General features: G+C 60.0%; 3 protein-coding genes across 11 annotated transcripts; 1 reads left to right on the top strand and 2 right to left on the bottom strand.

Moving 5' to 3' along the window:
* Window positions 1-79,008: 79,008 nt before the first annotated feature.
* CYLD (CYLD lysine 63 deubiquitinase) lies at window positions 79,009-102,636 on the bottom strand. 4 transcript variants are annotated; one of them, XM_084905476.1, is made up of 18 exons: window positions 102,472-102,636; window positions 101,881-101,958; window positions 95,844-96,533; window positions 93,899-94,195; window positions 91,755-91,860; window positions 89,810-89,908; window positions 87,988-88,104; window positions 87,092-87,465; window positions 86,199-86,364; window positions 84,713-84,854; window positions 84,021-84,143; window positions 82,905-82,996; window positions 82,547-82,613; window positions 81,759-81,891; window positions 81,497-81,605; window positions 80,650-80,768; window positions 80,247-80,463; window positions 79,009-79,453 (listed from the first exon to the last, which is right to left on the bottom strand). In XM_084905476.1, exons 3-18 carry the CDS (start codon window positions 96,345-96,347, stop codon window positions 79,269-79,271), a joined length of 2,850 nt encoding a protein of 949 aa, XP_084761602.1. In that variant the 5' UTR covers window positions 96,348-96,533; window positions 101,881-101,958; window positions 102,472-102,636; the 3' UTR covers window positions 79,009-79,268. The 4 variants fall into 4 exon arrangements, with proteins under 4 accessions (XP_084761602.1, XP_084761603.1, XP_084761600.1 ...); XM_084905477.1 differs by having other exon boundaries at window positions 101,900-101,958; XM_084905474.1 differs by having other exon boundaries at window positions 102,476-102,636.
* A 5,679-nt stretch (window positions 102,637-108,315) lies between these two features.
* NOD2 (nucleotide binding oligomerization domain containing 2) lies at window positions 108,316-130,159 on the bottom strand. Of its 3 annotated transcripts, XM_084905466.1 has the most exons (13): window positions 129,905-130,159; window positions 124,873-125,735; window positions 123,916-124,021; window positions 120,991-122,845; window positions 116,681-116,764; window positions 116,398-116,481; window positions 115,079-115,162; window positions 114,159-114,242; window positions 113,553-113,636; window positions 112,636-112,719; window positions 112,108-112,191; window positions 109,762-109,860; window positions 108,316-109,038 (listed from the first exon to the last, which is right to left on the bottom strand). In XM_084905466.1, the coding sequence occupies exons 1-12, from the start codon at window positions 129,909-129,911 to the stop codon at window positions 109,788-109,790; spliced, it is 3,492 nt and encodes a 1,163-aa protein (XP_084761592.1). In that variant the 5' UTR covers window positions 129,912-130,159; the 3' UTR covers window positions 108,316-109,038; window positions 109,762-109,787. The 3 variants fall into 3 exon arrangements, with proteins under 3 accessions (XP_084761592.1, XP_084761591.1, XP_084761593.1); XM_084905465.1 differs by having other exon boundaries at window positions 108,316-109,860; XM_084905467.1 differs by having other exon boundaries at window positions 108,316-109,860; window positions 112,644-112,719.
* A 117-nt stretch (window positions 130,160-130,276) lies between these two features.
* SNX20 (sorting nexin 20) lies at window positions 130,277-137,294 on the top strand. Of its 4 annotated transcripts, none has more exons than XM_084861199.1 (6): window positions 130,277-131,954; window positions 132,224-132,385; window positions 132,520-132,830; window positions 134,800-134,934; window positions 135,374-135,528; window positions 136,176-137,294. In XM_084861199.1, the coding sequence occupies exons 3-6, from the start codon at window positions 132,782-132,784 to the stop codon at window positions 136,836-136,838; spliced, it is 1,002 nt and encodes a 333-aa protein (XP_084717325.1). In that variant the 5' UTR covers window positions 130,277-131,954; window positions 132,224-132,385; window positions 132,520-132,781; the 3' UTR covers window positions 136,839-137,294. The 4 variants fall into 4 exon arrangements, with proteins under 4 accessions (XP_084717325.1, XP_084717327.1, XP_084717324.1 ...); XM_084861201.1 differs by having other exon boundaries at window positions 132,520-132,837; XM_084861198.1 differs by lacking the exon at window positions 132,520-132,830.
* Window positions 137,295-139,168: the final 1,874 nt, after the last annotated feature.

The raw sequence follows: 139,168 nt of genomic DNA, 5'->3' as shown, positions 1-139,168 counted from the left end.
GTGGTCCAGCTCTCCATCTCCCCGGGTCTGTGTCTGCGGTCGCTCGCCATGGTCTCAGCGGGCACCTGGGACGGTGCCCCGGGTCCCATTAAACCGCCGGACGTGGCAGCGGGCCCCTCGGTGCCACGCTCCCGGCCGCCTGTGTGGGGCATGGAGCCTATTTTTAGCATCTCCCGTCTATAATTACATGTGTTTCGCTGCCTCTCCCATGCACGCTGGCTCTGGGGAGCGGTTCTGGTTATGTGATCCCGGTGAGTGTGAACAGCGGGGCCAGTGCGTCTACCAAGCCGCTCCGTCCGCCAGCGCCCGCCGCCCGGCTCCCTCCTCGCTCTGGCTCGGGGAGGCAGGGACGCTCCCTCGCTCACTCAGTAAGCACTGGCCACGCGTCTGCTGGAGCCAGAAGCTATTGGAGTTGCTAGGCAAACACACACTGAGTATGTTTATTATTATGCGTTTAGTTTGATCTCTGAATGCACCATCATCTGGCCACTCCGTGTCTATCCTATAGAATAGGGGTGTCGAACTCAATCAGAGAAGGGGCCAAAATCTAAAATCCAGCCTAAATTGCGGGCCAAATGGTTTACTGAACAGTCATAAACTGACAATGTCATAAACTGACAGCGGAGTGCAGTGATGACAGCGCAGTGCGGGCCACATTGCAAGGCCTGGCCGGCCGGATTTGGCCCGCGGGCCTTGTGTTTGACACATGTGCTATAGAATAAAAGGCTAATGTGCAAATTGTCTCCTCCACCAGGAGTTCCACCAGCAGGCAGGCCGGCCGGCCAACCGCCCCTGGCCCGTCCCCCTGGCCAGGCTAGCCGGACCCCACCCATGCACGGATTCATGTACCAGACCTGAGTGGCCAGATTAGTATGCATTCAGAGATCATCATTATCTGGCCGCTCCGTGTAGAATTCCCCTCAGCATCCAGCTTACAGGCAACTTCCCTCCCCTAGGCGTCAGGACACCCAAGCAGAAAATAGAGAAAAGCATGAGGAGGAACGTTCATCTCCCGGGGCTCCCTGCGAGAGACCATCGTTGCTAATATCCTCATTACTGACACGCACACACACACACACACACACATACACACACGCCTTTTCCATCTCAGAATGGCGGGCGCCTCCCACAAACCACGTTTTCGCTTGGTATCATTTGGCATTATAGTCTGAGAAGTTTATACGTCTGATATCCTTTACGAATATGAGTGTAATTAAATATATATATATATATATATATATATATATATATATATATATATATATCTTTCTGGTTGAAAGTATTACAGACATCCCCTTATTTTTCTCCCTCACTGACCCCCTTCCATCCCCCACTCACTGCCTGCCCCTCCACCCTCCGCAGTCTTCACCACAATATTATCTATGTCCAAGGGTTATGCATATCTATAATAATAAGAGGGCAATATGCTAATTAGACTAGACATCCTTCTGGATAAAGTAGGAGCCGGAGGACAGAAGCCCGGGTCCCGGTGCCAGAGGGAAGCCCGGGCCGGCAGCCGGGGGAAGGAAGGACTGCTCTGGCACAAATTTCATGCACCAGGCCTCTAGGGTGCATCTAAGCTCTTTGGTTCCTCTCTCCCCATCCCCACACCCCCCACACCTCCTTCATCCCCACCTGTTCTCTGAGATGCGTCCGTCTGTTCCATGCTTCCACGTCTTTGGGTCTATTTTTTTAAAAAATATTTTTAATATATTTTGTTGATTTCAGAGAGGAAGGGAGAGGGAGAGAAAGACAGAAACATCCATGATGAGAGAGAATCATCGATCGGCTGCCTCCTGCACGCCCCCCAGGGGGGATCAGCCTACAACCCAGGTGTGTGCCCCTGGCTGGAATCGAACCTGAGACCCTTCAGTCCGAAGGCTGACGCTCCATCCACTGAGCCACACCAGCCAGGGCTCTTTGGGTCTATTTTGTTCATCAGCTGAGGTTGTCCGTCAGGTTCCACTATGAGGGCAATCCCGGGAGGCTGGCCTGGCTCTGGCGGGCTCCTCCGCTCAGCACGAAGCCCTGCGGCCCCTCCACTGAGCCACCCTCCGTCCCACTGATGACCACAGGGGTTGTTTCCAGATAAAGCATGGTGCCGCCCCTCAGCTGCCACGTATTCGCCATGCAAGCATGCCAGCAGGTATCTTTATGAAAAATGAAAACAACACCTACATAGTCAGCCGCCTCCTCTCTCTCTGAACACCTGTGAGTGGACGTCACAGCATTCCAGCAAACACACCCTGCCGTTTGCTCTCATTTGTACAGAAATCCTGAGCCGTCGGCACCGCCCATGCGGTCCGTTCGCTCGCCCCGCCGTCGGGGGTGATGGTCACCCGCGTCGGCGAGGACGCGGGGACACGGGCGCTGCCATGTTTCAGGGGACAGCCCCGGTGCCCGTCACATGGAAAGATGCCTCCTCGCCCCCACCGAGCCATCCACCTTCGGAGAACGTGGGGGAAGGAATTAGTATTGGGGATGTGTACACGGATGTATGAAAAACAATATTTATATCCGCGTCATTATTAATTTTTTTTTGGGTGCTCACTCCACAGGAACTTCTAAAAGTGGAAGCTGTAATTATCGGCATTATCATCATCCATTCCCTCTCCCAGCCCCATCTGGCTGTTAGAATAGGAATATTATAATTAATACATTTTTTGCGCCGCGGTACGTCAGCTCTCCCCGGGATTATTTCCTGACACTCGCATTGTCTCATAATCATGTTAACGGCAATTAGGGAGAGACTAAGCGAGTTTGGGGGCTTTTTGTTCGGCAGCCTCTCTTTTGTCCTGGTTCTCCTCGCCGCTGCATAATGCGGTTGGCTTCGTTTTTCAGCCACCTGTGGTGTGTCTCTGATCATTTTGTTCCCTCCCCCTCCCCCACCCCGTCCCCCCCAAAAAAGGAACAGCCGGGGCACATGTCCTGAGCCCTTCCACGACGGCCACTCACCTACAAGAAGGACACTTGTCCGTGCCTACGGCGCTTAGCTCTCATCTCTCTCCTTCGGAAGTCTTTAGCTTCGGAAACCTTTGACTTTAGAATTTTTAAAAATATATATATATTACTGATTTTTTACAGAGAGGGAGAGAGAGAGTTAGAAATATTGATGAGAGAGAAACATCGCTCAGCTGCCTCCTGCACACCTCCTACTGGGGATGTGCCCGCAACCATGGTACGTGCCCCTGACCAGAATTGAACCTGGAACCCTTTAGTCTGCAGGCCGACGCTCTATCCACTGAGCCACACTGGTTTTGGCTGATTTTAGAATTTACTGAGAGGTGTGGCCAAATGGAACTTGTTCCCTTTTTGAGGGCATTTGAGGTCCCCCTATCCCCCCCTAGAGAACTACATTTTTGTAGGATTTAAAATGTTTGTGTTTAAAATTCGAACCCTGTACCCATGTATGCCTCAAGGAGCTCTCACAGGGAGGGCAACCTTTTCTTAAAGAGCCAGCAGGCGTCCTGGCCCTCGAGGTTCTCTGCTCCATTGCAGGAAGGCAGGCACAAAGAATGTGTCCCCCAAGAGGCGGAGCTGCATTTAAATAAAACTTTATTGACAAAAACAGGTCACTGGCCCGCAGGATGGTGTCTGCCTTTAGATGCTAAAGGCACAAGCCTTCCTTCGGCTCCAAAGGACTTGCTATGGCATCTTTAGTTATTTTTTCCTCCTTCATCGGCTCTGCTGTCACCATTTCAAATCTCTCTTGTGGGAGTGTTTTATCTCTGGTGGCAGCACTAACTTCCTCTCTCTGTTCCTCTCTCCCTCCCTCTCTCCCTCCCATCCTCCATCCTTTCGTCATCCTCTTTGCCTTTATCTCCATCTTCTCTCCTTTTCTCCATTTGTTTCCCCCTCTGCATTGATTTCGGAGAGCATGCCTTGAGCTCATTTCTTAACTCACAGATTCAACGTTCTACCCTATCACACCAGCTCTCACTGCCTTGGGCATCAGCAAATTTCCACTCCCCTGCTTCTCACTGGGGAAGTATCTTTCTGCATCTCAGCTTTTCCCATTACACACACACACACAGACACACACACACACACACACATGCACACGCACATCTCATGGGAAATACTCTCAAATTAGAGGTGTCTTTCTTGCTTCTTGGAATCATCTCACATCTTGAGGGAATATCTGATTTGCTTCCTCGGAATGAGCCGGTTTGGGAAGCACAGAAGCTGCCTCTGTCTGTTAACTCTTCCTCCATGTGTTCCTGGCAGACAGGAAACTGAGAAAGGTCCCCTTAGGGGACCTTTACACTGACTTAAATAGTGTAAGCAAGGAGGGACGTCTTGGTCCATTTCATTATTATTATTATTATTATTATTATTATTATTATTAAATCCTCACCCGAGGATATTTTTCCATTGATTTTTAGAGAGTGGAAAGAGGGGGAGAGACATGGAGAGAGAAACATGGGTGTGAACACCTGGTGTCGTTTTTCTTCGGCGTGGATTTGGAAGTGGGATTGCGGGCGACACAGCTCTGTATGAGAGATCCAGCTGCCCACCTCCGCGCCTATCTTAGCATGATCTGCCTTTTCGGTTCCAGCCAGCCTGGCGGTGTGCAGGGATGCGCCCCTCGGACTCCCACCAACCTTCAGAGAGAAGGCACTCTGGTTGGACCACCCAGAGGGGTGTGACCATGCGTGAACCAATCACAGTGGCCGAGTCCACCGGGGCTGGATGGACCAGACCTGGGTCATGCACTCCACCCGGGAAATGCACGCTGGACCTTGTGGACTCAGCATGAGAAGGACCGATTCCAAGTCTAAAGTCAGAGTCATGGCTAGGATAAGAGGAGCTAGACGCTGGGACCATTGCCACAGTCTTTTTTTAAATATATTGTTATTGATTTCAGAGAGGAAGGAGAGGATGAGAGAGAACCATGGACCGGCTGCCTCCTGCACGCCCCACACTGGGGATGGAGCCCACAACCCAGGCCTGTGCCCTGACCGGGCATCAAACCGCAGCCTCCTGGTTCATAGGTCGATGCTCCACCACGGAGCCACACCAGCAGGGCCATTACGACAGTCTTACCACCGAAAATGGGAAGAAAACACTTTTCCAAATAAGCCCAACCCTTTCCCATTCCGAATGCCAGTGTCTCTCAGCGTCCGCACCACGCCAAGCTCCGCCTCCTCTTTTCCCATCGCGATGTCTCCGTCTCGGCCTCTCCCCGGCGCCCTGCCTGTCATCGGTCACCTCCCAGCGTCGGGCTCTCTGGGCCGTCAGGGTGGGCACAGGCCGGGACACACCGTCTCGGGCTGCGACCTTGCAGGAGGGCTCTGAGCAGCTCTTTCAGAGCCCCCCACCCCCCAATCCCGTGGCAGGACGAGGCAGCTAATCTGTTTTGACACGCCATCCAAGCGGCCCCCAGACCCGCATACGGGAGAAGTCACCCATAAGTCATGCCTTTATGCCCGTGTACTGGGGTGGACGCGGGAGAGAGCCACGGCGGCCGGGAGGCTGAATGAGAGGGGCCGTCACCACGGCAGGGCCAGAGCCCCCCCGCAGTCACACCGCATATCAAATCCTCCCTCAATGGGGCCGTCCCGTCAGCTGTCAGGTTCTGTCAGACGTATCCCTCCGGCCCACCGGCCAGCTGACAGGGGAGAAACCCAACACCACCCACCGCCATTAGCATCACACAATGTGACATCAGCTGGGAGCGCCGACCCCGGAGCTGAAGACGGAGGAGATGGAATTCTGGATGCCCCGGCGGGCCGGCCCACAGAACCCCCGGGCGTTACGAACACACCCGTGAAGTCCCGCGGCGGAAACACACACACACAACGCACGGCACCCACGGGAGCCGGACGAGGGTGGTCCCGGGCCGGGCTTCCGAACGCCTCCACGGTCCGTGTCCCTCTGTGGAGGGGAGGTCGGCATCACTGTTTCATGAGGGCGCCACAAGGTACAGCCCGAACCCTTCCCCAGGCCCTTGAGTCCGCAGGCCAATGCTCTATCCACTGAGGCAAACGGGTTAGGGCCCAATAATTTTTTAATGAAACTTGGCTCAGCTCACAAGCAGGTCTGACGGAGGACACAGTGGGCCAAGCCGTGGGCATGGCTCCTCCCCTTCCGGGTGGGGATGAAGGAACGCTGGTTTTCATGAGAGAATCCGGGGTGGAGTGTGTTTTGTTTGATCAGTTTGACGCAGTTGGGGTCCAGGCCATGCCTCTCTCCCCACGTCTCGGGGCACGGCTTCTCTTTCCCTAATGCCTGTGTCAGGCCAGTTGGAAAGCGGGGACCTCCCTGTTCTTCCTGATCCTGCCTTTGGCATTGGATTTTTTTTTTTTTTCCTGAAAGTTCTTTAATGTATATTTTATGGATTTCAGAGAGAGGAAGGGAGAGGGATATAGAAACTTCAACGGTGAGAGAGAATCACTGAGCAGCTGCCTCCTGCACGCCCCCTCCTGGGGATGGAGCCCGTAATCTCTGCCTGTGCCCTGACCGGGAATCAAACTGTGACCTCCCCTGGTTCATGGGTGGATGCTCAACCACTGGGCCACACTGGCCGAGGTTGAGTTGAATTTTGGATGGAAATTTCTAGTAGAATGGGTGCATTCCTCAGCTCGGGCTAACATAATAGAATATCACAGGCTTGGTGGCTTCAATGACAGAAAAGTATTTCTCATGGTTCTGGAGGCCCGAAAGTCCTAGATCAAGGGTGTCCATCAGTTCGAGGCCTGGCCGGCATAGGGCACCATCTCACTGTCTCTTTCCAGGACGGGGAGGAAGAGGGAGAGAGGGGGAGAGAGCGGGAAAAGAAGGATTTAGAGAGACAGAGCTGTCTGGCGTCTAATCCTATAAGGACGCTAATCCCACAGTGAGGGCCCCACTCTCATGACCTCATCCAACCCTAAGACCCTCCAAAGGCCCCATCTCCAAATACCATCCCTTTAGGAGTTAGGGCTTCCGAGTATGAAACTGGGACACAATTCAGTCCCTAACAACGCAAGCTCTAATCTCCCTAACATGTTGAAAAATCTGGGGTACAGAGAGTTTCATACGCTGAAGCCCCAACTCCTAAAGGGATGGCATTTGGAGATGGAGCCTCTGGAGGTGATTAGGGTCAGAGGAGAAAGAGGCGTTGCCAGGCTGTTCCTAATGAAATCCGAAGGAAACAAAGGGTTTGAGCAGAGGAACTCGGGAGATGAGCAGGAGACTCTCGGAGCATCTGAGCTGCCCCGGACGAGGCGCGGAGCTGATCAAACATCTGTGTTGATCACGAGGGTAGGGGGGAGTGGGGGGGGGGGGTCCCGACCCCTGGGGATGCCCCTGAGGAAGCGGGACCACTCAGGGGCCCCAGAAAGCCCGGCCCGACTTTTAAGACATAAATTACCCGCTCCTCTCCGCCTCCACCGCGTCAATAGTATCAGCGTTTGGACCAACGCCCCCTCCGGGGAACAGGCTCTGAGACTCGCTCCTAATCTGCGCTCTTTGAAGTGTCCGGGGGCTTAAAGGCCTGGGCCAATATCTGTGGCCTCTGGCCCACGCGGGAGGGGGAAAGGGTCATGCTGGGGTAGGGGGCGACCACCAGCATCCACAGACCCACAGCCCCGCTCAGGCCAGAGGCTGCCAGCCAGCCAGCTTCCAGGCCGCCCCACGTGACACCTGCCCCTCCGGGGGTCAGGGGTCGGATTCCCTGCGGGGCCTGCCTTCCACGCCCGTGACCGCCACGCCCCCGGCGCTGGCACAGGCCACGCCCACAGCTCTCGGCTTCCTTCGAAGCTCTCAGGAGCGTGTACCTTCCCGTGAAATGTCCGAAAGGCCAGGGATGGCATCCGTCTCAGCAGGAACCGACTCCTTTAGAAACGGACAGGAGGACACACACACACACACACACACACACACACACCACACACACGGGTGCGGACCCCTCTCCGTTCTGTTCGCCAGCATCCCCCAGGGGTGTGGAGAGAGCTGGCAGCCGGCACCCTGGGTGGGTGTGTTAGGTCGGAGGCCCTGGGGGCCCCCCCAAAAGCAGCCTGGTACACAGCCCCCTGATCCTCCCTGGTGGGTGGGGGCAGGTGAGCTGGTTTCCTGTGGCCCCAGCTTCCGGGTCCCTGAGTGTCCTATCCCATCCTGCCCCCGCCTGGCCTGGCTCCAAGGCTCTTAAAATGCTTGTTCTGCCTGGCCGGTGTGGGTCAGTGGTTTGTGTGATCGCGATGAGAGAAGTCATAGGAGGGGGGGATCTGGTCAAGGGCACGTACCAAGGCCACACCTTTGGGCTTCCCCCAAAAACTGTTCTTCCAAAGCAAACACGCATGAGAGTCTGTACAGGCAGGTTCCTCCGAAGGAACCAGCGGGAACGGGGTGAGTCCAGCAGCACCCAAGTCCCTCCTTTCTCCCCCGATGCCCAGGCAGGCCTGGCTGCCCACCCAGACGATGCCTGGGCTCCAAGCTGAGGGGCCTGGCTGGGCGGGCACCCCCTCACCCAACCCCCCAATTCCATGCCACAGCCCCCGCCCTCCTGCAGGGTCGATTTCCCAGCAGCCCCCGAAGGCCTTCTCCCTGGATGTTAACTGAAACGGCCGTGTCTCCTGGCGCCTCTCGTTTCCCATCTGTTTCCCCCTGAAAAACGACCCCCCAGCTCCAAGCATCCACCCCGTCCCCTTCCCCACCTTTCCCGCCCCCTCGCTCCTGAGCCCCCGGAGCGGAGGAGACGCGGGCCTGAAACCCTCCTGCGGGGGCCGAGGGCGCCACGCCGCTGCTGTCTGCAGCCTCCCATGCCCGCCGCGCCCACATCTGTCACCCGCTCCCACACCCGCCTGCTGACTCGGGCGCACGAATTGGCCCCCGGCGCCCTCTTTGTTCGGCTCCCCTGTGGTCGGCACCCTCTGTGCCGGCCTGACAGGAGGAATCTGCTGCCGCCGACACGCGGCCCGAGCCCAGCGCCCCTGTCCCTCCCGGGGCGGGGCGGGGGCAGGGGGCATCCCGGGGTCCCCGGCGGTGTCCGGCCCCTGGACCCCACCACTGCAGAAGGCTCCCCGGGGCAGCTGGGGTGCACAAAGCCCCGGAGATGCCGCTCGGGCTGTGCTCCCTGCCAGGGGCCCCCTGGAGGCGAGCAGGGCCTCGCCTGGGCACACACACATGGCCCTGGGCAGCCCCATGCTGCATCTAGGGTTTGTTTGTTTGTTTGTTTGTGTGTGTGTGTGTATATATATATATATATGTATATATATATATATATATATTATTGATTTTGTACAGAGAGGAAGGGAGAGAGATAGCAAGTTAGAAACATCGATGAGAGTCATCGATCAGCTGCCTCTTGCACACCCCCTACTGAGGATGTGCCCGCAACCAAGGTACATGCCCTTGACCAGAGTCGAACCTGGGACCTTTAGTCCACAGGCCGACGCTCTATCCACTGAGCAACACCGCTTTCATCTAGGTGTTGCTAGGGGTTTTGATGGGTGAGATGCATCTAGGGGTTTTGATGGGTGAGATGCAGGGCACCCAGCAACCCGTCTGGTAAGAGCTGTAGCGAGCGACCGGCATGAGGTCCAGGAGACGGGCACCCACATGTACAAGCCCGTTCCGGGGTGTGCTGTCTAGACGCTACGCCCTCTGCCCCCCGGCCCAAGCCCTGGGACGGAGCATCTGTAGTTTCAGCTGGCCAAGCCCGCTGTCAGGCGATACCCGGGGGAGAGGGGCAGCGTGGCTACCACGGGTCGCCTGGAATGCGGCCTGGGAAAGAGGAGACCCTGTGGAAGACGGGGTGCCCGGCCGGAGGGGCAGGGACGGAACCAGCCCCGGGAGGTCTCGTCGCCGCCGTGTGCATGCTGCCTCTCCGAGAGACGGCGCGCTCTTATCAGCCGAGCATTCCGCCGGCCGTGCGGGTCGCATACCACACGGTGGCTGGGCCCGGCGCGGCTGTCTAGCCACGAACAGGCCGGCCTTTGTTCCCGTGTGTCTGGGTGCCGCGTGGGGGCGGAGGGTCCAGCATGGGTGCAATTATGGGATTTCTTGTAAAGGCATGGAAATCGAATCTCCCGCCGTGAATCTGGGGGGAAATGAAGCTGAGGAAGGGAGTGCCGTGTGAAAGGGCTGAGAGGAGCCGTTTTCTCCCTCTTCCCGAAGTGGCCCTACGCGCTCACGTGCTTTCCGACGGTCGCAGGAGCCACCAGTGGTGTCCAAACACTGCATTGAATGTTCCAAACTCTGCTTTACCCTAATGTCTTATCCCCTAAGGACATGGAACCCTAAAGCCTTTGAATTTATAGAATCTTTATAGGTCATCCATCCATCCATCCATCTGTTCATCATTCCACCCAACTCTTCACCCATTCATCCACTTATTCACTCATCCATCCATCCATTTATTCATCAATCCATCTACCTACTCACTCATCCATCTATCAATCCAACTGCTCTTTCATGCATCTATTTATCCATCCATTCACCCATTCATCCATCCATCCATCCATTTATTCATCAATCCATCTACCCACTCACTCATCCATCAACCCAACTACTCTTTCATCCATCCATCCATCCACCACTTCATCCATGCATCCATCCATCCATCCACTCATTCACTCATCTATATATCCATTTATTCATCAATCAATCTACCCCCCACCCATCCATCCATCCATCCATCTATCCATCCATCCACTCATTCACTCATCTATATACCCATTTATTCATCCATCAATTTACCCCCCACTCATCCATCCATCCATCCATCCACCCACCCAGGAAACATTTATTGAGCACTTACATGTGCCACCCAGTGGTGACCAAGGGAGACAAAGTGCCCGCTTCCGTGGAGCTGACACGCTATTGGGGAAGATGGATAGCCGGCCTGCGAGCACATAAATAAGCCCCCAGATCATTACAAATTGCACTAAGTGCCCGCAAAGAGGAAAACCGGGGCGACGGGAAGAACACGTGCGGAGGCCGGGGGAGATCCTCCCCAAGAAGGCCAGGCTTCTCAGCTGCCAGCGGATTGACAAGGGCGAACCGTACCAGAGAGCAGCGAGCCCTAAGTGGAGGCCCCGAGGTGGCACCAGCGTGGCCATTCTGAGGGCAACAAGGAGGGTGTGTGTGTGTGTCTGGACCAGAGTGAACTCCGAGAAAACCACTTGTTCACAGGAAACATCACCCCAAGTCCCAGATCAATAAGCCGCAGCAGAGCGGTGCAGATCAGGCCGATGGAAAACCACGCCCGGGACCGGCTGCTGGCAGAGGCTCGGGCCGTTCCTGGAATCCTCGGCTTTTGAGGAGACGCTCGGGGCTGCTGGGACTCGGCCGAGCCCACGGGCGCCCCTGAGTGCACGCGGCCGCAGAGGGGGGGGGGCAGAGCCGGGCAGAACCTCCCAGGGGGAACCTTCGGGAACAAAAAGCCCGCGTGTGAGCAGAGGGATTGCCAGGCCGTCGGCCACCTCTCCCCGTGGTTCCCCGTCCGGGAAGGCGGGCTGCTCCCGGCCGGGTCCCCGGAGCAGTGCCAGGGACCCGTTTCCGAGCAGGAGGCGCGGAAGGCCGGCCCCTCCGAAGGCTTTGCCATGTCAAGCGCCATAACCCGGGCGCGGGCTCGCCGGCTTCCTACTTCAAATTGCTCCTAATTGGAAACATGCAAACATTTCCACTTTATCAAGCACGGCCACTAAACATGTTACTGCCGGGACCTGCATGTTTTATGGCCTCCATGCAGCCGGCGAGCTGAGTTTTATTAAAATGGACTGTTAAGAGGCTCAACTCATTATGGAATCTTCCAGGCCCCGGAATGAAAGAGTTTTGTTTATTCTGAGGGCAGCGGGGGAAAGAAGGGGGGACTGGGAAGAGGGTGGGGATGAATGTGTGTGTGTGTGTATGTGTGTGTGAATGTGTGTGTGCATGTATATGAGTGTGTCTGAATGCATGTGTGTGTGAATGTATTAGTGTGAGTGAGTATGTATGAATGTATGTGTGAGTGTGTATATGTGTGAGTGTGTGTGAATGTGTGTGTGTGTGTGTGTATATGAGTGTGTGTGTATGTGAGTATGTGTGTATGTGAGTGTGTGTGTGAGTGTGTGCGTGTGTATGAGTGTGTGTGTATGTGAGTGTGTGTATGTGAGTGTGTGTGAGTGTGTGTGTACGTGTGTGATGGGGAAAAGCAGAGACCACCAACAGTCTCGGCCCTGCCCCTCCCACCCACCCTGTGTCCGAGGCCTGGTTGGTGGTGGGGCTGAGTCCATTCCTTATGGCCCAGTGGGGTCTGGCTTCAAGGCGCCTGGAATTAGCAAAAAGGGGTGACTCTTCCCTTAGAAATACAAGGTTGAGGGCTGGCCCCGAGATCGTGGAAATGAAACCTGACACAGGAGCATGAAGGCTCCTAAATGGAAGCGTGGTGAGGACACAGGCCCCACCCCTCTGCCCGGTGCTTGGCTGCGGGCAGAGCCTCATGGTGTGAGGGAAGAGACCCGCTGTGCCATCCTTCCTGGAACCCCAGAGCCTCGCTGCTTGCCCGAGCACAGACGGGGGCTGCAGCCCCCATGCCGGCCTGGCGAGAGGAGGGGCACTGACGGACCTGGGGTGCGGAGGACCCCGCTGTCCTCACGTCCCGCTGAGTTTGCAAATAGACTGTGGCGCCCGGTGCCCAGGCAGCCATGGCCTGAGGGAGCCCAGTGAGCCCAGCAGCAGAACCGCCCGGCAGAACCAGTGCAGCCACAGACACAGGGAAAGCGGTTCAAGTGGCCACGGTGAGTGCCGGGCGGTCAGGGAGCGGTCAGAGCCGGACCGCACGCCTCCCCCCGCCCCCGCCTCGGGGGTTTGGGGAAAGCGGCTCCCAGCAGACGGAGGTGTCGTCCAGCTTCCTGGCCGTCTCCGTGCCGACATGGACAGCGGCAGCTGCACTGCCTGAACGTCCAGAACACACCGGGTGCCACTTTGGAACGTTTGAGATGTCGCCCGGGGTGCCTTCGATGACTGGTCCCCCCTCTGCAGATGAGGAAACTGAGGCTCAGACTCTGATTCCAGACTTCCTACGCTAGATCGCTACACCACGCTCACCGCAGCCCGGTGTCCACGGCCAGCCGGCCGGACCTGGCACCGCACCCCTCGCCCCTCGCTAACAGCAGCTGGTGCTAATCACCTCCCGGCTCCCGGGAGCCACCCTTCGTCCCACTTTTACGGAGTGTCCCCTGTCAGTCAGGGACAGTGCTGGGCTCTAGACGTGTCCCCAGAGCCTGGCCTCCGCCCTCAGCCCGCCCTCCTGCTGGCGCTGTCACCGTCCTGGGCCACACACCCGCCGTGACACCTTCCACCCCTGCGCCATGCCGCCTGGTGCTGCCGCCGAGCCGGCATGAGCAGCCGGTGTCCACACCTGCCATGCTCGTGAACCAGCAGGGGGCGGGTCAGCGAGGGGATGGACAGCGGCTCGATGGCCAGACAGACGGGTGGACGGACGAATAGACGAGCACACAATCAAATCACATTCGGACGCATACACCTTTGAAGAATCCCTCCTGGTGGTTTTAATTTTACAAGAAGTGTCCTTCTCACCGATTTATGATTTTTTTTTTTTCTATTTGGCCCGGGGTACAAGGCAAAGAGGGTTGGGGGCCGGGGGGGGGGGGGAGATCTGGCCACTGAGGAGGCGGGAAAGGTGTTAACAGCCACGAGCGACCCTCCCGGCCTGTCCCGGCTTAAGTAATGCCCCCAAATTGCCCACAGTCAGAACTGCCAATTCCGCGCTGATTGCTATGAATCAGGCTCCCCGTCCACGCGGTAATGTGATCAATTTCTCATTTCGCTGAATAAATAAGCGGGGAGATGGGGAGCGGCCCGCGACCCGCTGTTAACCTCCCGCCTCATTATTCATATCGGACCCGGGACATGCAAGCAGGACCCCCCGGCTCCGCGCGAGCTAATTATGTGTCAGGACGGGGGGCTCGGTGCCGTGGGGCTGAGGGGACCCGTGGCCGGGGCCCGGCGGGCAGAGAAAATGAGGCCGAGAAAGCCTTTGTCTGGGGGGAGGGAGTCCGGGGGCAGGAGCCTTCGCCCTCCCGGCCGTCAGCCCAGTCCTGGGGTGTCTGCCTCCCAGAGGGGCGCCCCCGGAATTTCTGATACCTTCGCCTGTCGCTAATGTGCGCCTTCCGATCAGACTCAGTGAAGATCACCCTCACGGATCAATTCTCTCATTGGGAGTGAATCCTGGGAGAGTCTGCTCCTCCCCCAGCCCATACAGGGTCCCCTGGTGCAGACATCGGGGGACCGGGCTTCGGGGAACATTTAAAATGTTTGTTCTGCCTGACCGGCGTGGCTCCGTGGTGGAGCGTCAATCCCGGAACCAGGAGGTCACGGTTCGATTCCCTGTCAGGGCACAGGCCCGGGGGGCGGGCTCCATCCCCAGTGTGGGGCGTGCAGAAGGCAGCGGATCCATGGTTCCCTCTCATCATGAGTGTTTCTCTCTCTCTCCCTCTCCCTTCTGCTCTCTGAAATCAATAAAGACATCACAAGAATTGTTTTTAAACCGTTCATCCCGTCAGCAGGCCACCTCTGGGGAGATTTCGGGAGAAGCCCCAGAAGGAGGTTTGTGTGATCGGGAGCGGGGAAGCCACATGGGGGGTGGCAGGGGCGGCTGGAGAGGGCGCCGGCCGGTCCCGGGGCCACGTGGACTCACTGAGTTTTCCTGAATCCGGGGGCTGGGTGCGGGGGGGAAGGGGAGAATGCTGTGAGATACAAGACAGACCTCCCCGTGATGGTGGAACATTCCCAGCGCCCCGGCCTCCCGTCCGGTCCCAGCCGCAGTCTCACTTTTTCCACGGCTTATCACGTCCCGACAGGCGGGGGCGAGCAGAGCATTCGAGGGAAAAGGAAGCTCGGGGGCCACCCCAGCCCCCAGGCCCCCCATCTCCCCCCCCCCACACACACACACCCATGTGCAGCCCCACCAGGCTGGCCCTCAGAGCAGCAGGCCACGGCTCGGCCATGCCTCTCTCCCAGGCACACACCACAGTGCGCAGAGGCCGTATTAGCCCACGTCACCCCGATACATTCCATAGGAACTGAGTGTCCTCCACAGCGCCCCAGTTCCGATGGGCGCGGTAAGGGGAGAACCGGAGAAGATGGAGAGAAAAGGGGGGGACCCCACTGGGCAGGCCCCGCGGCCGGATGTGGCCAGTGACTCCGCGCCTCTTAGAGCACCTCGTCTTAGAACAGCGGAGAAAGGGACACCCAGGAGCGCCCCCAGGGCTCCGCTGCGGGCAGCAGGGCCCCTCCACCTCGGCGCACGCCCGCGGAGCGGACGGGGATGCATCATCAGAAGACACGCAGCTAAATGATGTTGAATCGACAGAGCGGATTGTTTACTTGCGAATAATTGCGCCAAATTGCAGTGCTTAAGAAATGCTCAGACCCTGCAGCTCGGCTCTGCGGGCCGCGCCGCGGGGTGCAGGAGGGCGGAGACCCCTGGCACGGGCAGAGGGAGGAACCGGCTGCAGGGGTGATCGGGGTCCGGGGCACAGGCCCACGCCCCTCCAGGCGCCTGCCTCGGGCTGCAGCTCATCCAGACCAGGCTTCTCTCTGAGCTTTGGGGGCCACATCCCGCTCCCGCCCCCCGCCCCCAGAGCACTCTGAGCTCTGTGAACGGACCCCTCCCCCAGCCCTCAGGGCATTGGGTGCCCATGCCTGCTGCCCACACCATGGGGCCAGCAGTTCCGGGAGTCCGCTACGCAGGCCGGAAACACGATTCTCATGGTGATGGGGAGCCGGGGAGCCAGGGCCCTAACCCGGGGCCTCCCCGAGATGGGACCATGCATACAACCAGGCTGATGTCCAGCAGGCCGCTAAAATCACCAAGAGGCAGCCCGGCCGTCATGACTCTGTGCCTGAGTGTGGATCTATGAGGCAGGAGGTCACGGTGAGATTCCCGGTCAGGGCACAGGCCCGGGTGGTGGGCTCCATCCCCAGGGTGGGGCGTGCAGAGGTTCATGCCCCATGATTCTCTCTCATCATTAATGTTTCTCTCTCTCTCTCCCTCTCCCTGCCTCTCTGGCATCCATAAAAATATATTTTTTAAATAAATAAAAAATAAAAACACTGCAAGATGCCCACACCGGTTGGGACACAGCTGTTCCCTGAGCTTCTGAGTGCCCCCTGGCGCCCTGACTGCCCCGTCCCTTCATGGGGACCCCCAAAATAACCCCACAGTCCTGGACGAAACAGTGCACCCCTGGCGCCTGCGGGACCCATCCTGACAGGCGGCCAGTGACCCTCCGGGCTGGCTGACGCCTGGACCACAGAGGTGTGTGGGTCAAGGCCGAGACACCCCTCTGACCCCCCCTTTCCCCCCCACTTCCCCCATCCCTGCCCCTCAGCCCCACGCTGGGCGGCTCGCAGCCCTTGGCACCACTAGTGAAATATCTCAGCTCCAGACTGTGCTCCTCAAGGGCCTGTGAAAATATCTGAGGACGGAAAATATAGTTTTGGCTCGGACCCACAGAGAGAAAAACCACAAAATTGAAATTAATATAGGTTTAAGCCCCTACAAACCATAACATGATGTCAATGGCTCCGCTGTAAGCCAGCTCAATTTGTACCGAGTTACATAAAAATTACGTGCGACGTGGACCGCGGGTGAGCTTGATTCGGTTTGATCTGATAGGGGGAGACCTTCTACAGGCAGAAGGGCGGCGGGGTCATGGCGGCCAGGAGCCCAGGACCCAGAGGGCGGTTCCAGCCCTCGCCCTCCGCACCTCTGCCTTGCTGACCGGCTGACCTGCTGACCGGCTGACCGGCTCCTACTTCTCCAGTGGCCTCCCTCCTCCTCCTGCCTCCTGCCCATCTGTTTCCGGTTGTCCTGCTGTGACATCTTTTTTTTAAAAATATATTTTTTTATAGATTTTTTTTTTTTTACAGAGAGGAAGGGAGAGGGAGGGAGAGTTAGAAACATCGATGAGATAGAAACATGGATCAGCTGCCCCCTGCACAACCCCCACTGGGGATGTATCCCCAACCAAGGTACATGCCCTTGACTGGAATCGAACCCGGGACCCTTCAGTCAACAGGCCGATGCTCTGTCCACTGAGCCAAACCAGTTTCAGCCTGCTGTGACATCTTTAAAAATATATTTATTTGTATTGATTTCAGAGAGGAAGAGAGAGGGAAAGAGATAGAAACGTCAACAATGAGAGTGAATCCTGAACCAGCTGCCTCCCACACGCCCCACACTGCAACTCGGGCCCGTGCCCTGACCGGGAATCGAACCCTGACCTCCTGGTTCCTAGGTCAACGCTCAGCTGCTGAGCCGCACCAGTCAGCTGGCCGTGACATTGTTGAGGTTTGATATTTAACTCAGTTTCCGCTGGGACGGGGCCCCGGCCCTCGGCTCGGCTCACTCGGAAAGATCATCCCTCCCGGCAGTGTCAGCTGTCACCTCCACGTGGCCGGCGTCCAGATCCGTGTCCCCAGCCTCACACCGGCCGGCCCACACCTTCCGGCTCGGATCAAACGTGTCCCCTCCGGTGTCCCGCACCGGCCTGGGCTCTGCCCATCCCCAGGCCTCCTCTTCTGTCCCCAGTGGCTGTGCTCTGCACCCCAACACCCCATCTCTGCGGTATTAAAAACATTTTTTTTTTATTGATTTCAGAGAGAAAGAGAAATGGAGAGAGAGAGAGAAACATCAGTGATGAGAGAGAATCATGGATCGGCTGCCTCCTGCACACCCGACACTGGGGACCGAGCCTGCCACCCGGGCAGGTGCCCTGACTGGGAATCGCACCCTGACCTCCTGGTTCCTAGGTGGACAGTCAACCACTGAGCCACGCCGGCCAGGCAAGGCCTTTTGTCTTTGGCACCTGGACCGAGGAGATGGCTACCTGTCTGGCCTCCATGGCTTCCCTCCTTCACACTGTCCTGGTCCCTCTCACAGGCACGCTGGGGCTCACAGCCCCCCACCAGCCTGGAGTCCCCTCCTCTCTCCACTCCTCTGCCCACACCTTTCGCCCACGTGCCCGGCTGACTCACCGCTCCATAACTGCTGACTCACCGCTCTGGTTCAGCTGACTCACTGCTCCATAACAGCTGACTCACTGTTCCATAATTGCTGACTCACCACTCCATAACTGCTGACTCACCGCTCCATAACAGCTGACTCACCGCTCCATAACAGCTGACTCACCGCTCCATAACAGCTGACTCACTGCGTGTTCTCTGTGGGACAAGTGCGGTGCTGAGGGAGTCCCTCAGGTCCGCTCAGCGCATCTTCGTAACAACACGCTGAGGGAGTTAGCTCATGCTCATCCCCGTTGTGCAGATGAGAAAACTGAGGCACAGAACAATTAAGAAGCTATCCTGAAGCCACAGAACTTAGAAGGAGCAGAGGTGGGATAAGGACCCAGGAAGTCTGGCTCGGGAGCCGCATTGTGTTCCCTCGCCCCTTCATTCCCCCCTCCTCCAGGCAGACCTCCCACCACCGCCCCTCCTCGGCGGGGCTTGCTGGGCCTGCCATTCGCTGTCACCCATGCTGGCTCTCCTCAACCCTTTTAGCCTCCTCTGTGCTTTGTCAGATGTCAGAGAGGACGAGAACACGTCCAGCCCCCAGCCCAGTCTTAATGGGATCAACATTATAACAACGATCGCCCGCCCAGTGCCTCCCCAGCCCTGAGAATCCCCGGACTCCCTCTCAGGGGGCTTCAGACACGGGCCTTTAGGCCATGTTTCCTCTGAGAAGCAGGCGGCGTTATAACAACACTAGAGGCCGGTGCACGATATTCGTGCAAGACTAGGCCTTCCTACCCCCGGCTGCACTCCCAGCCGCCCAGGAGCCAGCAAGACCTCGCTTCCGCCTGGAGCTCGGCTCCTGCAGCTCCCTCCGCTGTCCCCTCCCACTCATAGCAGGTGTCCTGGCCCTCCCAGCTGCTCTGCACCTGCATATGCAAATTAACCTGCCATCTTTGTTGGGTTCATTTGCATACTCACTCTGATTGGCTGTGGGCATAGCGGAGGTACGGTCAATTTACATGCTTATGTATTATCAGGTAAGATACTCAGGGAAGCTGAGACCAGAGAAGTTAAGACGTCCACTCAAGCTCACAGCAATCAACCTCCCTTTATCCTCAGCCTGACAGCTTCCTTTTTCAGGGTGTACGGCTCCCCTTTGCTGCCCCTCTGCACCTGTGTGTGTGGGGAGGTGGGCACCCTGCCTGTGCAGGGGGGTAATGATGCCCAGGGGCAGGGACTCTTGGGCAGCCTCAAGGCAAACCGGCAGCCATCGAGGTAATGGGTGCAGCCTGGGTGGCATCTTGGCCCAAAATCCCTTTCCTCTTCTTTTCCCTCACCTTTCCCTCTGTTCCTCCTGCACCTTCCTCTCCATTCCCAGTCCCGCTGCCTCCTACGAAATAGGATTGCAGGCGCCTCCGTGGGCCTCGCCTGCCACGCCCCGTCCGTTAGCCCCGGAGGCCCAGCCTGCCGCTCTAGGCCACGAGGTGCATGGCGGCCGTGCACGGGGCAGACTCCTGTGGGGGCCCCCCGCCGAGGGGCCCCAGGTCACCCCGAGCCTGGGGTGCCTCCAAACACAGCCTGTGGCCTTCCTTTCCGGGATGGAAATCACGTTGGTGCTTTGGAGGAAAAGGGGAGGCAGAAAAAGAGACCCCCTCCCCCCCGCCCTCTGCCCCCACCGCCATCACCAAGGAAACCCGTCCTTCTGGTGGAGACCGTGTGTGTCACCTGAGTTCCCCCTGACACCCTCACGGAGGGCCACCGCCGGCGGCTAAATTTGGGCGTCTGTGGGCGCTGCTGGCAGCGAGAGAAAGCCCGCTCCGGCCGCCGGCCGCCTTGAAACGCGGTCAGGCCCCGTGTTCCCAACACAAAGCAGCTGTTTGCCCAGAACCCGAGCCGGGACGCTTCCTATCGGCGGCTCCTCCCGCCCCGTCCCCCCCTCCCACCCCCCAGAACCCCACCCCTGCTCTCTCTTCTTTTCTCCCCTTTTCATTTCCAGTGTGCCAGGAGAGCGCCCGGGGATGGAAGCCGGGGTGGGGGCACATTCAAGCCGCCGCTATCTGCCTCAGACGATCGCGGATCCTGGGTCCCGGGGCTCGGGGCGGGCGGGCGGGCGGGCCGTCCGGGCAGCCCTGCCCCCGCGCCGCTGTTTACAGAAGAAAGGAAAAAATAGAAACCGATCCGCGGCCTTGGTACAGGGGCTGGGTCAGGGGGGGCGGCGGATTCGGTTGCCGCCCTTTCTGCCGCCCGAAATGCCAGCCGATCGGTATCGGGCCGGCCGGGGTATCGCGGCGGGGGATCTCCTGTTCCGCACTCAGCGCCAGCTCTCCGCTTTCCGATGGCCCGGCCGCGGTCCGCACCGAATCCGCCCGATCGGGTGACGGCTCGGGTACCGCGGGAGGCGGGCATTCTGACACCCGCCCCCGCCCCCTCGGCCGTCTTCGGGCCTCGACGGAGGGAGGCAGGCTCTGCCCCCAGGCCCGGGGCCAGCGGCCTCCTGAAGCCGTGTCACATTCCGATGGCCTCCGCCGGGGAAACGCCCAGATCTCGAAAGTATTAGAAATCAGCCGCCGGGGACGGTGCCCAGATGGCAATCGGACATGGGAGAGAGAGAGAGAGAGAGAGAGAGAGAGAGAGAGAGAGAGAGAGAGAGAGAGAGAGAGAGAGACGCATCCGGAGAGGGAAGGTGTGTTTGCTCAGCGCCTCTTACTGGCCAGTCACCGTGGACGGTGGTTTCCATGTATCATCCTCCTACCGCGATGGGCACCTGCTCTCCCATTTCACAGACGGGAAGGCTGAGGTGCGGGGAGAGGTCCCGTCACTCTGCCAAGGCCGTGCGGCTGAGTCGAGGGAAGAAGAGAGGATTCCAAAGCCCGTTTCTCCTCCCCACCGCCGACCACCTCCCACCAACATGAGTGTTTCTTTGTAACAACCCACAGCGCGTCTCCCTGCGGGCACCCCCTGGGGCCTCCGTGCCTCCACCTGTCACTAACCTGCGGCTGCTCCATGGCAGGCCCGGCCTTCCCTCGCCCGGCCCTGCCGTTCCGAAATCCATGGATACAGTCAGGGCCTTCCGAGCCATAAATCAGGGCGTTTGAAAGTTACACGTACGCGCTGAGCCGTGGTCTATAAAAATAAAGGCTGCCGGGGAGCTCTGCTGTTGGCAGGCAGGTGCCCGGCATCCTTGGGTCCGAGCCCTTAGCCCGGCTGGACGGGACGGACCCCGCTCTGCCCGCTGGGACCCTGGTCGGCGTGGCCCTCGCCACCGGTGGGCCAGGGACACAGGACCTCCTGGGGGGAGGCGCGGGGGGGGGGAGGGGAGCTCGGGGAGCCGCGCGGGGTGGTGCCAGGCCGGGCGGCGGGCGGACTTGGCAGGCCCCAGGTGTTTTCCTTGCCCGGAGAGCTCTCCGGAGGGAGTTTCCAGCCCCCGTGCTCCCCACCGTGACCCCTACCTTGCCTCTCTGCCCTCCTCTTCCCGCTCTCCGCCAGTGCGGCGGGAAGCGGGCCAGGGCCGGAGCGAAAATGAAGACATTTCTCAAATGGCATGTCCCGGTGGCCGCGTGCTGGCAGGCGGCGCCGGGGGGAGCGGGGCCGGATCCCTGTCTGTCCCCTAAATATCCCAGCTATGTTCCCTTCTTGGCCGCAAACCACAGCAATGCCTGCCTCCCCCCTGTCTGCCCTCGGACCCGGGCTCTGCGAGGCGATCGGCCGGCCGCAAGGGCCCTGCGGCGCCACCGCTGCCAGGGTGGGGGAGCTCGGCCGGCGTGGCGGGCCCCGGTGGCGCTGGCCATGGGCGGCTGGCGTGTCCGACTGCACTGGCCCAGCCAGGCCGTGGCGCCCAGAGCGACTCTGCCGGGGAGGGGGGCGGGGCGGGGTGTCCGCTTGGAGGGGAAAGCCAGCTGGCCCCGCCGGTCCCCCTGGGCACAGGCCTCCTGCTCCCACCGCTGCCCGGTGGGAACGTGCCAGGCGCTCTTGGCCTGGAGCTGGCTGGCCGACTGGGCGTCCGCTCCCAGGCCGTGTCGGACACGGACCCTGTGTGTGACCTCGTGGACAGACAGCTGAGCGGAGGTGCCAGCTCACAGCGCTCGGGGCGGCTCTGTGTTCGCCTGCCAAGGCCGCCACACGTGCTGCGGGGACCTGGGCGGGGCCTGTCCCCGTGGGGCTCCTTCTGGGACCGGGGAGAGCGTTTCCACCCACAGAAATGTCCGGCGATCAGGTCCTGCAGGCGACTTGGCGGAGTGGGTTGGTGGGCTGAGTGACTGTCCACCCCTGCCTCCCACCCCAGGTTCTCCCACCGTCCTGGGGCCCCGGAGGTTCCCAAGCCTTCCCTTTTGGGGGGAGGTACCCCTGTGCCCCTTCCCGGCACCGCCCTCCAAACCCAGAGCCCAGGGTCCTGGGTTCTCCTCCCAAAGTTCCATGTTCTTGGCCTTGACGGGTCCCCCATGTGTGTGGCTTCCCATCCCGCCTTGAGTTCCCGAAGCCGACATGTTCAGCCCGGGTCCACCGGCCAAGACCCAGGCCTCCAATCCCCCGCCTCCCTCAGCCTCACACTCTACATGGCTCCGAGGAGGCTGCCCCAAACCAGCGCTCCCCGCACCGTCTCCACTTCGGTTCCCGGTCCCCCCACATCCCTGGGGCACCCGGGCCCAAATCTTGGACTTGCCTTGGGATTCACCTTGTCCCTCCCCCACTCCCTCCCTGGCCGCCCGGCCGGCCCTCTTTCCCGCATCGCTCCCCCCCCCCCCCCCCGTCCTGCTCTTCATGGCCGCCTCCGCCACCTGCCCGTGGCTCGTGGCCATGGCCCACACCGCCACGGCGGCCACGGCGGCCACGGCGGCCACGCCGAGCTTCAGCTCCCTTCCCCGAGGGAACTGTCGCTGCTCAGCAGGGCGCTGGCTCCACCGGCCAGACCCACACCGTTTCCCTCCCTGCTCCGGGGCCTGGGCTCAGGGCGGGCGGGCAGGGCGGGCAGAGGGGCCCAGCCGGGGGACGTGGGCAGAACAATGCCTCCTGCCCCACATTCTCCGCTTCAGCCTGGCCGCGCCCCACCCACCGGGAGGCGAAGGCTCGGGTGACCCCCAGGGACCCGGAGAGGGAGGGCTGCAGGGCTCCCTCCCCGGACCCGCACAGAAGCGACGCCGCTGACGCACTCGGCCGGGTCAGGGGAGGCGAGGCCACGGCCGCCCACAGCCTCTCTGCGGTGGTCGGCAAACTCGTCCGTCCGCAGAGCCACACACCAGCAGCACCACGATGGACATGTCTTTGGAGAACCACACTTTTTAAACTTAAACTTCTTCTAAGGCCACGTCTTCAAAAGAGATTCTCGTCCAGGCCGTGGTATTTTGTGGAAGAGCCAGATTCCAGGGGCCAAAGAGCCGCATGTGGCTTGCAAGCCGACCACGGCTCTCTTGGGACACACAGCTTTGGAGTCCTGAGCCACCCATGCTGGAGCCACTGTGCTGGAGGGAGCCTCCCTCCCTCCCTCTCTTCCTTCTTTCCTCCCTCCCTCCCTCCCTCCCTTCCATCCTCCTCCCTCCCTCCCTCTCTCTCTTCCATCCTCCCTCCCTCCCATCCTCCTTCCTCAAACATGGACTGCAGGCCACTATCCACCAGGTAAAGGCTTAGGAACAAAATGGCGCTCAAGGCACAGCCTGCCCTCCCGTGCACGCCTGCACTCCTGTTCGCTGTCACCATGACAAGCGCCCACCCCGGCAGCGGAGGCGGCGTCGGGAACGGCCCTGTCGGTGAGGCGTGGCGAGGAGAAGGCCCCTCCAGCGTGGCGGTCTCTGCTGAGCCCGGTCCCGTGTCTGCGGCCGCCGGGGCTCTGCGGGGTGGCCTGCAGGGGCATCGCGCCCTCGCCTGGTGGCGGCCGTTGGCTGGACAGCGGGGGGTGACCGTCAGGTCTCCCACGGAGCCAGGTTAGGGCCGGCCCGCCGGGCGGCTCAGCTTCAAGGGCAGCAAGAGCAAGTTTTCCACACTTTCACCTCTTCCTGCCGCCCCACAGCAAGTCACGTGGGTAAGCCCCGAGTCACGGTGCGGGGAGGGGTCACCTGGGACACGGGTGCAGGGCGGGACCCATCGCTCCTATTTTTGCCAGAAATTTACCCAGAGTGCACGTGTGTGCACCTGTAGGGGTAGATCCATGTGTACCCATGTCTGCACACATACACCTGTCTCTGTACATACGTGTGGTTGCCCCACAAAGCAGCCACAGGAGGCTGTGAGTCCACCGGGGAGGCCTCTGTGTGTGCCGGCACATGTGTGCCTGGGGACGCTCCTGGGTGTGCACGCATACACACAGGTGTGCACAAAGCACGCATGCACGATTGCTCAGAAGAGCAGCAGCAGACACATGCATGTGAGCACACCAGAGTGCCTCCCCGTGTACACGCACACGTTTCATGTAAGCGTATGGACGTATGCACACGGACATGTGTGGTTGACCCGCTGGGCAGGTCCGGGAGGCTGTGTGCACGCCAACCCCGGTCTGCCTCTGTATGTGAATAGATATGTGTGGCTGGGAAGGGAGCCAGAGCCAAGCCCGGCCATGGCCTGGGTCTGGACCCAGTTCTAGAGCTTTCCACAGGCGGTCACGCTTATAAAGACCTTCTCGTCCTGAATTCATCCCTGCGGCTCCTCTGCAGCCTCTGCCACCTCCACCCCCTGTTCCAGCACGCCCTCAGCTCTGCCTGTGGACAGCTCAGCTCACGTTCCGCCTCCTCCGGGGGCCTTCCCAGGGGGCCTCGGTGGCGGCCCGAGGGCTCCCGCTCCCGTGCCCGAGCTGCTAACCGCCGTGCACCGGGCACCATGGCTGTGGCATCTCCCCTTTCGCCCAAACCAGCGCCCCCGGAGGACAGCAGTCACATCGCGTCCGTCCGTGGCTCCCTTGCCCCTTCCCCCCGGGCCCTTTAGGAACCCAGTGAGGTTGTGCCGTCGCCTGAAAACGCTGATTTCAGCTGCTGTGGGCGATCCTGTCTGTGGGGCCCTGCCCGTACTGGGGGCGTTACCATGTCTTCTCGCCCGACCCACGCCCATGGGCCCCGGGGCGGCTTTGCTCCAGAGCTGTCCTGGCACCCGAGGCGGAGACAGGCTGGTGGGCTCGAGCCCGTCAGGCCTGTGGCCGCTGGTGTCCGCATTGAGGCGATTGGGGGACACGGGCTGGTGTTGGGGGGCTGGGGCTGGATGGCGTGGTGCGATCAGCAAGCCCTTCAGACCCTGCGCAGCCCTCTGGTGAGCGCTCTGGCCCTGTCCCCCGACCTTCGGCGGCCCGGCCCCGCTCACCAGCCTCTTGTCCCACCACTCTCTGCCCCCCCCCCCCACACTCTGCGCCAGCATCTGGGCTCCCTCAGCTCCAGGAGGACCAGCCCTGCTCTTCCCGCCGGACCCCACAATCACAGATCCCTCCCCGCGCTCCCCCGTGCCCTCCCGTCCCCTGCCCCTCCCAGCCCACCCCTGCTCCTCCTCCCCTCCCCACTTCCTCCGAGAGGCCTCCCTGCTCTGCCCTCTCCCACCCCGCCATTCCTCATCGACTCTCGTCCCCAGTGAGGTGGGCGCCTGCCCGATCACCAGCAGCACGCCAGCAGGCTGTGCCCTGTCCCCTGCAGGCACGTGCTGGGTACCTGCGGGGTAACGGGTGGGGGGGGTGTCCCCAGGCCCACGTAGTGCTTTGGGGAGGGGGCCCGAGGGGCTCCGTGCGGGGAGAGGGGCCGGGGGAGCGAACAGGAGCCTCTGGCGCTGGAACCAGTGAAGTCACTGGGGGCAGCGCGCGCGCGGAGCTATAAATAGGCCTGGGAATCATGCATATTGCATTAGGGGTGTTGGTGACAGCTTAAGTATATTTCCATAAGGCTCCATTATATTTACGTATTCGTTAATGGAGACCTAAAATATTATGTTACCGCAACGCTCATGTTTTATTAGCAGGCGATCGCCTCAAACGGGGCCGCTAAGTGCGATGGAAAATTGGCGCCGCGCAGACATCGCTGCGTGTTCACGCCGAAAGCCCGAGGTCCCGCCCCCCGCCCGCCCCCCCCCCCCGCCCGCCCCCCCCCCCCGCAGAGGGGCCCACGTTCCTGTCCACACGCGTGACCTCTGCCCTCCCGCGCCCCGAGAGGCCCGGGGCGCGGAGCAGGCACCTGGGGCCCCGGGACAGGGCGAGGGCCTTCGCCCGGGGCTGTGGGCGAACCTCAGCTCCATGGCACACGTGCTGGGCAGCACCGGACGGCTGCCTGCCCTCTCCGTGGCCTGGCTGCCTCTGAGCTAAGGGAGTGGGACCAGGGGGTTAGGTTGGTCAGGGTTCCCAGAGAAGCAAAGCCAGTCGGGTGGCGTTAGGGGCAGAGGATGTCGCTGGGGAGTCAGTTTAAGGAGTTGGCTCCTAAGACGGAGGGGTCAGGCACGTGTGAGAGCCGCCGGCAGGCGAGGCGGTCAGACGGGGGCCCAGGGAGGAGGTGGACCTACCGCGGCCGAGCCACGCTGACACGTAGATGGAGCGGCCAGGTGATGATGATGATGATCGCTGAACGCGTAATAATCTGGCCACTCGGTGTCTGGCCTATAGAATAAAAGGTTCATATGCAAATTGTCCCCTCGACCAGGAGTTTGACCAGCAGGCAGGCCGCCCATGTCCCCTCCCCCTGACCAGGCTGGCCGGACCCCACCCATGCACGGATTCATGCACCGGGCCTCTAATATACATATACACTGAGCGGCCAGATTACTATGATCTCTGTATCTACACTGAGCGGCCTGATTACTATGTGTCCAGAGGTCATCATCATCATCTGGCCGCTCCGTGTTGAATGGGTCATCCCAGTCCCCATGCGCCTTGGGTTCGCTGGGTTGGATTCTGGCTCAGGCAGAGAAGGTGGCTGGGGGTCCCTGGGCAGCCCAGGGCTTGCCGAGGGGTGGCGGGCAGGGCAGGACGGAGGGGCGCCCAGGGGTGGCCACCCCCACCCCTTTCCCTCACGTACCGAGGTCTCACCTGCCGTGGAGCGGAGTGGGCGCCACCGAGACCCTGTGGCCTGTGCTAAAGCATCCGCCTCCTGGCCTTTTCTAGAGGACGTTTGCCAGCCACCAGCAGAAAGCACTGCCTGGTGACCCGGACGCACCGTCCCGGCTGCTTTATTATTATTACGATTATTATTATTATTATTATTATTGTTACTGTCATTATTTTTTAAAATATATTTTATTGATTTTTCACAGAGAGGAAAGGAAAGAGATAGAGAGCTAGAAACGTCGATGAGAGAGAAACATCCACCAGCTGCCTCTTGCACACCCCCTCCTGGGGATGTGCCCGCAACCAATGTACATGCCCCTGACCGGAATCGAACCTGGGACCTTTCAGTCCGCAGACCGACGCTCTACCACTGAGCCAAACCGGTTTCGGCTATTACTGTTATTATTATTATTATTATTAGGTGATAGCTATGTGACGGCGCCGCTGCTGGGGGCAGGGGAGAGGGGCCCGGCCCCCTCTGCACCAGGCCACAGACAGAGGTCTCACCACTGAGCCACACCAGCCAGCTCCGGCCCTTCAGCATCATCCATCCATCCATCCAGCAGCTACTCACTGTGCACCTACTATGTGCCCGGCGTGAGAGCGGGGTCTTGGGATCCACCAGGGACCGGAAGAGGAGGGAGGCCTGTCTGGGGAAGCCTGCCTTGTTGGGGAGCATGAGAGCTGGGGCGGGGAGACAGCTGGTGAACCCTAACACCCAGGACACGGCCCCCGCTCGGCCTCAGAGAATGGCGCGCCCGCACGTGGCCCGGCGGCCTCAGGGCCGCCCGCCCGGCCGCAGGTCCCCGCGGGAGCCGCCGGGGCCACGTTTGTCCGCCGCCTGATTGAGTTATGACAGCTCCTCGCGCCCGACGGGCGGCCGGGGAGGCGGTCCTGGCGGGGCCCGCAGACAAATGATGATAAAGTGCTCACTTGAAGCAACCATCTCCCTAATATTTCATGCTGGCGGCGGCGGGCGGGGGGAGGGGGCCGGGGGCGGGTGGGGGAGAGGGCGGGGGGGGGGCGGGCCGCCCCGTGGCACAGCTAACTACTCCGTCCATGGATGTGATTCACGGCGACAGCTACTCCCCGTCATAATATTTCAAACAAATGGGGCCTTGGGTGGAAATAATATCTGCATCAATATTAACCCTGAAAGGACTAATGGACATCAGCGGTGATTTCCTGGACACCCTGGTGACGCATGGCCGCCGCGGCCTTACCCCCCACCCCCCGGGCGGTTTCTCTTCCTCTCTGTTCCCGCCGCCGTCTCTCCCCTCCTCCGGGCTGCGGGTCGGCTTTGCTCGCCCCCAGCCCGTGGTTCGGAGGCCTCGGGGGCCGCCCCCCGCCCCCCTGTAGCCACAGGCCTCGGCCGAAGAGGAAGGAGAGGGAGCCTAGGGCTGCTCGGCCTCCGTTTATCCTGAGCTGCTCGGCAGTGCCCTGGGCGGGGGTGGGTGGGCTTGGTTGGCAGAGGAGAGCTGGGGGGTGGAGGGGGCAGAATGGAGGCAAACTAACTCCTTGCTTTCTTTTTTCTTTATTGATGTCAGAGAGGAAGGGAGGGAGAGAGAGAGAAAGGAACATCCACGATGAGAGAGAATCGCGGATCGGCTGCCTCCGGCACGACCCACTGTGAGTGGCACAGCCTGGGCACGTGCCCCGACCAGGAAGTGAACAGGTTCCACCTGCTCCGCAGTTTCCAAACTCCGCCAGGAGGGCAGGACTCGCAGCGAACGTGACCTGGCGCGCCATCCTTTCCAGAACCTCCCGGAACCTCCCGGTGTGCCCCGGAACCCCCTCGCGTCTCAGCGGGAGCGCCGTGGTGCCCACTTCCCCGCCCCGGGCTTTCTGGGGCGAAGCGGTTCCCGGGTCTGAGCGCAGACCCGCTCCGTCCGCAGGCCGTCCTCCCGGGCAGGGTGCTCCGGCTGCCCTGAGCCCCCTCCCTCCCTCTCTCCCGCCGCCCCCTTTTCTTCCTTCCTCCTGCCCCCCCTCGCGGGCCGGGTTTGGCAAAGTGCGGGTGGGAGAGCCGGCCCTGGGGACGTCAGGATTGCGGGGACGCGCCTCTGAGAGGCCACACACACCCCCATCTCCATCACCGCCACCCTCCCGCCGAGACGAGATCACAGGAGGCTGCTCAGAGGACGGGCAAGGGCTCCAGGCACAGGGAGGCGACAACAGGGATTCTCCCGCCTCCGCAGAGCCCGCTGGCCTAAGTGTCTGGAAAGAGGAACCACACAGACCTTTCGGACTGAGCGCACGTGCTCTGTCCTGGCTGCTCAGAGATGGGGGGGAGTGGAATGGGGGGGACACAGCACTCCTGCTTGGACTTGCTGCCTGGGGCAGGGGCGGGGGCCGGGTGCGCTCCCCCAAGTGGCTCCCCTCAGCCCGGGGCAGCTGGGGCTTTGCCAGGCTCCTCCGGCACCCGCCCCGGGGCCACCCGCCTGCGGTCCCCTGGTCCCGGGGCCGGGCCGGGGGGAGGGCGCTGCTTCAGGGGCTGACCTTGTGCTCTCCCTCCTTCCGGCTCCGCGGGTGCCCGCGCCCTTGGGGAATGTGATGTGGGGTTTGGCTCTGGGTTCCGCTGGCAGCCAGGCCGGCCTCTCCGCGCTGACACCGGGCCAAGCGCTCCGGGTGGCACCGCGGATCCTCCTTCCCGTCCAGCCCGTGGACCCCCCAGGCAGCGGGTCAGGGAGGCCAAACCCAAGTCCAGGGCCAAACCCAAGCCCGGCCAGAGCCCACCTGCTGCGGGCCCCCCCACCCCGAGGGAGGCGGACACGGGCCAGGAGGGCACAGCCTGGGCAGCTGGGACACCTGTGTTCCGGTCCCCTCTCTGCTACGACCTTGCTGTGTGACCTTGGGCAAGCCGCTGTGTCTCTCTGGGCCTGGACGTTTTTGTCTGCAAAACAGTGAGCGAGCCGGGACACCTCTGGGGTCCGAGGCGGCCGCGGGCGCTGGACGGGGAGCCTGGAGGTGGGGAGAGCCCTCGGCGGCAGCCGCCCGAGCGTCCCCGCGAACACAGTAATGGATGCGGGCCGCTGCGATCAGGAAGGTTCTTTATTGCTAACGGGGGCAAGGTCCGAATATTGCTTAGCAAATTACCGTCTGCTAGGGGCGCCATTAGGCCTTGACACAACCATTGGTCAGCAAATGGGTCACATTATTGGTTAGTAAATTTGAGGCTGCAGAATTATTTATTGGCAAATTAGAGATGGCAGAATTATTGGTTGGCGAGGCCCAGATTGCAGCGATTGGTTAGCAAATTAGAGATGCCTGTTTCGGTCTGTGCATAAATCACGGCGGGTCAGGGTATCGGAGGCCAAATTAGAGGCGGCCGGGTTATTTATGGGCCAGCCAGGAGCGCGGGGAGCACGCGCCAGGCGGCGGGGGGGGGGAAGGGGAGGGGGGCTCGGCGTGTGGGCTGCTGCTTGAGGGCCCCCCCCCAGGTTGGCACGGTGTGAAGGAGCCCTGGCAGCTGCGTGAGCTCGGAGGATGAAGTGGGCAAAGCCAGATTCCTGCTCTGCACCTTCCGGCCCCCACCCCCTACTCCTTGTTTCCCAAGAGAGCGTACGGCGTGGCTCAGCGTCAACCTATGAAGCAGGAGGTCAGGGTTCGATTCCCGGTCAGGGCCCATGCCGGGGTTGCGGGCTCCATCCCCAGCATGGGCATCCAGGAGGCAGCCAATGGATGACTCTTTCTCATCATGGATGTTTCTGTCTCTCCCTTCCTCTCCGAAATCAATAAAAAATGTTGTCGTTGTTTTTAAAAAGATGTTTGCAGGGCTGAGGCTGGGGCTGGGGGCTAGGGGCTGAGGCTGGGGCTGGGGGCTAGGGGCTGAGGCTGGGGCTGGGGCTGGGGCTGGGGCTGGGGTTGGGGCTGAGGCTGGGGCTGGGGCTGGGGCTGGGGCTGGGGCTGGGGCTGGGGCCGAGGCTGGGGCTGGGGCTGGTCGGTGGAGCCCAAGCACCAATCTGAACAGAGTTCCCAGCTGGGGAGGGTACTGAATCTGCTCTGAGAAGGTGCTCCCCGCACACCAGCCTTCCCCAGGGGTCCTGCGGCCCAGCCCAGGATGCAGAACCACAGGCAGGAGATGTCCTTGAGCTCGGCAGCTCAGGACCGAGTAAGAGACCTCTCTCCTCCAGGGGTCTGGCCAGATGCGAGGCCCTGGGAAACCACTCGGCCCTGGCAGCGCCCAGGCCCTCCCTCCTGTCTGAACCCTTCCCGTCTGGACCCCCTCCTCGGAGTTCCATGTGACCCACTTGTGAATCACCTTTGGGTCTCGCCGAGATGTTCACAGCTTCTCCGCTGGACAGGAAAGTGTGTGAGGACAGGACTCACAGAGCCTGGCCCAGGACTCAGCACATGTGGGCACATATTGATGTCTATGTGGATATGTATGTGGATGGATGGATGGATGGATGGAGGGATGGATGGAGGGATGGATGGATGGATGGATGAGTGGGTGGGTGGATGGATGGATGGATGGATGGATGAGTGGATGGATGGATGGATGGATGGATGGATGGATGGATGAGTGGGTGGGTGGATAGATGGATGGATGGAAGGATGGATGGAGGGATGGATGGATGGATGGATAGAAGAATGGATGAAAGGATGAGTGGCTGTGCCGGTTGAAAGGAGAGAAATAAAGGAGGGGAAACGTCCACTCTGTGAGCTCAGCCTGCACCCTCGATCCGTGCTCCCAGCCTCACAGAGGCATCTGGTCCCCGCACTGAAGTCCCCAGGACGGCCGCCCTGGTTGTGCCCAGGGCCGGGTGTTTGCTCTCCTGCCAGACCCCAGACTGGCTCTCTGCTCAGCCCCCCGCCCTCCGCTAACCCTGCGGACTGGTTCGTCCCACTGCCCTCTGGCTTCTCCGCTGGGTTGAGCGGAGGCACCAGCAGGAAACCGGAAGGTGGGGAGAGAGAGAATTCAGGACATTTCTCTCCTCACCCCCACCCCCGGGTCCCTCCCATCTTTACTGCTGCACCAGGAGCCACCGCCCTTCACAACGGCACACCCCACAGGCGCCCCAGAGACACTGCTGCCTCCCCCTTCTCACAGCCCTGGGGGGGGGGGGGGTAATCAGGGCGCAGCACCCATGGCTGATGCCTGGAACCTGGTGACACCTGTCTCTGTCTCCCGTTGGTTGAAGGCAGGCACACCAGCCAGATGCCCACGTTGGGCGTCCCCCTGCCAAGCTCAGCTCTGACCTCCAATGTTCTGGGCGTGTCCTGTGTGCTGGGACCATCGGAGTCCTCACAACCACTGACAGGAACCTCCCGGGGGAGAACGAGATCAAGGGAGGTTAACTAGTGCCCAGCCTACAGCCGCCACCAGCTTCTCACCGTCTGTGCCTGGGTCACGATAAACCCCACCTGGTGACCTCTAGCTGCGCCCCCTCCCCCAGAGATAGCCCTGTTATCCCCCACTTCCTCCCTCTGTCCTCAGCATTCTCATCTTTTAAATGGGGATAGTTACACTGTTGCAGGATAGCTACACTTGCAGAAATAGCTACATTGTTGCAGGATATTTACACTGTTAGGGGATAGTTACATTGTTGTAGAATTGCTTAACTATTGGGGATAGTTAGACTGTTGCAGGATAGCTACATTGTTGCAGGATACTACACTGTCAGGGGATAGCTACACTGTTACAAGGATGCTAACATTGTTGTGGGGGTGGCCACACCGCTATGAGAATTGAATAGCATCTTGTGTGTTTAGCGTCCGAGGCATCGAAGACATTCACTCCACACACGAGAGAGACGTACCGTCTCTGTTACTGACACCATCTCACTTATTTCCGCTCCCGCTGCGGTAAAGCATGCGGCGATGAACATCTTTATAGATGAAGCATTTTTTTTTTTTTCACGGTCAATATCATTTTCTTACGATGGACTCTTGGCTCCTCCCGGGAAGGTATGAGCGGGGTCAAAGCCAAGTTGCTAACTTGGTAAGCATCTAAGTCCGCCAAGCCCGTCTTCCCAAGCTGCCTGGCCGAGGGGTTTAACAGGATTAGCACCCAGATCTAAGTCCTCCAGGGCCCGGCACTCAGAGAGCAGGGCGGGTGCTGACTCTGCCCCAGCCCCTGTGCCGGGGGCCTGAGCGCCAGCATCCCTCCGAGGCCTCTGCCGGGCCGGGACCTGCAGGAAAGGCGCTGGCCGCCCGCCTCGCTGGCTCTAAGAAGCCGCAGGAGCCACACGGGGGGACTGAGAGGGAGTGTTGGGCCCCACGTCAGGCCAGGGCGGGAGGCACCACCCTCAGCTCTGCTCCCGTTCCGGGCTTGGCCGGGGAGGAAGCCCTGGCTTCCCTGGCTCGGACCGGGCCTGGCCACTCGCTGCCCGGCACAGCCCTCCGCCTTCCCGGCGCCACAGGCCTTCTGAGCACCGAGAAGCAGCCCGGGCGCCACCGCGGGGCACGGCCGGACCCCGATCCAGGGCCACCCGCGACCGGGGCCCAGGCAGAGCCGAGAGCGCTGGGACTTCACGTTGGGATCATCACCACAGATGGAGTCATTTACTTTTCAGCATAACCATTACTTTTTTTAAAATATATATATTATTGATTTGTTACAGAGAGGAAGGGCGAGGGATAGAGAGTTAGAAACATCCATGAGAGAGAATCACCAATCAGCTGCCTCCTGCACACTCCCTACCAAAGACGTGCCCGCAACCAAGGTACATGCCCTTGACCAGAATCGAACCTGGGACCTTCCGGTCCGCAGGCCGAGGCGCTATCCACTGAGCCACACCGGCTTCAGCAGCATAACCATTATGGCTGGTCTCATTTTCGGCTCTTGTAAGAGTATTTCCAGTAGCACATGACCTCACTCATCTGGGGGAAATGGTGAACAACATAGACTGATGAACAAGAACAGGTCCAGAGACAAGGAGGCGTGGACCAGACTGTCGGACCTCAGAGAGAAGGTTGGGGAGGGTGGGGAGAAAGGGGAGAAATCAACCAAAGGACTTGTGTGCATCCGTATGAGCCTAACCAGTGGTCACGGACCACAGGGGGGTGGGGGGCATGCATGGGGAGGGGGGTGGGATGGGAATGGGGGGGGTGAGGACAAACATGTGATACCTTAATGAATAACAAAATTTAAAAAATAAAAGAAAGGTGAGCTGAAACCGGTTTGGCTCAGTGGATAGAGCGTCGGCCTGCGGACTAAAAGGTCCCAGGTTCGATTCCGGTCAAGGGCATGTACCCTGGTTGCAGGCACATCCCCAGTAGGGAGTGTGCAGGAGGCAGCTGGTCGATGTTTCTCTCTCATCGACGTTTCTAGCTGTCTATCCCTCTCCCTTCCTCTCTGTAAAAAAATCAATAAAATATATTTTTTTTTAAAGAAAGGTGATCCTCTGCATATTCTATTTCCCCCCTTTCGAGTACGTTTGCTCTCGGGCTGGGTTTCTCTGCTTGCTTCCTCACAGCCCGGTTCTCATCACACGGAACGGACAGCTCCGCACCTAAGTGGGGGCGCCCCGGCCTCAGGAAGGAGGGTCCCCGATTTACACCGCCGCCCGCAGCCCGCTCTCCGGCAGCACGAGGCCCTGCGATCAGCCAGGCCGTGATCAGATGCCCGGAATAGGCTGTAAACCGGCTCCAGGCGCTGGGGAGGGCTTGTTACCGGGAGTTATGGCTCCGCTCCGGAGCAGGTTCCCAGAAGGGAAAAAAAAATATGTAACAGCGCACATCTGTTCTCTCTGCCGGCAGGCGCGGCGAGGACAGGAGAGAAATGAGGAGGGCGGGCGGGCGGGCGGGGAGCCGCACGTCTGTCAAGCTCTGGTGCTTAACTGGAGGCGAAGCTGCCGGCCGGAGGCCGTCTCCGGGGTCTTTTATGCAAAAGGAGAGCGATTTGTCGGGCCGGGCGTGGGTTTCATTGCCCCGGAAACCGCTCCGGAGTCAGACGTGCGCTCCCTCAGAGGCCGAGACAGGCCAGGGACCCGCGGACGCATTCCTTGTCTGCACTGGCCGGGTCCGCAGGCCCCTCGCCGATGAGGTCACAGCTGCTGTTTAAATGTCTCACTGTGACCGGCCGGGGTGGTGCAGGGGTTAGTGACGACCCATGATCCAGGAGGTCACGGTTCGATTCCTGGTGAGGGCATGTGCCTGGTTTCGGGCTCCATCCCCGGTGGGGGGCATGCAGGAGGCAGCCAATGGATGTTTCTCTCTCATCATGGACGTTTCTTTTTTTAAAATATATCTTACTGATTTCTTATAGAGAGGAAGGAAGAGGGATAGAGAGCTAGAAACACCAACGAGAGAGAAACATCGATCAGCTGCCTCCTGCACACCCCCTCCTGGGGATGTGCCCGCAACCAAGGTACGTGCCCTTGACCGGAATCGAACCCGGAACCCTTCCATCTGCAGGCCGATGCTCTATCCGCTGAGCCACACCGGTTAGGGCTCATCATGGATGTTTCTATCTCTCTCTCCTCCCTTCCTCTCAGAAATCAATAAAATACATTTAAAAAAATAAAATACATTTTGTCTCAGTGGCGCACGGGACACCCCCTCCCCAGGGCACAGAGCCGTTCGGCCCACGTGGCAGGGACGCTGAGCCCGACAAGCCCCGCCCTGCAGTCCAGGCCTGTGATTGGAGGGAGCCGGTTCTCAAGGGGTCGCCCCCCGTCGCCCCGGTCTCCGCCGGCACGGGGACCCTGAGGACCCCGAGAACCGGGTGGCTATACCCAGAAGACACTCAGCCCCGGTCCCCGAACAGAATGTCCTCCACAGACCCCAGCGGGCTGCACACCCGTGGGCGGCCTCGGAGAGTTCCTTCATCCGCGGATCCCGTTACCCACACCTGCCCCTCTCTCCTCTCCTCTCCTCCCTCCCTCCCACCCCAGCCCCCACCGATAAGGACCGCGGCTTCCCCTCCGGGTCCTGATTAGACCTTATCGGCCGTGCGGGGACCCATCGGTGGCAGATCGCCGGAGATCCGGCCCCCGATACCGCAGGCCGCCGGCCCGGCCGCCCCGCCGCTGGCCGCGAACGGGCGGATCTGGTTTGGGGTGATATCATTCCGCGTCCTGGACCCGAGGCCCCGAGATAATAACTTTCCAATATTGTCTTACGCGATGCCTATCGCTGTAAAGCAATATTTTGTCACCAGGCAGCGCGCAGGGGTGGTGTCGCCTTGCAGAAACACGCTGGCTGGGGAGGGGAGGGGAGGGGAGGGGTCAGTGCCCGGGGCAGGGTCACGGCAGGAGCCTATGGGGTGGGAGGGTGGGCTATGGGGTGGGCTTCCATGGGGCTCAGAGGTCTCCGGGACAAGGTGGCGGAGGAGGGGAAGGGGGGTGGCCAGAGGAGCGGGGCCCCAGGCTGTCAATGCCACGTCGGAGGGGAAACAGCTTGCTCAGACAGGGGTGCAGTGGGGGGGACAGGGGGGTGCAGCTATGAAAGCCCCGCCCCTGCTTCTTGCTCACAAAGGAGTTTCTAGTCTAGAGCTGTGGTTCTCCACCTTCCTGATGCCTCGGCCCCTTCATACAGCTCCTCCTGCGGTGGTGACCCCCAACCATAACATTAATTTCGTTTCTGCTCCATCACTGTGATGTTGCTGCTGTGAATGAATACATGTGTGTTCCGATGGCCTTAGGCGGCCCCTGTGAGAGGGTCGTGGGACCCCCAAAGCGATCTGGACCCACAGGCTGAGAACGGCCGGTCTCAAAGGGAACATGCAGAACTCCGGCCAGCGTGGCTCCGTGGGTGGAGCATCAGCCAGGAGACTGAAAGGGTCCCGGGTTCAGTTCGGATCAGGGGCCTGTTTTCTCATCTGCAAAGTGGGGGCATCAGTGGGGCTGTGTGAGGGTTAAGAGAGCGCCCAGAACCCTACCGGGCATGGGCTGAACCCCCACAGCTGCCAGCAGAGACCCTCTAAGGATGCACCAGGAGCCCCATGGAGCTGGGGGGGGGGGGGGTTGCTAAGGATAAAAGGGGACATTTCGGGGCATCTCCCTTCAGCTGCGGGTACCAGAGAGACCTCGCTCAGAAGACGGGGTGGTATTCCCCCTCCCCCCTCCTCCCGTGGCTCCGGGGAGCGGCCAGGGCTGCAGCCAAAGGTCCGCGCAGGGTCCCGGGCTCAGGCGGCCTCCCGGCCTCCCGGCGGGGCCTGTGGCTGGGTGGTCACAGGCGCCTGGTCCCGGCAGGGGAAAGGGTGGCAATGCCAGGATCACGCGCATTCACGGCGCTGCCATGGGCTGGCCCCGAGGCCAGATGCCCTCCATGCCGGCAAGCCGCCGGATCTCTGCCCCCAGCTGCCTCGGGGGCAAGGGAGGCCGGCGGGCTCAGAGCCGGGTCCAGTCGCCTGAGGACGACGAGACGAGAGCCCGTGTGCGCAGACACCTCGCAAGTCCCCACACAGCTGACCTCACAGAGGACCGCCCGGAAGCCCACGCCACACCCCTCCCGCCAGCCACGCCTCCCGCTTTCCACGGGGGAAGAGCCACGTGAGAAGCTACAGTCATAGGAAGTTCTGCTTCCCGCATATTCAATTTTTTAAAATATATTTTCAGTGATTTCAGAGAGGAGGGGGGAGAGAGAGAGAGAGAAACATCAGTGATGAGAGAGAATCATGGACCGGCTGCCTCCTGCACACCCCACACAGCGGATGGAGCCCACAACCTGGGCCTGTGTCCTGACCGAGAATCGAACCCTGACCTCCTGGTTCCTAGGTCGACGCTCAACCACGGAGCCACGCTGGCCAGGCCCTTCATTATTAATTTTATTTAGACTTATTTTGTGGGTCTGGCTTTCTTTCTTTCTTTCTTTCTTTCTTTCTTTTTGTAATTAGATTCTGTAAAATTTTTTTTAGTGATGTTCTCTTCTTTGTAATTAGAAGCCATGGTGAGAGAATCTTTTATTGTACATGGCATTTCCCTCTAAACAGTTGCATACGTCTTGTATTCTTTGCTTTCCCCGCGCAGACTTGAATGAGAGTGAATTCATTGCGGACTGTAATGTGCTGTTATTACAGCGTGTCATGGAAACGAGTTATTTCCGTCACAGGAATACCATGCCCGGCGGAACGCATTTTTTTCCCGGTGGGTTTTTCTCTCCTCCCTCCTGGGCCCGGGAAGGTGTGTGTGCCGGGGTTAGCATCCCCTTGAACCTGAAGGGCTGGGAGCTCAGGCTTTCTGCTGGCTTCCTCCCCAAAATGGTCCCCCTCCTTTCTCACAGCTGGCCCTGGCCAGCGCCGGCCTGGCCCCACGTGCCAACACACTCGGGGGGCCCGTGGGTATGGTAGTGGGGCCTTTAGCCCCTCAGGGCTCCTCTTCCTCCTGCTCCCACTGTCCTCTGGGGGGCGCAAGGCCAAGCTCCGCCACGGACTCCACAGGCCACGGGGGCCACGGCGGCCACGGGGCATCCACGGGGCATCCACGGGGCGGGCGGGGCCACAGAGCACCCTGAGTGCCCACGCCCCGTGCTGGCCTGCAGGTGCGGACAGAGCACAGCCCTGGCCCCCGGGACAACGCCTTCCAGCTGCGGCCGGTGTAGCTGGCTTCCCCGGGAGCCGGGCGGCTCTCCCCGCCCCCCCATCCCGAGGACTCCCGGTCGGTGATGGACTGTCCACCATTAACCCCGGCGCCCTTGCCCGGTGCTGAGTAAACAGGCTTTCCCCGTGCAGACGCCTCCCAGGTCATCGCACAGCTGACGAGCGCCCCCTCCCCCTGGCCCCCTCCCCTGCCCCCCCCTCCCCCCTGCCCCCCGCCCCTGCCCCCGCCCCCTCCCCCCGGTGTAATTGAAGCCGGGGCGGGAGGCGTCGCGGCCGGTGACATCGCGGCGGCGGGGGAATTATTAGGATGACTTTTTGGCGGCCTGACAGGGCCGCTCCGGCCATCCATACATATTGATTCGGGTCGATAGCAAACAATTTGATTAGCCTCCCCGTCCGCGACGGGCTGTCAGGTCCATCACGGCAGGGCCGGCCGAGCGGAAGGCGGGCTGCGGGACGCCCCGGCGGCCCGGCCCCTCGGAGGAGCGGCTCCGTCCGATTAGAGGCGCGGCGGCCGCGAATTGGACACGACAGCGGTGGCCGGTTATTAACTCCCCCGGACACACGGCCGCTCCCCCGGGCCGGCCGCGCCCGGAGCCGGTCGATAAGCAATCTCCGGTGGATATGGAATCCGGGCCCATCGTTTGTCTCCGCTCCTTCCTCCGAAGGGAGCCCGCGGAGGGCGGAGGGTGGAGGGTGGAGGGTGGAGGGTGGAGGGTGGAGGGTGGGGGGTGGAGGGTGGGGGGTGGAGGGTGAGGGGTGGAGGGTGGATATGGACAAAGTCGGCCTGCTCCCCCACCCCCCACACCCTGCCCCCACCCGCACGGGGCCCCCCTCTTAACTAATGAGCCGCCAGGAAGAGGCCGGAGAGCCCCAGCCTCGTCCATCAGCCCAGGGGCCCGCCCCCCGGGCCTCATGCTGGTAATGGCCTCTCTTCAATTTTTTAAAAAACGGTCCCCGCCCCCGCCATCGTGGGGGTGCGTCTGTGTGAGCGACGGGCACGCCCCTGGGTGACAGGGAGACAGATGACCCGGTAATGGACACTCGCCACGGCGCCCACCCCGGGGGGGACACTGTCACAGAGAGGGGGGAGTGGCCCCCTGTCAGCCCCCGTGGGGGGGCGGGAGGTGGGGACGGCCCAGGGGTGCTGGCCGCGTGGACTGAGCCTGGTTCGGGGGGGAGGGGTCATCAGGAGGCTCCGGACCTGCCTGTGGCCTGGTGTCTCCATTGCCGGTGCACCGCCGGGCTGCAGCCGCCCCAGGGACCACCGGCCGCCACGGCCTTGGGTTGGGCGGAGATGCCGAAGGCCACCCAGGCCGGTGCCAGCAGGGACCCCAGGGCCGGCGGCGATGGGCAGGGGCACGGCTCCCTCCCTGCGGAGAGGGGAGGCGTGTGGGGTTCCAGGGTCCCAGGAGAGTCTGGGGCGGGCTCCGAAAGAGGAGTCACCTCTTCAGACTCCCATTCCTCCAGCTGTGAGGCAGGGCGACCAGCACCCCCCGGGCATGGCCGTGGTGAGGATGCCAGGAAGTCAGGCAGGGAGCGGGCCCGGCACATGCCAGTGGCGTGATCGATGGCATGACGCTTTCAGCATCAACATGACATGAGAAGCACAGTGTGTTTTATGCATGTTTCTTTGCACATTATTTCTATCATCAGGCCCTCCTCAAAGGAATCTTAGCGATCCCATCAATGATGCAGGGAAGAGCAGCTGGTCTGCCTGAAGGTGAGGCTGGAGATCCAGGCTTTGCCCGGACAGCCACACCCACCCGACCACCCCACACTCCACGTCCACCAAGCCACGTCCACCAAGCCACGTCCACCAAGCCACGCCCATGGACACGCCCCTCCCCCATCTGGGCTGAGCCCTGAGGGTTCTCAGGACCCGATTCAGCAAGTCCTGGTGCTGGGAAGATGCTGACCCTCAGGAGGATGGAGCCAGGAGCCTGGGGGGCTCAGGGACCCAGTTCCCGTCCAGCCCACGGAGCCCCATTCCAGGAAAGGAAATGAAGGAAGAGACAAAGCAGATTGCACCAGAGTTCTCACCTGTAATTTCATTAATAACTAGAGGGAGGCCCGGTGCACGAAATTCATGCAGCAGGGTGGGGGTCCCTCAACCCGGCCTGTGCCCTCTTACAATTGGGACATCCCTCTCAAAATCCACCCTAATTGATCACCTACCTGCCTGCCTGTTCACCTCTAACCGCTCACCTGCCTGCCTGCTCAGTGTGCGTCATAGCAGTCATTCTGGTCATTCTGCCATAACCATAGCTTAGGCTTTTTATATATATAGACTAGAGGCCCAGTGCACAAAATTTGTGCACAGGCCTATCCCCTTAGCCCAGCCTGCACCCTCTCCAATCTGGGACCCCTTGGGGGATGTCCCACTGCCTGTTTAGGCCTAGGAATCAGGCCTAAACTGCAGTCAGACATCCCTCTCACAATCCTGGATTGCTGGCTCCTGATCGCTCACCTGCTTGCCTTCCTGGTCACCCCTTACTGCCCCCTCTCTGCCAGCCTGATCTCCCCACACAGCCTGCTTGTTCAGTCCTTTGGTCGTTCCTCACTAACCCCCCTGCCAGCCTGGTCATAGGCAGCCATCTTGTGAGGGCACGAGGGTTAATATGCATCTTACCTCTTCCTTATGTAGGATCGTTATTATATTGTAAAATTGGTTTTAGAGTTACAGGGAAATTGTGCAGAGGGACAGGGAGGTCTCACACCACCGCCCAGTTTCTCCGAGAACGTCGTGCGGAGGTGAGGGGCGGGCGTCAGAGTGGACACGTCAGCATCCGCCCACGAGGACCCCTCACGTCCACGCTGCCCCCTGAGGTCCCCTTTCCACCCAGGGCCCCAGCCCAGCGGCCCGTGTGCATGGCATTTCCTGAGGCCCCGTCTGGGACGCTTTCTCAGACTTCCTCTGCTTTTATTAAGGTGACCCGATCCTCCTGCTTTTGGCGGGACGGTCCCGATTTTCAACAATTTTTCCCGCGTCCCGAGGCGTTTTTAAAAAGTCCCGATTTTTCCACTTTTTTTAAAAATGCCACGGGACGCGGGAAAAATTGTTAAAAATCGGGACCGTCCTGCCAAAAGCGGACGATCAGGTCCCCTTATTTTAGGGACCCTGTGAGTCTGGAGGAGGACTGGGAAGTTGTAGCAGGATGTCCCTCATGGGACCGGCTCATGTTTTTCTCATGTTCAGACCCTGGGGATGGGTTTGGGGGAGGCAAATCAGAGACTGAAACCAGCACCCTCCGCACCTCTGAGGCCGCCCTGCTGCCCCCAGGGCGAAGGATTATGGGAGAAACAAAAATAAAAGGCTGCTGTCAACACTCCCGCGCCAGCTCTCCCCTTAAGGCAGTTCTCAGAAACGGCTCTGGGGCAGGTTACCTGTGTCCCGGGCACACGGACCTGCAGCGGGGGGCGGGTAAATGCTGGCTTTATTCGGAGCCCGCGGGATGTGAGGGCTCTCTCACTGGGGCGCCGGGGGATGGCAGGCGATCAGAGGGCTCAGCCAAGGGACATACCGGGAGGGAGGGAGGGAGGGAGAGAGGGAGGGAGGGAGGGAGGGAGGGAGGGAGGGAGGGAGGGAGGGGAAGACTGAATCCCAAATACTCAACCCCCGTCCCTGAGGGCATCCAGGAAAGGGGGCCAGCTGTCACAGAGCCGAACGGCCAGAGCCTTCTGGTGGGGACCTGCTCAGCAGCTTGCTCACTCCCTACGGTGTATCGATGGTACATCCAGAGAACAGACTATTATTTAGCAGGTTGTTTTGTTTGTTTGTTTTGTTGTTTTTTTTATATATTCTTTTATTGATTTTTTACAGAGAGGAAGGGAGAGGGAGAGAGAGTTAGAAACATCGATGAGAGAGGAACATCAACCAGCTGCCTCCTGCACACACCCCACTGGGGATGTGCCCGCAACCAAGGCACATGCCCTTGACCGGAATCCAACCCGGGACCCTTCAGTCCACAGGCCGGCGCTCTATCCACTGAGCCACACAGGTTTCTGCTGTGTATATACCGTATTTTTCGGACCATAAGACGCACTTTTTTTCCCCCAGAAGTGGGGGGAAAAAGTCCCTGCGTCTTATGGTCCAAATATAGCCTACACATATACTGTAAAAAAAAGTTTTTTTACTTGCCCGGCTCTGTGTGGTCTCTGTGTGCTTGCCTGGCTCTAAAATGGTTCTAAATGCTGCTGTTTACTTTACAGGGTTGATTACATGTGTTTATGACTGTGATGTTGGGTTTTAATGCACATAAAATATTTTAGGACATTATTTGTTTCAGAATCTTTTTTTCTTCATTTCCCTTCTCTAAAAACTGGTGCGTCTTATGGTCCGGTGCGTCTTATGGTCCGAAAAATACGGTATTTTTTAAAGGCTGGTGGATGTTAATCCCATGAATAGCCGCAGAGGGTGCTGGGCCGGTGCTGAAACACCTTCCCGTCCCTCTTCCTCTCCTCTGCCACGGTTCATGGTGGTAAAATACGTCCCTTCCAGCAGAGGGCACGCCCCCTCCACAGACAGTGCGGAGGCAGGAGATTCCCCCGGGAGCTCCCGGGGCCCCTGCCCCGGCCGCCCTGGGCCAGGCCTGTCCGGCGTCACCTGTGAGCACCGCCCTCTGAGGCGTGGTTCGTGCAGACGGCGGCTGAGTGTCTGCTGGGGCTCAGCTGCCGTGGCCGCCGTCCCTCCCTCAGCCCTCATTGTCGCTATTGATTGATTTCTAAATCCGATGAAGGCAATCAGTAAATACCGCCCAATCAGGTCCTGAAAACATACAGGGGAGGAGACCGTTTAGGGGGGATCAATGGGAATATTCCTTGATTTGCTACCACTCAATTTTGGCCATAAATTACAACTATAACTTGCAAGTTAGGAAGCTATAAAGCAAGCGGCCGTGACAAGAAAAACTATAAGAAATGAATTAAGGGGCCGAGGAGGAGGCGCGGATTGCTGTCCCATAACGAGGCGAGATCACTCTTCCTCCACATCCGGCGTGTCTGGCCGGGCCCGCCACTGCTGCGAGGGAGGGAGCAGAGACCTCGAGATGCGCTGCACTCTGATTGGGGGCGGGGGGCGGGGAGAAAGATGGGGGTGCGGAAAACCTGTGTGTAGTGGAGACAAGACATGTCCGTCCTCTCCCTCTATCAGGCGGGTTTGAACACTGAGTGGTCAACCCAGTTTTGTGGCTGCAAAGCAAAAGGCATGTAATTTTAGGCCCGAAACTCCAAACCTGTTTGTTAAAACCCTCACCTACCTCACAGACACTTCCAGATGCTGATGTGAAAGTCACACTTCTGTACTGTTAATTCCCCAAATGCAGCCATGATGAATGTAATTTTAGATCAGAACTTCACCCTCCCACACTGGGGATGGAACCTGCCACCGAGGGATGTGCCCTTGATGGGAATCGAACCCGGGACCCTTTGGTCCACAGGCGGACGCTCACACTGGCCAGGGCTGGGAACGTATTTTTTTTTTTTTTTTTTTTTTTAATGATCGTGATCTGATTTTTAAGTGAATAAACACTGCCTATGGAAACTTGGGGAAATTCGGGAAATTAAAATCCCATACAGTCCTAGGACTCCAAAGCACTGCTGTCTTGATGTATCTCCCCTCCCCCTCCCCCGCCCCCTGTTTCTTTCCAGCCTTCGGCCTCGGTGCGTCTGTCTGCTGCCTGCTTTTTCGTTTAATCTCGCATAATAGACATTGTCTCATACCATTAAATTTTCCAAATAACCGCCGCCACAGGTGTGACTCTGTGGCCAGAGCGGGTGGTATCCTGGCGGCCTGTCCATGACAGCCCGTGGCCAGGCCCCGCCGCCGTGGCCGCTGCCCGGGGCAGAGGGGGACCGGCTGGGACACGGGCTCCTGCGAACCGGCAGAGGCGGGACCCGCACCAGCTGCTCAGGCTCTGGAGCCAGAGCTCCAACCGGCCACCGCGAGACTTTTTAAAAAATATATATTTTTGTTGATTTCAGAGAGGAAGGGAGAGGGAGAGAGAGAGACACATCAATGATGAGAATCATGGGTCGGCTGCCTCTTGCACACCCCCCACTGGGAATGGAGCCCGCAACCTTGGCCTGTGCCCTGACCGGGAATCGAACCCACCACCATTTGGTGTATAGGATGATGCTCCAACCCACTGAGCCACCTGGCCAGGGCCTGTTGCATCCCCCCCAGGCGCCCCCAGCAAACCCTGTACGAGCCCTTGTTGGGGAACCCCCTCGGCCTGTCCCTACAGCCCCGCTTTCGGGGGACCCCCTCTCCGCGTGTCTAAGTGAGAAAGCCGAGCACCGAGAGGAGAGGAGAGGCGCCCGGCGTGTGCCGCTGCCCCGGAGCGGGCGGAGGTCCAGGCGGGGGACATGGCTGCTCACCGCCCGCCTCTCACTCTCTTCCCACGCGGGACCGGGCAGGACCGCGTGCCAGCCCACCTCACAGGAGCCCTCCGGACCACGTGCCGATGCGGATGCCCGGGTGGGTCCGGAGGAAGGGACGGCCAGGGTGGGCCTGTGGGCCCCTCCCCGTGGCCCCCTGAGGCCCCGGGCGCGGCCGTTAGAGGGATTGCCTGGGCGGTGCCCGGGACCCGCGCCCGCTTCATCACGGTCCGAGGGGAGAGGGCAGAGGGCAGACCGATCCATCACCGGCTCCGGAGAGCACATTCACGGGGCCAGTCAGCAGCCGGCCGGCTCATCCCCTCCGTGCGGCGGCCTCTGAGCCCTCATCCATCACGCGGCCCCGGGTCCGCCCGCCACCGTTCACCGGCTCCTCTGCCCGGATTACCTCCGGGGCCGGCGGCCCTCTCCCTCCCGGACGCACACGGTGGCGGGGCCGCCCAGCCATTTGTCCTCCTCGCCCGGCCCGGCAGGCGGGCGTGTGCATTAGCGAGCAGATGGCCCCCGGGCCAGACGCGGGCGTCACCTCCGCTCGCCACCTCTCCCTCCTCCCGGTGCCCCCGGTTTCCCCAGGACACGGACGGAGTGGTGCTCCCCGAGCGGTCCTCACCCGCCTCGCCAGCGTCCGCGGGCCAGCCGGTGCCAGGCACACCCTCCCCCCCTTCAGTGCTCCGCTTCATCAGTGTCAGGGCCCTTCCCAGGAACCCGGGCCTTCGTGCTGGCGGGGAGGGCACTGCCGGGCCTGCACCCCTCCCCGCGCCCCCACAAAATGCCAGAGCAGAGGGGACTCAGAGAGAGGGCCGTGCGGGGCCACACCCCCAGGCGGCACAGGCAGCCACCGCAGGAGCAGGGACCAGGCAAGGGCTCCGGACACAGCAGAGCTGGCGAGACCCCAGAGGAAGCCCATCACACAGGCAGAAACACTGAGGCCCGCCGAGGGGAGGAGACGCGTCAGGCTCCATCAGGCGCATGGAGAGTGTCGGCAGAACAGGGACTCAAGCTAAAACGAAGCTGTGTGCACCCTAGGGTGCCGGCCCTCCTCCCTGCCCAGCGTCCCAGGAGGACAGAGCCAGGCCTGGCCCCGGACCCAGGCTCAGGGAGATGGGGAGCGGAGAGAGCCTGCCTGGGGAACTTGCAGGCCGGCCTCCGCTGACCCCAGAAAGGCTCCTGAGCTGTCCACAGTCCCCCCAAATTCCTGGCAATGCCATCCGGTGCCAGGTGCGCCATGCCCGCTCCCCATTTCATAACGAGCATGGCGCAAACGGAAAGCGGCCCAAGGTGAGTCACTCATTAATCAAAACCAAAACAGGCCCCGACCGAGCTGGCCTCAGCACAGCCCGGAGTGGGGAGTGGGGGCAGGGTTGCCCAATCGCTGCATTTAACATTAACCACCTCGTGTTTCCCCCTCCGAGTTCTGAGAAAGCCTGCTCTCCGCCCCCCGGGTCTGCATGAACGCCATCCAAAGTCAACCTCCCTTGGAAACATGGGTGCCTGCTGCCCGGGTGCCAAGGGGAGGGGAGGGGAGGGCACGCTGGGCAGGTGCCCACGGCGGGGCTGCCTCCTCGGAGCCGAGAAGGCCCTCGTCCTCAGCCACGCGTCCCGCGTCGCCCGATGGACACGGAGGGGAGGCAGGGGCCGGCGTGAGGACTGCCCTCAAGGGTGCACCAGGCAAGAGCTCTGGAAACAGCAGAGCTGGCGAGACCCCAGAGGAAGCCCACCTCTGGGGGGGGGAGTGGCAGTGGCTGTGGCCCATCGGGGCCCACCCGATCACCTTCGGGGACGGAGGAGGGAGCGTGAGGTCCATGCAGCTGTAGGCTCCCCTCGATCGCAGTCCCGGCTCTCCTCCTGTGCTCCTCACGCGCGCCCCACGATGGAGACAGATCGAGGCGCGCCCTCCCATTCTACAAACGGGCGCACCGAGGCCCGGAGCGTGAAGGATGCCCAGTGCTGGGCCCTTTCCACGCCCCACATCACCTGCTACGCAGGGGCCCCTGCTTCTAGGGGTGGATAGCACTTCATGACTGAGCCTCCTTCCTCTCTTCCTTCCCTCTTTCTTTTCCTCCTTCCTTCCCTCCCTCCTTCCCCCCTTCTTTCTCCCTTTTCCCTTCCTTTCTTCCTTCCTTCCATCCCTCCTTCCCTCTCTCCCTCCCTCCTCTTTTTTCCTCCTTCCCTCCCTCCTTTTCTTCCCTCCCTCCTTTCCTTCCTTCCCTCCTTCCTTTCCTCCCTCCTTCCCCCCTTCTTCCTCCCTCTTCCCTTCCTTCCTTCCTTCCTTCCCTCCCTCCCTCTCTCCCTCCCTCCTTCTCTCTTTTCCTCCTTCCCTCCTTCCTTTCCTCCCTCCTTCCCTCCCTCCTTCCCCACTTCTTCCTCCCTCTTCCCTTCCTTCCTTTCTTTCCTTCCTCTTTCCTTCCCTCCTTTCTTCCTCCCACCCGTCAGCCATGCATTCATTCATGAACATTTGTTGATTGCTGCTATGTGCCGGGCACTGGGTTGGGCTCTAACAGCCCGGATCCCTCCCTTGCTGGCAAGAATGCTCTTGCGGGCAAGACCAGTGTGAATCGAATAATCACACCCATAAATGTAAAACTGCAGCAGGACCAGGGGACCGTGAGAGGCTGAGGGAAGGGGGGGCGGGTTCCATGTGGCACCGTGTCCTCATTTGTCAAATGGGGTCTCCCCGCCCGCCCTGCCCCCTCTGCTCCTGTCTGTGGGAGGTTAGCAGGGAGCATATTTCCCAAACATAAAAGCGACGCTTCCAATGCTGACCCGATAGGCACTCAATAAATGCTTGCAGCACTGAATGGCTGAATTGAATTATTCTACAAAAATAAAGGAAGGATTAGCAAGAATCCCCGGCACCAACCCAGTGTTCATTCCATTTTCCTGTTCCTGCTGACAAGCCACGGGCTGGGATTGCCAGATCCGAACGGAGACCGTCAGAAAGACCGCCGTCTAGAATGTCAGAGTGCAGGGACTCAGAGTCAGACCTTCCCGCAACCTCCCAGGACGGGAAACGGAGGCCCAAGGAGGGGAAAGGTTATTCAAGGTCACGCACAGGGTGAGGGGCAGGGGCAGGCATCCCGGGTCCCAGGACAATGGAATAGAGGCCAGACTAACAGGAAAACGAACACATCAGAGGTGCCCAGATGCAAGGGCTGTTATCCCATCTGTGGAAAGTCCCAAAGTTAGAAATGGCCTCCAGGTATTAATGTTCTTCGTGGGGTGAGTCCTCAAGTTCCAGGATTCCTTCTCCACAGGCCACAGCCAAGAGTCGATGCCGGGGCTCTTGTTTGGGCATTCAGAAGGGTTCGGCAGTCCGGAGAAAGGCTGTGTGTGCCTGAAGTTAGCGTCCAGAGGTGAAGGATAAGTTTGAAAGGCTTTGGGGCTCAGAGGAGCCTGGCTGAAGAACACCAGGTTCTCCTTGTCTCAGGACCCCTTGCTTTTTATTAACACAAACTGTCCTAAGGCAAGGCGGAGACCACACTTCAAAGGCAGGCTTCCTACAGAAGCATTGTCGGCTTGGGGAATAGCCTATGGCTGTTCAGGGGTTTGGCCAACAGGAGGCAATACCATGTAGATTAAGGTGCCCTGAGCTGTCTGGCAGCAAACAATCAATTTAGTGCATCTTTTTTTTTTTTTTAATATATATTTTATTCATTTTGTATAGAGAGGAAGGGAGAGAGATAGAGAGTTAGAAACATCGATGGGAGAGAGTCATCGATCAGCTGCTTCTTGCACACCCCCTACTGGGGATGTGCCCACAACCAAGGTACATGCCCTTGACCAGAATCGAACCTGGGACCTTTCAGTCCCCAAGCCTACGCTCTATCCACTGAGCCATACCAGTTTCGGCTATTTAGTGCATCTTTTTCAGGTTTGGGGAAATGCCTTTAACCATTCCCAACAGGCAATCACATATGTGACTCAGCCCTTGTTTGAGACCCCAAGATACATCAACTTTTTCATCAATCTTTGATGAAACGCTTGCAATTATGACATGCTGGCACTGGCTTCCGGCAAGTAGCTGCCTGCGTAGGTCTGATAGGCACGGACTGTGCTCCCTGTTTTCTGTTCTGATAACAGCACCAGACTCCTCTTTGGGGGGCACCTTCTCCCCCCTCCCACTCTCTGTCTAGGAGGCTTGGATGAGGTTGAACCTATCTGCTTCCGGGGAAGGTTAGCACAGGTCTCAGGTTTAGCAAATCATCGTATCCCATCTCCCCGGCCACTGTGATTGGCTCAGGGGGGGACAGGTGACTCAAGGTGCTCCAATCGGAGTCAGCCCTGGGATGTTGGCTGGACCTGTTGGGAAAGAGGCAGTGTCTTTCTGTTGGGTTTTGCTAAGCGGGAAAGATGTGATCCTGGAGCTTCTGGCTACCGTCCTGCATCAAAGCCAGGGAGCCTTTCTGCTCATGAATCAGGGAGGGCCACGGGGTGAGGAAATGCTGGGTCTTCCTGATATAGTTGGGCTCCTGGATGCAGCCATTCCTGAAGCTGTAGACGCTGCACTTTTCAGTGATGGGCGGTAATGAACTCCCTGTCCCTGGTTAACCCGGCGTGGCAGAGGCGGCCGCCAGGGATCTGTGGAGTGTTTCTAGGAAGCAGTTGCCCAATCGGGGACTCTGTGCCCCAATGTCCCTTTCGAGGGCCCTGGAACAGAGTTCTGGCTGATGAAACCCAGGGCAGGAGCGAAGGACACCACCGCCACAGAAACCCTCCCCAACCTTTCCGACATCCCAGACCGCCGGTGGTCCTGCGACTGCTGCTCTGTGCCATCTTCCACACTTTATTGTCCATCCACTGGCTGAGAGGGCCAAGGCCAAAACCCTCACCATGACTTCGGGAGCCATACATTGAAAGTGGCACCAGGCAGGGCCCCCGAATGAGGACAGGGAGGCGGGTGCACCCTCCCCCACCGCCACGTGGACTGGGATGATTGACAAGGCGCCTTCTATTGTGGTAAGCCCGTGGTTGGCAAGCTGCGGCTCGAGAGCCACATGCGGCTCTTTGGCCCCTGGAGTGTGGCTCTTCCACAAAACACCAGGGCCCGGGCGAGTCTATGTTGAAGAAGTGGCGTTAGAAGAAGTTTACGTTTAAAAAATGTGGCTCTCCAAAGAAATGTCAATCGTTGTGCTGTTGATATGTGGCTCTGTGGACTCATGAGTTTGCCGACCGCTGTGTGAAGCCATCAGAAAAATCCCTGGGCTTCTGGATGGTGACAGCTATCATCATCATCTTCACTCCCTCACCTGGCGTCTCCATCCGGGTTCCTGGTCATAAGAGAGAGCACTTCCTTTTGATGATGAGAGCCGGCGCCCAAGGTCCTGGCACCATTCTCGGCCTGGTCGCCCCGCTTGGCATTGCTGCCATGGCTGTCTTCCCGTAGGTGGTGGAGAGTGAACGGAGCAAGGGGTGCCCGGCTCCAATTCACCCCTTTCCCTGGGCCCGGGGCCTCCTCCTGAGCCACCCGAGCAGCAGGGCTGCTGGAAGCCCAGTGGGAGAATCGTCCTGTCTTCATTCTGGGAAAGGATGGGACTGGCCCCCGCCCCCAGGGCACCCAGGCCACCGGGGCCCGTGGGCGTGGCCTCCTCCCGCACCCTCTCTCCCCGCAGCACGGCGGCATCGGCACCGGCGAGGCCTCGGACAGGCACTCCATAAATTCTCCTTTCGTCGGAGGCCCGGCAGATAATAATTTAGGGAACTAGTCACCGCTTGCAATTAAGCACGGAGAAAATAGATCAGGCCCCATAATTTATGTCCGCGCGAGGTTAGGCCGGACCCGTAATTAATGTTTGCTCCCTTTAATGGAATGCTCCAAAGGTCTGCACTTCTGTCCTTCACCGGGGTAATTTCTCAATTGATTAGTAAAATAATACTCGAAAAGTAAATCCACCTGCTTCTTGCCCGAATGTCCCAGACAACGGGGCGCGGGCGGAGACGCTAAAAAAAAATGCCACGCGGGCCCCGCAGAGCCCGGGCCGCGCAATCAGCATGCAGAGCGGCCGAGGCGGCGGCCGGAATAGCAATCAGAGCCGCGCGGCGACGGGTCCCCGGGCAGCGGGCCACCAGCCTCTGTGGCTGCCCGGCCGGCGCCCGCCTGTGCTGCCTGCGGGGCCGCCGGGTGTGAGGGAGGGGCCGGGGACCCTGCATGCTGGTATGTGCAGCCGGGGCCTCGCCGGCCTGGAGCTGGGCGGGGAGGTGTCCTCGGGGAGGGCGCCCCGGAGGCCCAGCCGGACGCAGAGCCCCGGTGAGGTCACTGGGGCCGGCGGGGAGGCGGATGGGCCAGAGCAGCCCGCAGAGGTCGGGGCACCGACTCGAGGCCAGACCCAGATAGTCTCACTGGCCCGGGGTGGCCCGTCCCCATGAACAGCCACTGAAAACGGGAGCGGACCTTTCCCAGGAGTCCTCGCATGGAAGGGGTCACGGGGCCTCCCTCATCTTGCAAACCAAGACCAGAGCGATGACCCTGACCTCACTGTGTGCTCTGGGACCGGGGACAGAGGCGGCACGTAACGGCGTTCGGGCCTCGAATAAAGAAACTCGTGAGTGGTGATGGGAGGGCTCCTTCCGGGTTAAAATTGTTGAATTAGCCCGGCCGGCGTGGCTCGGGGGTGGAGCGACGATCTGTGAGCCAGGAGGTCACAGTTCGATTCCCGGTCAAGGGCGCATGTCCAGCTACTGGCTTGATCCCCAGTGTGGGGCGTGCAGGAGGCAGCCGGTGACGGAGTCTCTCTCATCACGGATGTGTCTATCTCTCTCCCTCTCCCCTCCTCTCTGAGATATAGATAGATAGATAGATAGATAGATAGATTGATAGATAGATAGATAGATAGATGATAGATAGATAGATAGATAGATGATAGATAGATAGATAGATAGATGATAGATAGATAGATAGATGATAGATAGATTATAGATAGATAGAAATTAAAGGAATTACAGGTAAATCCAATTCGAACCTGGGTTCCTCAGTCACTCCAGCCCCATGTCAAGTGCTCAAAAGCTACCGGTGGCCAGTGGTTGCCACATCGGTGGCCCAGTGTCAGAGATCACGGCCATCACCTGCCAGCACGGCTCTAACCCCTCCTCCCCCCTCCCAGGCCCCCTCTGGCACCGCCACGGTGCCCAGCTGTCCCTTCCCACCCAGCAGCCGGCCTGCTGCGGGCGCCTGAGCCGCCAGGGCACCGTGACCGTGACACGGCCGGGCCGCCTCCGCCCTCCACCCTCGGCCGGGCCTCCCGCCGCCTCCACGGAGGCTGCTCTGTGTCTGCGGCTCCTTTCTTCCCGGGACAATGAGGCGCAGCCGGGGACGTGGCCGTCCGCTTTCCCAGCTCCTCCTCACGCCGCCCCTCGCCCCTCGCCGGGGGAGAGGCTGGGGGTCTCAGGTAAACATAATCCTGCGTCCTCTGCCTGGCGTCCTGTGCCTCCTCCGGGCGCAGGCAGCCCCTCTCTCTGGCTCCCTCCTCCCGGAGAGGCACTGGCCACTCTGAAAAGTGAAATTCCTGCCCTAACCGGTGTGGCTCAGTGGACAGAGCACTGGCCTGTGGACTGAAGGGTCCCAGGTTGGATTCTGGTCAGGGGCAGGTGCCTTAGTTGCGGGCACATGCCCCGAAGGGGGTGTGCAGGAGGCAGCTGATCAATATTTCTAACTCTCTATCCTTCTCCCTTCTTCTCTGTAAAAAATCAATAAAATATATATTAAAAAGAAAGAAAGGAAGGAAGGAAGGAAGGAAGGAAGGAAGGAAGGAAGGAAGGAAGGAGAAAGAAAGAAAGAAGAAAGAAAGAGAGAGAGAGAAAGAAAGAAAAAAAGAAAGAAGAAAGAAAGAGAGAGAGAGAAAGAAAGAAAGAGAAGAGAGAGAGAGAGAGAGAGAGAGAGAGAGAGAGAGAGAGAAAGAAAGAAAGAAAGAAAGAAAGAAAGAAAGTCCTTCCAAGGACCCGTAGGGCGGCCCAGCTCCCGCCCAGGCTCCTCCTCAGGGTGGGCGCGGCGCCACGCGCAGCCATGGCGCTGGGAGCTGAGCCATGGGCCCCCGGCTCCCCAGAGCCTCCTCGCCCTCCTGTGACTCAGACCTGCAGCCGGCCCCGCCCCACAGGGGCACAGACCTGCCAGCCCTCTGCCCCTGCCAACCTCCCTCGGCGTGCCCCTCTCCCTTCTCTGCACCTCCTACCGCAGAGCCACCCCTGGGACCTCCTCCAGGGCCCCCTCCCGTCCAGCCCCAAAGCCGCACCCCCCATGGTCCTGCAGCCGCTGGTACCCTCCGTCACGTAACTGTGGAGACAGCACAGGCTGAGCCCTCACACTGCCCGGAGCTCAAATCCCAGCTCTCCCCCTCGCCCGCTGTGTGGCCTCTGCCCTTAAAGGAAACAGACTGTTGCTAAAGTTCTGTGAGAACCACTTCCCACCGAGACCGGTGTGGCTCAGTGGATAGAGCGTCGACCTGTGGACTGAAAAGTCCCGGGTTCCATTCCAGTCAAGGGCATATACCTTGGTTGCGGGCACCTCCCCGATAGGGGGTGTGCAAGAGGCAGCTGATCGATGATTCTCTCTCATCGATGTTTCTGACTCTCTATCCGTCTCTCTTCCTCTCTGTGAAAAATCAATAAAATATATATATTTTAAAAAAAAACAAAACAAAAAAAAAACACCACTTCCCCTGGAAAGGATGGACAGACAGACGGCTGTCATCTGCTTCTGTGCAGCCCACCTGCTCCCACCCCCACTTGTCCCCCCAGCCTCCTACTGAGAACCACGCTGCCTTTTTTTTAAGGAAAAAAAAATTTTTTAAATCTTTTTTAATATATATATTTACTGATTTCAGAGAGGAAGAGAGAGAGCTAGAAACATCCATGATGATCAAGAATCATGGGCGGGCTGCCTCCTGCACGCCCCCACACTGGGGATCGAGCCCTCAACCCGGGCCTGTGCCCTGACCGGGAATCGAACCGTGACCTCCTGGCTCACAGGTTGATGCTCAGCCCCTGAGCCTCGCCGGCCTGGCTTAACCCTTTACTGATGAGAGTTTTACCGATGCCCTCCCTTTCCCCCTCCCATTGCCCCCTTACCCCATTCCCCCTCGCCCCGGGCCTTCACCACCACTGGTTTTCACTTCGCCTTTTTCGATGGTCCTCGTCTAAGCGCCTGTAGAACAGCCTTGATGTTGACCCCTGACCTTCGTACTCTCTGCCTTTACAGAAACAGGCTGCTGCTCCCCAGCCTCGAAGGGCGCCAGGCGAGCCATCCTCCCGGGGCAGCCGATGGGCTCAGCATCAGGGGGGCCGGGGTGGGGAGTGGGGGTGGGGGATCGGGGGAAGCCGTTCTTCCCTCTGAGGAGGAAACCAGCAGAACCGCCGAGCGGTATTTGTTAAAACACACCCGCCTCAACTCTCCACTCTGTCTCACAGGCCCAGGGGAGACTGGGGGGCCCCTCCCCACTTCCTCCCGCGTCTCCCCGCAACTCCTCCGCGGCCCGTCTCCCCGCTCCCGGAAGCCCGGTGTCCTGGCTAAGGCCCTGAGGACAGAAAGCCCGCCGCTCGGCTGCCGACTCCAAGACCTGCTTCTGCCCCGACTGTTTGCCATGCTCAGCCCGCAGCAGCCTCACCAGGCCGTCCGGTCTTCCATAAACTGCAATATTAACCCGTCGTACATAATGGCTCCTTCCTGACCAGCGCAGGCCGGGGTCCTCGGGGTGTCCGGACACGGGGACCCGCCCGATGGGCCAGACACAGCTTCGGGGGGCGCTGTGCTGGGGCCGGACGCGCCTCGGAAAACCCTCATTACAGCTCCCGCCATGGACGGGAGCGTTTCCATCGGGGTGTCCCGTTAAGCGCGTTAAGTGCTTTTTGATAATTGTGCTTTGTAGTTTTTACAGCACTCCGGCCTATTCCCAGTCCAATCTCCCCTTTCATCCGGTGTTTGAGATATTGATTCCTGACAGATAAAAGCAAACCGCATAATCTCGGCCGCGCGTAATAAGTGAGTGGGCCTCGGCCGGGGGGCCGCGGGGGAGCGGTCCCGGGCGGAGCCGTCTTTGTTTTATCACACTTCGTCAACAGGATTTACTCGCCGCTGCGAGCGGGTATTTATGGAAAGAGCCGGCCGCGGGCGGGCGGGCGGGGCGGGGGCCGCCGATCGGCTCGGAGCTCTGCATTTAGTGAGATGAAAGACCCTCCCCGCAGGCCGGTGATGGCAGAGGCTTAAACTGCTGTCAGCCGCCCGGTAACGGTGATTTATCTCCTCCGCATCCCGCCCGGCGTGGCTGCTGATGCCCCCCGCCCCCAAGTCTTCATGGAAGACTGACAGCCCGTCCGTCCATCCGTCCGGTGCTGGGCCCCCCTCCCCGGGCTCGCCGGCCCCGGAGCCCCTCACGCCGGGGGACTCGGGGAGTGGGCGATGCCTTGGGTCCCTCGGGTGCGTGACTCCCACCAGCTCCCTGGGCCCAGCTGCGGAGGGCAGAGCCGGCACGGGGATGGCGGAGGAGGGCCCTGCTGGCTCCGGGGACACCCATGTTCCAGAGGGACGGCTCTCGCCCATCATCTCGGGGAGATGCTTCTCCGGGCGAGGGCGCCCCGCGCCAGGCAGCAGGGTCCGGCTCCCCGCCTCGTCCTGCACCTGCTCTGGTGGGGGCGGGGGTGCCCCCCCCCCAGCGGTGCCAAGGCCGGCGTGAGCCTCAGAGCGCCCGCCCCTCTGTGAGGGCACCGGCCGGAAGTGGGTGCTTCTGACGGGTGGAATAGCGCCTGTCCCAAAGCATCTTTGTTTTTGTTTTTGTTTTTTGGTGATTCCTGACCTCAAGCTACTTTTTCCATCGATTTTTAGAGCATTGAAGGGAGGAAAGGAGAGAGAGAGAGAGAGAGAGAGAGAGAGAGAGAGAGAGAGAGAGAGAGAAACATCGATGTGAGAGGGACACAGGGACTGGTTGCCGCCCGAACACACCCTGCCCACAGAGGCACCCTCCTCCCTCCCCCGCCTCCTCTCTCCTTCCAGACCCCCTCCCTCCGTCCTCGCCCCCAGCTCCACCCGGCACTGCGGAGGGGCGGGGCCGCTGGGGGTCACGCCTTCCTCACTCCGGGGCTGTGCCCGTGCCCCCGCACCAGGACGGGGTGCCGGGTCTTTCAGCCTAATCTCCACATCCCCGCGTCCCGTTTTCACACGCGTGGGCTCCGGCTGTGAGAACGGCGGACAGCCCCTCAGGACAAACCCCAGCGCGGCAGGGCCCAGGGACCAGCCTCCCAGGTCCTGTGACCGGCCGCTCCCACCGTGGCCTCTCTCCTCCCTCCATCCCCGCCCGCCCCCCACCACCGGGCCCCCCACACCCCACAGGAGCGGCCGTGCTGTCGAGGAAGCTGAAGCTCGCTGTATGTCCCCCACTCGTTTGCCGAGGCTCAGCCATGGAGGGCCGGACGCAGCCATAATTACAGGAGAGCCGGGGTCGGCGACCTCCTGATTGCAATATCTTGTCTCCTTTGTCCCTCCCTCCGCCGCCCGCCCGCCCGGGGAACGGCACTGCCTGCGTCCCCGCGGCCCCGGAGGAGGCGGCTTTGGAAACCAGCGAGGCGTGGCCCGCGGAGGTGTTCTCGGCAATCATCTCCCCATTTTCATTTCGTTTGATTTCATTAACGCCCGGGGCTCCGGGGACGGCACGGGGGCGGGGGGGGGGGGGAGGGGGGGGACAAAACAGATGATTTCAGGGGAGACGGCATGTAGATCCCCCCCACCCCCGGCCTTGCAGTGAGGAGGGAGCGGGAGATGCCAGGACTGCCCCCCAGCAGGGCCTCGGGGTGCAGGGGCCCCCCCTTTGAGGCAGCTGCACTGGGAAGTCCTTCCCTAATGTCCCTCGCCCCCAGGCCCCGCGCTCGGGGTCACCCCCTTGGCACCACGCGTGTGCCCGTGCCGGTCCGTGTTTCCCAAGGAGCCGGTCTCACCTGCCGACAGAACAAGGTCCTGGCGGTGCGGCTCAGTGGTTAGGGACACGGGCACCCAGAACTGAATTCCAGTCCTGGCTCCGCCTCCCGTTTGCTCAGGGGCGTGACCTGGGAGCTCCAGCGCGGCCAGCGGGCGGGGCCCCGTGGGTGAGCACCGACCTGTGAACCGGGAGGCCACGGTGCGATTCCCGGTCAGGGGGCGGGTTTCTCATTGTGGGGTGACTGCAGCCCAGGCCCGGGTTGGGGGCTCCATCCCCAGTGTGGGGCGTGCAGGGGTGTGCAGGAGGCAGCTGATCCGTGGTTCTCTCTCACCGTTGATGTTTCAGTCTCTCTCCCTCTCCCTTCCTCTCTGAAATCAGTAAAAATATATATTTTTTTAAAAAAGCAGCAAATCTCTGAGTTCCATCTCCACGCTGGGAGACACACCTCCAGCCATCCTCACCCTCCTGCCGTGGCACCATGATCCGTCCTCCGCCCCCCAGCCCAGGGCCATCAGGGAGCCATTGAGAAGGGTCAGAGGGCGCTGGGCTTTCTCAGCAAAGCCACACCGCTCTGCCCTCACCCCTCCTTCCCATCTCTTCTCTGACTCCACGCTCACTCCCACTCAGGGCCTGGGCACAGCTCCTCTCTTGCCCAGTTTCCTTGGCTCCATCTCCCCCCTCCTGCCCACCGAGCCCTCCTCTGCCCGTCTCACCTGAAGCGGACCCCCTCCCCCTCACCCCTGGCCTCTCCATCGGGGACTCTGCTCCGTGTCTCCGCGGCACCACCATCCCCTGTCCGCTGTCTGTCTCCCTCACCACAGAAGCCTGTGTCTCTGGGTCCTTCCTGTGCCTCAGTTTTCCTGTCTGTAAAGTGGGCATCATTTTACTTCTCGGGTACAAATGGGATCATCAAAGGAGTTACCATGTTCGGATCGCCCAGAGCGTGCGTGGCGCCCTCGTAAGCGCCGTGTAAGTGGTGGTTTTTGTCATTTCCTAGAGGCCCAGTGCACAGCATTCGCGCCCTCCCCAGCCCAGCCTGCACCCGTCCATTACCAGTTCAGGAGCCCTCGGGGGCTGTCCAACTGGTGGCTTAGGCCGGCTCCCCCTGTGGGAGTGCACTGACCACCGGGAAGCAGCTCCTGTGTTCAGCATCCGCCCCCTGGTGGTCGGTGTGCATCATGGCAACCGGTCGTTCTGCTGTTCAGCTGATTTGCATATCACCCTTTTGTTGTACAGGATAATGGTGCCACGCACTGCGCTGTTCCCACAGCCCGCGTGTGGTGAGTGATGGTGCAAGCGGCTGCATGAGCTACAGCAACGCGGAGGGTCCGGAAGCCTGTCCCCTCTCCCAGACCCAGGCACGCCCTCCGCCTGGGCTGCAATCGCCCCACAACGAGAAACCCGGCCCCTGAGGGCCCCCAGCGCATCCCCGGAAGACGGGAAGCTCATGGCTTAACGACTCCACGGCAATAATATCTGAAATTCCGGTTGTACTGGGAGGGCGGCTGCCTTCCCCATTCACCCATGATGACAGGCCCCTTTGGAGATAAATAACACGTATAATTTAAGCAACGCAAACAAACAGCGGTGTTTGGCTTCCCCCGGGGACATGTTTTCCCTCTCTCCCCCGGGTGCCCCTGCCTCGACCTCCCCCGCTGAGCCGCGCTCCCAGCAGGAGGCCGGCCGGGGGAGCGCTCAGAGCACAGACTTCCCCCGCAGGCTCCCTGGAGGCCGGGGCCTCATCCCCAGAGCTGGGAAGGGGGAAGCTACGTTCTCTCTGCACCCCCATATCCACCCCCCTCTCCCTCAAGGCCCCGTCTCCCCACGGGGTGACAAACTCCCATGCCTGTGGGGCAGACAGGCAGTGTGCATGGGCAACCCCACGTGGGTGAGGAGGCAATAGGGATGGGTGGGGCTTGTGGTAAATGGAAGAACCAATGTCCATCCCATGGGGGGAAAATGGCGGCTTTGCAGGAACGGGGGAGTGGAGGAACGGAGGCCCCGTTTTGCCAAATCTCCTGACATTTCAAAATGGATTTAGAATGCCGTGCTTTTCATGACAACACCAGCCATCGGGAGCCGTGGCTTCTCGCCCGGGAGGTGAGAACAGTGACCTCATCTGCCTCGTCGGGGTTTCTGAGGATGAAATGAGATGATGTAAGCTAGACGCTCTAAGACAGTGGTTGGCAAACCGTGGCTCTCGAGCCACATGCGGCTCTCTGGCCCCTCGGGTGTGGCTCTTCCACAAAATACCACGACCTGGGGGAGTCTATGTTGAAGAAGTGGCGTTAGAAGAAGTTTAAATTTAAAATATTTGGCTCTCCGTCAGCCTGCAGATTGAAAGGTCCTGGGTTCGATTCCGGTCAAGGGCATGTACTTTGGTTGCGGGCACATCCCCAGTAGGGGGTGTGCAGGAGGCAGCTGATTGATGTTTCTCTCTCATCAATGTTTCTAACTATCTCTCTCCCTCTCTGTAAAAAATCAATAAAATGTTGTTGTTTTTTTTTTTAATTTGGCTCTCAAAAGAAATTTCAATCGTATTGTTGATATTTGGCTCTGTGGACTAATGAGTTTGCCGACCACTGCCCTAAGACATCTGGCCCGTGGTCAGTACTCAAAATCAAGGTAGCTGTTTGCTGCTATTATCACTTTACTGGAGGCCCAGTGCACGGAGATTCATGTAAGAATGGGCCTTCCTTACCCTGGCTGCCGGACTGCCTTCGCTCCCGCCCAGAGCCGCCTCTCTGCCTTCCCACGCTGCCCAGAGGCCCAGAGCAGCTGGGGCGGTGCAGAACACCTTCATCCCGTCCCCGGCTGCTCAGCGCCTGTGTATGCAAATTAATCTGCCATCTTTGTTGGGTTAATTTGCACACTCGCTCCTGATTGGCTGGTGGGTGTCGCAAAGGTACGCTCATTTTGCATCTTTCTCTTTTATTGGTGTAGATTCTTGTCATTATTTCCACCCCCTTCCCTTCCCTGACAGGTCCCCAGCCTGTGCCCGGGCGTGTCTGTCCTCACACTGCCTCACACACACTGCCTGCCCCAGGGCCTTTGCTCAGCCTTTCTCCCCCCCCTTCTCTCCCCAATCCAGCCCACTCCAGGCCAGCCCACTTCTCGCCTCCCCCAGGAAGCCCTGGGCACGGCTGCAGCCCGCACCCCCTCCCAGGCAGCCCTGCCTCGGGGATCACAGGGGCCGCCCCTCGTCTCCCCTCGGGAGCTCCTGTCCTCTGCCCATAGCCATCCCCTCCGCCCCGCTGTGCTGCCTGGCTGTCGATGAGATTGGTTCCAGAAAACACCTCGTGTCCTCCTCCCAGGCCGTGGCTCTCAGCTGGGGCAGAAGCCGGGGAGGATCAAACACCCCAGCGCACGGACACACGGACACACAGACACACGGCCCGCCATGCAGGCCTGTCCGCTCCCAGCGTCCAGAGGCTGAGCGAGAGCAGCCCCGCTTTCCGGGGTCCCTGTCCCCCAGCAGCGTGAGCATTCGGTTCCGGGGAATTCTGTGATCCAGGACTCACCTCCCGGCTGGGCTGCGGCCCTCCCAGCCCCGGCACCTGGAGCCCTGCCCACGCCGCCCGCCCCCGCCCTCAGAGCGCCCGCCCGTCCCTGCGGGTTTGTCTGGAGCCAGTGACCTGTGACCGAGGCCAGCTGGGCCGCCTTGTTCCCGCCGAGAGGGACAATACCCCATTAGCCAGCAGGCCGGGGCTGCTGCAGAGGGAGGGAGGACTGGAGAGGGGGCGGAGGGGTGGGGCAGGGCCAGGGCAGCCCCGGGCGGGGTGAGGGCCCCTGGTCCTCACTGTCATCAGAGCAACATGGATATCAGCACCTCCTTCCCGATGCCCAGGAGGGGGGCGTGGGGGGCTCATGCTTTCCTCCCACCCCTCACCAGCTGCCTCCCTCTGCCAGCCTCCTGGTGGCTTTGGTTGTTCTCAAGCCAACCAGACAAGAAAACTACTGAGGCTGAGCCGAAACCAGTGTGGCTCAGTGGACAGAGCGTCAGCCTGCGAACTGTAAGGTCCCGGGTTCGATTCCGGTCAAGGGCATGCACCTGGGTTGCAGGCACATCCCCAGTAGGAGGTGTGTAGGAGGCAGCTGATCGATGATTCTCTCTCATCAACGTTTCTAACTCTCTATCCCTCTCCTTTCCTCTCTGTAAAAAAAATCAATAAAATATATTTTAAAAAACTGAGGCTGAGAGACATGGGGGATGGGCCAAGGTCCAACAGGTGGACGGAGGGGCAGAGGTGGGCACCCCGAGGGCCTGCATTGTGGTGTTTGTCACTCAGCACCCCGGCTGTGCTAGGCGCGGGGAGGAGGACAGATGGGGAGCTGGTAACCCCCAGGGGTCCCCAGGCACCTGGTGAAACCCTGCCCACGCCCCTCCTCCCAGCCTCTGAGGCTGACCCACCTTGAGGCCCCACCCCCGCCCCTGCCCCCGAAACCGGTGTGGCTCAGTGGATAGAGCATCGGTCTGCTGACTGAAAGGTCCCAGGTCCGATTCTGGTCAAGGGCAAGTACCTTGGCTGCAGGTTTCCCAGCCCTGGTGCGGGCACGTGTGGGAGGCAACCCTTGGATGTGTCTCTCTCTCTCTCGCATCAATGTCTCTCTCTCTCCTCTCTCTCTGTGTTTCTCTCCCTCCACCCTTCCACTCTCTAAAAATCAATAGGGAAAAAAAATCCTTGGAGAAGATTAACAACAAAAAGGAAAAACTGTAGACCGAGATGTCTTATGAATACAGATGCAAAAATCCTCAACAAAACACTAGCAAACCACACCCAGCTGCATATTTAAAGAACCATACACCAGGGCCACGTGGGACGTGGGCCACGAATGCAGGTGTGGCTCGCCATTCAGACATCAGTGGGTGTGGCCCTGGCAGGTGCCTCCGCTGGCTGGAGCAGCGTCCCTATAGGTCAGAGTTGTGGGTTCGATCTCCGGGCCAGGGCACACACAAGCATCAACCCATGAACGCATACAGAAGTGGAACAATAAATGGATGTTTCTCTCTCTCCCTTCCTCCCTCTCTCTCTCTCTAAATCCATCAAATAAAAAAATATATATATATATTTTTTGAAATCGGTGGATCTAATATGCCACGTTAACAGAATGAAAGAAAAGGAGCCCACACTCATCTCGGCTGATGCAGGACACAAAGCATTTAACATAATCCAAACAGGAAGACAAGGGCGCTGGCTGGACGTGCGAGCTGGCGTTTAGGAAAGACGGGCAGATGACGTCATCATCCGTGACGAGACACGGAAAGTCTCCCCGGAGGACAAAAGCAGGTGCTTTTACCACTTCTTTTTTTCTAATATATTTTATTGATTTTTCTCAGAGAGGAAGAGAGAGAGCTAGAGAGCCAGAAATGTCGATGAGAGAGAAACATCGACCAGCCGCCTCCTGCACACCCCCCACGGGGGATGTGCCCGCAAACCCACGTACATGCCCCTGACCGGAATCGAACCCGGGACCTTTCAGTCCGAAGACCGATGCTCTATCCACTGAGCCAAACCGGCTTCGGCTGCTTTCACCACTTCTACTCAACGCTGGTGTCCTTCCGGCCAGAGCAATGCTACAATTTACGGTGGAATAAATTATAGGAGAGACAATGACATGATGTCATTGACAATGGAATACATTGTATTAAAAACAAAGTTAATCCACTGGGACCAGTTTGGCTCAATGGATAGAGCGTCGGCTTGGGGACTGAAGGGACCCGGGTTCGATTCCGGTCAAGGGCATGTACCTTGGTTGCGGGCATATCCCCAGTAGGGGGTGTGCAAGAGGCAACTGATTGATGACTCTCTCTCATCGATGTTTCTAACTCTCTCTCTCCCTTCCTCTCTGTACAAAATCAATAAAATATATTTTTAAAAAAAAACACACAAAAAAACAAAGTTAATCCAAAAGAACTCGGCACTTGCTTTTGCTAATTATTTTACTACTAGAGGCCCGGTGCACGGAATTCGTGCCCAGGCAGGGAGGGTCACTAGGCCTGGCTGGTGATCAGGGCCCATCTGTGGGATAATCGGGAGGCCCCCCCGCTGGCACCCGCCTTCGCTGGCCTGGGACCTGTGGGCTGGGGGCAGCTCCTGCATTGAGAGTCTGCCCCCTGGTGGTCAGTGCGTGTCATAGTGGCGGGTCGTTCCAACAGTTGTTCCGCCTTTCAGTCGATTTGCATATTAGGCTTTTTCCATAGGATTACCCATGCTCTTGTGGTATTTACATCCATTTTATCTTTATGGCAAAAATACCACATACCTGGGTGCCACTGGGCATCTCGTCACAGCTCCGAGCTCAGTGACATTGCCTGGTAGCTTGAACTTGGCCGTGGCAAAGGTATTGAGAGAGAATTATAGGCCGGCTGCCTCCTGCACGCCCCCTACTGGGGGTCAAGCCCACAACCCGGGCCTGTGCCCTGACCAGGACTCACGCCGCGACCTCCTGGTTCCTAGGCCGGCATTCACCCCCCGAGCCTGCCGGCCGGGTGACGAACGAGGTTTTGACACAGAAGCTGCAGTTGTTTCACTTTTCCCAACGACACTCGTTCGTCCGCTGTAGCCATAGGTGGTTAGGGAGCAGGAGAGTTTGGTGAAGCATTCTGGGAGAGTCAACGGGCTCTGGCATTTACGGTAAACAGTGCCCCGTCTGTGCTGTTACTTGGACATCGTGTGCTGTGTCCCTCCATGTACATCAGTTACACAAACACACACACACACACACACACACACACACACACAGAAACACACACTCACACACACACACACACACACAAACACACACTCACACACACAGAGACACACACACACAGGGACACATAGTCACACACACACACAGATAGACATACACACATACACACACAGAAACACACACAGAGACACACACACAGACACACACAGGGACACACAGGCACATACACACATAGATACACACAGAGAGACACATAGATACACACAGAGACACACACACAGGCACACACACAGACACACACACACAGAAACACACACTCACACACAGAGAGACACACACACAGGGACACACAGGCACATACACACACAGAAACACACAGACACACACCCAGGCACACACAGAGACACACACACACAGAGACACACACACAGGGACACACAGGCACATACACACACAGAAACACACACAGACACACACCCAGGCACACATACAGACACACACACACACAGACACGCACACACACGCACACACAGTGACAGGTGCAGATGCGTGCTGCTCCCCTTCCCCCAGGTGCATGCCCTCACACACAAAGGCGTGAGTGCACCCGCTCGCTCACACACACATCCCCAGCCGACATCGCTGACGCCTGCTGTCCCCCGGGGCTGAGAGACTGTCACGGGCACACACACTCCCATGCCCGCGTGCAGCTGTGTGCACACCCAGACGCGGCGCAGGCTGCACACGTGCTGACACGCAGCCTCCTCCCGGCAGCATCCGCGTCCCCGGGCCCGTGCTGCCACACCGTGGAGAGTCCGGCCTCCGGTCCCCTCCCCACCCCTCCCCACCGGCCGGCCTCCCGGGGATCAGGGGCAGAGCGGGGCTGGGCGGGAGAGGCGGAGGGGGGCGGGGAGCAGGGGACGGCCGGCAGGCGATGAGTCACCTCCCCAGGTCTGTTCATTTCGGGGAGAATTAGCCGTGTTCCCGCCGCCCAGTGGCCGCCCCGGCGGCTCCGGTGACGGACCCCGCTGCTGCTGAATGCAGATTAGCATAATTTCATTACCGAGGGGCCGCACAGGTTCGATTACAGAGCCGTCTCATTAGCCCCCGGGCCTGTTAAACTAACGGGAGGAGACAGCCCGCAGCCCGAGGGGCGGCCACGGCGCCACAGGCAACGCAGGCGGGAGCGGGGGACCTGGGCCTGCCCTGCTCCGGGGCCGGCCCTGTGCCCTGCGGGCCCGGCCTCCGTCACTGGAGCCAGACGAACAGACGCCTGGCAGAGCGCGTTCAGGCTGGATCGGATTTGACTCAACATCAGGTCTGACGTTACAGGTGGGGAAACTGAGGCCCACACAGAGGGAATGACTTGCTGGCCAGCGCTGGTGGGAAAGAGGAAGTGTGGCAGCAGGGGGGACATCCGGGTGGGGCAGGTGATGCTCACCCCTGTTTTAGGAGCTGGCCCCCCGGACAACTTCCGGGGAGCCTGTCCACGGTGACTCGGTTTACCTATTATCGTGGAGGTCCATAGAGACACTCGGCATCCCTGCATTCCCCATAAGTCTTTTTTTAAACATATTTGTGTTGGTTTTTAGAGAGCGAGGAAGGGAGAGGGAGAGAGAGAGAAACATCGATGTGAGAGGGAGACATTGATCCTCCTGCACATCCCCCACCAGGGATGGAGCCTGCCACCAGGCGTGGGCCCTGACCAGGAATCAAGCCAGCAACCTCGGAGCACGGGACCACGCCCAGCCCACGGAGCCGCTCCCCATCGATCTTTTTTTTTTTTTAATCCTCTCCTGAGGATATTTTCCCCTTGATTTTTAGGGAGCGTGGAACGGAGAGAGGGAGAGACAGAGAGAAATGCCGACGTGAGAGAAACACACCGACTGTTTGCCTCCTGCACGAGGCCCTGCAACCGAGGTACGTGCCCTTGACCGGAATCAAACCCCGGACCCAAGGTTCTCAGCCGGGGAGAGAGGTTGGGAAGAGGGACGAGGCTACCCTGACTCTCCCCCCCCCACGATCCCCACCCGCGCCCCGTCCTCCGTCGGCCGGGGGGCAGCAGCTCTCCCCCCTGGGCCGGGGGGGGGTGGGGGGGAGGGGCCTGATGGGCAGTCGGTGGAGCTCTCGCCGCTCTGGGCACCGGGACCGCGGGATGCGACCTCATCCTTATTCCGCCTCCGACTTCCTCCCATTTTGCAGATGAGGAAAACCGAGGCCCCGAGAGGCCCAACGGGGTCCCCCTGGGACCGCACAGGGGGACATGATGCTGAGCGACATCAGCCAGGGACAAAAAGACAGAAACTGTGTGATTCTGCCGAAACCGGTTTGGCTCAGTGGATAGAGCGCCGGCCTGCGGACTGAAGGGTCCCCGGTTCGATTCCGGTCAAGGGCATGTACCTTGGTTGCAGGCACATCCCCTGTAGGGAGCGTGCAGGAGGCAGCTGATCGATGACTCTCTCTCGTCGATGTTTTTAACTCTCTATCCCTCTTCCTTCCTCTCTGTAAAAAAATCAAAATGTATTTTTTAAAAAAAAGACTGCGTGATTCCACGTGGATGAGACTCCGCGAGCATCCTGGCACGGGCCCTCAACTCCACCCCGTTTATGTCTGTCCCCCCAAACAGGTGCTCAGACCAGAGGGGCCCCAGCCTTCTGGGGAGGATCGGAGGTGGGACAGTGGCCGGACACAGGCCCCGGTGCCCAGCCGCCGGCCCGTCCAGCGGGCCCCGGAGCTAACGAGGCCCGGGCCGGCGCACCCGCTGAAAGTGACAAACGAACGGCCTGCCAGGCCGCTCCCACAATTACTATCAGCCGGCCGCAATATAAATATGCAAATTCCCCGGGCCTGAACTTTAACACCCTCGGTAGAGACCATTCATCTCCTTAAAGTATTAATTTAAGTGGTAAAGGGGCCCATACATCACCGCGTGTCATTTTGAAAACAAATATTAATCAATTTTCCCCTCAAGGATCGCCACGGCGGCGGAGGCGGCCCCAGGCCTGGGGGACCGGGAGGCCCGGGCGGGAGATTTCCATATTCATCCCGGCTCCCGAGCCCGTGATAACGCCTGGACAGCCGCGGCCTGGGCCCCAGACCTTATCGGCGCGCCCGGCCCGCGCACGCCGGCCAGCGCCATGCAAATGAGCCGCCCGCTATCTGGATAACCTTGAACGCAGGACGGACAGCGGGCGGAGCGGCTCCCGACTTCGCCGCTACGGGGAGGGACAAAGTGCTGGGAAGGGTTGGGCTTGCTCTCCCCAAACACCCGAACAGAAGTGGGGGGGGGGCAGCCCTGGCGGGTGGGGTCCTGAGCAGGACACGATGGTGACGCCGTTTTCCTTTCCACTAGCTCCGTGATCAGCAAACAATAGCTCGCGAGCCACAGGCGGCTCTGTGGCCCCGGGAGGGTAGCTCTTCCACAAAGCACCACGGTAGGGGTGTCGAACTCAATCAGAGAAGGGGCCAAAATCTAAAATCCAGCCTAAATCGCGGGCCGAATGGTTTACTGAACAGTCATAAACTGACAATGTCATAAACTGACAGCGGAGTGCAGTGATGACAGCGCGGTGCGGGCCATATTGCAAGGCCTGGCGGGCTGGATTTGGCTCACGGGCCTTGTGTTTGACACATGTGCACCACGGCCTGGGCCAGTCAGAGTTGAAGAAGTGGTGTTAGGAGAAGTTTACATTTAAACAATGTGGCTCTCCGAAGAAACGTCCATCGTTGTCCTGCTGATAGTTGACTCTGTGGACGAATGAGTTTGCCGACCACGGGCCTAGAGAGTGACGATTCGGGCTCACGGAGATGGGCGATTTCTGTGAGAAGCACAGGAAGGGGGTATGCTCAGAGCTCCGATGGCTCCAGGGACCTGTGTGATCCTCCGTGATCACCCCACGGACCACGCTCCCCTCCTCACCCACCTCCTGGGCTCTCCGGCCTTGTGCCTGACGCGGGTTCAGACAGACAGAGCCCCTCTCCCCTCACACCACACGCCAACGCCCACGGCCTGTCCCACAGGACCTCCTGCCGCCCGCCCGCATAGCCACCACCCTTCACAAGAGGACAGGGCCCCACAAAGTCCCTGCAGTGAAAGGCGAGTCGGGGTGGAAGGTTCAAGGCTCTAAGTCCACCCCAGCTCTGCCCGCCCCGGCGTCCCCAGCCAGCTGCTGACCGGGCCTCAGAGGGGTGGACCTGGTCAGCCAGACGCGGCCGCTGTGCCCTGGTCCAGCCAGCAGAGGGCGCAGTGCACCGGCACCGGTGCCAGCAAGGGGAGCCAGCCTTCCTCCCCGGGTGCCCACGGTGGCCTGCACACGTGTGTGGGCGCCCACTGTGTGGTAGGCGTGCACACACACACTCGTGCACAAAGGACACGCACTATGTGGTCCAACTCCACACCCCACCCCAGAAACACCCACACCCCCCTTCAGCCGGTCAACTGCAAGGTCGGGTCAGGTCCTCCCTGACGGACGCACGGGGCGGGCCTGCACCGCCAACGGCTCTCCTGGGAGCATTGCACTGACCCCTGACCCTGACACTGACCCCGCCTTCCAGGAACGCTGGGCACCAGCCAATGTCAACCATCAGGAAGGTGTGGCCTCAGGTCCTGGCTCGGGGGAGGGACGGGAACCGCTCCCAACGGGAAGCGCCCTCTCCAGCTCCCCAGGCCAGCGCGCGAGATCTTCCCTTGTCACATCGGAATGGGGGGCGCTCCGGGTCAGTGAGACCCCCCGAGCCAATCCCTCCGAGCACACACACGTCAGGACGTACCACAGGCGAGTGTGCATGCGTCTGCGTACTGAACCACTTGTTGCAATTTAAAAATCAATGTTGAGCCGAAACCAGCTTGGCTCAGTGGACAGAGCATCGGCCTGCCAACTGAAAGGTCCCGGGTTCGATTCTGGTCAAGGGCATGTACCTTGGCTGTGGTCACATCCCCGGTAAGGGGTGTGCAGGAGGCAGCTGATCGATGTTTCTCTCTCATCGACATTTCTAGCTCTCTCTCCCTCTCTCTTCCTCTCTGTAAAAAAAAAAAAAAAAAAAAAAAAAAAAAAAAAAATCAATAAAATATATATAATTTTTTAAATGCTTCCAGCTCAGTGCCAACCCTGGAGCTGAAAACAGCGGACACAAAAATATCCAGAATCCCAGTTCCCCTTGAATCCCACCCCTCCAGTCTGCAGGCCGGCACCTGCTCCCGCAGGCAGCTCTGGGCTGCGGGTTCGAGGCTGCTGCCCTCCAGCTGTCCCGTTCCCACCCGCTTGCGGGCTCCCCTCTCCCGCTGCCTGCCCCACGCAGACCTCAGTGTGAGAATCCTGACCTCCTCCTCACCCCTCAGCCTGCAGCCACGGCCGGGCCCCGGCGGCCATGTGCCCCCAACGCCCGCCCAGAACCCCTCACCTCCCCGCTGACCAATTCTGAGGCCACAGACCAGTGGGGCATCTCAGCTCCAGGCCCCGCGAGGCCGGTTCCCTCCCGGCTCCATCTGACCGGCCTTGGGTTCCAGGTGGGACAGGTTCCGGGCGGGGCTGGTGGTGTGTAACGTTCTCTCACCCTCACCGTGTCCGGTGCTAAGGCTCGGCCTCTGAGAGACCGTCACTCGCCGGGGAGCGGGGCCGCCCCGCGAAGCCGGTGACGGGATGGCGGAGGCCCGGGAGGATCCGCGCCGAGGGGACCTGTCGCCGGGGCGGCTGACAAACGAGGATGAAGTGGCCGCTCGGCTGGCGCGATGGGGACGGACAAGGCCGGCCTCCACCTAATGAACAGACGCCGGCAGGGGGCGTGGCCCTCCCAGGAGGGACCCCTGCATGGGGGAGGGAGGCGGGGTGGCCCTCGAGGGACAGGATGGGCGTCCCCACCGACGGTGCCCCCTGGTGCACCGGCTGAAAAACACCTCCATCACCCCCCCCCAAACCTGCACACGGAGGCTCAGGGACCCCCAAACCTGCACACGGAGGCTCAGGGACCCCCAAACCTGCACACGGAGGCTCGGGGGGCCCCAAACCTGCACACGGAGCCCCGGAGCAATGGCCCCACGTGTCCATCGGAGGCGAGGGGCCCGGATCCCTATGAAGTAATGTCAGTGTGAGAACAATGCCAGCCCCGGAGACAAGGCGCTTCGGAGGGAAGGCGGACGGTGCGGGGGCCGGGGGAGGCCCCCCGTCATCCGCCTCGGAAGACAATGCGCCAGCTGCACGTTGATAAATATGTAACGTCTGATGGAAATATGATAGCACCTTCCCTCCCCCGCCCCCTCCCTCCCCGAGCGCTCGCCTCCGGCGGCGGCAGACGGGGCCTGGCTCGCACCGACGATCCTGTCTCTCTCTCTCTCTCTCTCTCTCTCTCTCTCTCTTTCTCTCTCGCCCAGAAAACACAAATGCGATGTTTCCCCGTCCCAGCTGTTTGCCATTGTGCCTGCTTTTCAGGGTGAGGGGTGCACAGAGGAATAAAAAAGTAAAACACACACACACACACACACACACACACACACCCGCGTTCCCGATGCGCCAGGCAGGCGGCATTGTCCGGAAGAAAGCAGCATTGTGCGAGCTGGCAAACTCCTTCTTGGGGCCGGTCCAGGTTTTGAGAAAAGCTACTCAGCTGTGCGATTTGTGTAATGCATGCAGAGAGACACATGTGAAATCACACGTTTGGGGGGATGCGAGAAAGAGGGGGAGGGACGGGGGGAAGGAGGAAGCAGACATTGGAGTTCTCCACCTTGCCCTCCCTGGGCACCGGCCGCCCTCCTCTGCGGAGGACCCAGCTGTCTGCGGGGACGCGGGCCGTCCCCCGGGGTTGGGCTCGGGCCCGGCTCTCGGACCGTACTGTCCACAGCCCGGCCCCCGGCCCCGGGCCCCCGGCCCCCGGCGCCAGCGCCTGTCGGACCAGCCACTTCCCAGAGGCGGAAGTTTGCAGACGCAGCTGGCAGTGCCTGGGCGGGACTCACCTGGGAGGAACCCCCAGCCCTCTCCCAGGACGATGGGAACACGTTGCTATGGATACGGTTAGTTATGCCCAAAGCAGACAAGGCCGTCACCACAGCTCAGCAAGATGCCGCCCGGGGACACAGGGTGCCCTCTGCAGGCACCTGCCCGGCGGGGGCACGGGGTCTGAGCTGCCGGCTCGCCTCGGGAGGACCCTACGTCTGAACGGAAATCCCGTTTCCGAGGCCGGCCTTGGGCGTGGGCTCACCTGGTGGACCGCGTCCCGGAGGCCCCGGCGTGGAGGCCAGAGAGCCCCCGGTCCCCGCCTCGCCGCCCGTCTGAGGTCTGTCCCCGCCACGCAGGTGGCTGGTGGCGGCCCTCAGTGTGAGCGGAGGGAAGAAAAGAGACGGGGCATCTTCCGAACCCGGAACCAGGAGGTCACGGTTCCATTCCCGGCCGGGGCCCAGCCTGGTGGTGGGCTCCGTCCCCAGGGTGGGGCGTGCACGAGGCAGCCCATCCACGATTCTCACCATTGATGTTTCTCTCTCTCTCTCTCCCCTTCTCCCTTCCTCTTCTCTCAAATCAATAAAAATATAATTTTTAAAAAGAAATGGGACATTTTGTTCAAGAAATTGCACAGAGTGAAGGGGACACCCTAATGGGGGAGAAGGCCTCCCAGCGGGGTGGACACAGGGCCAGTGGGTGAGGGACACCCCATCTCACCACCCCCCCCCCCCCCCCGCCCTGAGCGACGCTGCTGGAGCAGGAAGAGATGCTACAGCCTCTTGTATCACTCGAACCCAGCGCATCGCGGCTCCCGACTCTGGAACACGTCACACACACACACACACACACACACACACACACCGTGAGGCCGCTGTCGCCGGTACCTTCGGACAGGAGGGCGGGCTCAGAGCCAAGGAGCTTCCTGGTCCCACAGCTTCCGCAGAGTCGCTGGAGGTCTCGCACCCAAACCGGTGAGTCCCAGGCCTCCGGGCCTGTGGAGAGCACGCAGGGGCCGGGTGAGCCAGGAGCCCGGTCTCCGGCCGCCAGACCCGCCCCCAACGGCCTGGCCTGGCACCGCGGGAGGCTGGCCTGGCCTGGCACCCTGGGAGGCTGGCCCCGCGCCTCACCCAGGGCCCTGGCTCCCCGTCGGCTCCCTGCCCTCCTGCCCACCGCCCCGGAGAGAGAAGCCGTGTTTAAAAGAGGAATGACACCCCGGCCGGCGTGGCTCTGTGGCTGAGCATCGACCTATGAGCCAGGAGGTCACGGTTCGATTCCCGCTCGGGCACAGGCCCGGGTTACAAGCTCCATCCCCAGTGGGGGGCGTGCAGGAGGCAGCTGATCCACGGTTCTCTCTCCTCATGGGTGTTTCTCTCTCTCTCCCTCTCCCTTCCTCTCTGACATCAATAAACATAGACTTTAACAAATAATAATAAATACATAAAGAGGGGTGTCCATACCCCACCCTCGATTCCCGGGGACACTCCTGGGACCGAGTCTACAGCTCCGGCTCCCTGGAGGCGGGTCTGAGGCCGGGGCTCGGGTGCCCGCCTGGGTCCCCATCGGGAAAAGCCTGGAGCGAGGGATCCCGCGAGACGAGAGAGGAGCAGGGGTGGGGGCGGCAGGCGGGGGCGGCAGCCTGAGCCCCTGGAGCTCGGGGAGCTCGGGGTCTGACTCACACCACAGCCGGCCCCCTGGACGCCGGGGCCCTCTGCACCCCGACCAGCCAGGCCCTGGCGGCCGGCTGCCCTGGCTGCTCGGGGCCGCGTCCGCCCACCAGCTGAGGGCCATTCCCCGAGGCGGGGCAGCTGGGGGTGGTTAGCATCCACCCCATTCCCATCAAGATTCCAACAGGGGAAAAAATAATATAAAATTAAAATAAAAAAGATTCCAGCAGGCTCCGTGCACACTCGGCCAGTCAGGTTCGCAATGAACTAGACGTGTCTGTGTCCGGACAATTCCGCAGCTGGGGGGGGTGTCCCCTCCGGGCGCAGGAAGGTGGAAGAACACGCGTGACCACAGGTATTGCACACGGAGCCGCCGGAGACCGCCTGGACAGGGGCACCCGTACACACGCTCCGGTGAGGCCCCCAGCCCGTCAGGGCCGCTCCTCCCGTTAGCATCGGCAGCTGCACCGGAGTCACTGCCCTTGCGAACGCGTGGGGCCCGGGGCCTTGAACAGGCATCCCGCCGTGGCCGTGCCTGCGCCCGCGGCTGTGGGGAGTGGGCCTGGGACCGCGGGCGTACCCTGGGGGCCCCCACAGCGTGGAAACCGAAAGATCTAGAACAGCCAGCGCCATTTTTAAAAACAAGAGCCCGTCGTGCAGGAATCGTACAAATTTCGCTCGAACCGTAAAGCTGTCTCCCCTGACAGTGACGGGGGCGGTGGGGGGGGGGGGGGGGGGTTGGCAGAATGATCGTCAGAGAGATCGAGGGGTCAGAGTCCAGAAATAGAGCCACAGGTCCCGGGCCGTTTGTGTTTGCCCAGGCACCCAGGTGATTGACTGGGGAAGGCATACTCTCTGCAAGAGGGCGCCAGAGAAGGCATTTCGTATAAAAAGATAAGGGAGGCCCTGGCTGGTGTGGCGCAGTGGATAGAGCGTTGGCCTGCGGACGGAGGGGTCCCGGGTTCCATTCCGGCCAAGGGCACATGCCTGAGTTGTGGGCAAGGTTCCCGGGGGGGGGGGGGTGTGCAGGAGGCAGATGATCAGTGATTCTCTCTCATCATTGATGTTTCTATCTCTCTATCCATCTTCCTTCCTCTCTGAAATCAATAAATAGATATATTTGAGAGAGAGAGAGAGAGAGAGAGAGAGAGAGAGAGAGAGAGAGGAGGGACTTCCACCCTTCCTTGGTACAGAATGCAAGAATTTTAACTTGAACTGGATCACGAACCTGAGAGCTACAAAGAGAAAAGGACTGGAAGACAACAGAAGACGTGTCTGCCATCTGGGTTCAGACACGTGGTTTTTGGACGGAAAACGAGACGCCTGCCCCGTCACTGAAATGGCGGGACATCGTCAGGATGGAAAACTGCTCTTCAGAGGACACGGTTCAGAACACGCGGACAGGCCCAGGCCCAGGCTGTGGGCTGGGTCCCCAGGGGGAGGCATGCAAGAGGCACCCATCGATGGTTCTCCCTCATCACTGATGCTTCGTATCTCTCTCCCTTTCCCTTCTTCTCTGAAATCATTAAAAATATATTTAAATATGTGTGTGTGTGTGTGTGTGTGTCTGTATTTACTGAATAAAAGTCTCATATCTAGAATCAATAAAGAACTCTCTCAGAACTCAATAATAAGACAAGGAATCCAATTTTAAAATGAGGGGAAAATCTGAACAGATACCGAGAAAAATAAATGTTGGCAAACAAGCCCATGAGAAAATGCCCATTGTGGTGGGTCCTTAAAAAACTGCCGGCAGGCCCTGGCTGGTGTGGTTCAGTGGGTAGAGCGCCTGCCTGTGGACGGAGGGTCCTGGGCTCGGTTCCGGTCAAGGGCACATGCCCAGGTTGCGGGCTCCACCTCCAGCGGGAGGCGGTGATGCTCTCTCATCACTGATGTTTCTCTCTCTCCCTCTCCCTTCCTCTCTGGAATCAATACGAATGTATTAAAAACAAACAAACAAGAAGAACTGCCGACGGGAACCACATGCGACAGCGCTGCTCACCTGCCATGCGGCACCCGGGACCCTGGGGAACCCGCTGGGCCTCGGATAAAGTTCCCCGCACACTCACCCATGACTCAGCCGTCCCACAGCGAGGCCCGTCCCCCAGAGGAGGGGAAACATGCCACAGAGGCCCTCTGTTCGCAGGCTCGTGGCAGCGTGTTGACCTTGGCCTAGACTAGGAGCCACCCCCACGCCGTTAACCAGCACGGGGCTGTGACGGGATTGCTGTGCGCCCCGATAGGGTAACTACGGTCAGGGTAACTATGGTAAGGGTAATTACGGTAAGGGCAAAGCGACAGGCCTGCTCCCACAGAGCCGGCACCCGGTGCCAGAGCCGGACAGCCATCCGAGAGCCACACCGATGTCAGGTGGCAGCGGGGACAGGGACACCGGTGCTGGGGGGACTCGACGGAGCCCGGGGGTATCAGGGAAGGCCTCCTGGAGGCAGTGACGCCCTAGCAAAGCCCAGGGGCTGATGGGAGGAGTGGGTGTGGACCAGGCCAAGGGGTCTCATCCCAGCTCCTGGGGGAGGGAGAGGGAGGGGCGGGGTTGGAGCGGCCGGTGGGGCCGGCTGAGCTCTGGGGACTATGGGAATGAGATCCTGGCAGCCCTGTGTGGGGGTGGGGGGAAGGACAGCCATTGGGAGGTGAGCGGCCGGTCTGGAACCTTCTACCCCCACCTGCCCCGGCTGCCACGAGGGAGCCCCGTGCTCCCCATTCATTACCTGGCATAACGAATTGCCGGTGACATTTCCCACATTATAGACAAACGTGACGCATGGGCCCAGCTGTGTCCCTCCCCGTCCCCGGGAATCGGTTGATAAATATGTTTGTTTGAGGTGAGCCGGGCCTCATCCATTAGAAATATTGTTTTTTCCGAACATGACATTGATTTAATTTAGCTCTAATCAATTTAAAATGGTTCTGACAATTAACAGGAGCTTCGAATATGACCTTAAAGTAATAGGATTCATCAGCTCGTGTTGAGGATTAAACGTACCCTAATAGGGCCATTTTTCTTCCGAGGGCATTCGGGGAGCGGCGAGGGGTCAGTCAAAACGAGATCAATTATTATAAATTATACAGTTAGAGTTGATTATGGATCCCCTGCTAATTTGTCTGAAGAGGGGTCCCCGGCGATGGAGTAATTTATTAATAACTGGTGCTCCCCCGGCCCGGGCCCGGGCCTGCCTCCGCGGCAGCTGCGGGGCCTCTGCCGCGGGCGCGGGGTTCTGTGCCCAGGCGGCCCGGCGTGTGCCGGTTACGCCCGGCATTAACTGGGCCGATTACGGTGAAAGACACGGGGCTGGCGCCCTGGGCCCTGTCATTCCTGACAGGGGACTCCCTCAAAACTGGGCCATCTGATCAAAAATGCATCGGGGAGCCTGGGCGCCCCCAGAGCCAGGCGCTCGGATGGCGAAGGGTGCCTGGAGGGACGGCTGGGGGCCGGGGAGGGAGCGGGCAGGGGGGACGCAGGCGGGGAACGAATGAGTGGGTCACAGCTCCCACCCTGGTGGCCCATCAGGGATAAGTCACGGACAGACGGATGGAACTCCATTTTCGCCAGAATCGTGCACAGGAAGGAGGGAGGAAGAGAGGAAGAGACAGGGAGGGAGGGAGGGAGGCAGACACATCACAACAGTGATGTGAGAGACACATCAGTTGGTTGCTTTCCCACACAGGCCCTGACCAGGGCTGGGAATGGAACCTGCAACCCAGGTACCTGGCCTTGACCAGGAATCGAACCCGAGACCCTTTGGTGCATGGGCCGCCGCTCTTACCTGAGCAGCACTGGCCAGGCCAGCCGAGGGCCCTGCAGGCAGAGCTGGCCAGGACAGCCCTTCTGCGTCAGGGATGGAGGGACGGAGGCTCAGAGAAGGGCCCCTGGGGAAGGCAGCGGCCTCCGGTTCTGGAACCTTCTCGTGCAGCCTCCGTGGTGGCTGAGCCCCGGGAGGTGAGGGGCCTGGCCTCAGGGCCTGCCCGGTGGGGCCGGGGTCAGGAAGTGGCGTGCGGGGGAGACGGGGTCACCACGGCCGTCCTCGGTGTGCACCCCTGTGGTGCGGGCTCCGGGTCTGTCATCACTTCGTCCTCACCACGCGGCGGCCGGCGGGGCGGGAGCCAGCACTCCGCTCGCACAATCAGCGCCTTGTGCGGCCTCAGCCCCAAGGCCGGCGCCCTCTGGCTTTTGCTGAAGGAGGGAAGTCCTGGCCACAGCGGGCAGGGGTCCCCAGACCTGGTGTGTACAAGAGCCCCTGGGAGGTCAGAGGGCAAGGCCAGGGCCCTGCTGGGGGCGGCCAGGGCACTGGCGGAGGCTCTGAGCCTGCCTGTCTGCACTCACGCCCAGGACTCGGAGGCAGCGGCTCAGAGACCCCTCTTCGGGGCCCAGGAGGAGAGGGAGGTGGTTTGCACACTCAGACCTGCCCGCTTCCCTGCAGACGTGAGCACACAGGCAGGAGGCTCACAGGCCGGCTCCCACGCCCACAGGAGAAGGTTCCTACTGAAGGACTGGCGGCGCCCAGCAGATGGCACTCACTCACCTGGAACACCGTTTGGGAAAGGAGCCTGCCAGGCAGAGGGAGACGGGGAAAGGCCACCCAGGCAGACAGGCCGCCACCGCATCCCCTCCTCCCCCTCCCCCCCCCCACCCCCGCCGTCCTGAGGGACCAGGAGGAAGCGCCAGGCCTCCTGGAATCACTGTATGATCTGCCGCGTGGCCCTGACTCGTTGCCGCGTTTGCTTTCAAACATCACCTGCTGCTTCCCCAACCTGGAGCTGGTGGCTGGCTGCAGCCAGGAGCCGAGATGTTGCCATAACCTATGATGGCCACACGATGGCGATGGTGCGCCAGAAGGAAGGGAGGCATTAAAAAAAAAAAAAGCATCTAGAGACATGAGAGTGTGACCAGAACACGGGGTCCCGGGAGGAGGCACGGTTACTCTGCACCTCGCACACCACGAACACCACGCACACCACGCACACCACGCACACCACGCACACCACGCACACAGCGAACGTGGGTTTAGCGCTAGAGCCCAGGAGGCAGAGCGACAAGTTTCCACTTCCGAGAGGAACCTGGGAGCCAGAGGCCGGGGGGCCGGAGCCCGGGACCTCCTACGAGACGTGGGGACAGGGCAGTCCTTCTGGCCACACCAGCAGCAGCGAGCCGAGAGGGCTCTATGCATAAAAGGCGGAACGCTGCCCGGCTGGTGTGGTGCAGTGGTTGAGCGCCGACCTATGAACCAGGAGGTCACAGTTCAATTCTAGGTCAGGGCACATACCCAGGTGCTTCTCTCTCACCATTGATGTTTCTCTCTCTCTCTCTCCCTCCCTCCGCTATGAAATCGATAAGAATATTTTCCTTAAAGGCTGAAGTTCCCTCTCTGACTCTCAAATATGTGCCCACCTGCTGTGTGCCAGCCCTGAGCACGGAGCTGAGGCAACGGGAGGGACTCGGGGAGTCCCTGCGTCCAGGGTGAGAGACCCCGCACACTGTCCGCGGGGGAGCCGGCCCCGGGGCCGTGGGTGCGTTTCAGACCGCCCCCCTGGCTCCCCGGAGCCAGCTGATGACTCAGGGTGGTGGGGCCAGCTCCGAATGCACCCCTTATGGAAGGTAAATGATACTTCCAATTAAATAAGGTCTGTGGGAAAGCTCTGATGAAGTCACATTTAAAACCCGTTGCTTCCTAATCACTTTACATTTGACGAACTTCCGCAAGGACCAGAGGTCAGTGTTTCAGGCTGTGCGGGGCCAGTGTCTGTCACAGCGGCTCGGCTCTGACGCCGCAGTGCAAAAGCATGCGTGTCCCAGGAAAATGCTCCTGACAGGCCAGCGGGGGCCGGGGCTGGGCTGGGGCCGGCCGGAGCCACTGCTGGCCGGGCCTGGCCGCGCTCAGGGACGTCTGTCGCAGGCGGTGCCCATGCAGCGGGAATGCGTGTGCTCCCCTACGTGCTCCTCCATGTGCTCCCGTGCGGCTCCCACTGGCTCTCCTCCCGGCCCCGCCTCCGGCGACCCCACCCTGCCAGCAGGGCTCCGCACGCCCAGTCCACGCCCATCTCTGCACCCGCCCATGCTCTCAGCAAACCCTCATGCAAAAGTTGCGTGCGCTCATTTCAGACTGAGAACATGACGAGGTGGAGGGACTCCTGCAGAGTCTCCTGGCTGGTGGAGCTGACGAGTGTTCGCGAGTGGAATGACGGGACCTCAGGTGGACCCACCTTTAGAAACACCTGCCCGTCTGAGGACTCTCTCCGCCACTTCCGGACATTGTTTTATGTGTCACATGTTCTACACACATGGCCGCTCTTCTGTCCTGCATGGCTAGGAAGGCATTCCAGGAAACAATGCTCGGAGCACACGCATGTCACAGCACACGTCACGGCACACGCCACAGCACAGACACCCACAACACCCGCTGCTGTCTGGACACACACTATGGGTATCAGCTACACAAACCCTGTTTCCTGCCTCTTCAATCGGGAGGATAAGCTGCTGCTGCCGTGTGAACAGAACGGCTGTTACTTCCAGTGGGAGCAGTGAGCCTGGTGGGGGCGGCTGCCCGCGGTCAGACCTGAGCGCTGGGCAGTCCGACTCGCGTGGCCGAGGTTGGGCGCCCCATGCATCTCTCAGGGCGTGTCCCTGAGCCACGCCTCAGGCCACGTTCATCGCCCATGGCCCTGGGTGTGTGTGGGTGACCCCCGTCACTCAGGCCTTTAATAAACCCGTGCCCTCCCACAGGACAGCCTCGAAGACGGGCACTGCCGGCGCCCAGGAGGCCAATGGCTGTGCATGTCAGTCCCCCAGGAACGTCATTCAGAAATGGACGCTCGGTGACAAAACCCAGACCCCGCAGAAACCGCCCCGGGAAGCGGGCACTTCCCCGGCCGCTTCAGCAGCGAGAACGCCGAGGGGCCGGGCAGGCAGTCCACACGCTTCAACAGCCGACGGGAGGTCATCTCTCGGCGCCAAGCCATCTTCCTCCGGGAACCGCCAGCACAGAGGACAGCGAAGCAGGGCTGGTCCGCACAGAAGACACATTTATTTACAGCCCGCCGGCCGAGAGGAGTCCGGACGGCACAGGGGGTGCTGTGCCTCCCACAGGGCCACATGATCACCGCGCGGGACTCGGTTCAGCTTTAACAACTTCATTGGGCTTCTTAGAAAACTGGCGGCACATACGTCTGGAGCAAACGCTGCTGTTACAGACGTGTGGCCGAGCGGCGGTCTGAGGGCTCTCCGGCCCCTCTCGCCGGCCCGGCCGGCGGCGGACGCGGCGGCTACTTGTACAGGCTCATGGTGGGGCTCTGGTACATGACCATGTAGGCGTCGCACAGCAGCCGGCGCGCGCAGCCCTGGATCCGCCGCGCGTCCAGCGCGTGTAGCTCCTCGGGCGCCATCTGCAGGTACTCCCGCACCTCGGGGCACGGCGTCACCTGCGGGATGTTGAAGCCGTTCTGGCCGCCTGCGGACGGGAAGAGAGTGCCAGGGTCAAGTTCTCCCCCGAGGCTGCCGCCCGCACGCCACCTCCCCCTGCAGCCCGGGAAGGGGACTGATGGCACTTCTGATTCCGTAAGTTCAAGCCCCTTTGCTCTCAGCACTGTTTCCAGGAGCGAACAGAACCGATGAGGACACAGCTGAGCAGAGTCCCCCCGTCTCACCCCCTGTGCTGAGTGGGGGGTAACGATAGTGAAGGAAGCCCCTCGGCCTGACAGGAGCTCGGGGCCTGCCGTCAGGGGCGACCTTCACCTGCGGGCAGCCCAGCATCGCTCTGAGCAGCCTGGCCGAGGGCAGCCCCAGCCTGACCCTCTCCGCTGTCCCTGGGCTTCCCTCACACACGCTGTCCCCGCACACGCTGTCCCCGCACACACTGTCCCCGCGGACACGGCCCCCGGGGGCGAAGGGGCGGTTACCATCCTGGTCGGCCATGCTGTCACCGCTGTCCCTGGGCCTCCCCCCGCACACGCTGTCCCCGCACACGCTGTCCCCGCACACACTGTCCCGCACACACGCTGTCCCCGGGGGCGGAGGGCGGTTACCGTCCCGGTCAGCCATGCTGTCACCGCTGTCCCTGGCCCCCCCCCCCCCCCCCCGCACACACTGTCCCCCGCACACACGCTGTCCCCCGGGGGCGGAGGGCGGTTACCGTCCCGGTCGGCCATGCTGTCACCGCTGTCCCTGGGCCTCCCCCCGCACACGCTGTCCCCGCACACACTGTCCCCCGCACACACTGTCCCCCGGGGGCGGGGGGCGGTTACCGTCCCGGTCGGCCATGCTGTCGAAGAAGAGCCAGGCGGAGTCGTCGCGGCCGTACTTGACGAAGGCCACGTAGTGGCTGGTCTCGATGCAGAGCACGGCGAACAGCTCCATCTTCTGGCAGGGCACGCAGCCGTGCCGCCAGTCCCAGTCCGGCAGGTCCTTGGGCAGCGACACCGGGTTGTACTTGTGGGTCAGCCTCTTGGGGTGCAGGTGGACCTGAGCGGAGCGGGCAGAGCCAGGCTCAGGGGTGCCGGGAGGGACTCTCCTCGCCCTGACTCCTCCGGGCCGCAGCCCAGGCCTCCGGAGCGGGAACCAGGCTGCCTGGCCGTGAGCTCGGGTGTCCTTCCGGCCCGGCCCCCGGGAGTGCAGCCCGGGGGGGCGGGGGGCAGAGGGGGGGCTCACCTGGGTGTTGCAGGCCTTGCAGAACTGCTTGATGGTCCCGGCGGCGATGTCGGGGTCCTCGTAGCACTCGCGGCACTCGTACATGGCCAGCCCTCCGCAGATGCGGCACTGCCGGGGGGCTGGGCGGGACGGGGAGGGCCTTTAATGCACTCTTCCGCGGAAACGATTAAAAACTTAAGCTCCGAAAAGGACAGCGGGCTCTCCCTCCCACCCCCTTACGCTTTAAACTGGATTTCCGTGGATTCGGGATGACTTCAAAAAACGTCTGAATTTCTAAATTAACATATTCTAGGTGCTCCCCCATCGAGGGTGTGCAGAAGGCCTTTCGATGACGCAGACGGGACAGGGGAAGCTGAAAGCATCTCGTTCCAGTGAGCGAGACGCCACTGTCGGCACATGCGCTTCCTCTACCCTCCCCGTCACGTTCACACACTCCCGTGTTCACGGCTCCTCGCCCCGGGCCTGTGTGTGTGTGTGTGTGTGTGTGTGTATGTGTGTGTGTGGTGTGCGCTTATAGCTCCTCTTATACAGAACATGGACTTAACGTTCCATCATCACTTTCGTACTGCGGGTCTCTGAACACAGGACAGACACACCGGAACCCACTTAACAACTCGCCCTTGTTAGCACACAGACGGCTTCTGACTTCCCAGTCAGGCACCATGAGCCCGTGCGTGTGTGCAGCACGTATTGGCCTTCCTGGTGACGTTCTCAGAACGGATTCTGGCCGCGCACTCCCGGCTCCGCGGACACAGACGCCCGCGGAGGGCCTGCCTCCCGCCCGCTCCCAGCGAAGCAGAGCCCCGGACTCCGAGGAACCAGCAGAGCAGACGGAGCTCCTACTTACTGTCCTCCAGTAAATCCGTGATGTTCAGTTCCAGAGAAGGGAAGATCTTCTTAAATAGTTTAAAGTCCTTCCCAAACCGAGGCATCTGAATGATCAGGCATGATGGGGCCTGAAGAAAAGGTAAGTATTCTAGAATCAAAAAACTTTCCCTGTGAGCCCGGCCTGCGTGGCTCAGTGGCTGAGTGTCTACCTTTGAACCAGGAGGTCAGGGTTTGATTCCCGGTCAGAACTTCCATATAAAACACAAGCAACGACCACTAACCTCTGCGAATTTCAGGTTGCTGTTGATAAAAGACCATTCTAATAGCTGCTGAATTGTAGGAACTCCAACTTTCTCATTTTTTTCCATAAAAATTTGATAGAAGTAACAATCTTGTACTTTCTGACCTGCAGACCTAAAAGGAAACATGCAGAAAACCCCCCAGAGTTTACCTGTGAGACACTCACACCACAACGTGAAGTGGTTCCAACAGTGTCTGAGGACAGAAAACTACACATTTGATGGTGCAACTTCTGACGTCAGACCAACAGGGCAAAGGCCATCTATATATATAAAAGACTAATATGCAAAGTATCCCCTCGGAGTTCGATCCCTCACTACAATGTGTGCTGACCACCAGGGGGCAGCACGGAATGAAGGAAGGCCCCAGCTAGCAGCCACAGCTGAGAAAGGGAGGCCCCGGGGGGCAGCAGCCGGCCGCTGGAAGGCCCCGATCGGCCCTGATCGCCGGCCAGGCCCAGGTACCCTAACCGTGCCCAATTCTGGGCACTGGGCCTCTAGTAATTTAGATAAAATAACTACACGCCTTCCTCCCCAGCCACCCATCACTCCAGGTCTTGGGTTTCTGTTTCCATTCACTTTGTCCCTGAGTTCATAAGTTAGTTCTGGAGAGAAGACGGTGGTGGAGATCAATGGACCTGTGGGAACGGAGCCCGGGGAGAGCTAACACACGGATGTGACGTAACCCCCGAGGAGCCTCGTCGGCAGCCGATGGCAGAGGGGACGAGGAGCCTCTTTTCCCAGCGCGTCTATAAAAATGTAAACGTTACCTTATTTTTAACAATGGCTCCACCCTCAAAATATGGTGAAACAAGATGTTCAAGAATTCTTCAGGATCTAGGAGAAAATAAAAAATCAAGTAAGTCCCGGCCAAACCTTTAAATCATTCTATTTTTTTTTTTATAAATAATATATCTATACTGAATTCAGTTTCATAATCAATCGTATTTCAATTAAAAGCATGGTTCTCATGTCTTCCTAACTAAAAATATAAAGGATATGATAAAATATCAAGTTCTAATTTTGTTATGATGTCACTGCATTTGAAAAGGTATAATCATTCACACATGATAAAATAATTTTAATTTCAATCATCTGTGGGCTAGTCCCGTGAGATCAGACGGTCACCTTTCTCTTCAGAGGTAAACCCTGACGCAGCCCCAACTTTCTCCAGTATCTTCCTCAGCTTCATGATCTTCGTGGCACACACATATCCGTATCTGTGTTAGAAAAAATATGAGTTAGTACTGGCATTTACATTCAATTCACATAACATTTTATAATCACAAATTCCTTATATAACTTCAGCATGTCATAAATCAACAGCTAGACAACTGTTTTGAAAAATATAATTATAGGCTTCTTTTTTTTTTTCCTTTTTATTGATTTACAGGGGTGAGGTTTGAAAAATTAAGAGTCTGGAATCAGAATTATCCCACACACTATTATACCCTAAAAATAACTATCATATACAAGGAAAAATACTTTGATTTTATGATGACTGGTTAATGCCATTTGCTTAAGAAATCAAAGCTATCTTATTGAACAAAGTATATAACTTTGAGAGAAAGAGAGAGTCCCTTTAGTGTTAAAGAATGAGCCAGCCGCCAGGAGGCAGGGAAGAGGTGGTGCTAAGACATGACAGTCTGACATGTGCACTCAAACCGGCCATCGCCATCAGGACACTTTGCTCGTGTCTGTCTGAGCACAGGGTACACCCCACCCCGTCCACCGCGACCCATTCTTATTCCAGCGGCTTCAGAAGAGACGCGAGAGGCCGCTCAGAACGGGCTGATCTTTGTTTAGATTTTTTATGCTCGGTGCTAGGTGCTCAATGTATGCTGGCTGCGGAGATGAAGAATGCATGACACTCACTCCCCTACCAGGAAAGCTTCCCTTTGCTCGCAGATCAAATGTGGCTTAAGAAGCCCGACTGTATCACGTGGACGAAGAGGGACAGTGACTGCCGGGCTGGGAGCAGCTCCCGGAGAAGAGAACCTGCAGCCCGGTCCACCCCGGGCCCATGGCTCCGTGACACGCATTGTGCACTATCCCTCCACCGGATTAAAAATCCAATGAGTAGGGGCAGTACCAGGACCAAAGGTTAGAACCACCATGGAAACTCCACCAAGAAAATAATCCCACCCGTGTCTTGTTACATAAAAGCCAGGCGTAAATGAATTGTTTTACCAAGAAACAGCAACCAGGACACCCGCTCAGGCGGCGGCCGCGGTCTCTACTCACATCCGCAGCGGGTTGACGACCTCGGTCCGCAGCAGCTCCTGCGTCTCGCTGTAGTACTCCACGTCGTCCTTGTCCTTGGGTCTCAGCAGCACCGTGTCCAGGACGGAGCTGAACGCAAACAAGCTGCAAACAGAGAGAGAGAGAGAGAGAGTGCTCATGCGGTAAGCCCGCCATCTTCCTGAGAAGCGCGGAGTGAGAGGAAGGGGGAGGACAAGCCGCACGCCTGGGGAACACCCCGAGCAGAAATCCCTGTTTGTATGAATGCGGGGTCCGAGCCCCGCTGAGATTCCCACCGGGGCCTGGGGCTCAGTCACCGGGCCTGGAGATCCGGCCGGTGGGGAGCCTCGTTTCTTTGAGCCTCAGTCTTTGAGGGAGGAAAGGAGGCCTGCCTTTCATTATGTACCATCTAAACTAGGGGTGTCGAACTCAATCAGAGAAGGGGCCAAAATCTAAAATCCAGCCTAAATCGCGGGCCGAATGGTTTACTGAACAGTCATAAACGGACAATGTCATAAACTGACAGCGGAGTGCAGTGATGACAGCGCGGTGCGGGCCACATTGCAAGGCCTGGCGGGCTGGATTTGGCCCGCAGGCCTTGTGTTTGACACATGTGAAACTGTCTGCACTCCTCAGTTAATTCTTTGGGAATTAAACCCAAAATTTAACTCCTCCCGGGTGAGTGTTCAACTTACCAGAATAAGGTCGAGTCCAAGTAACAGGAGTTGTAATGGCCCTGGATGCCTTTCTTCTTCCCGATCATTATCTCCAAACCTTCCTTCTCCATCTTCGGGGGAGTATTTTCCTCCACTACTTCGCTCAGGTAGCCTCCGAAGGCTGAGAAGGAAAGTAAAGGTGGAAACAGTAAATCTTTAAACTGTGACAACAGGCATCCCTGTGTACGTCTCCACTTAAATATTTTTTTGTGCCCTAGCGGGTGTGGCTCAGTGGATAGAGCGTCAGCCTGCGGACTGAAGGGTTCCAGGTTCGATTCCGGTCAAGGGCACATGCCCGGGTTGCGGCCTTGGTCCCCAGTAGGGGGTGTGCAGGAGGCAGCCAATCAAGGATCAATGATTCTCTCTCATCATTGATGTTTCTCTCTCTCTCTTTCTCTCTGAAATCAATAAAAAAAAAAAAAAATTTAATTTTTTTTGCCTTTTGAGGCAATATTTGTTTCAGCTCCGGCTGAGGGGAGGGGAGGCTGGGTTAACTGTTCCTCGCTCGGCGTGTAGGAAAGGCTCCTGTGTATCTCCAGCCTCACCTCCCCACAGCTCAGACAGCACTCAGGACACGAGTCATTCATGTGAAAGGCACCTGCCTGTCAGGTATCTTGTTCCCCAAATACCTTCTTCTCCTCGGAAGCTGTGTCCTTTTCCAGTTGGGAAAGACAACGAAAACCCCAAAGTGCTAGTTCAGCTGCCTGAGAAACGTCTTCCTGGAGGTTCCTCCGAGGCCGGCCTGGCCCTGGACCGCTCCCCACCATCACCGGGAGGGGGCACGGGGCCACCACCGCCACCGGGGACGCGCCCGCCCTGCGGGGGGCAAGCTGCGCCGCTGCCTGTGGGAGCGGACCGCGTGCCCGCTGCCTGCGTGTCCGGCGCTGACGGCCAACGTGCCCGGCGCTGACGGACAGCGTGCCCGCTGCCTGTGTGCCCGCTGCCTGCGTGCCCGGCGCTGTCGGACAGCGTGCCCGCTGCCTGTGTGCCCGCTGCCTGCGTGCCCGGCGCTGACGGACAGCGTGCCCGCTGCCTGTGTGCCCGCTGCCTGCGTGCCCGGCGCTGACGGACAGCGTGCCCGGCGCTGACGGACAGTGTGCCCGCTGCCTGCGTGCCCGGCGCTGCTGACAGCACTGCCCACTGACGCCAGGAAGAGGCTGAACGAAGTCGTGCCCCAAACGCGCACACCTACCTCCTGCGCTGCTGAAAACTAGTCTGTCACCCGCAGGACGACAAAACTCATCCCACCAGGTTCACTTAAGTCTCACACACGTGTTCCCTTTCTTAAACGCCCCCGCTTAGGATGACTGTTGCTTCCTCACACCCAGGTAGCACTCTGGCAGCGTTAAAGGCCCGATGAAGGCTGGCGGGACACACGTCTGTCACGGCCCTCACGTCTGCCACAGCCCCACCCCCTCCTGCTCCGGGCTGAGGGCACTGCGGGGCAGGTAGGCAGGCCAGGTACCTAGGGAGTTGCAGCGCTCGATCTGGTTGGACACCGGCTGCAGGGACGCGAACCGGGAGTCGGGCCGGCAGCTCTTGAGCTTGACGAAGAGCGCCTTCTTGAGGGCGCAGGTGAAGTAGCGGGTGCCCCGGAAGGTGCCGTCGGTGCAGCCGGTGCACTCGTCCTCCTGGGAAGAGACGCCAGGGTCACTCTGCCTGCGCCGAGGCCCGTGCGCCTGCACCTGCTCTGCCCCCGCCCTGGGGGGACCCTGGGAAGGGCTGGCTGGTCACATGTCGGTCCACGGCTCACGTCTAAGAAATTCCCCCCTTAACCCGGCACGAAGCCCCCCTGGGTCCCCTCGGAGTCCGTGCTGGACCCTTCCCTGGCTGACTGACCTCCCCGCATCTTTTCCAAAAACACTGAAACTGTGTGTGTGCTTTAGGGGGGGAGGAGAGCTGTTCATTTGACCACCACCACCCCCAAAAGCAGCATGGAGGAGCACGCCGACAGCTAACACAGAGCCTGTCTAATAAAAGCTATCCCTGCTCCATCCGGTTCTCCTCTCCCGGTTATGAAATGTCAAACAACGCACTGTCCTAACCGCCAAAGGGAAACCTCTCCTGGCAATGACCCCAAAGATTCCTTAGCATGGGGTTCACCTCACAGCCAGGGGGCGATGTTAGCGCTGACTGGGGAGGGGGGGGCGGGGAGGAACACGGAAGCTGATGGGGCGGTTCCCTCGCCGCCTTCACAATGAGCCTGAGCATAAATCCCATGTCCATCCGGCCGCGGATGGGCTGTCCCTTAGGGGCAGGCGACCAGAGCCCACTGGGGGCGGGGGAAGCCAGGCGACTAGGGAAAAACTGTTCCGACAGAGACAGCCTGTCCCCGAGCCCGGGCAGAGGGGTGGTTACCAGCTCCAGCCCAGCGAGGACCTCGCTGAGGCCCGGCGGCTGCCCGATCCAGCGGATCACCCCGTAGAAGGGCGGGTTCTCCTTGACCTCGGCCAGCGAGCCCACCTCCAGGCCGTGGGCGCTGCTGGGGGCGGCGGCCCCGGGCGGGCTGTCGGGCGCGGCGCTCAGCTCGCCCGCCACGGACTGCACCGACAGCGAGAGCGGGCTGTGGCCGATGGCGCCGTTGGCGCTGGGCAGCTTGGTCAGGCTGAAGGGCAGGGAGTGGAACCGGCTCTCGCCGGACAGCGAGTTCATGGACGGGGGCTGCAGCGGGGGCGACGCCTGGCCCAGCTCCGGGGACAGCTCGGTGAGCGACTTGGCGGAGTCCTCGGCCACTGCGGAGAGCGGGCTCCGTCAGCGGGGCACCCCGCAGACGGCCGCCCCGCCGCCCCCTGCCCTGCTGCCCCGCCGCCCCCTGCCCTGCTGCCCCGCCGCCCCCTGCCCTGCTGCCCCGCCGCCCCCTGCCCTGCTGCCCCGCTGCCCCCTTGCCCTGCTGCCCCGCCGCCCTGCTGATGCCCACACACCTGGCCCCACGCCCGCCGCTCCCTGGTGGGCTGTGACCGCACCGCAGACCCCCTGTCTCCTCAGCACCCAGAGAGATGACACCTCCCAGCCATTAGCTCCTCAAGGCTCCGCCTTCACCGGCACCCCATCCACTCTCCGTAGGCGACATATTCATGGGACTGTGATCACCACATGCATGCAGGCAGCCTACAGACTCATTTCCCTAGCTTTTCCCTCTCCTCTGAGCCCCAGATCTGTATCTCCAGCTGCCTACGTGGCCAATCACCCCCGCCCCCGGCCCCGCCCCGCAGGTCAGCGCCGTTTCTCCCCGCTGAGTTAAGGCGATCGCCTACCTTCATCCATGTGCCACGAGTTTTTGGACTTGAGTTGCGGCTGTGAGTCCACAGAAGAGCCGTTTAAGGTGTAAAATAACTCAGATCTGGTCCTGCTTCCCGGGTCTGAGGTAGAGCCTGGGGAGCGAGAGAAGCTGCTTTACACACAGAGGCCAGGCGGTAAGGCCGCGCTCCGGTGATGAGCCAGACCGGCCCCGGGGCTAACGCTCACACAGCCCGTCCGTGCCGCCACACCGGGCTCCACCGGTGCCGTCTGCTCCTGAGCCTAAAGATTCTTCCAACCGCCGAGACCGGTTTGGCTCAATGGATAGAGCGTCGGCTTGGGGACTGAAGGGACCCGGGTTCGATTCCGGTCAAGGGCATGTACCTTGGTTTCAGGCATATTCCCATTGGGGGGTGTGCAGGAGGCAGCTGATCGATGACTCTCTCTCATCAATGTTTCTAGCTTTCTATCTCTCTCCCTTCCTCTCTGTACAAAATCAATAAAATATATTTAAAAAAAAAAAAGATTCTTCCAACCAAGACTCAACGCAGGAGGGGAAACGAGTAAGTTTAGAGAAAACCATATAAGTTTTTAAACAAACTGCTTTTATAAAATGTTGGGGGTTTTTTTTCATTCATTTCACGGACTACGAGATGCCCAGTTCACTAACTTCGTGTAAGTGGGGGCCTTCCTTTCCCGGCTGTGGGCACCGGCTGCCCCCTGGCACCGACCACGCACTTGGGCTGTTGGTGCAAGTGAGGGCAGCATGCTGGAGGTGCCCTCCCGAGACTCCAGGTGAACACAAAGACCCGCCCTCACCCACACGTTCTGTCTGATTCTCCGAGTCCCGGGGGCCCACGGGAGGTGAGCTATTTCTCAAGCGCAATTTCCTTTCCAGTGAGCCAACACAGTTTTGTTCCCCAGGTGACCGAGGAGAAGACATTCCTCCCCTAATCCACTTCGGAGCTAGCCGGAGTTCCTGCAGCTTTTTAAAGGAGCTCCTCAGCTTACATAACCACCATCCATACATCTATGAAATACGTGGCAGCTGCCAGAGAGAGCTAAGAACCCCGCATCTATTTTGGGGGAGGTTCTGGAGGAGAGAGAGAAATGTGTGCTTAGCAGTTTGGAATTCCATGTGTGCATATCTCGTTAGCAAAACCCTCATAATTAACCTCTAGTGTACCGTATCCTGTGTCACTTCTTATCCATGCACAGGGTGGGGCAGACACAGGCTCACAGTTGTTCATACGACAAACTATACCATAATTAATCAATGACGATAGAATGAGAATAAATTCTGCGTTTCAAGTACTTACAGCTATAAAACTACGTTAGCCCACCCTGAAGGATCTGTTTGTCTAGCTGCGCCCCTCAACAATGGACACATGTCAGGAGCGGGGAGTCCCACAAGCCCGCTGACACGGACCAGCAAGACACAGGTCCTCAGCGGACACGCTTCTCCAACCACAAGGGGTTGGAGCAGGACTGGATCAACATCATCCATAAAAAGTTTCAGGGTCCTGCCGAAGCCGGTTTGGCTCAGTGGTAGAGCGTCGGTCTGCGGACTGAAAGGTCCCAGGTTCGATTCCGGTCAAGGGCATGTACATTAGTTGCGGGCACATCCCCAGTAGGGGGTGTGCAAGAGGCAGCTGGTCGATGCTTCTCTCTCATCGATGTTTCTAACTCTCTATCCCTCTCTCTTCCTCTCTGTAAAAAATCAATAAAATATATATATATATTTTAAATCAATAAAATATGTATTTTTTTTTAAAGTTTCAGGGAACGACTGACCCCGGCTGTCCCGTTATAACGCGCCCTGCGCGCCGGCCGTCCTACCTATCACCTTTGGTTTGCTGTGGCCGGAGGAGCCTTTGTCCCCCATGCCTCTGGACGCGAAGGCCAGCTTGGGAGGCCTCCGCTCCTGGGTCACGCTATCTGAAACAGAAAACACGGTCTTTAAAGGCGCCAGCACATCCTCACAGGAGAGAAACAACTAGCAAATAATGACATACAACAACAATCTCTTCCAGCAACAGAGCGGTATTTGCACAGCAGTTATTCAAATGATTAAGGGCCATCAGAAGTATCGGGATCAATGCTGTATCCCGAAGCGGAATATCTACATGATAATACACCCCAAACACAACTCAGCCAACTGCTCTAACTTCTCTAGAAGATGGACCACCTTCATCCCTCCGCGCCCGGCCTGGCACTGCCCTCCCCTCGCCTCGCTTCCCCCTCCCCGCCCGCACGTCCTCTGCCCTGTGTGTCACTGGGAAGGAAAGCTCGTGTGGCAGCTTCACGTCTTGCTTCGCACCAGACCTCCCCTCCTCCCAGAAGCCCGAGCGCGGGCCTACTGCGTCTGAATGAACGCATGGCCTCTTACAAAACTGCCTTCTAAACGTAAGCGTGTATCCCGACATGAAGAAGTACTTTGGTTTATCAGCTCACAAATTTTGTTCTTCCCGTAAACAGGCTTCACAAGGTCAACTACAAGTTCCTGGGTACGGTCTGACCACATATGAATGCACCCCGAGCTCCCACAGGAGCAGAGGGATCGCTAGAAAGCCAATGACAGGGAAGTAGGAACCGATTTCACAGAAATCAGGATCACAGCACGTCGCAGAGTATAGCCGGGTGCAGCTCACGTCAACGCCTCCGACTAAGCCACCGTCCTCTCGCCGGAAAGCTAGAGTCGAGCGGAGAAAGCACTGCCTGACGCCCCACACAAGCATCTAATACTTGTCAGCCCGCGGGAGAGGAGAGGACAGACCGTGCCGGCGAGAGGGACTCGCAGGACCGCCCGGCACCGGCCCCCGAGGTTTACAGGAGAAGAAGCCAGGCCTGGGGTGGCCGGCGGGACCTCGCAGGGCCCCCCGTGTCAGAATGGGCAGGGGTGGACAAACCGGGAGCAAACAGACCGCCTCGTTCACTTGTCATCCTTGTTCCAGTAAAATTTAGCTTTCATGGAACTAGACACAAAATACGTCTCCATGGAAACGGAACCTTGGTGGAAACGGAAACCAGTGAGGCGGAGAAGTGTATGTGCCCTGGCTGGTCCTCACAGCCCAGGGGACACACCGGAGGGGTGAGGCGGCCATGGAGCGGGGCTTTCGGATCTGACAGGTCTGGACTCGACCCCCGTCCATCGTGGTCCCCCTGGGCCTGATCTAACCCCCCATTTTTTTTTTATCAACAAAATGGGGATAATTCAGACCTACCTTGTAAGTCTGTCAAGAATGCAAAGGAGTGTAAGTCGTCTGATTTGGGGGATCACACACTTGTGGCTACCGCACGCAGGCAGAGCTCAGTCAGATGCCCGCCACACACACACTCACACACAGAATGGACAGCGAGGAAAGCGAATGGCACCCGCACTCACATATCCTTGGAAAGAAAACTCAGTCAGCCTTGTTTTGATGTGGGGTAAGAAAGGCTAGGCCAGTGGTCGGCAAACTCATCCGTCCACAGAGCCAAATATCAGCAGGACAACGACTGACATGTCTTCGGAGAGCCACGTTTTTTAAACTTCAGCTTCTTCTAACGCCACTTCTTCCGCACAGACTCGCCCAGGCCGTGGCATTTTATGGGAGAGCCGCACTCAAGGGGCCAGAGAGCCGCATGTGGCTCGAGAGCCGCAGTTTGCCGACCACGGGGCTAGGCTATGGAATAGCAATTCCAGTTCCATAAAAGCTCCGAAAATGCCCCTGGAGCTTACAGGCGCGTCCGCACCGGGAAGGACGCCCCCCACGCCGCCCGCTGCCCCGGCGCGGACACGCACCTCGGAGGATGTCGTTGATGTGCAGGAGCAGCGTGCTCTCCACGCTGGCGAAGCTGCAGAGCGGCACGCCGTCGAACCTGCCGTCCCAGTTGCCGATGGGGTTGTCCTAGGAATGAAGTGACAGGATCGGCCTCCGAGCCCCCAACAAACGCCGCGGTCAAAGTCTGCACGCTCCGTAAACAGAACCCCCCGCCTCTCGCACTGCAGCGGGGGCAGCCAGAGAACGACGCTGAGCTCCGTGTGCACACACACTGATGTCCCCGCAGACGGGAGGAACTGAAGACGGTGCGTGTGCCAGAACTGCCTTTCCAGGAGCGCCTGGAGGGGGTTGGAGGGATGCTCGCACAGCCCGCCGGGGCACAGCCACGGGGGGGGGGGGGGGGGGAGAGGCGAGGGGGGGCTGGGGGCGGTAGGAGGGTCTCCTCTGGGCAGCCTGCCTCAGTGGGCCAGGCGATGCCCAGACTGCCAGCTAAGGAGGGCAAAGCTTTTGCCAGGTGTGAGGTCCAAATGACCGGAAGCAAAGGGAGACTAACCCAATGACCAGCAGCCCTCTTTGTCCAGCCTCCCTCACCCACTCACCGTCTTTCCTCTAAATTAATGCTGAGTATTTAAAGGATAATGGTTTGGCCTGGCTGGTGTCGCCCAGTGGTTGAGTGTCGACCCACAAACCAAGAGGTCACGGGGTCGGTTTCCGGTTCAGGGCACCTGTAGGGGTTCCAGGTGCAATCCCCAGTAGAGGGCGTGCAGGAGGCAGGTGATCAAGGATTCTTTCTCATCATGGATGCTTCTCTCTCTATCTATCTCTCCGCTCCCTTCCTCTCTCTCTCAAATCAATAAAAACATATATTCCAAAGAGAAGAATGGTTTGAAGGCGGACTTCACTGTAGCTCTCCTGAGGGACCCACAGGTTTGACTCTGGCTCTAACTCGGTTCATGTGAAATATCCACTAAATGCTTGTCTAACTGAGGGCTACGGAGGAGAATTTACTAGACTTTCCCAGCACAGGACCAGAGAAACTCAGGCTGGAACATTTGTACCTGCCAACAAGCACACCTGAGCAGAGGGGTGATCCTGCAAACGTGGTGGGCACAGGCCGTGTCTCACATCCGCCCCGGCGCATGCCAGTGTGTCATACTTGCGTATGGATTTCTTCCCTTATACCTAACAAACCCTTGTCCCTATCTTCAATCCACGATACAAATGTCCCCAGCCTTTCCTCCTCCTCCGCTGAATCCCACAGGCCTCATTCAAAGCACTGACTGGGAATGTGCCATCGCTAATAGATATGAGTGCAGGGGAGCATTAAAAATGAGTGAAACAAACAAACAAAAAAAACAAATGATTCACTGGATGATCTGTATGATTCACTTCTATGAGGAACCTCGAACCGGCAAATTCCCAGCGACAGGAAGTAGAACGGGGGTTACCAAGGGAACGCCGGCGGAGGGGAGGGAGCCTGGGGAGTCAGGGTTTGAGGGGCACAGAGCTCCAGTTTGGGAAGGTGAGAAAGTTCTGGGGATGGGTGGGGCGGTGGGTACACAACGGTGTGAATGGACTTCCGGCCACTGACCTGGACACACAAAAACAATTAAGGCTGTAAGTATGTCCTGTGCATTTTCTCAGATAAGTTTTGTTTAATTTTTTGAGCGAGTTTATCCTAAGAAAATGCTGTATTGGTCTCCTCCTCTGGAACAAGAGCTAGTCCTCCAGGCAGGTGCCTCCACCGGTGACTTTCCTGCTGCCATGGAAACCACATCAGCCAATCACATGTTGCAAAATATTAAAAATAAAGAGAAACAGAACCCTTCCCCCCTGCAAAAAACACCTTTTCAAAAGAAAGGAAAATAAGGTACTATGGAATATGTTTTGGTGTGTTTTTCTGTCTGCTGTCAGCTATCATACAGCAGATTTAAAGACAGGAAACGTCACTTGTTTAGTCACCTGATGAAAAGAGGAGATGCAATTCTTTGTGAGTCTCCCGTCCCATCGCAATCCCCTTTACCAAAGACCCCCTAGAACCTGCTCTTCAAATGACTCCAAGTCAGACCGTTTGACACATCCGAAGCATTGACTCGGTCCCTACGTTGGTCACAGAGCTAACGGCGGCACATCCAGGGAGATGATGTAACCCAAAGCGTCTTACCATGTCCACGCCAACGAAGTAGCCCAGGCTCTCCTTCCCCGGCAGAGTGCCGCAGAAGATGACGGTGCCGGACTCCAGGCTCTCGCCGATCTTCAGAGACACCCGCGAGTTGATTTCCAGCGGCGGCAGCTCGGCCTGCGCGGCGTCGGGGCCCGCGTAGTCGCTCTCCAGGCCGTTGTCACCCTCGTCGATCTCCAGCTTGTCCAGCGCCACAAACACGCCGCAGTCCTCCTCGCACTGGAAGAGCTGCTTCCCCTGGTACACGCCGTCCGTGAAGCCCTGGCCGCGGCCTTCTTCCTGGTTTTTCAGGTTTTTTTTTTTTAAGGGGAAAAAGATAGATCAATAGACAGACAGACAGACAGATAGACAAAGACAACCGGTAAGAAAAAAATACCCACGCTGGGATTTCAGGAAAATCACTGAACATTTTCTAAATGACACACAGAAGGAATGGAATTATTAGCGGCTGCTTTTGGATGTAGGATGTTTTTTTAAAAAAATAAGGAAGAAGCTGAAACCGGTTTGGCTCAGTGGTAGTGCGTCGGTCTGCGGACTGAAAGGTCCCGGATTCAATTCCGGTCAAGGGCATATACGTTGGTTGCGGGCACATCCCCGGTGGGGCATGTGTAGGAGGCGGCTGATCGATGTTTCTCTCTCATCGATGTTTCTGGCTCTCTATCTCTCTCCCTTCCTCTCTGTAAAAAATCAATAAAATATTTTTTTAAAAAAATAAGGAAGAAGCTGTATCTGATGCTTAAATAAAATTACTTCATCATTTAAAATTGTAATTCTACTACGAGAGGGCTAAATTGAATTCTACATCGTCATCTGAACAATAATTCTGTCGCAGAAGGAAAATTTGACTTTAAATAATGGTGACGCAAGCTGTGTTTATTGAGCACATGCTATGTGCCAGCCGTGGGCTACGTCCTGAATCGATGTGTCACTAAAACCCCACACGTCAGGTGCTATTTGACAGGAGAGGAAGCCGACTTAGAGAAGAAAGTTGGGTAAGTGACCTGGTAGCCCAGCTAGGAACCGGCCGAGCTGGGATTCAGATCTCCAATGGTTTCACCCGCACTGCTATAGACCATTATATCAAGAAGCAAACAAGGCCTGAAGTTCTATTTGCATGACTGTCAGACTGAACCGGACATGTGAGTTCTCAAGAATTAATATTCATTTTGAAAACCTGTCACGAGTTCTTGGTTCTCTTTTCAGCAGAAATAAGTTCCCAGATGACTTTCCCATAACTAACAGGAACAACCATCAGCAGGCTTAAGTTGCCACGACGTATTAAGAAAAAAAAAATCTTTTCTCCAAATTCCATCACTTACTGACACACAGTAAGAAAAACTGAGCAAGCTGCAGAGGATAACGCCACAAGATAACTAACCACTTTCTGATGTGATTAAGTCGTGTACAATCAGTAGAGCTCCTTTTGAACACAGACAATATTAAAATTTCTGCCTGGCTGGTGTGGCTCAGTGGTTGAGCGTCAACCCATGAACTAGGAGGTCCCAGTTCGATCCCCTGGTCAGGACACATGCCCAGGGTTCCAGGCTCCATCCCCAGGAGGGGGCGTGCAGGAGACAGCAGATCCATGATTCTCTCTCATCATTGATGTTTCTCTCTCTCTCCCTCTCCCTTCCTCTCTGAAATCAATAACAACACATATTTTTTTTAAGAATTCTAAGACATGCAAGTCTTCAATAACTGCATGATATGCTTGTACCTCTTCCTACAGGAGGAAGTTGTTAAAGCTTCCAACCATCAGTCCTGGCATCACCTCAGTTTATCACCAGGGAGTCAATTCTCAGGATTATGAACAGTAAAAATTCTGGAAAACCTCTGGGCAGATATTTGGTATTTAAAGGGGAAAATGCACACGTGCGCGCGCACACACACACACACACAGCCCACTAACGTGGTCTCTGGCGCTCACCAGTAACTCCACCCCGAAGAAGATGCCGGACACAGTCCTCTCCGCCAGCAGGGGGCCTCGGAAGCGCACCACCCCGGGGAACTTCTCCTCGCCGGGCCGCAGCTGCACCCGCACGGGGCTGCCCACGTCCAGGTGCAGGCCCCTGCTCAGCCGGGCCTTGTTGTCCAGCAGGCTGAGCCGCTCCTCGCAGCTGGTGATGGCCAGCAGCAGCTCCGTGAACTTCTCGCTGATCTCCAGCGCGTCCTTCTCGTCCACGAGCAGCACGGCGTGCGGCTGCTCCAGGAGCTTCAGGCCGAGCTGGCTCTTCTTGCCCTTGGCCGCCGGCCCGCGGGCGTGCCCCAGGGCGCGGTCCTGGACGTACTGCCCGATGGCGCCCTTGGGCACCTTCAGGAGCTTCTGGGTCTGCTTGTCGGTCACCGCGTACTCCTGGAGCAGCAGGTAGAAGATGCGCTCCTCCCAGTAGGGCGGCGCCGCCTTCTCTTGGCTCCACAGGCCCGAACTCATGGTGGCAGGAACTCCGGAAGGTTAGCGCGGGGAACGGGGAGCTGCGGTGTCGGTGGCGGATCGGCAAACCGTAAACTGGCTGGCCGTCCCCGAGCGTGGCCTGAGCGCCGGGGTGTCCATGCTGCAGAGCGGCGGGAATGCGGTGCCTGGGGGGCACGCAGGCCGAAGATCTTCACTCCGCATCCGCTGGAATCAAGGTCACACGGGCTTTAGACCTCACTGGCCAGGAAAACACGCTCAGAGAGATACTTCCCGCCATGGCTAACGAGGTTAGAGACACAGTGTTTGTATGTGCTGCAGTTTCACATATTTAACTAAAGAGATCCAATGGTAAAGTATCTTCAAAGACAACATAATAACGTTTGTTTTCAAGGCACTGAAGTTCATAAAATCAAAGTCTAAGTAAAAGATAACCCTATACGCATATCCCGACATTTCTAAACTTTAAAAAGTAGCACTTTTAATAGAAACTGCCTAATTTAAACGGCTAACCTGCTCTATTTGGACAGAAATAATATAAATCAAATAAGCTCTTATTTCTGTATGCATACCCAGTTTATGTAAAAAGCTATCCATCATAACGATTATGTTCAACATCTTTTCTCAATTAAAGAATCATAAAATCACATTCTGAACCACAATTCTCTTATCTATGTGCCATGTTTTGATAATGGAACATTTTGTCTCTGTTTCATTTCCTTAGCTTGTACATTAGATAGGCAAATGTTAATCATATTAACCATAGCTATCATTTACTTTCTCACAATCAAAATTATCAGATACAGTAACTCTGGTTATATTAAAGGTATCTGAAAAAAATCAGTTCTGAGACATCAAAACTTAGACTATGTACCAAGGAAATATAGCCATATAGTATCAAATATAAATGTTTTTATACCACAATTTTAACTATGTATACTAGAAAGGAATACACAAAGGATGATTTTCAGTTTCCAATTTTCATTTAAAATGTTCCAAGTATACTAATCTTTTAAAATTAAAATAGCCTACTCAACTCTGATTGATGATTAAAAACTATACAATTTCATTCATTCAAATGAGGACTTTAATCCATTATTTTAATGAATCATCTTACTGCAAACAATGGTTCCTAACTATTCTCTGTCACATGAATGGGACTCTGGTTTTTATTCCATCTCCCCCTCCCGGACAGGTATCCATGTCCATTCTCCAGATGACAGGGGCCGGTGACAGCACTATCATATTCACCACTCTGCTCTTGGAATGAAAACACACACACTCCTAATACTAAAGAACCAAATGCTAAATGTCATCCCTTAATGATGAAGGGATCTGGCAAATCCACACAGAACCGCACTGCTTTTAGAATGCGCTGTAGGATAAGGAGGCGTCTATAACGGTAACTATTCAAAAGCCTGTGCTGCCACAAGCCAGACAGCGCTGAGCTGTGTGCCAGCACACGTGAGGGCGGGCGGGCAGGGCCAGCATCGGCTGCTGCTCTCCCTCCCCGTGCTTTGTCACCGTGCATTTGTCTTCGTTCCACTTGAGGGCACTGTTTGCTTAGCCGGATCGAGCCCATTTATATCCACCCCTTACATAAGACACCTGTGGACACCGGATCCCGGCACCAAACAAACAAAACCCCGTGGGGCGACCCGAACAGCCTGAGCCTCCATTCGCCATTCGCCGCTGTCTCTATCAAGCACCAGCATGAAGGGTTTATTATTTCTGACTACAATTCTTTCTAAATTTCTCAACAAGGAAATGGCACTATTTTTCTTGTGCCTCGAATGATCCATCTGAGCAGAAAGGGTGATCTGAGCCTCTCAGAGGGGAGAGGGCGCCCCCTGAGCCTGGGCCAGCCCCTGCAGACGGCGGGCACAGGTGCCCCCTGCCATCGGCCACCTCCCGTGGCTTCCTGCAGCGTGCGGGCCTCCTTCCGCGGCCTGCTGCTCTCCAACCTCCCGCTTCCAGTCCCTTCTAGAAGCCAGGCGACGGGACATTGACACCGCCCAGGACTGGCTGCTCCTGGGGGCTGGGATGGTGAAACAGTGGCCTCTGAAATGCCAGTGCTTCTTTTGTTCTCGGTAACACGCATCCAAATACTTCTGCCCCCAACCCCACCACCCGCACAAAATTTTTTTAAGCATGGCAATTCTATTTTGAAAAGCAATGTTTTAATTTCTAAAAAGTATACCTTCAAAATAGTAAAATTAAGGACTTCTTGAGTCTTAATACTTATTAGATGCCAACAACACCTTCTCTATGGGTTCCCTGGCTTAACAGTTCATGTCCCAATTCAAACTAAAACCGTCAGTGCCCATGAGCTATTACCAGGACTAAACTAAATTACTGGGTGAATGCCTTAGGGTGCTCTATTTTAAATGAATTTTATTATAAAGTGTTTGCTACAAGCATTTAAGACTGGTAAAACTGGACATAATGCTCTGGTTTATAAAAAGGTGGAGGACAATTTAACAACAGTTACCCAGAACCTTCTTTCTAGCTCGCATTTGCATTACTGCGTGTCAGCTGAGGCTCCATCACAGGATAAGCTATAAAATATTTAAGCAGCATTCTCCACAACCACAAAGGATGTGGTCTCTCTTCTTTCAGAGAGAACAGGTGAGGAACGACCATATTAAAAATGGATTCTCCTCACTGCCACAGGTCATCAGAGAAAGATGAATGGGTAAGTTCAGAGCTGCAGGCTAGGGTTACCCAGGCTGGTGCACCTCCTGGTCTTGACCATCTCAGGACGATGGCATTCCTGCACAAGCCTGTCCATAAGGAGGTTTCCTAGCTCCTTGGAAAGGATGGGATGCCTCTGGTACATGCAGAACAGCCATTAAGTCTTAAGAAACCCAAGCAGGAAGCACTGACTCCAGATTATGTGGGAAAGATTGAGATCATCTTGTCAATGAGTTCTTTCTCACGGAAGGAGGTCTGTCCAGTTAGTACTTTTAGGCACTCAGCACCGTGCTGGACCCTGATAGGATGGCCACCTTCATGTGCGTTCTCTTATGCCTTTCAGGTCTCGTTGCTTAAAAACTGCCTGTAATAGCACACTCCGCTTTGAGTGTTAATATACCACAGGTGATTCATCGAAATACCATCGCACTTACTTCAGGCTGGAAAACTGAGTGATTGCGAAAAGCCTGATGATTATTATAGGTACTAAATGCAGATGACAAAAGAACTGGAATGCAAAATGTACTTAAGCTCAAAACCGGATTGAACAGAAGGCCTTGCTTTTGACAACATTCGAGATGAGCAACAGTTCAAGGTCACAAAGATTGGAAACTCTATCTGGTTATCTGAGCTTGCTGATAAGTGTGAATCCTGAGTGAAGGAGAATTTAATTCGATTAAAACAAAGTCATTAAACTAAGATGAGGGTTGGGAGACACAAATATTTACCAGTCTCCTATGAATGAAAAAAAAAAAAAGAAAAAAAGGCGATCAAGAAGTCTTACCCACTAATATTACAGGTCAGAAGCACTGAGTTCTAGAAGATAATCCCTAATGCAACTGAACAGCATTAGCGACAAAGCACTGGCAGTGGTTAACTTTCCAGAACGCACTGCGTCACTTTGATTCTCAGGTTATCAGGTTATAATTGTTCCGAGAACTTCACTAACGGAAGTTCAGAGACAGGTCTCTGAAACCACAGGAGGCCCTCTAAACGGGAACAAAAATGGCCACGCTGACACACTGCCCCCGACACACACGGCAGAGGGGCGGTCAGCGTGAAGACCGAAGAAAGAAGACCATGGGCTTTTCCCAAAGGCTTCTGGAGAGCTACAATAATTACCATTTTGAGAAAGAATATCTCTCATTAAAACAAGTGGTTATATTCCCAAATAGCGAGAGAATGGAAATACAGAGATTTGATGATGAGAAAACAGTCAGCTTTAGTCTTCCTCTTGAGTTAACTCATGACCCAAGCAGGCAAGTGCTCAATCCCTAAAGCAAATGGGATTTACAGGGTTTAAAAACAAAACAAAACACCCGGTTCTCCCACCTATAAGTTCATGGCAGACAAGCAAGGCCTCCTGCTGTCGCACTAGAGCGAGCATGTCAAACTCAAAGGCTAGCGCGGGCCCAACAACTGCGGCTGCGGCCTGAGGGCCAGGAGTTTGCCATGCCGGCACGGCACTCGAGTGCACTTCCGCGCTGTGACTTCCCAGGTCCTTCACGTTTGTATTTCTGGTCCCCTAACCCGGGCCTGACAATAAGGCAGGCCCTGAGGGCATGCGAAATGAATGAATGAGGGAGAGGGAGAGGGGGAGGGGGAGGGGGAGGGGGGAGGGGGAGGGGAGAGGAGGGGGGAGGGGAAGGGGAGGGGGAGGGGGAGGGGGAAGGGGGAATCCGAAAACCACTTGTTTGGGTTCATTTGAAACTTGTTTCCTAGGTTCTCACGCTGTAACGATGGAAAAGACCTCAGCAGATTTCACTCGGAGTGTGACAGTCGGGAACAAAACATGAACAGTCTGACGAGTAAGATAATTACTCCTTTCTCTCGTCTTTCATGGAAGGCTTCCTCGAGTCAAACAAAATCACAACCCTGGCACGGCGCAGCCACTGCTGCTGCTGAGCGTCTGGTGTTTTAGACACAGGGCCCTGGCCCTAACCGCTCTCCCCTGGGCCCGCCCAAAGCAGGCTGCTTCCCGAGAACTCCGTAAAAACCTGTCGCCGAACATCACAGAACGTTCTGGGTGTGACCGCCATCCGCAGTACATGCTCTGCCACAAGGACTCCAGCAGGCCATTTTCTCCTGATACAATGCTAGTTCGAATCCGCCCACTGCCCGGCGGGAAACTGGCAGCTGCATTCGTAGGGCATTCAGTCTACTTGGGACATGGGGGGGGTGGACGGGAAAACCAGAACTTGAAGGAACACCCTCTCTCAAGGCCTGGCTTTTTCTCCTGGAGCCCAAGCCCACCAAAGGGGCAAATTTAGGAAGATCCCTATTAGCCCGAATTGGAAAGCAAGGTGTGTGGGGGGGGAAAGCGGGGGGGGGGGGGGGGGGGGAGATACGCCTCAGCCAGGTTTCTGGGGGGCTGCAAGGCTTGGTGGCTGGAAGATGACAAAGGCTCTAAAACACGGGCTGGGAGAGAAAAGATGCCAAGGGCGTGAACAGCAGGGCAGCTGACCCAGCGGAGGACCCACCTCAGCAGAGGGTTAAAAACTTACAGCCAAGCCCTAACCGGTGTGGCTCAGTGGATAGAGCGTCGGCCTGGGGACTGAAGGGTCCCAGGTTCCATTCCGGTCAGGGGCATGTACCTTGGTTTCGGGCACATCCCCAGTAGGGGGTGTGCAGGAGACAGCTGATCCATGTTTCTCTCTCATTGATATTTCTGACTCTCTATCCCTCTCCCTTCCTCTCTGTAAAAAACAAACAAACAAAAAATCAACAAAATATATTTTAAAAAATAAAATAAAATTCTACATTTATGACTTCTAGATCTTTGAAATAAAATACAGGAAAGAAAAAAAAAAAAAAACCACGACAGCCCAGACAAGCCCCAGGAAGGAAAGGGAAAGCGTACCGGGTTCAGCAGGGCGCACCTGTCATGGGAAGGAGTCCGGGCCGGGGAGAAGCCATCCTCTCCCTGGAAACGCGGAAACTGAAAGAAAAAGCAGAACACGCCATGAGCCAGGCCTGAGCCCCGGCTGCTCCTCCTGGACCGGAAGCCACAGACGCCCCGACACCGAGGGCCCCGTAAACGATGCGAGAGACGCCACCCCACCGAGGGGAGAGGTCCCGGCCTGGCGCTCCCGAGGCCAACCCGTGCCTCAGTTTCCCCGTTTGTAAACCCGAGGTGGGAGCGGGAGAGGGATCCCTGCGCTGCTGCCCCCACTCCACGGCCTGTCATCTCCCGGGGTCCCACCCCCGGGAGCCCCCTCGGGAAGGCCCGGGGCGTGGGGGGAAGCCCCTGGCCGGGGCAGCCGGGCTGACGTCAGCGGTCTCGGGGTCCCGCGGGCCTGCCGGGCTCCGGGTCCGGGCAGCTAACGGGCCGGCGCCCAGGGCCCGGCGGTCACGGCCGCGGCCACGGCCGGAGGCGTCCGGGGGCCGGGGAGGGGCGCCCGAGGGGCCCGGGCTGCCCACCGCTCGCTCGTTCCCCCGCCCCCTCGCTCACTCACCTCGGGCGGCGGCGGAGCGGCGTCCTCCCCGCCCCGCCTCGCTCGCTCACGTTCCGCCCCGGCCCCTGCGCCCGGCGCCCACTGCCCGGGTATTTACCTCCGACGCCCGGGCCCGCGCAGCCGAGCCTGCTACCTGGGCCCGCCCCCACCTGCCCCGCCCCCGAGGCCCTGGAGGGGGAGAGAGGGAGCGGGGTGGAGGGTGCAGCAGCCGCGCTGGCCAATCACAGCCAGAGTTCCGTTCTTGCGCGCGCCCTGATTGGGCCTCCCGGTGACAGCGCTTCCACCAATGGTTGCAGAGCCCCGGAGGGACTTTCCGCTCTGTCAAGCTAGGTGGAGCCAAAGGGAGAGCAGAGGGGAGGGGCGGGGCCGCGGAGGAGGAGGAGGGCGGGGATTGGGCGGAAGACTCTGTGTTCCGCGTCACCATTGGCTGACACCCGAGCGGGGGCGGGGCGCCGTGCTTCCCCCCCCCCTGGCTCCACCTCCCATGCTCGGGTTCTGGCAGGAGGCTGAGCTGTCAAAACACTTGCAGACTTGAGCTTGGGGCTTCGGGCAGGGAGCAGCAGTCCAGAGGAGGGCTGGGGATAGCGTTTCAGGATTCCGGCGGAGGGAAAGCAGAGCTTTGGCATCAAACCTAAGTGTGACTCCCTTTGTGATTTCAATGAGGAGACGCGTGGCACGGGGAACTCCCAACCACGCTGAGCCTCAATGTCCGCGTCTGTAAAGTGGGGGTAATCCTATCACCTGTCTTGCAAGGATTGCTGTGAAATGCCGCCTGTGCAGCTCCTGACGCCCGGGAAGGCGATCAGTCATGTCAGATCTCTTCCTGGGACCTCCGCTGTCTCTGAGCCTGGGCAGCCACCCATCCCGGGTTGGAGGTACTGAAGACGGGATGTCCACGCACGCGCCGCCTCACGCAGCTCCGCGCCCTCTGGCCGCCAGCCAAGGACTCGGGGTGTAGTTAAGGATCTCTCAATTACAAGGGAGGCTTGTGATTCCCAAAAGTGCCCAACATATTTAAGGAAGTGCTTTTTATAATCAGCCCCAGAGCCTTGCAGCATGCTTTTGCTGCACTGGATAGTCCTGTTAATTAATTCCTTCTCCTTTGACATTCTGAGTACCAATTATAGGAGAAGGTGATTAACGGTGAGGAAGGAAGAGGGGTGTGTGTGTGTGTGTGTGTGTGTGTGTATTTAATCATGAGAGGGGAAATTTCCCCTGTGAAAAGTGATATCTCGGAAGATCTAAGGGACTTAAACCAATGAGTACACAAAAGAAGTCACACGAGTGATTGCTAACAGTCCCAGTCCACAGGCCACCCGTGTCCCTTGTCTTAAGCACCGAAAATGGAATGGACATCTTTTGAAGACCTAGGCCTCAATCCACGCTCATGCCTCCCGAATCCATCCTTATCCTGTTTCCCAAGCTTCAGGACCACACTGCATAGACAGCAATGACATGGGAAGCCACAGTCCCGGCTTGCAGTGTGGTCTTAGGCGTCACCACGCCCCTTGCAGATCCAGGTTCTCCCGGAGGAGTCAGAGGTCACGGTCTGGCTGTCTACGAGAGACATTCTGCTGGGCCCGGCCGGTGTGGCCCAGTGGCTGAGCATCAACCTATGAAGCAGGAGGTTGCAGTTCGATTCCCATCAGGGCACTTGCCTGGGTTTGGGGCTCGATCCTCAATTGGGGATGTGCAGGAGGCAGGCCATCCATGATTCTCCTCATTAATGTTTCTCTCTCTCTCTCTCTCTCACTTCCTCTCTGACATCAATAAATATTTTTTTAAAAAGAAGAAGAAGAAAAATTCTGCCTGAAGACCTTTGTTGCCTGACCCACACAGTGAGGGCAGAGAGGCCGTGGAGTGGGGGAGAAAGATACTCAGTCCCTTTAGACAGGGCCCACACTCCCCCTTCTCCCTTTGCCGCACTCCTCACCCCTCCCTGCTGCTCCTCCGGCACACTCCTGTCATTTACACTGGTGACTGGCTCTGAGGCACTTGAGTTTGCCACCCCTGGACCAGGGCACCTCGGCGTCCGCAGTGATGGTGGTGGTCGGTGCCACCGCTAAGCTTCCTTCCCACCACAGGGTCAGTCCTCCAGTCCCACGTTCCCTGAACCACAGGGTGTCAGGCCTTGGCTCCAGCCGGGAGAGAGTCTTCCCAGCCAGGCCTGATAACGGGCTTATCTCAGTCACCATCTCCTCCCCACTGGGCACGGCTGCCTGGAACTCGGGGCTGCAAACATGTCTGAACCGGTGTCCCGCGCCCGGGGAACGGTGAGGCCCGCCAGGGGAGGCGGGGCAGGGCATCCTGGGGCTGTCCTGGGCAGCCCCCGCCAAGCCAGCCTCTCCTTTCCCCGAGGGGAGATCCGGGTCGGAGCGTGGGAAAGACGCTGTCCCCATCGCCCGGGAGAGGAGCCGGGAACCTGCTTCTCCGGATCGCAAGCCAGGCTCTCTGGGCCTCTGTGCGCAGGAATCCTGCAAGTGACCTGCCGTCTTCCCTGCCTTCCAAACCCTCCTTGGTCTGAGGCCCAGCCAACGGCCGCCGTCTTCGGAGGCTCCTACCACTGCCCAGGCCGGTCCCCAATGCCCTTCAGGACCTCGCCCCTCTCCTGGGACCTGCCAGCCAGGCCGGAGGCTCTGCGTTCCCGGTGTGCGGGCTGGCCAGGTGCGGGCCCTGATGTCCCGCGTGGGGAGGGAGGCTCCCGGGGACGTGTTGGTGCGATAGTGAGCTGTGGCCTCAACTCAACCCTCAACTCGACGCGGCTCGGAACCGACGCTGCGCCCACACTCCTGGGGGAGTGTGCATCGCGGTGGCATCTGTTTTCGGTGCTGTGGGCGGGCGGAGGAGACACTCAGATTCACTTCTTTTTTTTTTCCCCCCGCTCTAAGATGATGGTGAATATGATTAAAGGCTAAAGCTCTTTTTAAAAATTCTCCATCTTGGCCGGCGTGGCTCAGGGGCTGAGCATCGACCTATGAGCCAGGAGGTCCCGGTTTGATTCCAGGTCAGGGCACAGGCCCGGTTGAAGACTGGATCCCCAGTCTGGGGAGTGCAGGAGGCAGCCGATCCATGATTCTCTCTCATCATGGATGTTCCTGTCTCTCTCTCCCGCTCCCTTCCTCTCTGAAATCAATAAAAATATGTGTTTTATTTTAAAATATATGTTTAAAACACTCTCCTGCTCCGATACCTCCTTTTCTACCCGTAAGAATGATGCCTCCTCAGCCACCAGGAGGAGTCTGCCTGCCTCTGGGTACGCCACTGGCCCCCAGCACCTTCCTTTCAAGTAACCTCCCCGTCCGAGAACTCTGAGACGGACAGTCCTCGCTCCTGTGTCACCTGCACAGGCCTAGAACGCTGGGCGTGGATCTGCTCGGTTTTTCAGTTAGGGACCTTCTCCTCTGAGCCCCGACAGCAATCTCACGCCCAGTTCTCAGGACCCCTCTTACCTGAGCTCCTCTTTCTCCGCAGTCTCTCCCTGGGTCAGGCCCTCCAGGCCCTCTCCCTCTCTGTCTGCACCCCGAGGCCGTTCCCCTTGGCGGTGACCTCTCCCACAGGGTCCACACCTGCACGGGACTTGAGGTCTTCACCTGCCTTCCCCCGAGGTTGTGTCTCTGACTGGACCGTTCCAAACGGAAGTCCCGCCTACTTCCACATTTGTTTCCTACCTGTGGCCTCCTGTCTCCGGGTCCAAAACCTAGGAGCCATCCCCGGTTCTTCCCTTTCCCTCCTCCTCCTCCTCCTCCTCCTCCTCCTCCTCCTCCTCCTCCTCCTCCAGTCCTTTTGTAAACCCTGTGGCCATCTACCTCTGACATCCCTCCCCTCCCCATCCCCACGGAGGCCTCCTCCTGGGAGCTAAGCACCCCTCACCCAGAATAGCTCCCAGCTGGTGTCCCCACTTCCTCTCCCCTCACGCCCAGCCCCATGCATCCCAGCCCCTTCCCCACCCAGGGGCTAAGAGGGCTTCTGTAAATACCACGGGGTCACTTCTGCCCCGCTGAGGACTCTCCAACCGCCTGCCGTTATCCTAAGGCCAAGCCCAAGCTCTTGACCTTGGCCAACTAGGTCCTTGGCGACCGGTCCTACCCACCTCTTCAGCCCCGTCTGGCTACCCTGTGCCCTTAGCTCGTCTCAGACACGTGGTGTGGGATTCCTCTGGCTGCTGCAACCGATTGCCTCAAACCCGTCGGTGGCACAGGTTTCTTCTCTACCGTGCCAAACAGGCTGCAGCCAAGAGGGCGGGAGGGGTGGCCGTGCCCCGCGATGCCAGGGACACGTGTGTCCTGGCCCTTTCCAGCTTCCAGAGCCGCGTCCCTCGGCCCCGGGTCCCTCCCTCCCTCCCGCTCCAGGCCCGCAGTGCAGCACCCGGCGCCTGCGGCCTCCCTGCTTTGTCCTCCTGGTCAGACTCCCCGGCCTCTCTCTCTCTCTGGCTGCAGCAGGGTCTGTCCGGATCACCCAAGAGACTCTCCTCATCGCAAGACCCCGACCTCATCGCATCTTTACGGCCCCCTGCGCCGTACAAGCAACATCCTCGCGTCCCGGGATGAGGACCGTCAGGGGCCGTTCCTCGGCCAACCACGCGTGCCCAGCTCCTTCCCCGGACAGGGTCTCTGTGCTGCTTGTTGCCTGGTCACCCGTTTCCTGCCTCTCCCCCCCCCCGCCCCCCCCCACACACACATACTCAGCTGCCTGCGAGACAGGAGCCATCTCTTTTGTTCACCCACTGATCGCCCATCCCAACATGCCTGGCTGATATGGCTGCAGACTGAAATGAAGGAAGATGCGTTTAGCTCTGCTCTCCCTCTCTGGGCGGGGAGGGGAGGGAGAGACACTCAGATTCACCGGTGTCGCTCAGTGGTTAGAGCACCGGCTCACACACCAAAAGGTCACGGGCTCAATTCCAGGTCAGGCCCTGGGTGGGGTGTGTACAGGAGGCAACCAATCGATGTGTCTCTCTCTCATGAGCGTTTCTCTCTCCCGCCCTACCTCCCTCCCTCCCCCCCTCCCTCCCTCCCTCCCCCCCTCCCTCCCTTCGCTCTCTCTAAAAAAACAATCCGTGGAAAAAATAGCCTCAGGTGAGGATTAACAACAAAAGAAAAACAGGAAGATGCATTTACGATCCCAGCTGCTGTGTGCGCTGGCCGAGAGGAAGCAGGCCCACCTTCTCTCCCTCCGGGTGTCCGTCAGCAGCTACGGTCTGGACAGAGCGCGGGCTGCCCGCGGAGAGAACCCGCAGGCACACACACACACACACACACACACACACACACATGCACACACATGCATGCACACGCACATGCACACTCTCACACACACGCGCGCACACACACACACACCCGCAGGAGCGCGCGGGGCGCACCGCTAACGAGCCCGGCACACAGACCGTTCAGAGGAGTGGCCTCCCCTCGGAGAGCAGCCACCTGCGCCCGCTCATTAGAGCCGCTAAGAATCCTCCCCACACGGCCCTCCGGGCGGCGGCCGGCTGAGGACTGCTGTTCCCAGGCCTTCTCCATCCTCCTCCGTTAAAAGGCGCCCGGAGCCTCGTGGAGGGCACGGAGGGGGCCCGGGGCCTTGGCGGGGCCCCGGAGGGTCCCGGCAGCTCAGCCCGTCATGCCGGGTCAGACTGCCAGCCGGAGCCCGTCGGTGTGGACGGCAGGGCTGTGTCTAAGGCTCGCTTCCGCCTTCAGCAGTACCTGATGGGTCGGAAACTGTGCTGCTCTAATCCTCGGCCAGCTGCAGGGACAGGACAAAACACCTGTGGTCACCACGAACACAGCGTGGGGGAAGCCAGAGGTTTCTCATGCTTTGTCTTTTTTTAATAAAAGTATAAACTTGGGAGGGTAACACAAAGCGGTCTATAAATAGTTTCCACGAGCAACACTGCTGAACGTGATGACCCGCGCACGGCACCTGGGGCTTACAGAGGCATGGCCTCCTTGGGAAAGCCCGGGGGAGCGCAACTGGATGAGGACGGGGCTCTGATTGCGCCCTGTAAACTTTTAATCCGCGACTTTATATCCCGGAGCATTCTGGCAAAGATCAATGGTCTCGCCAGCCGGGTGTGGCTCAGCTGTTGAGCACTGACCCAAGGAACCTAGAGGTCACCAGTTCCATCCCCTGGCAGGGCACGTGTCCCATTGCGCTGTACGCCCAGTAGGGGGCGTGCAAGAGGCAGCCGATGGATGATTCTCATCATTGATGCTTCTCTCTCTCTCTCTCTCTCTCTCTCTCTCTCTCTCTCTCTCTCCCTCCCTCCCTCCCTCCCTCCCTCCCTCCCTTCCTCCCTCCCTCTTCCTTCCTCTCTGAAATCAATAATATACTTTAAAAACCAATCGTCTCTTAGGAGGATATTTGGGCGTTTGATGTCCGAGTCCAGCTCATAGCTTCCCCCTGAGGATTCTGTCAAAGCTGCATGTGGATGCCGCAGGCTTCCCCGGCGAGGAATGGATGTCACAGAAACTAAAAGTCCAGTGTGACACCAGCTGCCGTGTGGGCACAGTCTTCTCGCGAATCTAGATAATCCTGGGGGCTCAGTCGCCGTGATGTGCCCCCTTGGCTCACGTCTGAGGGACCAGGAAGGAGAGCAGGGCCAGTGGCAGCCCCTCCCGTGGCGGGGGCCGGGGCATGTGGACAACGCTGGTCTCCGCCGCCCTCCACCCCGAGAACACGCCATGTGCGGCGTCCAGGGTGGGCAGAGGGGCCGGGTGTGGGGCGGCCTGGGTGGTTGACCCTCGGCAGAAAGTTCCTTCCTGCCCGGCCAGCGTGGCTCAGGGGTTGAGCATCGACCTATGACCCAGGAGGTCACAGTTCGATTCCCGGTCAGGGCACAGGCCCGGGTGGCAGGCTCCATCCCCAGTGGGGGGGGGGGGGGTGCCAGAGGCAGCAGATCCATGGTTCTCTCTCATCACTGACGTTCCTCTCTCCCTCTCTCTTCCTCTCTGTAAAAAAATCAATAAAATAGATTTTTTAAAATAAATAAAAACATATACCAAAAAAAGAGAGTGCCTCCCAGCACGCCCCCCGCCCTCCATCGTGAGAGGCGTGGAAAGGGGTTTCTCACGGGGACCCAGACCCCAGGCCAAGAGGCTCCCGTGGCCTCCACGGAGGGCTGCTCCTCTGTGCAGCGTGACGCGTGGGAAGACACGTCCACGTGAGGCACTCTGTCCCCCTGGGCCAGAGCCACGGCCGCTGCCGAGCTGGCCCGGGCAGGCCAGGGCTCCGTCCGGACGGGTGGGTCGGCGGGTGCAGGTGTCACCCAGCCCCCGGCCCCCGCTGCTCTCACGCACCCGGAGGGGACCCCCAGGCGGAGCCATCACAGCAGGAGCCGGGCGTCCCTGCGGCCCAGCGCCTCCATTTCCTCCGGGGAGAGGGCGTTTCCGCGGAGCCTGCGGGGACGGAGCAGAGAGGGCGGAGTGAGGACGGAGCCGGCCCTGCTCTCCCACGAGGGAAGCGGGACCCCCAAAGCCATGGCCTGCCCCGGGCCCCGCTGCGGCCCCCCTTACACCAGCCGCCCGGCGGGCACCCTCTCCCGCTGCCCAGCATTACGCCAGGGCGGGTGCCACAGCCGGCCCGGGAGGTCACATTCAAAGTGCGGCCGCCACTCCCGCCTGTCGCGTTTGCGCCAACGTGAAGTCGGAAAAATCATGTCGAACCGTGGTGATAGGGCAGGGGGGAGCAGGGAGATTCTGTCCGTATTTTAAAACCGGGAGATTGCCCCATAAAAAATCTATACTTCTGCTTTAGCCGGTGTGGCTCCATGGCTGCAGTGTCAGCCCGAGGACTGGAAGGCTCTGGGTTCGATTCCGGTTAAGGGCCCGCCCCTCGGTGGCAGGCTCGATCCCCAGCCCCGGTTGGGGCGTGTATGGGAGGCAATCCATCGACGTGTCTCTCTCCCATCGATGTTTCTCTCTGTCTCTCCCCCTCTCTTCTGCTCTCTCTAAAAACCAATGGGGAAAACATCCTCAGGTGAGGACGAACAAACATATGTATACTTCGTGTTTTCTCAAAAAAATAAAAAATAAATAAAAATATAAGCTGGTAGGTACCTCTGAACCCCGGGGAAAGTGCCCGGAATGAAGCAGTAGAGGAAGGACGGAGACCCCCCCCACCCACTGCCCACTGCCCGCTCGCTGCCTGCTGCCCACTGCCCGCTGCCCACTGCCCACTGCCCACTGCCCTGCCCCAGGCCCGGGCCTGCGGTCCTTCACCCGCCTCCTCCCGGGAGCCCGAGGCCCTGCTCTCTCCCCAGCAGACTCCCCTCCCTCGAAGCCCAGGTCAAGGCGGCAGCCACCGAGATATCGAATGGCGAAGCTAAAAATAACGGTTCTCAAAGCGGCCAGTGACGGAGAGCGTGCCTGTCCGCCGTGTCACCCCGGGCCCGGGAGGTCCAGGGGCCGGGGCCCACGCGAGGAGGGCTGCTGGCTGTCTTTCTGTTAAGTCATTGCACAGCCCTCGGGAATGCCATGCTCGGTGTCCGGTGTGTCCGGGGCGAGCAGGCCAGCGTCAGGCTGGTATTTTAAGGGTTCTGATGCAATGTCTTCCTGTGGGTGCCTGGGAGGGTGGGGAAAGTCGGGGCGAGGACGTGCTCACTGTGATCTGGGCGGATCTGCTGCTGCCTTACGAAGAGTGGCCGCTGGCCGGGTCCCACGGGGACTCTGATCAGGCCCCGAGCCCCGTGCCAGCACGCCCAGGGACCTGTGAGCTGCCCCGGCCGACACGGGGCAAAATCAGCAGCCTTCCCCCCCGGGGAGCCAGAGTTACCAGCTTTTTAAAACGTGTCTTTTATTTAAAAGAGCGTGCCCATCCAAAACCGGTGTGGCTCAGTGGATAGAGCATCGGCCTGCAGACTGAAAGGTCCCAGGTTTGATTCCGATCAAGGGCATGTACCTTGGTTGTGGGCACATCCCTAGTAGGGGGTGTGCAGGAGGCAGCTGGTCGATGTTTCTCTCTCATCGATGTTTCTAGCTCTCTGTCCCTCTTTATCTCTATAAAAAGTCAATAAACTATATTAAAATAAATTAATTAATTAATTAAATAAAATAAAAATAAAAGAGCGTGCCCACCTGGAGGCTCATGTAAGCGCCCTGGGCATGTTTAAGGCGGGCTGCACTGAGCTGTCACGGTCAGCGTACCCCACGCACTTTTTTTAAAAAAAATGTATGTTTTTATTGATTTCAGAGGAAAAGAGAGATGAAGAGAGAGACAGAAATGTCAGCGATGAGAGGATCATTGATCGGCTGCCTCCTGCAACCCAGGGGATTGAGGCTGCCTCTCAAACTGGGGATTGAGGCTGCCACCCAGGCATGGGTCCCAACTGGGAATTGAACCCTGACCTCCTGGTTCATAGGTAGATGCTTAACCACTGAGCAACACCAGCCTGACTCCTCTGTTGCTCTTCCCATACTCCTGCCTACAGCACAGCTGTTCCGAATAAATACTCGTGATTTTGGGGGGGGGGGGGGAAAGGGTCCCTCCTCAGAGACAGGACGGCATCTCTCCCGGACAAAGAACTACACCCACCGCACGCAGAAAGCCACCGAATGCGAGACCTCAGGAAGGCTCCAGCTCCTCTCTCCCCTCGCCCCGCTTTACAGGTTGGAAAACCGAGGCTCAGAGAGGTAGAGGGGCCTTACCAGACTTCCCGGACGGTGGCGTTCCTTTCAAGGGCCTGCAGGAGGGCCTCCGCCCCTCGGCAGGTGACGCCGTTGTTGGACAGCCTGCAGAGGGAGAGGCCGCCGTGAGCTCCAGGGTGCCCGGCTGTCCCCGGGGCCTGTCCAGTCACGGGAGGCCCCGGCCCCGCCAGAGGCCCTGCTCCTGACCGCGGAGCATGCTCACGTCCGCATGAGAACAGGCATCGCCCGCAGCCCGGCCCCGCGGTGGAGCCCCGGACGCCTCAGTGACAGGGACCGGGAGACACACCGTCCCCGGTGAGCGTCCCTGCCCTGCCCGCCTCCCCTCACGGCTCTGTCACCGGGCTTCCTGGGCCCGTCTGGCCTTGCATTTTGGGGACCTGCCTTTCGGGGAAGCCCCCCCACCCCACTCCGAAGCAATACCAGCGGGTCCCACCAGGCCCCCTGCTGGGAGGCCGCCAGGGGCCCTGCCCAGGCCTCTGGCTCCGAAGCCCCCCGCCCCACGCCGCTCCCGGCCTGCCGGCCCCTTACTTGAGAACCTTCAGGCTCGAGTTTCTCCGGAGCGCTTTGGCGAGAGAACAGACGCCCTGGTCCCCAAGCCGGTTCTCCTCCAGGCTGCGGGGGAGGAGAGGGCGCTGTCCAGGCGGGAACAGTCCTCACGGGAGAGGAGGGCGATGAGAGAGCCGAGGGCCCCTCAGAAAGTCCAACCCCCCAAACCCACGCTCACAGGTACAGTGAGAGCAGAGGAGGCAGGTGTGGGCCTCCCTCCCAGGGAAACCTCGGGGAGGGAATTTACCCAAATTCTCCGCATGCCCCAGGGACTCAATATCCATTTCCTCTTTCTTTTCTTTTTTCTTTTTTTTAAATATATTTTTTATTGATTTCAGAGAGGAAGCGAGAAGTATGTAGAGAGAGAAACATCAATGATGAGAGAGAATCATGGACCGGCTGCCTCCTGCACACCCCACACTGGGGATCAAGCTGGCAACCCGGGCCTGTGCCCTGACCAGGAATCAAACCGTGACCTCCTGGTTCATAGGTCGATGCTCACCCACTGAGCCACACCTTGCCCGGCCTGTGTGGCTCAGCGGTTGAGCATCGACCTGTGAACCAGGAGGTCACGGTTCGATTCCCTGGTTGCAGGCTCAATCCCCAGTAGTGGGGTGAATGGGAGGCAGCAGGTTGATGGTTCTCTCTCATCACCGATGTTTCTATCCTCTCTCCCTCTCTAAAATCAATAAAAATATATTTAAATGTAAAGGGGGTGAGGGGACACCTCTATGCGGACTCTCTAAGCTTCCTTCGCCAGCACATCGAGAGGGGAGTGCAATCAAGCAATCACTCAGTCATGCACTTTTGTCTCGTCCGCACCAGTGCTTCCCAACGAGGCCAGGGGGTGAGGAGAGGCTGATGCCTGCCCCCCAGAGCAGGGGCTCCCCCAAACTCACCAGAGTTCCTCCAGGGCCACGTTCTTCTCCAGCATCGAGGCTAAGGCTCGGGCGCCCACACTGCCAATGCGGTTCCCCACCAGGCTGGATGCGACCCGGGAACAAGACCAGGTCAGAGCAGGGAGGGGCCTCGGAGACAAGCTAAGCCAGGATGCCTGGCACACACGGCCCCACTTCCTGCTCTGCTCCATTCCAGACATCAATAACCGATTGCTGCATTCTTTTCCATCGAGCCCAGGCAACCAATCAATGTGTCTCTCTCACATCAATGTTTCTCTCTCTCTCTCTCTCTCTCTCAATCAATCAATTGAAAAAATATCCTCTGGTGAGAATTTATTTTTTAAGTATTTGGTCCACCCCAAGATCTTCAACTCACAGATAGGGAAGCAAGACCTTGAGAGGAGAGGGGACCTCGCCAAAGTCACCCAGAGAGATTCCAGTGTCCCGACTCCAAACCCTAAGGCGTCTCCCTCTCACTGCACTGCCTAGCGGGGGGTGGGGGGGGAGGGGGTCAAAATGAAGTTCCGAGACCTTCAGAACTGGCCCATCCTCACCACCCCCTCTCATGCCGGCTCCCCGGACAGCGGGACAGACACGGGGGCTTACCTGAGCCACCTCAAGCTCTGGTGGTCGCCCAGGGCTTCCGCCAGGGCCTGCGCCCCCGTGTCCCCCACCTCGTTGCCCCAGAACCTGAAAAGGCAGCAGAGGCGACAGACAGTGTCAGGGAGGCGGTGAGTGCTCCAGCGGGCCCTCCCTCCACGGCCCGCCGAGGGCAGCACCCCCCGCCCCAATCCCAGAGCGGTCTCCGTGGGGCTCCAGCTCCCAGCCAGGCGGCTGTCCCCGTGGTCCCGGAGGGATGGCCAAACCTTTCCCTCTGACTCCGCGGCCGCTTCACGCCCGACTTACAGGACGGAGAGGCCCACCCCTCGCATGCCCTCCGGGACGGGGAACTCGCTCCCCATGGCTGTGCCGTCTTTCACGACATTTAGGTCAGATCAGCTTCCCGGGAGCGGTGCCCACGGGCGCCTGGCCTGCTGGGGGGTCGCCTTGGGGGTGCCGCCGCCCCGCACTCAGGTGGCTCCCCTCGGGGCTGCCCATCCCCCACTTCCCGCCCCCGCCCCCAGCCTGCCAGATGCCCCTCCCCTCGCTGGCAGGAACGTGGAAGGACCTGGCCCAGCCGCCAGCTCCCCCATGTCCTTCTCTTCCCAGGTGGGAGCTTTGGGACACGACTGATGCCGGGCACTGCCCTCAGCGGGCCCTTAGCTGGTCTGGGGAGGGGCCGGGCCACGGCTGCCTCAGAGCCCCCGTGGTTCCCGCGTACAGACAGAGGTGAGGAACAAAGACCCAGACTTCCTGCCCCCAGCCCTGCCATCCTCCACTTCCTGTTTGCTGGGGGGAAGCAGGTGCCAGGCGGCCACGGACCGCCCACTGGCTCCCCGCCTCACCCTCCCCAGGAGCTCCCCCTGCCCCACAGCCCTCCCGCACCCCCCTCCCCAGCCCAGCCCCAAGCCCAGAACCCCACCTACCCCAGGAACTGCAGCGAGGAGTTGGCCCTGAGCCCCCGGGCCAGCACCTGGGCCCCCGCCGCCGTGATGCGGTTGTTCCCCAGCCTGGAGGGAAGGAGAGGAGGCTGGGAGGGCATGGCGGGGACCGGGGCTGCTGGGACAGTGCAGCCGGGACAGAGGGGCCTGGGCAGACGCCTTGGGCACCTGCCTGCAGGATGTGTGTGCTATCCGTGCTGGGCCTGCCCTGCCTGCAGGATGTGTGTGCTATGTGTGTTAGAGCCTGCCCTGCCTGCAGGATGTGTGTGCTATCCGTGTGGGGCTGCCCTGCCTGCAGGATGTGTGTGCTATGTGTGCTGGGGATGCCCTGCCTGCAGGATGTGTGTGCTATGTGTGTAAGAGCCTGCCCTGCCTGCAGGATGTGTGTGCTATGTGTGTAAGAGCCTGCCCTGCCTGCAGGATGTGTGTGCTATGTGTGCTGGGGCTGCCCTGCCTGCAGGATGTGTGTGCTATGTGTGTTAGAGCCTGCCCTGCCTGCAGGATGTGTGTGCTATCCGTGTGGGGCTGCCCTGCCTGCAGGATGTGTGTGCTATGTGTACTGGGGCTGCCCTGCCTGCAGGATGTGTGTGCTATGTGTGTGAGAGCCTGCCCTGCCTGCAGGATGTGTGTGCTATGTGTGTTAGAGCCTGCCCTGCCTGCAGGATGTGTGCGCTATGTATGCTGGGGCTGCCCTGCCTGCAGGATGTATGAGCTAGGCTGTGTGTGCTGTGTGTGTGAGAGCCTTCCCTGCCTGCAGGATGTGTGTGCTATCAGTGCTGGGGCCTGCCCTGCCTGCAGGATGTATGAGCTAGGATGTGTGTGCTATCCGTGCTGGGGCCTGCCCTGCCTGCAGGATGTATGAGCTAGGATGTGTGTGCTATGTGTGTGAGAGCCTTCTCTGCCTGCAGGATGTGTGTGCGATCCGTGCGGGGACCTGCCCTGCCTGCAGGATGTGTGTGCTAGGATGTGTGTGCTATCCGTGCTGGGGACTGCCTCTGGCTTCTGAGACTCCCTTCCCCACAGCACAGGGACAGGAGAGGCAGGGGTGGGGGGACAGGCTCGGGCAGGAGCCCCAGGAGGCAGAGGTCCTGAACGGTGGGTCCCCTCCCCTCCCGGGCAGCCCTCAGCCCAGCAGGTCCAGGGCTCGCTGGGGAGGTCACAGCATTAGCCAAGCCCTGCTCCCCTCCCTCTGCGTTGGGCAGGAATCACCCACCCAGCAGGGGCCAAGCCAGGGAGAAGGGAGCCGGGAGGCGGGGGGGGGGGGGAGCAGAAACCAGCGCCCAGGACCCGGGAGGCCGGCTCACCTCAGCGCCAGGAAGTTCTGCCGGCACTCCAGGAGCCGCGCCAGGGCCTGGGCACAGCCGTCCGTCAGCTTGTTGTTGAACAAACTGGAAAGACAGAAAGAGAGACATGGAGACCAGACACAGCCAACAGCGACCCCCCTCCTCCCCCCGAAAACCCAGGGCAGCCCGTTCCCCCGGGATGGGAGGCACCCGCACCCTTCAGCCACGCAAACGCCCGCCCAGCCCGGCCCAGCTCACGGCCGCTCCCGGGACCCGGCCCAGCCCGCCGCCCAGCCCGACTCACGCCAGCTTTTGCAGCTCCTCACAGCGCAGGGCGTGCTCGGCGAGCGTGCAGACGCCGCGGTCCGAGAGGTTGTTGTCTCGCAGGCTGCAAACACCAAGCAAACCAGCTGGAAATGGAGCTCCGGAAAGGGGGGAATGAACCAGACCTCAAAAGGGACGTTCGCTCAGCCCCAAAGCGCCAGCATCTGTGCTTCGGGAAATGCCGCCGCGATGGAGCCCCCAGGAGGCCAGGCCCCCCCAGCCCTGGTCAGGGGCTGATGTCATGCACGGTGTGGGGGACGGCCCAGAAACCGGGGGCCCAGCACTCCTGCTAAACAGCACAGGGCTCCTTGGGGAGGCAAAGACCCTGGGGGAGGCACCCTTTCCAGCGGTGGGCAAGGGAAATGGCCGTCAGAAAGGCCTTCTAGAAGGTTCCGAGGTTGAAACACAATAATAATCTATATATATAAAAGGCTAAGTGACCGACCATACGACCGACCGACCATCCGACCGACCCGCCAGTGCAATATGACTCACACCGGCAATTTAAAAATCCACGTTGACTTGGGCATGTGAGCTACATATAAAGCTCTCGCTGGCGCCCATCGTAAGGGTGTGTTTTGATCTGTCATTGTCGATTTGGTTGACACCTCTATCATAGAGCAAGGGCAAACAGCAATATTAATTCCTTCTAATTACAATAATTTCCTTTCGAGGTGCACGAATCTGTGCACTGGGCCACTAGTAATAATAATAAAAGAGGCCGGGACCGGTTTGGCTCAGTGGATAGTCAGCCTGCAGACTGAAAGGTCCCGGGTTCGATTCCGGTCAAGGGCATGTACCTTGGTTGCGGGCACATCCCCGGTAGGGGGTGTGCAAGAGGCAGCTGATCGCTGATTCTCTCTCATCGATGTTTCTAACTCTCTATCCCTCTCTCTTCCTCTCTGTGAAAAATCAATAAAATACATATTTAAAAAAAATATAAATAATAATAATAATAATAATAAAAGAGAAGGTCAGGGCACAGGCCCCAGTTGCTGGCTACATCCCCAGTGCGGGGCGTGCAGGAGGCAGCCGATCCATGATTCTCTCCCATCACTGATATTTCTCTCTCCCTCTCTCCCTTCCTCTCTGAAATTAATACAAATATATTTTTTAAAAGAAAGAAAAAGAAGTCTCTGCTTCGGCCGAGGCGGTGTGGCTCCTCATGTGCCCCAGGACAGGTGGCCCCTTGATGGGGCCCAGTAAACCCCCGGGGAGGCCAAGAGTGGAGGATGGCGCTGAGACACAACTTCCGCTTTCTGAGAGGCTATGGATGGGGGCAGGACAGCCCCTCCCGAGGCAGGAAGGGAGGCCGGGAGCTGGCATCATGCTGGCCGCCAGACAGGGGCACGCCCTCTGTGCTCACCCGGCCGAGACGGGGGGAGAGGCCCCCGGTGCCAGGGCAGTGACCTTCCAAAGGGGAACTCACGCCCTCAGATGGCAGAGGCAGTGAGGGTGACGCCAGAGCCGCGTCCAGAGCCAGCCCGGCATGAGGAACAAAAGCGTAGGCAGCCCAGCGGGCAGGGCTCGGTGGTTGAGCACTGACCTTTGAACCAGGAGGTCACAGTTTGATTCCCGGTCGGGCACAGGCCTGGGCTGTGGGCTCGATCGCCCACGTGGGGCGTGCAGGAGGCAGCCGATCCATGATTCTCTCTCATCATTGGTGTTTCTCTCTTTCTCTCCCTTCCTCTCTGGAATCAGTAAAAATATGATAGATATATACATATATCCTATATCAGGGGTCCTCAAACTTTTTAAAGTGGGGGCCAGATCACGGTCCCTCAGAGAGCTGGAGGGCTGGACTATATGAACTACTAATTCCTACTGTAACACCTCGGCTGCGCTCACTGCCCAAAAAACCTGGCGGGCCGGATCAGACTCCTCTGCGGGCTGCATGTGGCCCGCGGGCCGTAGTTTGAAGACCCCTGTCCTATATGATAAAGAGCTAATATGCTAATTAGACCGAACAGCAGGTGACTATCCGGATGACCTTCCAGACAAAGCCCGGGCCGTGAGTGCCAGCCAAGGCTGTGAGGGGCTGCGAGGGCCGAGCCCCTTGCATGAATTTGGTGTGTCGGGCCTCTAGTACAGTGTTTCCCAAACTTTTGACATATGTGTCCCCCTTCTATAATTTTCGTAACGCTGAGTACCCCTCGTACTCATGAGAACGTAGAATTAGACGCAGCTAAGCACGGTGCAGTGCAAATCCCCACCAAGCTCCGGTGCAACGCGCACCCCCACCAGACTCTTCCCGGACCCCTGGGGGTGTGCGGACCACACTTTGGGAAACACGCTCTAGTAGAATATAAAAAGCTCAGGCAGAGTCCCACAGCCACGTCTCCCTGGGGCCCCAGAATTCCCATCTTGCCGGGATTTTACAGTTTCTGACGGGGCACAATCACCCTTGGTTTGAGCAGCTCCCGACACCGGCACCGACAGTGAACAGTTGCCAGTGGCGACCAGGTGGTCAGGGGGCCTCTCGAGCCGTCCACCCACAGACAGGCCGCCAGGAGGGAACGGGGACTCGTAACCACGGAAGGGGAGGGCCGTGGTTAGGGCTTCAGTCTCCCAGCTCCGCCATTGCCCACGTGAACTCAGTCATATCACGTCACGTCTCTGAGCCCCAGTGCAGGCTGAGGGGAGGAGACCGTCCCTGGGACGGCCGGGGCGGCTGTGCGGGTCACAGGGGTTGTGCGGGTCACGGGGCAGCTGTGCGGGTCACAGGGGTTGCTCTGGGCGGGTGGGGCACACCCATCACCGGGCTGTCCTGCGGGTTAGGGCGATCGTTGTCCTAGATTTAAACAAAGGCCCAGGCCCAGCAGGAATGCTATGCAATACATGCAAATTATACGCAAATAGTGTAACGCATGCAAATTAATTATACGAGTATCTAACCACGATGCTGTGCACCTGAAATAAACGTAAAAAATAAAACAGCCTGGCCGGCGTGGCGAAGATGAACCATCGTCGGCCTATGAACCAGGCGTCACTGTTCCATTCCCTGTTAGGACACAGGCCCGGGGTGCGGGCTCGGTCCCCACTGAGGAGCGTGCAACTCATGATCCTCTCCCATCCTTGACGTTTCCATTTCTCTCTCCCTCTCCCTTCCTCTCTGAAACCCATCCTATATAATAAAGGCTAATATGCAAATAGACCAAATGGTGGGAAGACTGACCCACCATTGAGTGCAGCAGCCGTGGCGGGAGTCTCTCCTGCTTCCGTGGCAGTCGGACATCCCCCCAAGGGCTCCCGGATTGCAAGAGGGCACAGGCTGGGCTGAGGGAACCCCCCCACACACACCCCGAATGCACTAATTTCTAGTAAAAATACCTTTTAAAATAATCAAATAGCTGAAACCGGTGTGGCTCAGTGGATAGAGCGTCGGCCTGCAGACTCAGGAGTCCCAGGTCCGATTCCGGTCAAGGGCATGTACCTTGGTTGCGGGCACATCCCCAGTAGGGGGTGTGCAAGAGGCAGCTGATCGATGTTTCTCTCTCATTAGTTTCTAGCTCTCTATCCCTCTCCCTTCCTCTCTGTAAAAAAATCAATAAAATATATATTTTTTTAAAAAAAAATAAAATAATAAAATAAACGAAGGCGCAGACTGGGGAAGGGACCCGGCCGGGCTGTACAGAGAGGTTGCAGGCTGGGCCTGGGCCTGACCCCCTGGGCCCCCACAGGTGTCCCCGCACCCGCACCTGCCCCTGCCCCCTGCACCTGCCCCCTGCCCCTGTCCCTGTCCCTGTCCCCTGCACCTGCCCCTGCCCCTGTCCCTGCCCCTGTCCCTGTCCCTGCCCCGTCCCTACCTCTGCCCCTGCCCTGCCCCTGCCCCTGCCCCTGTCCCTGCCCCTGCCCCCTGCACCTGCCCCTGCCCCTGCCCCTGCCCCTGCCCCTGTCCCTGTCCCTGCCTCTGCCCCTGCCCCTGCCCCTGTCCCTGCCCCTGCCCCTGCCCTGCCCCTGTCCCTGCCCCTGTCCCTGTCCCTGCCCCTGCCCCTGTCCCTACCTCTGCCCCTGCCCTGCCCCTGCCCCTGTCCCTGCCCCTGCCCCTGCCCCTGTCCCTGCCCCTGCCCCTGCCCTGCCCCTGCTCCTGCCCCTGCCCCTGACCCTGACCCTGCCCCTGCCCCTGCCCCTGCCCCCTGCCCCTGCCCCTGCCGCTGCCCCTGTCCCTGCCCCTGCCCCTGCCCCTGCCCCTGCCCCTGTCCCTGCCCCTGTCCCTGCCCCTGCCCCGCCCCTGCCCCTGCACGGGGACGCCACCCTCACCTCACCCCCAGCACCGCCCGCGGCACTCACTACAGAGCCTTGCAGACGGCCAGGCAGGGCAGCAGCTGCTCCACGCCCACGTCGCCCACGGCGTTGTGGTCCAGCTGCAGGGCCACGGGCCGCCGCAGGTGGCGCAGCACGAAGGCCAGCGCGGCGCACTCGGCGGGGCCCACGCCGCAGAAGGTCAGCTTGAGGTGGCCCACGGCCAGGCCCCGCGCGGCCCGGCGCGCCAGCCGCTCCTCCCGCAGCTCGTGCAGGCTGCGCACCAGCCAGAGGAAGCCGGGCAGGGCGTGCATGCTCTTGGCCTCGCCGGGCAGCGCGGGCGGGATGGCGCAGAAGTGCCTACGGAGGCTGCGGGCCAGGCACCGGCGGGCGCAGGCCCGGCGCCGCAGCAGGGCCTTCTGGGACGCCTGGCAGGCGGCCAGCAGGCCCCGGTGCTCCCCGGACAGCAGCCCTGCCAGGAAGGCGGCCGTCATCTGCAGGTTGTGCGGCTCGGCCCTCTGCAGCCAGGCCTCCACACCGCCCTCCTCCTCCTCTCCCTCCTCCTCCTCCTCCTCCTTCTCCTCGCCCGGCGGGCCCCGCACGCACAGCGCGGGCAGCAGCCGGGCCAGCGGCGAGCTGCCCGTCGGCGGGCGGCCGTTGAAGAGGTGCCGAAGCCAGGACGGCCTCACGTCGGCGCCCAGCACCAGGTAGAAGGCGGCGAAGAAGCACTGGAAGGTGATGTGCAGGAACTCCAGGGGCGGCGGGCCGGCGGGCGCCACGCCGCTCTTGGCGGGCACCAGGAAGCCGAGGGAGACGTCCGCCCGGTCCACGCCCGCCGCCTGCAGCTGCGCGGCCGAGAACACGTAGCAGCTGGCGCCCAGGCCCCGGAGCGCCAGGCGGCCCAGGTGCAGGAGGGTGGGCAGCCTGGCCCGGAGCAGGCCGGGCCCGGGGCCGTGGGGGGCGGCGGCGTCCGGCGGGCCGGCGCGGAGCAGGAAGTGCTGCAGGATCAGCAGGTACATGTCCGTGGTGGTCCGCGGCGAGCCCCCGGCCTGCAGCAGCAGCTCCCGGTGGCACTTGGACACCATCCAGGCGAAGACGGGCCGGTGGCACAGGCCGTGCAGGGCGGAGGCGGCCCGGAGCAGGCGCACCAGGCTGTCGGCCACGCCCGGCTCCCGGTGGCGCTTCCGCAGGTACCGCTCGATGCCGTCCTCCGAGAAGCCGCGGAGGCGGAGCTCGGCCCGCAGGTGCCGGCGGAGGGCGGCGGACACGGCGTCCGGCCGGCTGGTCAGCAGCTTGCGGGCGTCCTTGAGCAGGTTGCCCTGCAGGAGGTTGAAGAGCAGGCTCTGCACGGACGTGGGGTCGGTCGGGGAGCAGTGCCGCTCGGCGGCGGCCTCGTCCGTGAACCGGTGCCGGAACTCGTCGAAGCCGTCGAAGGTGAGGAGCACGCGGTGGGGGTGGGCCAGGAGGAACTGGAAGACGGCCTGCCGGCCCAGGTCCGGCCAGCAGCAGTGCTCGAAGAGCAGGGCGCGCACGGACAGGGGCCGGGCCAGGCGCTGCAGCTGCCGGCAGCTGAAGGGGAAGACCAGCAGGAACTCCCGGAAGGCCCGCCCCGAGGCCCACAGCAGGTGCAGCCGCTGCAGGAGTGTGGTCTTGCCGCTGCCCGCCTCGCCCACCACCAGCACGGTGTCCGCGTCGGCGTTGCGGGGGGCGCCGGCGCTGAACAGGGCCTCCAGGCCCAGGGGGGCCGCGCCGGGCCCGCCCGCCTCCGCCCGCAGCTCCAGCGCGGTCTCCGTGTACACCTCCTCCAGGCACAGGCTCTCCGCCCCGTCGTAGGAGCTCAGGAAGCGCGCCTGGGCCGACACCGTGGACCGCAGCTTGGCCGTGAACTTCTGGCACGCGGCGTCTGGAAGGCGGAGGGGGGGGAGGCTGACCGGGGGCGCCTGGGCGGAGGGAGGGCCGCCTGGGGCAGGGCAGCCTCACAGGTGGCGTCACACGTGGGAGGCAGGAGCCGTGGACGTTGAGGAGGACGGTCCCCCAGCCTCCTCACCCTCGGTGACTCCCCCGGGAAGTGGGCGAGGTGGCCGTGGCCGCTGGCTCCTGGGGTGTTTACGTGGATCCGTTCAGACACTTCAGGCCCAGCCCTTCGCTCAGCGCTCGGCACGAAACAAGTGCCCAGAAGGCCTGAGCCAGCGCCCTCACGGCCAGTGGCATCGGGTAATGAGAGCGGCCGATGAGAAGGAGCACTGGGCTGGGTCAGAAGGCCTGCGTGGTGCCCTGGCCGGTGTGGCTCAGGGGTTAGAGCCTAGGCCCAAGCACCAAGTGGTCATAGGTTCGGTTCCTGGCCATGGGCATGTTAGATCCCTGGTTGGGTTCATACAGGAGGCAATCGATCGATGTGTCTCTCTCGCATCAATGTTTCTCTCTATCTCCCCCCCTCCCGCCTCTCTCTCTCTCTCTCTAAAAAGCAATGGGGAACATATCCTCTGGTAAGGATTAAAAAGAGGAGGAAGAGAAAGAGGAGGAGGAGCTGGGGGGGGAGAGGGAGGACCCCAAGCATTCAAACCCCAAGCAGCCGAGGCGAGTCCCTGCCCCACCCAGCTCAGCAGAGTGACTCGGCCCTGGGGGATCTTTCTAAAGGGAAGCAGGGGGCGTGCAGGAAGCTGCCGGACAGTGATTCTCTCTCATCACGGATGTCTCCATCTCTCTCTCTCCCTCTCGATTCCTCTCTGAGATCAATAAAGTAATCACAATAAGAGCTAATCCAATAACAGTGATATCACCCACATCGATCCTGTGGGTCCCCCCCAAGAACCCGAGGCGAGTGGAGGAGCTACCCCCACGCGGAGGGAGGACACTGGGTCTTAGGGAGCCCCCCCCCCACCCGCCAGGAGGTGGGGTTTGAGCTTTGGCTCTCCGCCACGCCCCTACACGGCCCGCTCTCCTCTGCGGAGGGCCCGAGGAGCAGGCGTGTACCTTCCACAGAGAGGGCGAGCGGCGCGGGCAGCGCCTCCGCGTGCTGGAGGAGGAAGGCGGCCAGCCCGTTGGCCTTCACCGCCGCCAGGTCCAGGAGCCGCCGCGCCTGCGGGAAGCGAAAGTCAGGGCGTGGGAGGCCTGCCGACCACGGCCGCGTCACAGCACCCCGCCCGCCCGCGCGGGGCCAGGAAGGCAGCGGGCGGCCAGGCGGGTTTCACGGAGGCCACACGGCATCGGCACCGGCATCGGCGGCCAGCTGCAGGCTTCCGTGCACACCCCCCAGCGGTCCCCTCTCCAGCAATGAAGTGTCCACTCGACCCAGACAGCCACTCAAAGAGTGGATAACTTTAAAATAAACAAACAAACAAAACAGGTCCAAAAAAATAAATAACAAAGTAAGTCCAGCCCTGGCCGGTGTTGCTCAGTGGTTAGAGCGCTGGCCCGCTCAGCAAAAGGTTGCGGGTTCGATTTCCAGCTCCGGTCAGGACACATGTGGGAGACAACCAATCAATGTGTCTCTCTCTCTCCCATTGATGTTTCTCTCCCTCTCTCTCTCTCTCTTCCTCTCCGACATCAATAAAAACATTTTTTAGCTGAAACCAGTGTGGCTCAGTGGATAGAGCATCGGCCTGTGGACTGAAAGGTCCCAGGTTCAATTCCGGTCAAGGGCATGTACCTTGGTTGTGGGCACATCCCCAGCAGGGAGTGTACAAGAGGCAGCTGATGGGTGATTCTCTCCCATCGATGTTTCTAACTCTCTATCCCTCTCTCTTCCTCTCTGTAAAACATCAATAAAAACATTTTTTTTTAAAAAATGCAACAACTTCTACCAGCCTGGCTCCTTCTCAGGGGAACCCCCGCCCACGTCTCCCCCGGGCCCGGCTGCCGGAGACCAGGAAGTCCGGTGACAAGGACCCTCTCCCGGAGAAGGCCGACCGCGCCCGGAGGGAGCCTCACCCGCTGGGCCGCGGTGAAGATGGGCAGCCGGATCTCGTCACACTCGTACGGGCTGACGAGGCCCCGGGCCTGCGCCAGGTCCAGCGCGGCCTCCACGTGGCCGTGGAGCCGGCGGACCAGGGCGGGCCGGTGGCGCCGCAGCTCCCGGGCTGGCTGGGGCGCGCGGGGGTCCCAGCGGCCACGCGGCTCGGGGGCCCGGCCGTCGGCCTGCGCCTCCCGCACGGCCGCCAGCAGCTGCTCGCAGCCCCAGGCGCCCTTGCTCCCCACGGTGTCCAGGAGGCGCCGGGCGGCGTGCGAGAGGGGCTGGCCTGGGCCGCGCAGGCCCTCGTAGTCCTCCCAGGACAGCACGTCGTGGGCCAGCAGCCGGTCCAGGACCTGCTCAAAGCCCTCCTGGGACCCCGTGCTCAGCAGCCCCACCAGCCGGCTCCTCTGGGCTCGGAAGGCTTCCTGCGTGCACTCCTGCGGGCACTGCTGCATGCACTCCTGCGGGCACTCCTGCGTGCACTCCTGCGGGCACTCCTGCGGGCACTCCTGCGGGCACTCCTGCGTGCACTCCTGGGGGCACTCCTGCGGGCACTGCTGCGGGCACTCCTGAGGGCACTCCTGCGGGCACTCCTGTGTGCACTCCTGTGGGCACTCCTGCGTGCACTCCTGTGGGCACTGCTGCATGCACTCCTGCGGGCACTGCTGCGTGCACTCCTGCGGGCACTCCTGTGGGCACTCCTGCGGGCACTCCTGTGGGCATTCCTGCGTGCACTTCTGCGTGCACTCCTGTGGGCACTCCTGAGGGCATTCCTGGGTGCACTCCTGCATGCACTCCTGCGTGCACTCCTGCGGGCACTCCTGCGTGCACGGGTCCCGGCCTGGGGAGGAGAGAGGGTCAACAGGCAGGCGTGCGGGGCAGGGGCGGGGGCCAGGGAGGGGCCAGTCAGCCCTCCCGAGGCCAAGCCCGCCATGGTCCTGCCCTCGGACATTCCCAGTCCAAGGCCCCCATTGTACAGATGCACAGACTGAGGCCAGAGAAGGCCAGAAAGGGACTGGAGTCGGTGGGAGTTCAATCAGGCTCCCGGACCCGTGCTCCATCGGAGCCGGTCGTGAGAGCAATGGCCCCCGAGGAGTCCAGAAATGAATCCTCTCTGAGGCGCGTCCGAGGCCCCTCCATGCCGGTGGGTTCCGGCCACAGCAGCTCTCCCTTCAATAACGGCTGCTGGCTGAAACCGGGGCGGCTCAGTGGATAGAGCGCCGCCTGCAGACTCAAGGGTCCCAGGTTCGATTCCGGTCAAGGGCATGCACCTTGATTGCGGGCACATCCCCAGTGGGAGGTGTGCAGGAGGCAGCTGATCGATGTTTCTCTCTCATCGATGTTTCTAACTCTCTATCCCTCTCTCTTCCTCTCTGTAAAAAAATCAATAAAATATATTTTTAAAAATAATAAGAATGGCTGCTGTTCATCAGCACCTACAAGGGACCAGGCGCCCCCGTAGGCCGTTTCCTGCGGGAATTCCTTCACCCCCTCCTTCCCCTCCGGAGCCGGTGCTGTGGGCAGCCCCATTTCACAGACGGCAAAACTGAGGCACGGAGCGGCTGGGCGGCCTGCACAAGGGTTCCAGAAGCATGCCTTTCATTCCCTTAGAGCTGGGGTTCCCCCCCACACACACACCCCGTGACCCCACACCTGTGCAGGTAACCCTCTGCTCCCCCGAGAGGCGGAGCCAGGACACTGCTATGAAGACCCCAAACCCAGCGAAGCAAAAAGCAGGGGTGCAAAGGAGTGGTGCAGGGAGCACTGAGCCCCTCCCCGCTGCCCCGGGGCCTCGCTGCCCGCACCATGAGCATCGCGTGCTGCCACCCCTGTCCCGGGCTGGCTCTGGGCTCAGCCCTTAGCTCTGGGGTCTGGGAGCTGAGCGGAAGCGACTTCTCAGAGATCCGTGCCCTGGGAGGCCCCCGAGCAGCGGAGAGAGTCTCGGAGGGCACGGGGTCCTGGGGCGCGGGCTGGTGAAAGCGGGAGCGAAAGGGCAGCACCCTGGGCAAGGGGAGGGGTGCCCGGGCCTTTCTAAATCAGGGACCTCCCTGGCGCTCAGGCGGCGGGCATGGGGGCCGCGGGCTGTGTGTGTGCCCTGTCCCTCCTGGTCCAGGTCGAAGCCCGGGCTGGCACACCTTGGCATCGGAGCCCTGAGAGCACGGTGGGGGTGAATCAGAAACCCGCACGGGGAGGGGCAAGCCTGGGACGTCCGTGCCCACCGGCACACGCCCGCCCCGTAAGGGGGAGGAGGACCCTCCGGCTACAAGCCCGTGCCGGCTGGCACACGCCCGCCGCGGTAAGGGCACCCCCCATGCAGGGGGTACAGCAAACCGGGACCCCAACCTGCTCTCCCTGGCCACGCAGGCACCCCGTCCCCCGGGCTGAGCAGAGTGCGGAGAGGGTGGAGGCGGAGGGTGGAGAGGGCACAGCGGGAACAGGAGGCGCAGGAAGAGCGTGGGGCTCAGCCCTGGAGCGGCCCTCGGCTGTGGAAACACCAGCCCCCGGACCCGTACCCAGGGCCGGGGGATAACCACCCCCCTCCCTCGGGGAACAGCCCGGAAATGGGGCGGGCGCTCTGCCTCCGACCAGCACCTGGAGCACCTGGGCAGCTGGGAATTAGCCAAGTTCACGGGACAATGCCTGCTTCTCCCCCCAGAATGGACTGCGGCTCTCTCCTCCGCGTCCCGAGAGCCGGGACCACCGCTCCCTCATCAGAGCTCCCTGGGCTTGCCCTGGCCGGTGTGGCTCAGTGGCTAGAGTGTTGACCTGTGGACTGAACGGTCCTGGGATCCATTCTGGTCAAGGGCATGCACCTCAGCTGCAGGCTCCATCCCCGGCCCTGGTTTGGGCACATGCAGGAGGCAACCCATCAATGCGTCTCTCTGTCTATCCCCGTCCCTCTCACTCCACTCTCTAAAAAAGCCAGTGGGGAAATACCCTGGGGTGATAACCACACACACACACACACACACACACACACACACATGCACGCATGCATGCAGCTCGGCAGGCGTGGGCAGGGGCAGGGCCCAGCAGCCCGGGCAGGCCCTGAGCAGGAACCGCCAGGCCGGGCAGGTCGAGAGTCACCAGGGGAAACCCCAAAAGGAAAGGGCGGAAGCCAGGGCTGGCCGGCCAGTTGTGCAGAACGAGGTATGCCGGCAGTTCTGGCAGAGAGCCTCGTGCACCCACGTGGCCCAAGTGGCCCGCAGGGAGAGACCCCGGGGACCTGTGACACGCCCGCAGACCCGCCCACAGCCACCGGGAGGCGGGCAGGGCCCTTCCCGGACACGCTGGGGCTGGGGCAGCGGACAGACCGACGCTCGAGCCACACACGTCCAACTAGCGATGGCAGGGCCCTGGGCATGGCGGGGAGGGGGGAGGGAGGCAAAGCCATCGCATTTGTCACTCTGCCCTCCTACCAGCAGCCGGAAAGTCCCATCTCTGCCCAGGCCCTGTTCCAGAAACATCCGCCGAGCAGGGAGATTCCCTGAGGACCCATTCGGCCAGTTCCCTGTCTGCAAGCAGGCATGGCTGTTCCATCTGAGCCCTCCAGGAGGCAGGACTGGCCTGGCTGCTGTCCTCACTAAGCAGCTCAGGAAGTCCCTCTCAGGTCTAGCTTAGGTCTCTCCTGCTCCACTGTAAATGGGGAGAGGGAAACAAGCACACACAGATCTCTGCTCATCACCTATTTGGTAAAAACTCTCCCCAAAACCCTGCCTCCTGCCTCCTGCCCGGCGTCCCCTCTGCAGGCTAAAACCAGCTCGGAGTCACCATTGCCTTTTCTTCTCCGCTTCAGAGGAGGGGCGCTTGGGCGCTGAAACAGGGCCGAGGGGCGGGGCAGCCCACCAAGACCCTCCCTAGTCCCCACGCCCAGGCCCAGGCCCTGCCGCTGCCTCCTTCCCAGCACCGCAGCGACCTGGGTCCCGGGGCCTGGGCAGCTGATCTGCTTCAGGGTGAAACCCCAGCTGCGGGGCCCGGGGGACAGGACAGGGAGGCCGGTCGGACCTCAGCTGTGTCCCTCCTCCCCGGGGCCCTGGCTCAGTCCCCTCCCCTCCCCAGCCATGTCCCTCCCGGTCCCCCCTTCACCCCTCCGCTCTAGGACAGCGTCTGCCTCCGCCTGCAAACAGACCCTGACTCCACCCCTTCACGGCCAGTCCCATCTCCCAGGCCCTTTCACACAGGACTCCTGTCTGCTGTCCTGACCCACCGCTCCTGCCCTTCCAATTGATTCCCACCCCCTTCAGTGTTAGGGCCCAGCAGGGGCCCCTCTCTCTCTCTCTCTCTCTCTCTCTCTCTCTCTCTCTCTCTCTCTGTGTGTGTACCTCAATTTCCCATCTGCCCCACGCCTGCCAGTGAGTGCCTGAAAGAGCCTCCCTGCTGCCATTTTGTCCTGGTCACCCCTGACCTCAGAGTGAGCCCCTTGTTGCTTGGCCCTCAGCCCTCATCCTGCTCGCTTCTCCAAAGGCACGCATCCTCACGGCTCCCTCTCCTCCTGGATGCCCCTGCCTCGAGGCCCCGGGGCGCCCCAACGCTCTGAATTCCCTCCCTGAACCCTCTCTCTGTCCGCACGGCTGGGTCCTGTGTGGGGAACCCCCAGCTCCTGGGGGGACCCCCTCTCTCCGCATCCCTCCCTCCCTAAGAGACCGCCGCTGCTCTCGCTGCTTAAAATGCCAGCAGGGAGGCTCTTTCAGGTGCTCACAGGCAGGCGTGGGACAGATGGGAAACTGAGGCAGAGAGAGAGAGAGAGAGAGAGAGAGAGAGAGAGGAGCCCCCACTGCGCCCTAAGCCTGGCCTCCTCATGCCCAGGGCGCCAGAGCCCCAGGACTTAGCTCCCAGGGGTCCCCCTCCCACACACCCACCCACACACCCACCCACACACACAGACCCCGCCCCCAGGTCCCCGCCCCTCTCTGCACCTCACGGAGCCCTGTCCCCAAGCCCCCTCTTCTTCAGGAGTCACAGCCCGCGGGGGGCTCCCCCACCTCCGGATGCCCCTTTCCAGCTCCCTACCTTCCATGAGATCCGGGGACCCCCGGGGAAACCGGGGAGCCCGTCCTCTGCCCAGGGGGCGGCCAGACGGGCTCAGGAGCCCGTGTCTGCGTCCTGCGGGCCAGACCCTGGGCGCCCGCCCTCTCCCGGCACCGGGCCCGGAGCACGCAGCTGGGGGGGCGGGGGGGGCACCCCGATTCCTCCTCTACGTGGTCAGGGCCACGTCTGGAGGATCCCAAGGCTCCTGCATTCAGCCCTTCCCCGCCGGGCCCGCCAGCCACGCCTCCCTGCACCCCTGCCCCGAGCTAGCCACGCCCACCCGCCCGCGCCGACCACGCCCCTCCCGTCCGGAGCCTGCACCGCGCCCTGCAGCCTCCACTCCGCCCTGCAGCCTCCACTCCGCCCTGCAGCCTCCAGCTCCCAGCCTGCAGCGCTGGCCACCTGGGTGCCTGACCCCGCCCCGTGTGTGTGACCCCGGCCCTGTGTGCCCTGTCCTGGGCCACCTTCCAGCTGGAGGCAACCAGAGTCTCCCAGGACAAGCCCCCTCCCGTCCTCTCTCTCTCTCTCACACACACACACACACACACACACACGCACGCACGCACGCACACGCACACTGCCTCCAGGTGAATTCCTGCGCTCAGGGGTGGAGCATCCACCTAGGAACCAGGAAGTCACGGTTCGATTCCCAGTCAGGGCACAGGCCCGGGTTGCCAGCTTGATCCCCAGTGTGGGGCGTCATTTACTCCCTCCCCCCCAAAAAAAGTGAGTATTGGGGTTCCCAGCTGTGGGACAGACACCTGGGGGGTGGGGAGCGGGGGTGCAGTTCCCCGTTGCTTGCTCAATGGTGGGGGAGGATCCTGGATGAGCTCATGTTGCAATTCCGGAAGCTGGCATCCAGAGAGGGGCGGTGGCTTCCCCCCGGCACCCCGTGAGTCAGGGCTGAGCTGGAGCCCAGCCCCGATCACCACCCTCTGCACCACCCACTCGTGCATGCATTCATTCATTCATTCACCCACTCATGCATTTATTCATTCCTTCCTTCACTCATTCATCCGCCCAAGGGCTCCTTCCTTCATGCCCACAGCAGGGCACCGAGGCAGGTCCTGCCACAGGAGCAGACCGCCAACAGAGTCCCCGCCACCCTGGTGTGTGTGGGAGACCGGCAATGAGAGAGCAAACACATAAGCCACGCGACGCAGCTCTGGACAGAGGGGCCAGGGGAGGCCACAAAGTGGGGGACCAGCACGCTGCACCCTGAAAGGGAGAGGAAGCAAGGGAGGGCATGGTGGCTGAAGGCAGGGCCGGGGGAGGGCCGGGCGTGGCTGAGGACAGAGCAGCCCCACACTGCTCAGTGTGATGCTCAGCGGGGACCCCACGCAGTGTGGGGGCCTGGGGGGGGGGGGGTCCGGAGAAGGAGAAGCCACGGAGGGTCCAGTTTGAATTCCGTAAGAGTAAGGTGACCAGGCAGTCCCATTTTTAACAATTTGTCCCCCATCCCGCGGGATTTTTAAAAAAGTCCAGAAATCTTTTTTAAAATGCCGAGGGACGCGGGACAAATTGTTAAAAATCGGGACTGTCCCGCCAAAAGCGGGACGTCTGGTCGCCTTATGTAAGAGCCCCCTGGACTCGGAGGTGCTGGCCTTTCCTCTGACACCTCGGGACCCCTCGGTGCCCCCTCCTCACCGTCCGGCCCCGGCACTCCAGGGGTCCCCCCAGTCCTCACCTCCCATCATGCAGCGGGGCCTTGCCTGCCTTGGAGGCAAGTGGGGCCCCTCACCCCACCTGGGCTGCAGAGAAGCCAGCTCCTGGCGGCTCCCTGGCCAGCTGGGCTCCCGCTGCCTGGCCAGATGCCCTGCGTCCGGGGTTCCCACAGAGCACCCCCTGCCCCCCCGGGGGAGCAGTGTCTCCCGCTCTCTGCCGGGGCTGCTGGCTGCGGGTGCGAGGCTGGCAGGATGGCAGAGGAGGGCTGTCCATCTCCCTGGCGTCTCGCAGCTTCAGTCCAGGAAGGAGGAGAGAGCATGCTCAGCCTCCCTCCACACCAAGCCGAAGAAAACAATCCGACCAAAAGGTGAGCCACGGCTCTGGCCAGGGTGGGTGAGTGGTTAGAGCCCTGGCACCAGAGGGTCTCGGGTTCGATTCCCGGTCCAGGGCACGTATCTGAGTTGTAGGTTGGACCCCTGGCCCTGGACGGGGCACCTGCAGGAGGCAACCGATGGATGTGTCTCTCTCACATCGATGTCTCTCTCTCTCTCTCTCTCTCTCTCTCTCTCTCTCTCTCTCTCTCTCTCTCTCCCTCTCTCCCCTTCCCTTCTACTCTCTCTAAAAATAAATGGAAAGAAATATCCTCAGGTGAGGATTTACAAAACAGAGGGAGCCACGGACTCGAACAGACGCCTCGCCAAAAAGAACAGGAAGGTGGCAACAGCCCTGGCCAGTGTGGTTCAGTGGGTAGAGTGTCGGCCGGAGGACCAAAGGGACCTGGGTTCGATTCCAGCCAAGGTACGTGACCTCCTTGCAGACTCCTCCCCAGCCCGGGTACCGGTCAGGGCTGGTGCAGGAGGCAACCCATCGATGTGTCTCTCTCACATCGACGTTTCGCCCTGTCTCTCCCCATCCCTCCCACCCTCCCTAAGAATCAATGGGAAAACATCCCTGGGTGAGGATTTTAAAAAAACAGAGTTGTGGGAGCTGAGGCTCGGAGGCCAGAGGGTGTCCGGGACCCGGGAGGACAAGCCAGGCCGCTGGTTTCTGCCCCCGAGCCTGGCGCCCCGGGAGACCCTCCTCGGCAGCCAATGGGCTGGGCGCCCGGAGCAGGCCACACGGCCTAGTTCCTGTTTTCAAACGGGGAACTGAGCACCGCCGCGGCCGGAGCCTGAGTGCAGTGCTGAGGGGCCCATGACCCCGCTCCCGGACCCCTGGACTCCCACAGGGCCAGCAGTCGCAGGTCAGAGGTCAGTGCCTGATCCCAAGCTCAGTGCCCCCCTGGCCCCCCACCCTGGGCCTGAGCCCGGCAGCCCGGGACCCACCCTCAGCACCTGCTGGGGGAAGGGTGGGCCCCAGGAGGGCGGGCGGCCGCCTCGGTGCACCCTGGGACGGCCCAGGGAGCCGCTCCCCAGCCCTCCGCGGCCTCGGTTCCTCTGGAGGTTCCTTCCACAGCCCCTCCTGGACCTGGGGTTCGGCGCCACACCTGTGTTCCCCAAACAGTGGTGCCAGGGAACCCCTGGGCAACTTGTGTACCATGGGGAGTCCGGGGCCCACCCCCAGACTGCTGGGCTGGACTCTGGTGCCGGGAGCCAGGGACTCTGCCCTCTCCGAGCCCCAGCACCCCTCGCCGAGGAGGCTCTGGCGGCAGCGGGGGCTGTTCCAGCAGCAAAACACCCCCCAACCCCACCCTCCCCCCCCCCCCCCACACACACACACACACCCGTCCAGGCCACAGGAGCACAGGGTGCAGACCGGGCCTGGAGTCGGTCAGGCCAGCGCTCACGCCCAGCCCCACCCGGGCCCTCCTGCAGATCCAGCCGCCTGCACCCTTCGTGTTCTGAGCTCCTGCCCATGTGTTCACTGTCCCCCTTTCCGATCCGTCTCAGACGCTGACAGTGCTGCTCCAGCTGCTACCTTGGTTTAGAGCTTTTATTTCTCACTTAGTTCTCGAAGCATCGATCGTATGTCTGATAAAGAGCAGGACTGTTAGACAGTGGCGGGGGCGGGGGGGGGGGGGGGGAAGCAGGGGGGTCTGGGCAATGCTGCCCATGGACGCCAGCCTCAGGAAGTGGGTTCTGTTTCTATAAAAGAAACTGAGGCACAGAGAAGGTAAGGAACGTGCCAGGCACCCAGGCAGCTCCTTCACAGGGTCACCGCCGCCCCCGCCCCCCGCCCCCCCGCCGTCCCTCCCCAGCAGGTGGAAGGACCCTGCAGACAGACAGGCAGGCTCCTTCTGTCCCACCCCATGCCCTGCCCGCCACCGACCGCTCTAAGTCTCGGTTCCTATCACAAAGCGGGGGATTCCCGCGGAGGGAGGGGGGGAGGGAGCGGGCACTGCGGGCAGAGGCCCGGGGGGCTCACAGCTCTGGCTCGGCTGGTGGGGCACACACTCCCCAGCCCTGGCCCTGGGCCCGCCTCCTCCGCTCCGGGAGTCCGGACAGGCCTGGGGGTGGGGGGGTGAAGAAGACAGCAGGTGTGAAGAACCTGGGGGACCAGGAAATGGGGGAAGAAGTGGTGGGTGGCCCCGGCCGGTGTGGCTCAGTGGGTTGGAGTGTCATCCTGGGCATGAAAGGGTTGCAGGTTCGATTCCCGGTCAGGGCACAGGCCCGGGTTTCGGGCACCATCCCCAGTAGGGGGCAGGAGGCAGGAGGCAGCCAATCCGTGATTTTCTCTCATCACGGATGTCTCTTTCCCTCTCCCTCTTCCTTCCTCTCTGAAATCAATAAAAATATATTGAAAAAAAAATTAAATAAAATAAGAAATTCAGAGCATAAACTGGCAATGTAAGGATCCTAACAAGGAAGGACCTGCTCGGCCGTGGACCCTGGTTTAGCACCAGCAGGGGGGCAGGCAGCTGGTGGGCAGGGCGGCCCAGCAGTGGGGACCAGGAGACAGGTCCCAGGCCTCCCAGGACCCACCAGCCCGCCCCCCTACCCCAAGAGGCACTCACTGTTCTCACTCTCTCTCTTTTTAAATATATTTTATTGATTTTTTACAGAGAGGAAGAGAGAGGGATAGAGAGTTAGGAACATCGATGAGAGAATCATCCATCAGCTGCCTCCTGCACACCCCCTCCTGGGGATGTGCCCATAACCAAGGTACTTGCCCTTGACTGGAATCGAACCTGGGACCTTTCAGTCCGCAGGCCGACAGTCTACCCACTGAGCCACACCGGTTTCAGCTCACTGTTCTCTCTGTGCCCCTGGCAGCCCCGAGCATGGCCAGTGCCCAGCCCTGGAGCCCCGGGTGGGCGGGACTCACGGCCCCGAGCGAGGCAGAGGCCTGTCAGGAGGCGCCCGTCGCTGGCCCTGGCCGCCCCGCTCCAGGACCTGAAAGGGACCCGGGTGAGTGGGGGCAGGGGCGTGGTCGGGGGACCGGAGGCGGGAGGACATCTGAAACACACGTGGGTGCCTCACCCGATGCCACGCGACAGCCGGGGCCTCTCTTAGCCGGCTCAGCACCAAGGAGCCGCAGAGCCGGGCGCAGGCGGAAAGAGAAGCGGGCGACACACGTTGCATTTGCAACCACAGCCGCTTGGGGAGGAGGGGCCACGTCAGGTCGTCCGTCCGTCCATCCGCCCGTCCGTCCAGGGCAGGATGGGTTCAGCAGGTGGGGCTCAGGGTCGGGCTGATGCCCGGCTGGCCCCGTTCTTGGGGGGACGGGGGCAGGGGAGTCACAGCTCCTCTGGGAGCCCCGTGGCCCATCCCAGGCAGACCCGGCCGCCCCCCAGGCCTGGCCCCGCATGCACGGGCCCGGTGGTAGGCCGCGGTGCTCTTCTCACAGCCGCCACCACCGGCAGCCCAGGCGCCCACTCCGGCATGACCACGCGGGAGCTGCAGGAGTACTGGAGGGGCGAGAGGGGCGACCGCAAGCCGGTGAGGCTGATCTTCGACATCGCCTCGGCCCGCATCGAGGAGGGGACGCCCTGCAGGTTTGTGGTAAGCACCGCCCCCCTGCCCGGGGTCAGGGGTCAGGGGTCAGGGGTCAGGTCCCCGGGCCTCGGCTTCCCCGGCCTGGACGGGCTCACCTTCCAGGGTCAGTTCTGCAGGGGAGGATGGTTCCAGTGCCATTTAAAACAGACCCGCACAGAGCAGCCCACCCTAGCCGGTTTGGCTCAGTGGACAGAGCCTCAGCCCGCCGACGGAAGGGTTCCCATTAGATTCCGTAGGCTCCTCTGGGCGCGTGCAGAAGGCAACCCATGGACATCCATGTTTCTCTCTCTCCCTATCTCTCTCTCTCTCTCTCTCTCTCTCCATCCCTCTCTCTCTCTCCATCTCTCTCTCTCTCTCTCTCTCTCTCCATTCCTCTCTCTCTCCATCTCTCTCCATCTCTCCCCCCCTCTCGATTTCTCTCTCTCCATCTCTCTCTCTCTCTCCATCCCTCTCTCTCTCTCCATCTCTCCATCTCTCTCTCTCTCTCTCCATCCCTCTCTCTCTCCATCTCTCTCTCCATCCTTCTCCATATCTCTCTCTCTCTCTCTCTCTCTCTCTCTCTCTCTCTCTCTCTCTCTCTCTCTCTCTCTCTCTCTCTCTCTCTCTCCATCTCTCTTTCCATCTCTCCACCTCTCTCTCTCCCCCCTCCGCAGATGTACCAGGTGGTGGTCATCCAGACGGGCAGCTACGACAGCACCAAGGCGGTGCTGGAGCGGCGCTACTCGGACTTCGAGGCGCTGCAGCGCGGCCTGCTGCGCGCCTTCCCGGAGGAGATGGAGGACGTGGCCTTCCCCGGGAAGCGGCTGCTGGGCAACCTGGCGCCCGCGCTCATCGCCGCGCGCTCGCGGGCGCTGGCCGAGTACCTGCGGCAGCTGGCGGGCCTGCGCTGCGTGCGCCGCTCGCGGGAGCTGCTGGACTTCCTGACGCGGCCCGAGCTGCGCGAGGCCTTCGGCTGCCTGCGCGCCGGCCAGTACGCGCGGGCGCTGGGCGCGCTGGGCCGCGCGGGGCCGCTGCAGGCGCGGCTGACAGCGCACAAGCCGGCCGCCGCCGCGCCCCCGCTCTGCGCCGCGCTGCTCTGCCTGCGCGAGCTCGAGCGCCCCCTGGAGGCCTTCGCGGCGGGCGAGCGCGCGCTGGCGCGGCTGCGGGACGGGCACCGTTACCTGGAGCCGCTGCTGGACGCCATGGTGCACCTGGCCCGCGCGCTGGGCCGGGACTGCGCGCCCCTGCAGCGGCGCCTGGAGGACTGTCAGCTGCGCAGGCCCAGCCCGCGGGGCCTCACGCTCAAGGAGCTGGCCGTGCGCGAGTACCTGGACTGAGCCGCTGCAAGCTGCAGGCCCGGGGTCCCCGGGCTCCGGGGCTGTCCTTGGGGCGCCTCCTGGATGCAACAGCCACGTGGGGCCGCTTAGAGTCCCCCATTTCCCCAGCTGCGTCCAGCGGAGCCCCCTCCCCTGGCCCCCAACTTCCCCTCCTCTCCCCCACCCCACCCCTCCCTGTGTCCCTTAGATGCCAGGCGCCCCTGATCTAAAACCACAAACCCAGCCTAAACCAGTGTGACTCAGTGGATAGAGCATCAGCCTGCCGACTGAAGGGTCCCAGGTTCGATTCCGGTCAAGGGCATGTGCCTTGGTTGCGGGCACTTACCTAGTAGGGGGTGTGCAGGAGGCAGCTGATCAATGTTTCGCTCTCATCGATGTTTCTAGCTCTCTATCCCTCTCCCTTCCTCTCTGTAAAAAAAATAAATAAAATATATACTTAAAAAATAAATAAATAAAACCACAAACCCAGCCCCGGCTGGTGTGGCTCAGTGGCGAGCGTGGACCTATGAAAACCAGGAGGTCAGGGTTTGATTCTTGGTCAGGGCATAGGCCCTGGTGGCGGACTGGATCCCCAGGGTGGGGCGTGCAAGAAGTGGCCGGTCCATGATTCTCTCTCATCACTGATGTTTCTATCTCTCTCTCCCTCATCCTTCCTCTCTGAAATCAATAAAAATACGTTTTTTAGAAAGAAAGAAAGCCCACCAGGGGGCGGGAAGCTTAGTTGACAATTCGGGCAGCCAGCGGGGTGAGCTAAGAGTGGGCCCCGGACGTATGGCTCCACGTGGCACCAGCCTGCTGGGTGCAGAGGGACCACGAGGGACCCGGGAGTCTAACGGAGTGCCGGTGGGGAGGGGATCGCCTAGAATCTGCACTGCGGGGTTGGGTCTGGGTATGCACCCGTGGCCACGGTTCTTCCACAGGGAGGTCCTGGCACAGTGAGAAGGGGGGCGGGGCCAGGTACCTGGGAAGTCAGCCTGGGACCAGGCCAGTGGCGAGGGCAGATGCCGAATGTGAGGGTCATGTGCACCTCAAAATATCACATATTCGGTGCATGTGTGAGGTACAGGGGCGGAGGGGACCTACAGAGTCATATCAGGGAGTTCCCCCTCAGGACCCAAGGCAGGGAATGGACTTACCCGGGCTTCCTAAGGGGGCTGTCCACGAAGGGCCGCATCAGGGCGCCCACCCACCTCTCCGAGGGGCACTCGGTGCCGCCCTCCGGGTGGTTGGCAGCTGTGGCCTGTTGGTCTCCGGGGCTTCTGGCCACAGGCTTCATCCCTCACAGGCGTCTGAGGGCCTGGAGGACCCACACGCCATCTCCTCCGGGCCTCTCCCTGCTGCTGGGGAAGCCAAGGACCCACCCACGTATTAAGTCCTGGAACAAGTCCTTCCGCTCCGTGCCGCCTCCTCCAGGGCGCCTTCCGCAGGGCCCACCACAACCCGGCCGGGACCAGAACCATCAGCCTCCCGGGGAGCTGGGAGCTGCTCAGCGATGCCGAATGTCAAGCCCACCCCAGACTCACCGAGTTAGAACCCACAGGACAAGCTCCCGCCCCTTCCTCACAGGTGATTCCCGTCTGCACAGGTGAAAGCAGGAGGTAGGCAAGTTCAAGTGGGAGGTGCCTGAGGAGCAGCATCCGCTCCACCTGGCTCCTCCCCATCTGTCTTCCGGCCTCCCAGCCCCCCACACACACCCTAAGCCCCTCCCACACACCTAGGCTCCTCCCACACACCTAGGCTCCTCCCACACACATAGGCTCCTCCCACACACCTAGGTCCCTCCCACACACATAGGCTCCTCCCACACGCCTAGGCTCCTCCCACACACCTAAGCCCCTCCCACATGCCTGCCTCACTGCAGGGCCAGGAGCCTGCAGCTTGTAGCCCAGGACAGCTCCCTCGCACCTGGCAACCGCGCTGGGCCCTCTCCCTAGCCTGGGGGCTCCTGCAGACAGCAGCCTGCTCCAGCAGCCTCTCCCGCCTGCCCTGTGGTCCCCCGGACGGGATCAGACAGGCCTCCCCTGAGTCACCGTGGGAAAACAACATCTCAGTGGCCGCCTCATCTAACAGGCCGGACACAGAGGCCCAGAGAGGTTGCGTGACTTGCCCGAGGCCACACAGCCGACAAGGAGCAGACAAGCCATGCACCCCACGGCACCCTTAGGGTCTCTTCGCCTGTGTCTGTTTACAGGTGGGGACACGGCGGCTGGAGAGGGGACTCGCTCCCGGTCACAGAGACCAGAGCAGCAGTCCACACCACAGCGCCGTGGCCGGCGGCGGAGCAGACTCAGTGATCCCTCAGCCAAATGGCCAGGGAGGGCTTCTCAGAG

The sequence above is a fragment of the Pipistrellus hanaki genome (genome assembly GCF_964339955.1).
Source record: "Pipistrellus hanaki genome assembly, chromosome: 15".
Taxonomy (NCBI): Eukaryota; Metazoa; Chordata; class Mammalia; order Chiroptera; family Vespertilionidae; genus Pipistrellus; species Pipistrellus hanaki.
The sequence above is the reverse complement of the archived record's forward strand: the minus strand, read 5'-3'. Positions and strand labels throughout refer to the sequence as shown.

Coding starts and splice junctions, on each gene's coding strand:
- SNX20 (XM_084861198.1), top strand. CDS start 131,618: ATGCAGCGGGGCCTTGCCTGCCTTGGAGGCAAGTGGGGCCCCTCACCC. Junction 131,955..132,223: donor GAAAACAATCCGACCAAAAG/GTGAGCCACGGC, acceptor ATAAATGGAAAG/AAATATCCTCAGGTGAGGAT. Junction 134,935..135,373: donor AGGACCTGAAAGGGACCCGG/GTGAGTGGGGGC, acceptor CTCTTCTCACAG/CCGCCACCACCGGCAGCCCA.
- CYLD (XM_084905476.1), bottom strand. CDS start 96,347: ATGAGTTCGGGCCTGTGGAGCCAAGAGAAGGCGGCGCCGCCCTACTGG. Junction 89,909..91,754: donor CATCAACGACATCCTCCGAG/GTGCGTGTCCGC, acceptor TTTCTGTTTCAG/ATAGCGTGACCCAGGAGCGG. Junction 82,614..82,904: donor GTTTACCTCTGAAGAGAAAG/GTGACCGTCTGA, acceptor ATTTTCTCCTAG/ATCCTGAAGAATTCTTGAAC.
- NOD2 (XM_084905465.1), bottom strand. Junction 113,637..114,158: donor CAGAGCTTGAGGTGGCTCAG/GTAAGCCCCCGT, acceptor GGTCGCATCCAG/CCTGGTGGGGAACCGCATTG. Junction 109,861..112,107: donor GCCACCGTCCGGGAAGTCTG/GTAAGGCCCCTC, acceptor CCGTCCCCGCAG/GCTCCGCGGAAACGCCCTCT.